The 140,531-nt window shown below is 51.0% G+C and overlaps 10 protein-coding genes across 10 annotated transcripts; 5 read left to right on the forward strand and 5 right to left on the reverse strand.

Moving 5' to 3' along the window:
• Positions 1 to 2,759: 2,759 nt before the first annotated feature.
• On the reverse strand, positions 2,760 to 3,719 carry LOC139999922 (olfactory receptor 14C36-like). The gene has a single exon (XM_072029573.1). It carries the CDS (start codon positions 3,717 to 3,719, stop codon positions 2,760 to 2,762), a length of 960 nt encoding a protein of 319 aa, XP_071885674.1.
• A 6,652-nt stretch (positions 3,720 to 10,371) lies between these two features.
• On the reverse strand, positions 10,372 to 11,331 carry LOC139999808 (olfactory receptor 14A16-like). Its single transcript, XM_072029434.1, has one exon. The coding sequence runs from the start codon at positions 11,329 to 11,331 to the stop codon at positions 10,372 to 10,374; it is 960 nt and encodes a 319-aa protein (XP_071885535.1).
• A 10,103-nt stretch (positions 11,332 to 21,434) lies between these two features.
• LOC139999943 (olfactory receptor 14A16-like) lies at positions 21,435 to 22,577 on the forward strand. The gene has a single exon (XM_072029615.1). The coding sequence runs from the start codon at positions 21,435 to 21,437 to the stop codon at positions 22,392 to 22,394; it is 960 nt and encodes a 319-aa protein (XP_071885716.1). The 3' UTR covers positions 22,395 to 22,577.
• Positions 22,578 to 32,368: 9,791 nt separating this feature from the next.
• LOC139999809 (olfactory receptor 14A16-like) lies at positions 32,369 to 33,328 on the forward strand. The gene has a single exon (XM_072029435.1). It carries the CDS (start codon positions 32,369 to 32,371, stop codon positions 33,326 to 33,328), a length of 960 nt encoding a protein of 319 aa, XP_071885536.1.
• A 4,737-nt stretch (positions 33,329 to 38,065) lies between these two features.
• LOC139999810 (olfactory receptor 14C36-like) lies at positions 38,066 to 39,025 on the reverse strand. Its single transcript, XM_072029436.1, has one exon. The coding sequence runs from the start codon at positions 39,023 to 39,025 to the stop codon at positions 38,066 to 38,068; it is 960 nt and encodes a 319-aa protein (XP_071885537.1).
• Positions 39,026 to 69,214: 30,189 nt separating this feature from the next.
• Positions 69,215 to 70,185, forward strand: LOC139999811 (olfactory receptor 14C36-like). Its single transcript, XM_072029437.1, has one exon. The coding sequence runs from the start codon at positions 69,226 to 69,228 to the stop codon at positions 70,183 to 70,185; it is 960 nt and encodes a 319-aa protein (XP_071885538.1). The 5' UTR covers positions 69,215 to 69,225.
• A 19,593-nt stretch (positions 70,186 to 89,778) lies between these two features.
• LOC139999910 (olfactory receptor 14A16-like) lies at positions 89,779 to 90,738 on the forward strand. The gene has a single exon (XM_072029557.1). The coding sequence runs from the start codon at positions 89,779 to 89,781 to the stop codon at positions 90,736 to 90,738; it is 960 nt and encodes a 319-aa protein (XP_071885658.1).
• A 7,586-nt stretch (positions 90,739 to 98,324) lies between these two features.
• Positions 98,325 to 99,239, reverse strand: LOC119714675 (olfactory receptor 14J1-like). The gene has a single exon (XM_038171653.2). The coding sequence runs from the start codon at positions 99,237 to 99,239 to the stop codon at positions 98,325 to 98,327; it is 915 nt and encodes a 304-aa protein (XP_038027581.2).
• A 10,778-nt stretch (positions 99,240 to 110,017) lies between these two features.
• Positions 110,018 to 110,977, forward strand: LOC139999812 (olfactory receptor 14C36-like). The gene has a single exon (XM_072029438.1). It carries the CDS (start codon positions 110,018 to 110,020, stop codon positions 110,975 to 110,977), a length of 960 nt encoding a protein of 319 aa, XP_071885539.1.
• A 4,798-nt stretch (positions 110,978 to 115,775) lies between these two features.
• Positions 115,776 to 116,735, reverse strand: LOC113840793 (olfactory receptor 14C36-like). The gene has a single exon (XM_038171648.2). The coding sequence runs from the start codon at positions 116,733 to 116,735 to the stop codon at positions 115,776 to 115,778; it is 960 nt and encodes a 319-aa protein (XP_038027576.1).
• Between the last annotated feature and the right edge of the window lie 23,796 nt (positions 116,736 to 140,531).

A 140,531-nucleotide genomic window follows, 5' to 3' on the forward strand; every position in this document is an offset into this window, starting at 1 on the left:
GAAGCAGTCACCTCATAGGCCCTTTCCCCAGCCCTGTTACTGCTGCTGGCCTGTCAGCTCCAGAGATTGACCTGACCAGAGGCTTCCTACTCGTTGTTAAGTTCCTGAGGCACCAGAAACCTCAACTTATTCACCCGGCACCGTCATTGTGTGCCAGGACCTGGAGAGATAAAAAAAAAAAAGTAAATTATCAAGTAAATTTTCTACCCTTAGTTTATAAAGTAAATTTTCTACTACTGCTTCAAATATGGGATCATTCTTTGCAGGATCTACTGTGGTCATAGGAATGCAAGATGTATCTCTGCCTCTACCTCTCTCTCTTTTCCTCTTCCTCTGCCTGCTATGTCTTCAGAGAGCTCTCTGAAAGACAGGTCATTCACAGAATCACAGAATCACAGAACTATAGGGGCTGGAAGGGACCTCAAGAGATCATCGTGTTCAACCCCCCTGACAAAGCAGGTTCCCCAGAGCAGGTTGCCCAGGTAGGTGTCCAGACAGGCCTTGAGTATCTCCAGAGAAGGAGACTCCACAACCTCCCTGGGCAGCCTACTCCAGCACCACAGATATCTACCAATCCCCACCAGAAACAAGTGGTGACACAGTGTCGTATCTGTCACAATAAACAAATAAATGTTCCAAGAGACCTCTGATTTTTATCTTCTTCAACTCTTCTGATCAAGGTAGACTAAATAGATAAGATTGATCAAGGGCTCCTCTGAGCTTGACACCATCCAGAAAAGATATGAAAGTGTGCTCCATCCGGTAATTCAGAGAGTCAATAATGACATTCAGCAGTGCTGCCCCAAGTGCTGATTGCTGAGGGATGATGCTAAGAACTGGCTGACAGCACTATGTGTCATGGATGATATCTAGGCCTGATTGTCCAGCAAACAGGCACACCCACGGCCTCACCAATTTGTTAAATACACATAGCACCATTCTGGCTATAAGAATTCTTTGAGACAAAGCCAAAGGCCTTGCTAAAGACAGGTAGGCACCTTCTCTTCCCATTGCTTCCCTTTCCTTCCCCTCCCCTATAGGTTCAGCAATCCTATTTTTTTTCCTTCAAGTGCCTGGAGGTGGCTGTGGAAAAGCTTGCCCCATCACCTTCACAGGGACTGAGATGAGGCTCACCAGCCTTCATTCTCCCAACCCTCCACAGCATGAGGAATGGACACTGGCTGAGGGCATTTGTGCAGCCTCAGGTTCGCCTCAGCACGTGTACACAATGTGCATGCTGAAGCCTCAACTGTACCAGGCACATCTGGACTTCTGACTGAGACATTCTGTGTCCCACTGCAGAGGAACAAACCACCTCTCTGAGCTGGGCTGAGAGCCCTGGTCCTGGAGCTCCTCAGGCAGCTCCTGCTGTCCCCAAGCCCTGGCAGCCTGCCCCAAGCTGCAGAAGTACCCAGGGGTTTCTCTTTCCGTGTGCACACACACGGGGCCCCACTCTCCTCCGAGGACTTCCCACCTCAACAGAGAGCCTTTCCCAGGAAGGAGCACGCCTGTGCTGGCCTGGCCAGCGATTCCTGCACCCTCTCCCCATGCTCCCTACCGCCCCAGCTGTGGTACTGCTTTGCAGAGCAAGGGGGCTGTGGTGTCTGGAACACAGGGGCACTCTGCAGGGCTGTGCTGGGCAGGCTGAGAGGCAGAGACAGCTCATGAGGCTCTTCCACTGACTGCTTCCCACACCAGCTCTTCTGTGGCTGTCGAGGGTGCTCAGAGGTAGCCTGCCTTCTTTCCAGTGCCACAAGAAGTGTTTGGGTGCTGCACCCTGTGGCATTCCACTATTCACATTCCGCATTCGCTCACCAGACTTCTTTCCCCATTCCTGCTATGTCCCCTGGGTCACGGGGCTCTTCTTTTCCTGCTCACATCCAGATTTAACACTTTATCACAGGGGGACTCCACCTGGAAGAGGCTCATGCTCTGTGGGCTCCATTCACTGCTGACCCCCTGGGACACACTGTCCCTGCAGCTTCCCTGGGCTCTCCTGATTCCTTCCAAAAACTGCTCACGTGCCACCAGCCCCAGCACATGTTGTAGTGCCACAGGCAGGTTAATTGGAGACTCCTAACAATCTGCCTGAGTGCTGGACACCAACAAGCCAGCTCCTCCTGACCAGCCTCCATACCCTCAAACACCCAGCTGGAGCTCTGATCACTTCACCCTGAGCCCATGGAGAAGCAGGCAAAGCCAGGTCCCCCTTTAGAATCCATTTCTGGACTGCAATGTTCTTGACAGCAACTGTGAAGGAAGACCTGAGCCCCCAGGCACTACCCTGAGCTGAATCACTTTATGGGATGGAAATGCTGTTCTGGAGGCCAGCTGTGTCACAGAAATGCCCGTTGCCTGTCCATAGGATTGGTCACAGGATTGCCACACAGCAGTACTGTGACCAAGCTGCAGGAACAATCAGGCTTATGCCAACAGAAAAGACTCAGAAGGAGAGTGTAGAAATGGGATGAAAGTAGCTTTGGACAGACCAAACCCTTCTGCTTCTTGGCAGTGCTGCTATGGTGGGTCTCTATATTCCTCTTCATTTCCACCCATGGGCATTACCGTGGAACCCCCAGCAAAATTCTCAGAAAAAGCATCTCAGACACACTCTTCAGTGCAGGTTCCTTTATTTTGTTTAAATATATGAGTAGGATCAATAATGACAATTTATATGGAAAACATTGTTGCCCTCATTAATAACAAAAAAAAAAAAACACCAAAGAACAAAAGACAAGCTTGGCATATCATGAGTTTTATTATGAGTGCTTTGCAGAAGACAGGCAGTGCATTACTTCTGATGTACACCCACTCATGACTTTGCGCAGTGCATCCTTGAGCTCCTGGTTTCTCATGCTGTAGATGAGGGGGTTCACTGCTGGAGGAACCACTGAGTATAGAACTGCCACCATCAGGTCCAGGGATGGCGAGGAGAGCAAGGGGGGCTTCAGGTAGGCAAAAAAGGCAGTGCTGAGAAAGAGGGAGACCACAGCCAGGTGAGGGAGGCACGTGGAAAAGGCTTTGTGCTGCCCCTGCTTAGAGGGCATCCTCAGCACAGCCCTGAAGATCTGCACATAGGACAGTACGATGAATACAAAACACCCCCAAAACACAAAAACACTAAATGTGAGAAGCCCAATTTCCCTTAGGTAGGAGTCAGAGCAAGAGAGCTTGAGGATCTGGGGGATTTCACAGAACTGGTCCAGGGTATTTCCTCCACAGAGGGGCAGGGAAAATGTATTGGCAGTGTGCAGCAGAGCATAAAGAACCCCACTGCCCCAGGCAGCTGCTGCCATCTGGGCACAAGCTCTGCTGCCCAGGAGGCTCCCGTAGTGAAGGGGCTTGCAGATGGCAACGTAGCGGTCATAGGCCATGATGGTGAGAAAATAATACTCTGCTGACATCAGAAAGAAGAAGAAAAACACCTGGGAAGCACATCCTGCATAGGAGATGGTCCTGGCATCCCAGAGGGAATTGGCCATGGCTTTTGGCAGAGTGGTGGAGATGCAGCCCAGGTCAAGGAGGGCAAGGTTGAGGAGGAAGAAGTACATGGGGGTGTGGAGGTGGTGGTCACAGGCTACGGCAGTGAGGATGAGGCCGTTGCCCAGGAGGGCAGCCAGGTAGATGCCCAGGAAGAGCGCGAAGTGCAGGAGCTGCAGCTCCCGTGTGTCTGCAAATGGCAGGAGGAGGAACTCATTGATGGAGCTGCTGTTGGACATGTGCTGCCTGTGGACATGGGGTTCTGTCCAAGGAAGGAAAAACATGTGAAAAGTCAAACATCTACAAAATCTATTGCATAGGTCGTTTAAGCTACTTCTCTCTCACCAACACACAACAGACTTTCACTGCCTTACTCCTTTCTGGAAGGCCTCAGTGCAACTCCCTGGCCAGAGTTCTGGCTGGGTTCTGTTGGTGATGTTCCTTCTGTGAGCAGGAGAAACTGCCATTTGGTACGGGGAGAGTCGGTTCTGATCTGCAGCCAAAGGCATAGGAACTGGGTGCAACCTCAGATGCCTGCTGGCGAGGGGCATCTCCCTCTTTGCAGATCCTGAGCAGCAGGTCAGATAATCCCTCAAGAAACAATAACATTGATGGTGGCACTGGCTGTAGGCTGAGGGCTATGAAAGAACTTGTTGAGGTTCTTTAAAGACATGCAGACCTTTTCCAGAGCAATGCTCTAGGAGCCTCAATCTGTAATAAAAACACTATTCCTCCATTACCAACAGCCTGGCTTGCCTTTTAAGCAACAAATAGAGGATTGAGTGCCTCTTCCCTGGAGGTAGACCATACCTGAACTTTCACTTGAGAAACCTATTTCAGGTTTGAATTTGTGTGAATTCTCACACCACCATCCCAGCAAATCCAAAGGAAACTCATGACCAAGTTCCCAAAACATTATGTCTGAAGTACTATACTGGATGAGAAGGGGGTTGCTCCAGGGAAGGTGGCTGCAGTGCACAGATATCAGAGAGATGTCCAAATCTCCCCTGCCATGGTGTTTCTAGGAGCAGCTCCCTCTCACTCCCACAGATAGCTTCTGTGCTGCCTGCAGCTGTCCCTGCCTGCAGCTTGTTCCCTGTCCCCACACCTGCCTGCAGCTCACAGCCCCCATTCCACCCACTGGGTGCTCAGCTCTGCCCTGCAAACACCTCCTGGCAGCAGGGCTCTGCCCAGGGTCAGCTCGCTGGGGGCACGTCCTAGAGCCCCGTTTACTCAGACCCTGCTGCCCCTGCACATGTGGTGTTGGAGCTTTCTATGGGTTGAGGGGCAAGAAAGGGACTTGATGGGGATCCTTGTAAGCTCCTTGTGATGGCGTAGAAATGATAGCCTTTTCTAAGAAGTAACAGTGTCTAATTCTATTCCCACTCATCCAAAGAACAAAAGACTGAAAGAAAAGGCACAGGAAAGCAGAGATCCAAGGAGCTAACTCCTGCCTTCTCTCCTCTCTTGCAAGGCGGATTGAATACACCCTGTTTGTGCTATGGAACTGTGAGCAGGCTGCCCCAGGCAGCAGCCTCCCACCAGCAGCAGGACCCTGCCCTGCCGGGGGGGCTCCTTCCACCCGCAGCTTCTCCCCGCAGCGCCCTGGGCAGCTCCCCGGGCAGGTTGAGTGCTGAGCCTGGCAGGCGGCAGAGGCCCTGCCCCGGCACACAGCCCCTAGGGCACAGCAGGGACCCTGCTCTGCACCACAGCCCTGCCCACTCCTGCCTGCACCCTGGCTTCACAGCCTGCAGCCAGCCCACAACAAGGAAGCCCTTGGGGCCTGGCCTCTCTGCATTTTCCTTCTGCTAGAAACTTACCATATTATGTGCTTTAGTCATTAAATCTCCAATGATCTCTTTCTATACGCTCAGTCCACTCAGCCCATAACCTCTCTCTCCCTTCTCTCCTCTCCCAGTGCCACCTGCGGTCAGAGCCCCCAGCCCTGCTCCGCTGTGCATGGGATCTGCTCCTGGGCAGAGCTGTCTCTTTGCCACACTGCCTGCTTGCCAGGAGCTCCCCTTGGGCCCAGGAGCCTGGCCCAGCTCAGCTGCACAGCATCTGACCATGGCATCACTTGCTCTGTGCCCTTGCGCTCCCTCCAGGTGTCCCCAAGGCCTCAGTGCTGACAGCTCCTGAAAGCAGCAGGGTTTCTGCTGGGGGGTGGTGTTTGAAGCAGACTGAAGTCATCACTGACTGCTCCTCTCTGAACACAGGAGAGATGCATTTTAGAAGTGAGATTAGTGCTATTAAAGTGTGTTTGTCAAACACGAGCACAAATGATTTCCTCATTTAACCCCTGTTGTGTTCTCACCGTGTAGCAGGTCACCTCAGGCATGACAGCCAGGGATCATGTCACCCTTCTGAACACCCTTTACCACGTCTTTGAGAAACTGAGAAAGAAACATCTTGCTCATTGGTGTCCTAACAAGATAGGGGGGACCAGAATGCTCTAAAATGTTTTCTATGAATGGAATGGGACACAAAGACATCACTGCTTGAGTTTCCCCTGCGGTCCATATGGAAGGACCTCTACTCATAGACAAGCCTCTTCTTCCTCTCACTTGCATGACCAGCACAGTGACTGGGATGTGGAACACCCTCATCATTGTGCTGGTGCCTACAAGCAAACACCTGCAGATGCCTTTGGCTTTCTTCCTGGGGAAGATTTGTCCTCCTTGCAGACCTTGTACAGCTCCACCACCCTGTGCCAGATGCTGGCCAGCTTCCTGGCTGGAGACTGCACCTCTTTTGATCACAGAGGTGGTAGCGCTATCAGCTGCACCTTCTGCATGAAGTGAGTGCTTCCTGCTGGGGGCCATGTCCTATGGTCAGTCCTGGGCTGTATGCCATCTCTGTTCCCTGAAGAGTTGTGAAGTAGAAGGTCTGACTCCAGAAGGCAGCTGTTAGTAAATCAGGGGAATTTCTCTCATGTACAGGAATCATTTCTCCTCTTCCCAGCTACAGTTCTGTGGCCCCACTGTGGTGGACCCCTTCTATGATTTTGCCCCATTGCTGGAGCTCTCCTGCAGTGACATGGTGATACTCATGGTCTTTGCTTTCAGAATCTCTATTTTGGATTGAGTCTTCCTCTTCCCTCTCATGTAGTGTTCATGTGTGTTCATCCTGTGTCGGCAAGCCCAAGGCCTTATCCACGTGCTCTTCTGTCCTCAGGAGTGTCACTGTTTTCTATGACACTATCATCACTGTCCATGTGAAGTGCAGAACAGCCCTCCTCACAGATCTCAATCAAGCCCTTTCCCAAGCCCTCATCATCCGCCTGGTCAGCCCTCAGGTTGCTTAGAAGAAGCATGGGAATGGTGAAAGGGGTGTTGGTGAAGCTGCAGATATCATCATAAGATTTATCTCAAAGACCTTGGAAAGGGCATTTTGATCAGAGACGTTCCTTGGGACTTGGAAAAAGCAGACACCAAACCCATCTTCTACTAGAAGGGCAAGCAGAAAGATGATTAAGCCTAACCAAGGAGTGAAATGCCAGCCTTAGCCCTCAACACAGACCTAAACTAAAAGCATCAGATCTTACCCTTATCCCAGACCTTGAACAGACACCTTGAGCAGAACATCAGTCCCTCCCTTGCTGCCCTTGTTGTTCTCTTAACCCTGGAATGTGATCTGTTATTCCTAAATATTAACCTGAACACCTAACTCCCAAAGCCTTCCAGCATGCACACAGTACATCTCAGCTTTAACCCCACTCCTATCCCTAACTTAAGCCATTTGTCCCCTTGGGGCAGGGCAGGGAGTGTGAGGTCCTGGAGCAGTGCATGGCATTGGAAGAGGCATGGGTGACAAGTATCTGATCAGATCGAAGGCCACAAGGAGTATGTGGCTTGGGATGCTCTGATGGGATCAGGTGTGCCTCAGGATCTGCTGGGCCTGCAGGAGGCACATGGCTATGAAGGAGGCTGGGAGGTCACTTCTGTCTCTGGAGCTGACTGACCAGCAGGAGGAACATGGCACAGATAGGGACTGCAAAGGCCAGAAGCATGCACATGGCATTGAAGAGGATGGCAAGGCAACTTCTGTTCTGCTCAGGTGACAGACCACCAGAAGGCTGATGGGATGGGAGTTGCGCTTGAGGTATAGTTTGTGAGACCATAGAATCACAGAATGGTTCATGTTGAAAGGGATCTTAAAGATCATCTAGTTCCAACCCACTGGCCATAAGCAGGGATGCCACCTGTGAGATCAGGTTGCCCAGGGCCTTGTTCAACCTGCTTTTGAACATCTCCAGGAATGGGGCATCTATAAGGTCTCTTGGCAACTTGTTCCAGTGCCTCACCTGCCTCTGAGTGAAGAATTCCCTCCTAACCTCTACTCTAACAGAAGAGTAGAATTTCTTACAGAATTCTAAGTAGATTGTGGGGCCGTGTCAAAGGTCTTACAGGATTCCAAGTAGATGACATCAGTCTGTCTTCCCTGGTCATCTGATGTGGTCACTCCATTGTAGAAAGCCACCATATTCATCAGGCATGATCTACCCTTTGGTGAAGCCATGCTGGCTGTCTTCGATCACCTCTTTGTCTTGCATATGCTTTGACATGGATTCCAGGATGATCTTTTCCATGATCTTGCCAGGCACAGAGGTGGGGCTCACCATTCTGTAGTTCCCTGGGTCCTCCTTTCTACCCTTTTTAAAAATGGGAGTGATGTTTTACTTTTTCCAGTCACTAGGGACTTCACCCAACTGCCAGGACTTTCCAAAGATGATGGAGAGAGGCTTGGCAACTATGTCAGCCAGTTCCCTCTGGACTCTGGGATGCAAGTCATCAGGCCCCATAGACTTGTACATGTTTAGTGCTGCAGGGGATGCATGGAGCACTGGTGACCTTCACAGCAGAGCAGTCTCAGGTGCGGAACGGGATGGGGTCAGGTGTGTTGCTCATGGCTGTGTGTGTGCTGGTGGTGGTGTGGTGGCTGTGAAGGTGCTGTTCCTTGTTGGAGTTGGTCTGTGTCTGGTTGGTTGTGTCCATGCCTTTTGTGCATATGTGTGTGTGTGGATGAGATTGTGGGTTTGTATGTTTGAGCATGCATATTTGTGTGTATTTGCCTGTTTACACCAGAGTGTTGAGACTTCTAGGGCAATTCTCCAGGTTCCTGATGTAAGAAGATGCTAGGCTGTATCTTAAGACTGAGGGACATTTTTGAGGGCCCCAAGGACATGGAGATGGTGAACAGGGCATCAGGATCTCTTCTATTATCTCCCAGATCATGTGGAACATGCAGAGGCTTCCACCCATGCAGCAGTCCAAAGAGAGGGCTCATCCTTCCCACGGTTATGGCTTCACTCCAGTCCTCCAGGTGGACACAAGCTAAGGACTTGCTGAGGAGTTTTGGCCTCAGGTTCAGCACACAGTTTGGGGGAGACTGTCTCACAAACATGTGCTGGACATGGATTCAGGAACATTAGCAATCTGACATGGGTCAAGCATTCATTACTGTGTACTGGACTTACACGGCAAGGGTTTAGTAGCAGGGGGACAACATGCTCTGTGAGAAGAGTCAGGAAGCTGCCCCATGTCAGATCAGAGCCAGTTCCAGATGGCTCCAAAGGGGACCTGCCGCTGACCAGAGCCAAGCCAATGAGTGATGTTGTTTCTGCCTCTGTGAGAGCAGATTTAAGGTGAAAAAAATCTTTCCCTTTCTTTCCCCATCAGCAGCTGGGAGAGAGGGGGGAGAGCCAGAGCAGGGGCAAAGAGTGCCCATGAAGGAGCAGTGAAGATGAAGCGTTATGGACTGACCGCAGCCCACATTCCCCATTCCCCTGCACCACTTGGGGAGGAGGAGGTAAAAGAGGGTGGATGGGGGAAGGCAGTTTTATTTTGCTTTTAGTTTCTCACTGTTCTACTCTACTGGTGATAGGCAATAAATTCTATTGGTCTCCCTATGCTGGGTCTGTTTTGCCTGTGACAGTAACTGGTGGGTGATCTCCATGTTCTTGTCTCAACCTTGAGCCTTTTTCATCATATTTTCTCCTCCTTTTCCTTTCAGGAGGGGGAGTGAGAGGGGTGGTGGTAGAGTTCAACTGTGTAGCAGGTGAGAACCACCACAATGTTATCCTGACACAGGGTCACAGCCTTGCTTTTCATGCCAGGCTTCAGGAACAACAGGGGGCACTTTACTTTCTTCAGCCACTGCCCAGGCCAGGTGATGCACCAGGAAACCATGGATATATGGCTCTGCATGAGGAGTACAAGTTAGGGTACCCACAGTCTGACCTTGTCTTGGATTAGGTGAGCACCAGTATTTGAGGCACCTTCCAGCCAAGCTCAGCTCCTGTCTGATCTCTCCCCATCCCTCCTCTCAACTCTCCAGCTCTTCCTGGCCACCTCCTCATGTTCCCCACAGGGCCCTGAGCTGCTGGTGCCATGAGCAGACCAAGCAGGCTGTGGTGCCCAAGAGGTGACTGCACACTGGCTGTGCTGCACAGGCAGGGAAGCAGACCCAGCTGGGTTGGGATCCCTGCTGCTGATGCCCCTCAATGGGGTCAGCACCTGTGGCACATACCTGGAATGCCTAGGGAACATTCAGCCCAGAAAGCCAACTGTATCCTGGGCTGCAGGAAGTGTGCCTAGCAGGGCAAGGGAGGTGACTCTCTTCCTCCACTCTGCTTTTTTGAGACCCCACCTGGGGTACTGCACTCAGCTCCAGGCCCCAAAACACAAAAAGGGCATGGACATATTAGAAGGAGTCCAGAGGAGGGCAACAAAGACGAACAAAGGTCTGGAGGAACTTTACTATAAGGAAAGCGTGAATGGAGAGCAGCAATGAGTATAAGCCGTATTTTTAATAACATGATATATGCAATTGATATTGAAAATGAACACAACAGTACGGAAAATGAACCACAGAGCAGGTCTGCAATGGAAGTCATTTGTGGAAAACAAAGGGAAATTTATCACTATTCAGAAATATCCTTGAAATCACTTTCCTAAGAGTATCCTTGAGCTCCTGGTTCCTCATGCTGTAGATAAGGGGGTTCACTGCTGGGGGCACCACTGAATACAGAACTGCCACCAGCAGATCCAGGGATGGGAAGGTGGTGGAGGGGGGCTTCAGGTAGGCAAACATGCCAGTGCTAATAACCAGAGAGACCACAGCCAGGTGAGGGAGGCACGTGGAAAAGGCTTTGTGCTGCCCCTGCTTAGAGGGCATCCTCTGCACGGCCCTGAAGATCTGTACATAGGACAACATGATGAATACAAAACACACAAAAAAAACAAAAACGCTAAACATGAGGAGCCCGATTTCCCTTAGGTAGGACTCGGAGCAACAGATCTTCAGGATCTGGGGAATTTCACAGAAGAACTGGTCCAGAGTATTTCCTCTGCAGAGGGGCAGTGAAAATGTACTGGCAGTGTGTAGCAGAGCATTGAGAACCCCACTGCCCCAGGCAGCTGCTGCCATCTGGGCACAAGCTCTGCTGCCCAGGAGGCTTCCGTAGTGCAAGGGCTTGCAGATGGCAACGTAGCGGTCATAGGACATGATGGTGAGAAGAGAATACTCTGCTGAAAAGAAAAAGAAGAAGAAAAAGACCTGTGCAGCACATCCTGCGTGGGAGATGGCCCTACTGTCCCAGAAGGAATTGGCCATGGCTTTGGGCAGAGTGGTGGAGATGCAGCCCAGGTCGAGGAGGGCGAGGTTGAGGAGGAAGAAGTACATGGGGGTGTGAAGACGGTGGTCGCAGGCTACAGCGGTGAGGATGAGGGCGTTGCCTAGGAGGGCAGCCAGGTAGATGCCCAGGAAGAGCGTGAAGTGCAGGAGCTGCAGCTCCCGCGTGTCTCCGAATGGCAGGAGGAGGAACTCGGTGATGGAGCTGCTGTTGGACATCTGATCCTCCTGAATAAACGGGATCACCCAAGGAAGAAAAGACAAGGAGATATTAAGACAGACTTTAGAAGACACATTCCTGCTCACACTGGACTTATGGAGCTTTCTAATAATCCCCTCTATGTGAAAGGAGATATTTTCAGTGGTTGGGTCCCTGCATTGCATGAGTGGCATTTGGTCCAGTGAGGGTTTTCCCTATTTACCACCATGAGAGATGATGGCATATTGGCCATCAGCCTGTGTAAGGGAAGAAAGATAGATTCATCGCATCCTCTTTACCCTTCTTCACAGGTGATATCAGAATCAGAAACAAACTCACGAAGGCACAACTGGCCCACTCATCTGCATACCTCTTTGTTTTGATAAGGTAGACTCTGTCTTCAAATCAGTTTCTCTTTATTACACCCTTTATCCAAGTACTGTATGGGTAATGGAATTTTAAATACTTGGAAGTACCCTTTCTGCCTTAGATAAAAGTAAATCTTCACACTCTGCTTTCCAGAAGACAAGGTGCGACAGAAGTGTCTTCTTCTGTACCTTTTTAGGATTTAGATTCCCCTTTAGCTTCTAGGAAATGGTAAAAATCTTTTTCCGTTGTTCTCAGTGTCAACACAAGCCAGTGCTTGGAGGCAAAATGCTCAGCTGGAGGGTGACTGCCCCCACAGGTTGCTCTGAAAAAGAGCCTGGACTGTGCTGAGTGTGAATGCACAACTCCTCTCTTTCCCTGCCCAGCTATGGGGAGAAGGTGGAGAGGGACAGGACAGGGTTCTTGATTCATGTGGCTGAAATAAGAGCTCTGAGAAATGCAAAAGGGCACAAAGAAGCAGTGACCTTTTTGGGGCCTGTTGTAGCTTTCCAAGGGATAACCTCAAGCTGACATCTGCTCAGGAGAATGACCTCATTGCCCAAACTGAAAGGATTGCATTGCACGGAACTTGAAAATTTCAAAGGGGACTTGGGCACCTGTGTCCAAGGAAAACACTTCCAGGGCAGGGGCAGTGCCAGAACAGGAGCTTAACATCCCCCATCAGCACTGTTATTGCCAGAAAGTGCCACAACGAGAACAGGAGCAGTGCACACAAATGGAGAAAGCTGGGGGGAGAGGAGAATGAGGGGGCTTACTCAGAGGACAGCATCCACATGGGAGGGACAGACAGGGAGCAGCCACAGCCCACCCACCGAAGCATTTCTGTCGCAAGATCCCTCACCTTCTCTGCCAGTGTCTCTGCTGCCCGCAGCTGTCCCTTCCAGTAGCTGCTTCCCACGTCTCCTTCTTGTCATCACTCACAGACCCCAGTCCATCCCCTGTTCACACAGCTTTGCCCTGCATACACCCCTTGGCAGCAAGGCAGTGAACAAAAGCATCTTCCTGCTTGCAGGTGCACAAGAGCAGCTCAGACAAACCCAGATGTGTCCAGCAAAGGTGATGCTGGTGTGGTCTTTAGGCAGCACAGTGCATAGTAGACCATTATGAGGTACCTGGCAGATGTACTGATTTCTCCTCATGAGGATCTTAGTGCTGTATTAACACCTGACAGAGCCATTTCATTTTGCCTTCGGAATCAACAAAAACCACTGACTTTAGAGGGTCCTCATCTGAAAGCTGTCATCACCTGTGCAGTGTCAAGAGTTGGACTTGATGATCCTTAAGGGTCCCTTCCAACTCAGGATATTCTATGATCCCTTGCCTGTATTCTTAGTAACACCCTCTTGGAAGTCTCCTTGGTGTGCTGTGGATCTGTAAGCAGCATGCCGAAGGGAGCAGCCTTCCACCAGCAGCAGGACCCTGCCCTGCCAGGGGGAGCTTCTTCCACCCACAGCTTCTCCCCGCAGTGCCCTGGGCAGCTCCCCGGGCAGGATGAGTGCTGAGCCTGGCAGGCGGCAGAGGCCCTGCCCCGGCACACAGCCCCTGGGGCACAGCAGGGACCCTGCTCTGCACCACAGCCCTGGACACCCCTGCCTACACCCCCGGCTTCTCCTGCCTCCACGAACTGCGGCTGCATTGCCCTCCAGCCACAGACTTACCGGGTGCAGGGCTGGGAAGTCTTCTCCTGCAGGGAGCTCTGGGCATGCTGCCACTTCTGCCTGCCTTTAAGCACTGTGTCTCTGCAGGCAGTGCTCCCAGCCCTGCTGTGCTGTGCAGAGGAGCTGCTCCTGGGCAGAGCTGTCTCTCTGCAGCGCTGCCCGCTTGCCAGGAGCTCCCCTTGGGCCCAGGAGCCCGGCCCAGCTCAGCAGCAGAGGCCCAGCCCAAGGCCTCCCTTGCTCTGCCCCCCACCAGGCTCCCTGCACATGGCCCTGGGGCTGCAGGGGAACCTGCTGGGAAACAGCCTGAAGGGATCCCTGGGCTTCCCTCCCTCCCCTTGGCAGACACACTTCTTGACAGCAGAATCACCTCCCCTAAAATAAAAATAAAGTTAATAAAATCTGTATAAGATTCACCTTCCTTTGTCCTGTCCACGGAATTGGCAGCAGGCTGTGGAAGCCCTTTTGGGTGAAGGTCAGAGGAGAGACAGTCAGGGTGAAAGTGTGGTCGTGCTGAATGGGTGCAGATTCTTCAGAAGAGACAAGCGAGGATGATCAACAAGAGGTAGCTCCACGTGAAGAATCTGTCTGGATGCATGGATCTCTTCTATGGACTGGGCAATAAACTGGGGGAGCCCTTATGGTTTAGGGACAAAAGCCAGTCAGGGTGACAACATGGCAGGAGGTAAATGTCTGCAGCCAGGATGAAGAAGTGGGCAAAGTCTTGTGGAAGCCATTGGAGTAAGTTGAGTTCAATGACTCCATGTCACTGTGAGGGACTTTATTCACTGACAACCACAGGAAAGGGACACTGCAGGGTTCAAACATTCCCCATGATTTCTATGGGTTCTTGGAGAGAGCTTCTGTGCACAGCTGCCAGATGGGCCAACATAGGTGATGTTCACCAGGATCTTGCACTTGCAAGCAGGAAAACCTGTGTCTTGACACTCCTCTTGCACAAGGCATGATGTAGTCCAGCTGCTTTTCATCACATGGAAAGAGATGAGCTTTCATGGCCAGACCTATACCCAGCGCTGCACAGGCTCAGACTTCTGTTTCCCTGCAGCCCACTTGACATGGTCCAGCTGACACGGGACCAGGTACATCTGTGTGCAGTACGGTCAGGGGCTGTAGTCCTGCCTTCAGCGTGCCACAGGTCTCCTGAAATGAGAGAGTTTAGATCCTAAATCAGGATGGCTTCCTCCTCCATTGTGGACACAGAGACACAAGTGGTCTCCTGCAGGCAGATCTGGCAGCCCAGCTGCAAGGGGCAGGCTGCCCCCCCACCTCAGCCTCTTCTGTGGTCTCCACCTCCTCTCAAGGCCCAAAGCTGTGCACCGTGGGGAGGCTGTGGCAGCCTACAGGAGAGCCTGGCATCCATCCTAGACCATTCTCCCCACTCCCCTTTTTGTCTGCCCTACTCCTCTCTCTCATCATGACATGTTGAGGGTACATCTGCCCCTCACTCATGTATCACCTCTGCCTCCTGCATGGCAGACTGGGGGATGGTGCTGAGGCCCTGGCATGTACTCCAATTCACTCTGTAAAACCCATCCTTCTTTCAGAAGTGAGTTCTATGCAGTGAAGAGTTCAGGCACACCAAGGGGCTGTTCCATCCCAGGTGCCTTTGCTCCCATCTTTTGAAAAATCCAAGCCCCAGGACAAGCTTCAAACCCAACCAGTGTGGGAGGGCTCCCAACAGCAGAAGCATGTTGGTAAAAGGGGGCAGTAGTGGTATCTCCAGGGCTCCACTTCCTTTATTCCATGGCCTTTGTCACCATTTGGAGATGCCCCTGATCCGTTCCTGATCCTGAAAAGTACTGGGTAGAAGGGAGGTGACTGTTTCTCAGGACAAGAAGGGAAATCTCTCATGTCTGTCCTGAGCTGTGCCATCTCCATGCTGCTGACCTCACAGGACTTCAAATGTCACAGGCTGATGTCACAGGGGGATGCCCCGCATCACCAGGATATCGTCACTGGAGCAGCGGCAGTGCCGACACTTCCCTGCAAGGCCTGGTCCCTGCTGGCCACTGCTTGGGTGCTCCCCACCTCTGTCCTTCTGCGGCCAGGAGTGGGGTCAGCAGGCAGCAAGCTTTGACTGGGCGACCCTCGCTGACGGGTGGAGGAGCAGGGGCACCTTGCAGAGGAGCTGTGGTTGAGGAGCCAGGGCGGGCATCCCTTGTCCTGAGCTGAGGGCCAGCAGTAAGTGAGACGGAGGGCTGCTGGTGGGTGACCATCACCTCTGTCCTGACTTCCCTGTTCCCAGTGCTCCTGCAGCTCTCCCCCAAAGGCAAGGGTGTCAGGAGCCCCTTTCCAAGATGTGTCAAAGGGGCTGTCAGCTGTCCAAAGCTGCAATTTCTGGGCGTTGGGGGGAGGCTGGAAAAGGCCGTTGGCTGCTGTGAAAGCCCTGCATGAATGTTCTTCTGAGCTCAGGAGACAATATGGTGGCAAGGACTCCTGGGTCCTGATGGTAGGGATGCCCTTATCCCTAGGCCTTCTCTAGGCATGCCTTCTTGCTATGGGGGACAATCCAGGGCCAGCTGCCCCTGGAAGCTGACGCCTCTCTGGGATGTGACTCTGGGAGGAAAAACATTATAGAATCACAGAATGGCCTGGGTTGAAAAGGACCTTAAAGATCATCTAGTTTCAACCCCCCTGCTCTGAGCAGGGTTGCCAACCACTAGAGCAGGATGCCCAGAGCTGCATCCAGGTGGCCTTGAATGCCTCCAGGGATGGGGCATCCACAACCTCTCTGGGCAACATGTTCCAGTGCCTCACCACCCTCTGAGGGAAAAAAGCTCTCCTAATTTCTAGTCTAAACCTCCCCTGTCTTACTTTAAAACCATTCCTCCTTGTTCAATCACTACCAACACATATGAACAGGCCTTTCCCCCTCCTGTTTAAACACTCCCTTCAAGTACTGGAAGGCTGCAATGAGGTCTTAGCAGAGCCTTCTCTTCTCCAAGCTAAACAAGCCCAGGTCCCTCAACCTTTCTGCAGAGGAGAGGTGCTCCAGCCCTCTGATTATCTGAGTGGCCCTCCTCTGGATCCCTTCCAAGAGCTCCACATCCTCCTTGTGCTGGGGGCCTATGGCTTGTATGCAGTATTCCAGGTGAGGTCTCACAAGAACAGAGTAGAGAGGTACAGTCACCTCCCTCTCCCTCCTGGCCACTCCTTTTTAAAGCAGCTCAGGACACAGTTGGCCTCCCAGGCAACAAGCCCACACTGCTGGCTCATGTGCAGCTTCTCGTCCAGCAGGACCCACAAGTCATTCTCAAGTTCTTCTTTGCCCAGTCTATATAAAGACCTGGGATTGCCCAAGTCCAAATGCAACACCTTGCACTTGGCCTTGTTGAACCTCATTGGGTTCTCATGGTGCTCAGTACTCCAGTCTGTCCAGGTCCCTCTGGATGGCATCCCTTCCCTCTATTGTATCGAATGCACCGCTCAGCTTGGTGACATCTGTAAACTTGCTGAGGATTCACTCGATTTCATCACCTATGTCATTGATAAAGATGTTGAAGAGCACCAGCTCCAAGACCGACCAATGAGGGACACCACTTGTGACCAGCCTCCACCCAGACATAGAACTATTGACCACAACACTTTGGCTGCGACCAGCCAACCAATTCTTGATCCACCTAACAGTCCATCCTTCAAATCCATTCCTCTCCAATTTAGAGAGACGAATGTGGTGAGGGACCATATCAAAAGCTTTGCTCAAGTCCAGGTAGATGATATTCGTAGCCCTTCCTTTGTCCACTGATGCCATCGCTACATCATAGAAGGCCACCAGATTGGTTAGGCAAGATCTGCCTTTGGTGAAGCCATACTGGCTGTCTCGAATCACCTCTTTATCTCATGCATGCCTTCAGATGTGTTCCAGGAGGGACTGCTCCGTGATCATCTCAGGCACAGAGGTGAGGATCACCAGCCTGTAGTTCCCCAGCTCTTCTGTTTTCCCTTTCTTAAAAATGGGAGTCATGTTTCCCTTTTTCCAGTCACTGGGGGCTTCACCCGACAGCATCATTTTTCGAATACGATGGAGAGCGGCTCAGCAAGCATATCAGCCATCTCTCTCAGCACCCTGGGATGTATACCCTCTGGCCCCATGGACCTGTACGCATCCAGTTTCATTAGGCAGTCCCGGACTTGTTCCATTGTCACAGTGGGACAGAATCCGCTCCTCTCACCCTCTCCTCGAGTTTCAGGGTCCTGACAGACACAGGAAACTTGACCACAAGTGAAGACTGAGGCAAAGCACTTATTGAGTACCTCAGCTTTTTCCATGTCTGAGGAAGCCAGTTCTCCCACCTTGTTTATCAGAGGGGGAACACTCTCCTTGGGCTGTCTCCTCCTGCCTATGTATCCGTAGAACCCCTTCTTGTTCTTCTTCACATCCCTTGCCAAGTTCAGCTCCGTCTGTGGCTTGGCTTTCCTGGTCCCGTCTCTACACATCTAGTTGACACCCCGTATTCCTCCCAAGCAATACAACCCTCCTTCCACTTCTTGTACATTTTCCTATTTTTCCCTCAGTTTAAGCAGCAGGTCCTTGCTCAGCCATGCCAGTTGCCCATCTCCTCTGCTCGAAGTGTCCTTCACTCTGCTCACAGTGTTTGTCTTAGCTCATGGATGAACTGCATTAGATGTCCTTGAGTCTTCTGAGGCTCAATCCAAGGCTTATTGCCTTCTGCACCTACAGCACAATAACTATTACTTCCCCTTACTATGCTGACTGTCCTGATGGGTCTGTTCATATTAATGCCTTATAATTTCCATAGTTGGACAGGGGCATATTCCCAGACTGGGGCAAGCTTCTGGGCTGTGCCACAGCCATTCAGAGTTACCTGTTCTTGAGTCTTTCCATCTGAGTTTATCACACGTGGCCCAACACAAGTTTTCGGGTGTTGTCTGTGTTGTCTTTCCTCCAGACATTTGGGAAGTTGAAGTCCCCCACCAGAGTATTTTCCATAACCAACACACTATAGGCCAGTGTGTGATTGGCTCTAAGATATTCCAGGCTTTGATTCAATAACCTGCAATGTTCTAGGACCAAAGTCATTGAGCACAAGCTAAAATATCAAAGCTCTTTTGTATTTGTATAGAGAATTCCCATACTCCAAAGTCACCTCTAGAAGAGTCCGTAATAATGTAGGCAATCACGATTGACATAAGCAAAGACAGAATTACTGAAGCCAGTTGCAAGGAGTCCCAGAGGTGCCTTTCCATGATGACCAGCTGTGGTGAAGACCTTGGGTTGCTTTGCGTTGACTGAATGCCAGAGGATGTTGGAAAGCAAGAGAACCAAGACTTTGCACATCTCTGGGCCCCAATGGCAGATGCCACTCACAGAAGGAGTCCAGGCAACAGCGATATGCTTTGCTGAGAGGCAAAACCCCTCTCACAACAGAAGGGTCAGGGAACAAATCCTTCATCCCATTTGGCTGATCTCACAGGAATACCCAGACACAAGGCTGCCAGGCTGTCACCATGACTGTGGCAGTGTGCTGCTCTGTCAAGCACCAAGTTGCATTTCTGGAGAATCCATCCCTATTGCTTCTTCTGCAACTAAATGGCCACTTTTCTGACCCTGTCAGGCTTCTCATGCATTTGACATCACAAAGAAAAGGTGGTGTCTCCTTCCTAGGGAGGAATAACTCCGAGCACCAATACAGGCTGAGGAGAGGGGGAGGATCACCTCTCTTCAGCCTGCTGGCAACACTTTTCCAAATGCAGTCCAGGATCCCATTGGCCTTCTTGGCCACAAGGGCACATTGCTGGCTCATGCTCAGCGTACTGTCCCCCAGGACTCCCAGGTCTCTCTCTGCAGAGTTGCTCTCCTGCTGGTTAGTCCCCAGCCTCAACTTCAAAAATTGTGCCAGGGCAGTTTTTGGTTGGATGTTAGGAAGAACTTCTTTACCAAAAGGGTTGTTAGGCATTGGAATGGGCTGCCCAGGGAAGTGGTTGAGTCACCATCCCTCGAGGTCTTTAAAAGACGTCTAGATGTAGAGCTTAGTGATATGGTTTAGTGGAGGACTTGTTAGTGTTAGGTCAGAGGTTGGACTCGATGATCTTGACGTCTCTTCCAACCTAGAAATTCTGTGATTCTGTGATCTCTCCACCCTGCCAAGGTCCCTCTGAATGGCAGCACAGTCCTCTGGGGTATCAGCCACTCCTCCCAGCTTTGTGTCATCAGCAAAGTTTGTGAGGGTGCATATCATCCACTTCATTGATGAATAATTTGAACAAGAAAGAGGAAATTTGGCACATCCTGTAGATCTGCACACCGAAGTAGGGCAATTGCTGCCTAAGGAATCAGTCAATACAGTGTTCAGAGAGGGCCAATTAGATTTTGTGTGATCTGCATCCAAGTGTGTTCCCCAGGAGAGATCCTACTGCCTTCCAGGAGTTGTGAGCCCTGCCTGCAGAGACACAGTGCTTAAAGGCAGGCAGAAGTGGCAGCATGCCCAGAGCTTGCTGGGGGAGAAGACTTCCCAGCCCTGCACCCAGTAAGTCTCTGGCTGGAGGGCAATGCAGCCGCAGTTCCTGGAGGCAGGAGAAGCCGGGGGTGCAGGCAGGGGTGTCCAGGGCTGTGGTGCAGAGCAGGGTCCCTGCTGTGCCCCAGGGGCTGTGTGCCGGGGCAGGGCCTCTGCCGCCTGCCAGGCTCAGCACTCAGCCTGCCCAGGGAGCTGCCCAGGGCGCTGCAGGGAGAAGCTGCGGGTGGAAGGAGCCCCCCCGGCAGGGCAGGGTCCTGCTGCTGGCGGGAGGCTGCTGCCTGGGGCAGCCTGCTCACAGCTCCACAGCACAACCAGCGTGTATCTAAAGGGTCTTTGCAAGAGCCGGGATAAAGTAGGGGATTTTCTGAGCTTCAGTCACAGCTTTTCTGAGCCTCCTGAACTTCCAATCTTCTCTACTTGCCTCAGTTGTAATAGAAATATTTGCTGTTAATTCCAGGAAGTGCCTGAGACTCCGTGATGGCTGAGAGGTTACAAGGATCTTTTCCTGCCCCTCAGCCCATAGAAAGCTCCACCACCACATGTGCAGTGTCAGCAGGGTCTGTGTGCCCTGGGCTCTAGGACATGTCCCCAGCAAGCTGCCCCTGGGCAGAGCCCTGCTGCCAGGAGGTGTCTGCAGGGCACAGCTGAGCACCCAGCAGGTGGGATGGGGGCTGTGAGCTGCAGGCAGGAGGCGTGGGGACAGAGACCCAGCTGCAGGCAGGGACAGCTGCAGGCAGCAGAGCCATGGGCAGGGAATGACAGGGAGCTGTTCCCAGAAACTACATGGCAGAAGGGAATTTGGCCACATCCGTTCCATCCCAGTACTGCTGATGCTTTCCATTGCCTTGACTGCCATCCAGCAAAGCCTCTGCCCCCACAGCTATGGGATCTCATGCTTTGTTGTCCCCGTGGCAGCAGGACCCTCAGAACAAAGAACACCCTCCCAAGTACCGATGTCTCACTCCATTTCCTGCCTCCCTCACTAGGAACCCTGGGCCATTTTTCTGTTTCCCCTCCCATCCATCCTGCCCTTGCTGTTCCCCTCAGATTCCCTGGGGAGTGGGTTTAAAGATAGAGCTCAAACACCAGAATACTGAGTCGTGCTCTGGATGTGCATCCCTGGGAGCAGAGTGCCCAAGCTATTCTAGCCAAAATGGCTCTGGTCCCAGCCTAGTGCTGGGAAATAATCTGTCTCTGTTCAGGTCACTGTGGTTTATGAACGTCCAGCAGAGGTTTTCCTGGAGTTATCCTGCTGTAGGATGTTGAACAGCCCCTCTGAATTATAGGTACACTGCATCTGAATGAAACTATGAATTTAAGAATGGGTCACCACCTTTCCCAGCAGTGCTGAATCCGATGGAGCTCACGTGCAGAGGTCGTGGCTCCAAACAGTGTTCAGCCAGCACAAACCGGAGCTTCATCCAGAAAGGAGAATGAAGATGCTGTTGAGAAAGCGCATATTTGCGGAGGTGGGTGAGAAGGGAAGGGTGTTGCTGAAAGGACAGAGATTTGCTCAAAGAAGTCTGCCCAAAGTTTTCCATGTGCTTTTCTCTTTGGACAGGCCCCAAGGCCAAGAGGCATCAGATGTCCAACAGCAGCTCCATCACCAAGTTCCTTCTCCTGCCATTTGCAGACACGAGGGAGCTGCAGCTCCTGCACTTCGCGCTCTTCCTGGGCATCTACCTGGCTGCCCTCCTCGGTAACGGCCTCATCCTCACTGCCGTAGCCTGCGACCACCGCCTCCACACCCCCATGTACTTCTTCCTCCTCAACCTCGCCCTCCTCGACCTGGGCTGCATCTCCACCACTGTCCCCAAAGCCATGGCCAATTCCCTCTGGGACTCCAGGGCCATCTCCTATGCAGGATGTGTTATACAGGTCTTTCTCATTGTCGTCTTGTTTTCAACAGAGCTTTCTGTTCTCACCATCATGTCCTATGACCGCTACGTTGCCATCTGCAAGCCCCTGCACTATGGGACCCTCCTGGGCAGCAGCGCTTGTGCCCAGATGGCAGCAGCTGCCTGGGGCAGTGGGGTTCTTTATGCTCTGCTGTACACGGCCAATACATTTTCCCTGCCCCTCTGCCAAGGCAATGCCTTGGACCAATTCTTCTGTGAAATCCCCCAGATCCTCAAACTCTCCTGCTCACACTCCTACCTCAGGGAAATTTGGGTACTTATGGTTGCTATCTGTTTAGCATTTGGCTGTTTTGTTTTCATTCTTTTTTCCTATGTGCAGATCTTCAGGGCTGTGCTGAGGATGCCCTCTAGGCAGGGTCAGCTCAAAGCCTTCTCCACGTGCCTCCCTCACCTGTTTGTGGTCTCCCTCTTTGTCATCTCTGGCTTTTTTGCCTATCTGAAGCCCCCTTCTATCTCCTCCCCAACCCTGGATCTTTTGGTGGCAGTTCTGTACTCGGTGGTGCCCCCAACATTCAATCCCCTCATTTACAGCATGAGAAACAAGGAGCTCAAGGGTGCTATTAGGAAAGGAATATCATGGATATTTCTGAATGGTGATAAACTTCCCCTCTTTCTCCACAAATGACTTCCTGGATATAATTTGAATGCCTGGTACTTGTTTCATTAAGAATATTGGTATTTTTATCTTTATCCTTAGTTTCATTTCCATTTATTACTTAGAAAAAAAAGGCTTATTATTCATCCAGCATCTCCTGAAGTATTAAACTGCGCTGTTTACTCTGCACAGTTTTTCCCTCCCTGCATGTCAGCATCAACTCTTCTTTAGCATCTGCTTAATAAAACAGCATCTCTCCAATGCACTGCCTGAAATCCTGCCTCTTCTTTCAAAGCTGGTGTCAGCAATAGGTCTGAGCATTGTGGTGGTTTCACACTGATGGTCAGCTGAACTCCACCACACCACTCTATCACCCCTGCTCCTGAAAGGTACAGATGAAGAAAATAGAGTTGGAAAGGGCTGCAGGGTTTATACAAGGTATGGGGAGATGACTCATCAATTGCAGTCATGGAAGCAGACCCTATAAGGAGATTAAGATAATATATTTACTAACAGACTGGAGCAATGAGAAAAAAAAAAAAAAGTGAACTAAAAAGATATCCACCCTTCTCTCTCCTCCTCTACCTGCTTTCAGCTGTCAAAACCTGCAAGTCCTGGGCTTAGGGAGGGAGGAAGTGGGGGGCTGGAGAGGGCTGGTGGCTGCTGTGAGAGCCCTTCCTGAGGGTCCCACTTTGCTAAGGGACAATGGGGCGGCCAGGACTCTTGGGTCCTGATGCTAGGGCTGCTCTGAGCCCAAAGGCTGCTTTAATCACTGCTCTGCATATCCTCATAAAGATGGAAAATCCAGGGCCAGATTTCCCTGCGAGATATCAGATCATGTCCTGGGTGCTGAGATGCCATCCTTGGATGGCCACAGCTCTGGTGCTGAACCCCTTCCATTTGCCTTCTATTGTGGTTTTACTCTGCTAAGCAGCTCAACTCCACCATAACCTCTCTCTAACTCCTTCTTCTCAAAGGAAAAGGGGGAGAAAATATGATGAAAGGTGCTCAGGGTTTGTTCTCCTAGTAAGATCAGATCAGCCACCAAGTTTCATGAAATCATAGAGTCATAGAAGGTTGGAAAAGACCTCCAAGATCATTTGGTCCAACTGCAACCCCCTGTGTTGTCACAGTCACCAGTTATTGTCATGGGCAAAAATGAATGAGCGTAGGGAAATTAATATAATTTGTTGCCTATCACCAGCAAACTAGACTAGTGAGGAGCTACAAGCAAACTAAAACCCACCTTGCCCTCCATACATCCTCTTCTCCTTACACCCCCAAATAGCTCAGGGGAATAGGGAATGGGGGCTGCGGTCAGTCCATGATGCTTCATCTCCACCGCTTCTTCAGGGTCACTATCTGCCCCTGCTCCAGCATGGGATCCCTCCCATGGGATGCCGTCCCATCCAAACTGATCCTGTGTGTGCTTCCCACAGGCAGCAGCTCTTCAATAATTGCTCTTACATGGGTCCGAACCGTGGGGTCCATCTGTCAGGAGCAAACTGCTGTCCCACAGGCAGCAGCTCCCCCCAGATCCCCAGATCCCCTGCTCCTGTAGGGGCTCTCCATGGGCCGCAGCCTCCTCCAGGCCACATCCACCTGCTCCACTGGGGGCTCCTCCACGGGCTGTGGTGTGGAGATCTACTCTGCCATGGTACCCATGGGCTGCAAGTGTTGTCCGTATGTTCATGCCCCGTGTGCCCCACCAATATGCACGTAGAGTCAGAATGCACACAAAGGTCTTTTAATTAAATAAGCAATTATAGAACTCTGCAGAGTCAGGTTTCTTGGTGAACTTTTGTAAAGCAAGCATACATCTAGTTTGAATCACCATTTTTTACACACAGCAAACTTGAGAAACTCTCTCTCTGGCTACTTTTAATTGGCTGTTTCGGCTTTCCTAACTTTCCTCTACTGAGTTTGTGCATTACAGAGGACCAGGCGCAGGGGGAGGAGGGGTATTGGGAGGCAGGTGGGGAAAACACCATATTCCACATTAGCATACATTACCATTTTTACTGGTGTGATTTTTAATATGTTAGTGACCCTTAATGAGCAAAAGGTCAGTCTGGAATCTTCCTGCAGTTGTTTTTTTCCTTTTTGTTTTTTATCTTCCATCCCTTATCTCCTTTGCTTCTGATATCTCAAGGCTACCTGTCTCCCTGTTTTCTTTAGGTTTCACAGAATCTTGGAATGGCCAAGGTTAGAAGGGACCTCTGAAGATCATCTAGTCCAACCCCCCTGCCAAACAGGATCACCGAGAACGCATTGCACAGGATGGCATCCAGGTGAGTTTTGAATATCTCCAGAGAGGAAGACTCCACCACCTCTCTGTGAAAGTGTCACTCTCACAGTAAAGAAGTGCTCCCTCATATACAGTTGGAACCTCCTGTGCTTCAGTTTGTGCCTGTTGCCTCTTGTCCTGTCACTGAGTACAACTGAGAAGAGTCTGGTTCCATCCTCCTGACACCCTCCCCTCAGATATTTATACACATGGATGAGGTCTCCCCTCAGTCTTCTCCTCTCCTATACAGGCCCATTAATCTAATGCTCCAGTCCTCTAATCAGCTTAGTAGCCCTCCTCTGGACTCTCTCCAGTAGTTCCATGTCCCTCTTGTCCTGGGGAGCCCAGACCTGGACACAGGACTGCAGGTGTGGCCTCACCGCGACTGAGTAGAGGGGGAGGATCACCTCCCTTGGCCTGCTGGCAACACTCTTCCGAATGCACCCCAGGATCCTGTTGGCCTTCTTGGCCACAAGGGCACACTGCTGACTCGTGCTCAGCCTGCCGTCCCCCAGGACTCTCAGGTGCCTCTCTGCAGAGCTGCTCTCCAGCAGGTCACCCCCCCAGCCTGTTCTGCTACTTGGGGTTATTCCTCCCCAGGAACTTTCCATATGGAGTTTGCTTGTTCATTTGTTTGATTTTCCTTTCTGGCTTTGTGATAATGTTGCCTACACAGAAATGCCCTTCTCCATTCCCTTGTATCTAAGTATTCCCATCTGTGTGATCCATGGTTTCTCTAAACAATGAAACAGGCTCTCTGTGTATTTAAACCAAACAAATCTTGGTCTGAGACCCATTCTCATCAGATCAGGAGTGAATGGAAACTGGGGCTGTGGTGGCAATGCCCAAAGCCCTGCAGCAGCCTGCAGTGAGCACTGCCGTGGGGCCAGGCCAGCCTGGGAGGTGGACAGAGGACAGGGAGCTGGGAGAGCTGGGGGCCAGCTGGGCCAGGCTGGAAGCTGCCCAGCAGAGAGAAACATCTGTGTTGAGCTGGGATGTGCAGCCATTCAAGGGGAGGACACGCACTGCTAGCTTTGGGTTGTGTGGCAGGGATGGTAGACAGGCTGGTGCAGGAGGGAGGAGGCCGGGCTGTGCCCATCAGGCACAGACAGAGCAGGGAGGTGGCCCAGGGCTTTCGTCACCTGCAGCCTCTCTTGTCATCCATGTCCAGCACTGGCCGCTCCCCCCAGGTTTAGGGGTGCATTTGGCTGCCAGGCCATCTCCATCCTTGTGCCAGGCTCAGGGCCTGTGTCAGGGGAACAGCCAGCCCTGCTGGCCTCTGTCCTGGCCCAGAGCCCTGAAGACTTGGAGCAGGGCTGTCTGCAGAGGCTCCCGTGGGATGTGGATGGGTCAGGGCAGGGGCCGGGTGTGGCATAATGACCACACGGACACCAGGGTTCTTTTAGGATCTGTAACTGCTACATCTTTATTGATGACATAACTTCATTATCCCTTATCGAGGACAGGCTCCCTTCTTATACCATTCGCCCCCCAGCAGTACTTTTCCACTAACTATTCATTGGTCAACAACTTTGCCCTGCAACAGAAAACACCCAGCAACTTCCATGCCTTAACGGCTGGAGAACAAGCAACCCCAGACAACAAGGGGTCTCCTGAATCACCCTTCTTTGTTCCCTCTAAACTCTTTACATTCCTGATGGACTCATCATTAAGAGTCCAATGTTATCACCAACCATGGGGCTTGTCGACCCCCATGGCCACACTCCCACAGCTGGGGGCTGGAGGGGGATGCAAACGCAGGAGGGCCATGGCAGGAGGGGACCCCAAGTGTGCCATTGGGATTGTAATAGCAGGACTTGACCCAACCCTGAATGTGCACTGCCATGTGTGTTGTCTTGGCAGCACGGCTGTGGGACCATTTGTGGGGCAGTGGGGCTGGGCCGTTGCAGGGATAGGGCACTGAGAGGGGCCATGAAGGATCTGCCAGGGGGTGACAGCAAGGACAGGCTCCAAAAAAGAAACTTACTTATCTTACCTTTGTGGTGGACATATGCTTTTAGGAAAGGCAAAGCTCACCTAGAGTTGGTGTCTGCAGGAATATCCAGCCATGTGTACACAAAGACACATTCTTTTAAACACACATGGATGTGCACACGCAGGCGGGTATGGCTGAGCACTCCCAGACCAACTGCAACTAGAAGAAAGCAGGACAGAGAGATGCGATCAGGTACAGGGTATCTGGAGTCTCTAGAGCAAGGACCAGACCTCTGGTCCCCATTACTCCCCTCCATCTCTCTGTGCCATTTGCCCATCGCTCAAATCTCTGCCCACCAAGGGCATGTGAGATACTGCTGTCCCTCACAGCACTGCCTGTACTCTGCTCCTTTCTCCCGCTGTGCTTTGTCACACCCAACACTTCCTTGTGCCTTTTCCCACAGGCTCCCACCCCATGTCCAGCTGGCATCACTGCAGGGCAGCCCTCCCCAGGGCACAGGCATCTGCCTGCAGCTTCCACAGCTGCTGCTCTTGATGGCCTCCTGAGGCCTGCCTGCTCCTGGCCCATCACAGTGTTGTGAGGAGGTGACCTCAGCAGCAGCAGCCCAGCCATGGTGGACAGAGCTGTCCCCTGTCAGAGCTGCCCCCTGTGTCCCATGGGGTTTGTGATGCACTCGATGACATCGCCGTGTCTGCCTGCCTGCCACCCGGCAGTCAGGTCACTGCAGTAGGAATGGCATCACAACCCACCTCCCAGCCGTGTCACTGGGACTTTCCTCCACGTGTCCCCTTTCCCCAGCTCCCAGCACTTCTGGGTTGGTTTCCTGATAGTTTGGGCGATATAAAATCCTAGAATCCCAGCCACTTGCCTGTGAGTCTCCCAGTTATCTATATGTATGCAGTAACTGTGTATATACTTTTCCATTTACTTGCACATATATCTGTAGTTACAGATGGAGCTATACAAATATATATTTCTATGCACACAGAAAGATGTGAATATTCCCACCAAGAAAGGCAAATAATACAGTTATGATTGGAACAACTTTAGCCATCTGAAGCATTTCATGAAACATTTTCACTCTGGTTTCCTCTAACATGCAGGAGAGAGTGACATGCCATGGAAAAGATCCTCCTTGAAGCAATGTCAAGGTACATGCAAGACAAAGAGGTGATCCGAGAGAGCCAGCACGTTTTCATCAAGGGTAAATCGTGCCTGACCAATCTGGTGGCTTTCTACTATGGAGTGATTGCATCAGTTGAAAAAGGAAGATCGATCGATGTCATCTTCCTGGACTTCTGCAAGGCCTTTGACATGATCGCACATGACATCCTGCTCTCCAAATCGGAGAGGTATGGATTTGATGGGTGCACCGTTCAGTGGATAAGGAATTGGCTTAAACTCGCACCCAGAGAGTGGTGGTCAATGGCTCTGGTCAATAGGCCATGACTGTAAGAACAGAATATTCAGCTGCTATAAAGAAGAGAAAGAAAAAGACCTGTGCAGCACATCCTGCATAAGAGATGGCCCTGGTGTCCCAGAGGGCATTGGCCGTAGCTTTGGGCACAGTGGTGGAAATGGATCCCAGGTTGAGGAGGGCAAGGTTGAGGAGGAAAAAGTACATGGGGGTGTGGAGGCGGTGGTCACAGGCTACGGTGGTGAGGATGAGGCCGTTGCCCAGGAGGGCAGCCAGGGAGATGCCCAGGAAGAGCGCGAAGTGCAGGAGCTGCAGCTCCCTTGTGTCTGCGAATGGCAGGAGGAGGAACTCGGTGATGGAGCTGCTGTTGGACATTTAATTCCTGTGGGCCTGAGGACCTGGCTCTGAGGACCTGGATGAGGAAAGTACAGCAAAATGTTAGGCTAGACACTGTGAGCAAAATGTACTCTAGTCTTGTTAAACCTCAAAGCTGTTGTTGCCCTTTCAGGAAAACCTCCGCTGCAGTTGCCTTGGTCGAGCTCTGGTGGATGCTATGAGAGGGTGCCACTGGGAGCAGGGGACTCTGGAAGTCCTTGGCATTACTGCTGCACTCCAAGTGCAATCTTGTGGGTGCTGAGAGGCAAAGGCTCTGTCCCTTAGAGCCGAGTGAGGGCAGCCATCCTGTCCCTCAGTCCTGTTCACAGGTGCCCTGCGCTGGCACCACTTTGAGCTGGAAGATACCAGACTCAGGTGTTCCCCTGAGAAGGGTCTAAACACTGCTGAGAGCAAAGGAATCCAGATACAGGGATAACAGGGCCGGTAGCCTGGACTTAGAGGGCAGGGAAGCCAAGCAGCTGGGATCCCTCTCCAGGGAAGGGGGCATTGACAAAGCAATTGCAAAGGGGGCACAAGTCCTCCCTCTCTTGAGGTAACTCCTGTCAGGTGTAAAGGAAAGGTATCCCTTCAAGGAAGATGTTGTATGTCACCCAGGCAAATGGACAACTAGGGAGAGAGGCAGCCCATATCTGATGGAATTGGCCATGCTGGAGGTGATTTATGGTGATTTATGCACATTCAACAGTTTTCTACCTTGCCCAGTCACTCACAGGATCCTTCAGCTGTGGGGTTGCTGAGGGTCAACGTGCCAGTAGCTACCCAAATGGTGCACCAGTGGCAATATGGCACCACCCAAGATTCCCTGATTCCCATATATATGCTGATTCATCAACTGGAGAGCCAAGGACTGATCAGCAAAATTTGTTCACCTTTAATAATCCCATAGGGTCAGTGCAAACATGTGATGGAGATCTGAGACTAACGGTGGAGTATTGTGTCTAGAATAAAGTCACACCAAATTCAATAGATCATCTATAGTCTTCTCTCCTTATAGTCTTAGCTCTAAGAGCATTTAAATGATCTCTTACAGCACCTGAATGCTGCTGTCTGATCCCTTCCTGGGATCATAAGGAGCCAGTACCTCCAGGCCAGAACACTCTCCCTGTACCCTTGGATGCAGGCCCCTAGGTCCCATGGACTGTTAAGGGTATAGTTTGCAAAGTAACCATGGATTTTATCCTCACTGATGACCTGTTGTGCTCCTGCAAAGTCCTTCCTCAAGGAACAAAGGGCAGGGAGACCTGGCTGGTGAGAGCTGAGGCCCTGTGGAGATGTCCGAGACACAACAGCCATTACAGCCAAGGGCCGTGTAGAACAGAAAGGAAAAAAGAGAACATTTAAAAGAGAACAGAATAGGTTTAGCTCTGCCTGTGACACATGACTCCTTTTGCTCTGCTGACAGCCTCTGCAGGCTGCCCTGCACATAAGGAGTAGGGACAGGTTCAGTTGTCCTACATGTGGCATCTGCTGGCATTTCAGTTGGCCTGAGGAATGCCCCATCAGACGAAAGGATAAACCTCAAATTTCAGCAGGTATTTCCATCCGAACAGCTCCTGCCTGTCCTCCATCTCCACTAAGGAGCTACTGTGGCTCAGTAATTCGCATTAAGGTGCCTATGCTGTGGACACCTGAACTGAGGCCTGAGGAATCCCAGCTCCTATGGGAGGGAGCTGAGATCCTTTTCCAGCCCCAGAAATAACAACCAGCATGAGATGCCTTGACTGACTCTGCTGAATTAATTCCTTAACTGGGGATGAAAGAGATCAGTCCCTGACCATGATTTCATGTAAAAAATGAAACTGGGACAAGAAGATGTGATTGTTACACTTAATTGGTGTTCTGTAAGGAGAAATGACACTGGTGTGAAGAAGTGTGTGTGCCCAGGTGAGGGAGGGAGCCCCAGGGATCCCTTCAGGCTGTTTGCCAGCAGGTTCCCCTGCAGCCCCAGGGCCATGTGCAGGGAGCCTGGTGGGGGGCAGAGCAAGGGAGGCCTTGGGCTGGGCCTCTGCTGCTGGGCTGGGCCTCTGCTGCTGAGCTGGGCTGGGCTCCTGGGCCCAAGGGGAGCTCCTGGCAAGCGGACAGCGCTGCAGAGAGACAGCTCTGCCCAGGAGCAGCTCCTCTGCACAGCACAGCAGGCCTGGGGGCACTGCCTGCAGAGACACAGTGCTTAAAGGCAGGCAGAAGTGGCAGCATGCCCAGAGCTCACCGGGGGAGAAGACTTCGCAGCCCTGCACCCGGTAAGTCTCTGGCTGGAGGGCAATGCAGCCGCAGTTCGTGGAGGCAGGAGAAGCCGGGGGTGCAGGCAGGGGTGTCCAGGGCTGTGGTGCCCAGAGCAGGGTCCCTGCTGTGCCCCAGGGGCTGTGTGGCGGGGCAGGGCCTCTGCCACCTGCCAGGCTCAGCACTCAGCCTGCCCGGGGAGCTGTCCAGGGCGCTGCGGGGAGAAGCTGCTGGTGGAAGGAGCCCCCCTGGCAGGGCAGGGTCCTGCTGCTGGCGGGAGGCTGCTGCCTGGGGCAGCCTGCTCACAGCTCCACAGCACACCAAGGGAATTTCAAAGGGAACTTCACTCTCACCTTCCCTTAGCCTCTCCTTTCAGTTTCTCTTTTTGGTTCAGTGGAAATAGAAAGATATGATGCTATCCTATAAAAGCCTGAGAGTCCTAAGGCATCCTAAGGAGGTTACAATGACCCCCAGTAAGTCCCTTCCTGCCCTTCAACCCCTAGAAACCTCCACCACTCCTTGCACAGTGTCAGCAGGGTTGGAGTGACCTGGTCTCTAGGACGTGTCCCCAGCGAGCTGCCCCTGGGCAGAGCCCTGCTGCCAGGAGGTGTCTGCAGGGCAGAGCTGAGCACCCAGAGGATGGGATGGGGGCTGTGAGCTGCAGGCAGGAGGTGTGGGGACAGAGACCCAGCTGCAGGCAGGGACAGCCGCAGGCTTCACAACCATGGGCAGGGAGTGAGAGATAGCTGCTCCCAGAAACATAGAAGGGGGACTTTTGAAATTTCTCTGCCACCCCTGCACAGTTGCTGTCTTCCACAATACAGCCTGTGGTCTCTTCCGCTCCTCCAGCATGGACCGCCAGAAATATTGGCATGGGAACTTATTCATGATCCTCCTTTGGAGTCAGTGATGTAGAGAATAAGTCAGGTGCAGCTCAGAATGATTCACATTCTTGTCATTCAGATACATAAATTGAGGAAAAGCCTCCATGTCCTGTCATGACATATAGGGTTGTGGAAATGCTGTGTGTGGGGCTGAGAATGAGCTCACTCTGTCTTCAGGTCATCTTGTTTTTAGTGCATTCAAAACTTTTCCTGCAAGAGTTCTGCTGGGCTGCAGGCTGCCCCCCTCCAGGGCACAGCTCTGCCATAGCAGCTCTGTGCTTTCCATGGAGAAGACACCTGACGGCTAAGGGCATGGAAATGCTGCTGGAAATCTCTATGTGTTAGCTGCAGTGATCCCTCTGTATCCCTTGCTACACGTGGAGAACTGAGACCACACTCAAGGCCACAGGAGATTGGAGATTTGCACTTGGAAACTGGATTCCTTTGCTCTGCGCAGTGTGCAGGCTCTTCTCTAAGGGAACACCTGGATATGATGGTATCTTTGAGTTCAAAGCGGTGCCAGTCCAGGGCAGCTGTGACCAGGACTTTGGGACAGGATAGCTGCCCTTACTCTGCTCTAAGGGACAGAGCCCTTGCCTCTCAGGCAAGATTTCACTTGAGTACAGCAGTAATGCCAAGGACTTCCAGAGTCCCTTGCTCCCAGTGGCACCCTCTGGTAGCATAAACCAGAGCTCTACCAAGGAATGTGCAGCAGAGGTTTTCCTAAAAGGGAAGCAGCAGTTCTGAGGTTTAACAAGAAACAGAGTAGGTTTTGCTCACAGGGCTGAGCCTAACATTTTGCTGTATTTCCCTCCTCAGACAGGTCCTCATGCCCAGAGGAATCAAATGTCCAACAGCAGCTCCATAACTGAATTCCTCCTCCTGCCATTCGCAGACACAAGGGAGCTGCAGCTCCTGCACTTCGCGCTCTTCCTGGGCATCTACCTGGCTGCCCTCCTGGGCAATGGCCTCATCCTCACTGCCGTAGCCTGCGACCACCGCCTCCACACCCCCATGTACTTCTTCCTCCTCAACCTCGCCCTCCTCGACCTCGGATCTGTCTCCACCACTGTCCCCAAAGCCATGGCCAATTCCCTCTGGGACACCAGGGCCATTTCCTATGCAGGATGTGTTGCACAGGTCTTTCTGTTTGTCTTTTTGATGTCAGCAGAGTATTCTCTTCTCACCATCATGGCCTACGACCGCTACGTTGCCATCTGCAAGCCCCTGCACTACGGGACCCTCCTGGGCAGTAGAGCTTGTGCCCAGATGGCAGCAGCTGCCTGGGGTTCTGCTTTTCTCAATGCTGTCCTGCACACTGCCAGTACATTTTCCCTGCCTCTCTGCCAAGGCAATGCTGTCAACCAGTTCTTCTGTGAAATCCCACAAATCCTCAAGCTCTCCTGTTCACAGTCCTTCCTCAGTGAAGTTTGGGTTCTTGTAGGTAATGTTTTCATCGACTTTGGGTGTTTTGTATTCATTGTGCTCTCCTATGTTCAGATCATCAGGGCCGTGCTGAGGATGCCCTCTGAGCAGGGGCAGCACAAAGCCTTTTCAACATGCCTACCTCACCTGGCAGTGGTCTCCCTGTTTCTCAGTACTGGCTTTTTCAGCTGCCTAAAGCCCCCCTCCCTGTCCTTCTCATCCCTGGACCTGGTGGTGGCAGTTCTGTACTCAGTGGTGCCCCCAGCAGTGAACCCCTTCATCTACAGCATGAGAAACCAGGAGCTGAAAGTTGCACTGAACAAAGTGATTTCATTGACATTTTTCACAGCTGGTAAACTTTTCATCTGTCTCCACAACTGACTCACAGTATATTCATTGTATATTCAGTACATTCCTATGCATTGTATTATTATTATTATTGTTACTATATTATATTATATATTATATTATTTTATGTTTATGTTGACATTGATTTTGATGTTGCTGTTGTTAAGTACCATTGCGATGTTCCGACACACATTTGGCTTTGTCTCATTTCATCTGAAACATCAACCTGCTCTCTTTCTCTGTTGCCCCGATAAAATATGTGTGCCACTGGGACTGAGCTGACTCTCTCATAGCGTCTTTTTGGTATCTCGGCTTCTACAGGTAAATGAGACGTCTGCGGTCTCCATGGAGGAAATGTGGACCCAGCAGGCACAGGGAAGGTGGGTCTGGAAAAGGATTCAAGTCATCCTCAGGCACAAAGGAATGGCACAAAGCTGTACCGGGGCGGTTCAATCTGGACACTAGGAAAAATTTCTTTAACGTGAGGGTGGTCAGACAATAAAGACTATCTCTACACCCACAGTGTCTTCGAGCAGAGTGTCCCAGGGCACAGATTCAGCCCAGCTTGTAGCATGAACAAAAAGGAGAAACTGCCCCAGAAAGCTACCACCAGCCCCAGCCCCCCACGGTTCCCAGGAACAGCCTCCCACCATGGTTTGGGGAGGGCCAATCACTGAAACGTGAGCACCTCCATCCTCCTGCTGGGCTCAGGGCCTGTACCGGGGGAACGGCAGCCCAGCCTGGTCCCTCTCCAGGCCCAGAGCCCAGCCAGCCCCAGGGCAGGGCTGTCTGTGAACCCCTGTGAGGGACATGATGGGGCTGGGGCAAGGCTGGGTGAAGGCGGGCGGCTGTTAAAGCAGGAGAGCAGTGAGGGCCAGGGCAGTGAGGGCTGGCAGGGGGCTGTGCTGGGGGAACATTTCCTTATGGACAGGGTGAGAGAATACAATTAAACATCTCATGGCTTGAGGTAAGGGGCAGGAAATCATTCACAATTACTGTCACAGCAAGACAGACTTGGCTTGGGGAGAATTAATGTCATTTAATGTGAATTAATAAGAATCTAGAGCACTAACAAAAGCCAACAAAAACCATCCTCCACCCCACTTCCTCAAACTCCTCCCCACCAAGCAATGCGTGGGGCTGGGCAATGAGTGTTGTCGTCTGTCCATAACACTTCATCTCCATCCTCACCCTCTTCTGCTGCTCCAGGGTGGGGTCCCTCCCTCCCATGGGATGCATGAATTCTCTTCCCAAAATAATCCAACATGAGTTTTCCACAGACTGCAGTTCTTAAGATGTTATCCAACATGGATCTGTACAGAGCTGGGGAAAGGCCTTTGGAAGTGGTCTGCTCCAGTGTCAGCTCCTCCCTATGGGCTGCAGCTCCTACCAGAAAACTTGGTCCCATGTGGGCTCCTCTCCAATGGCTGCAGCCTCCTTCAGGTCACATCCACCTGCTTCACATGGGCTCCTCCACAGGCTTCAGGGGAACTTCTGCTCTGGCACCTGGGGCACCTTCTGCCCTACTTCTGCACTGACCTTAGTGTCTACAGGGCTGCTTCTCTCACATTTGCTCACTCCTCTGCCAGCTGCTGCTGCACAGAGCATTTTTACCCTTTCAAAAAATTATGACAAAGAGGCACAACCAGCATTGCTCATTGGCTCAGCTGTTGGCCAGCAGCTGGCAGGTTCCTTTTCCAGCTGGAGGAACTGGCTCTGATCTGAACTGGGGCAGCTCATCCTTAAATACAGGAAATGCCCTTGCAGGATAGGCTGCTTTGAAGTAGCAGGTCTACCATTGCAGCCTGGGAATGGTACGTTGCTTGCTATAATTAGAAAAGAGAAAAGGCAGTAAGAAGGAAGCTTGTGCCATTTGAACCATGTGGTCTGCCTGATGTGATTCACAGGATCACCTAGAGAAACAGATGAGAAGGTAAAGAATGCACAGAAGTGTGTGCCTTGTGCGCACATCTGTGTGTGTGTGAGATTGTGTGTTTGTGTGCTTGTGCATACACTTGTGTGTATTTGCCTGAGTCCACAAGAGGGCTGAGACTTCTGGGGCAATTTCTCCAGGCTCCTGATGCTTGCAGGAGCTGGGCTGGACCTTAGGACTGAGGCACATTCTTTGAGGACCCCACAGACATGGGGAAAGTGAAAGGGGCGTTAGCATGTCATCAATATGCTCCCTTTTCCAGTGCAGCATGCAGAGGCATCTAGTCATGGACAAGATCAAGGGGAGGACTTGTCCTTCCTGCAGTCACAGCTGCACTCCCAGAGTCCACAAAAACATTACCCACAAGCACCCACCTATGGGAGCTCAGTTTGGAAGCCTGTGGTACCTTCTAGTCACAAAAATAAAGTAGCTAATAGAAAAATGCAAAATAAGGTACAAGATAATGCAAGATAAGGCACAAGGTCGAAGAAGAAGTAACAATTGAGGAGTTGAGAAAACAACCAGCACAAGAGGTCCACGTGACAACAAATCAATGAGCGGAATAAGAGCGTGATAGTTGTGTGAACACTAGTATAGCCACCAATGAGCGAGCTTGCCTGGTAGCATAACTGGCATGTGCAGTGATGCTAAGGGTATAAATGCAAGAATGTATACTCAATCAATGCTTCAGTTGCACACCAGCCTGGAGTCGTGTGATAAATTCCCTTCACCCACCAAGGAAGGACTGTGAGCAGGAGAGTTTAAGGATTGTTCTGGCTTCAGCTAGGATGGAGTTAGTTTTCCTCCTTGTAGCTGGTATGGTGCTGTGTTTTGTATTTAGGATGAGAATAATGTTTTAATTGTTGCAGGGCACTGCTTACACCAGGCCAAGGACTTTTCAGCTTCTTGCTCTGTCCTGCCAACGGGCAAGCTGGGGGTGCAGCAGGAGCTGGGAGGGGACAGAACCAGGACAGCTGACCCAAAGTGGCCACAGGGGTATTCCATTCCATATGATGTCATTTTCAACAATTATACCGGGGGGGGGGGGAATGGCCAGGGGAGGGGGCGGGCTGCTCAGGGATAGGTTTAGCATTGGCCAGCAGGTGGTGAGCAATTGTATTGTGCATCACTTTGTTTGTACATATCAAGCAGGTGGTGAGCAATTGTATTGTGCATCACTTTGTTTGTACATATCAGTATTTTCCTTTATTTTCTGTCCTAATAAACTGTCTTTATCTCAACCCATAGGCTTCATTTTTTTTTTTTCTGATTCTCTCCCCCATCTCAGAAAGGGAGGGTGGAAGGTGAGTGAATTGCTGTGTGGTGCTTAGCTGCTGGCTGGGTTAAACCACAACAAGGATCTGTGGGATTTCACAGAAAAACTGGTTCACAGCATTGCCTTGGGGTGGACCCAAGCTGAGGGCTTGCTGATGACTTCTGGGCTATGGTTCAGCACATAGGCTGGGGGAGACTCTCACATGGACATGTGATGGACTTAGACTGAGGAACAGAAGCAAACTGATATGGCTGCTGTGTCATGCTTCCATCAGTGTAAGTCCTGGCACAGGCACCAGACTTGGCTTTCGATGCCACCCTTCAGGAAAGATTATGGAGTTATGAAATGAAGAATAGAGGGCACCAGTCCTTCTTCAGCCACTTCCCAACCTAGTGCAGCACCAGGAAACTGCGGACTTCTGGTTCATCTTCTACTCTAACTCATGAGCACTCATTAGGGTACTCACAGTCCAGACCTAGTCTTGGGATTAGGTTAACAGTAACTTCCAGCCAAGGCCAACTCCCATTTGATCTCTCCCCATGTGTCCTCTGATCCGTCCAGCTCTTCCTGGCCACCTCCCATGCTCGCCACATGTCCCTGGGCTGGTGGCACTATTAGCAGACCAAGCAGGCTGTGGTGCCCCAGAGGTGACTGCACATGGGCTGAGCTGCACAGCGTGGGAAGTAAATCCAGCTGGGTTGGGATCAGTGCTGCTAATCCCACTTACTATGGTCTGTCGTTCTGGCAGGTGCTCAGAAAGAGCAGGGAACATTGCCAAGGACACTAGGGGTTTCCCGGTGTCTTTCTAGATCCAGCTGGTGATAACTTTGTAAGGGTGACATTAATCTCTCTGCAACCTCCCTTCCCTGTGTATGCTGGTACTCCACAGAATCCCACAGGAATTATGACATTCTTCTTTGGTGACAAGATCTTGGGCATTTTCTCTCTTTTTTGGCCTCCAGTCACTGCCTGCCCTGGGCACATGCTGCCCATGGAGAACACCTGGGCTCTCCACACAGCTCAACGTTCGTGTCCTGGAGGCTGTCCTCTGCCCTGCCACATTTGGGACGGTCATGGCTCTGTATCTCAGTGACCTTTCACCATCTCCACTGTCATCAGACACCAGCAGGCTGCTCCTAAATCCTACCTGTGGTCTCTCACAGCTCACACAATGACCTATTTCTCTCCCAGATCCATGCAGCAACAGGCCTTCCAGGGAGCAGCTACACAGCCCTGATCTTGGCACCAGCTTTGAAAGACTAGCCAAATCTTCAGGCAGTGCACTGGGGACACCCCATTTTATTACACAGATGAGTCAGTGATGATGTGCTCTTAGACAGACTTTTACAGAACCTCAACAGTAAACAGAGCAGTGTTTACTGTACATCCTCAGTAAAAGGATGTACAAAAAGGAAGTACCTCCTCAGTAAAAGGATGATGAATAAATGACTTCTTTTTTTTTTTTTTTTTAGAACATTATAAATGCAAGTGGCACTGAAGATAACAATAGCTATAATGATAACAATACAAGGATCAAGACTGCAAGAGGATATGCAGAAAGTCATTTCTGGAGAAAGAAGGGAAAATAATCATTCTTAGGAAACATCTGTGAAATTGCTCTCCTAACAGCAACCTTGAGCTCCTGGTTCCTCATGCTGTAGATTAGAGGGTTCACTGCTGGAGGAATCACTGAGTACAGAACTGCCACCAACACATTCAAGGATGGGGAGGAGATGGAGGGAGGCTTCAGGTAGGCAAACATGGCAGTACTGAGAAAAAGGGAGACCACAAACAGGTGGGGGAGGCACATGGAAAAGGCTTTGTGCCGGCTATGCTCAGAAGGCATCCTCAGCACGGCCCTTAAGATCTGCACATATGACAGTATGATAAAAACAAAACAGCCAAATGCTAAACAGACACCAGCCAGAAGAATCCAAACTTCCCTGAGGTAGGAGTGTGAGCAAGAGATTTTGAGGATCTGGGGGATTTCACAGAAGAACTGGTCCACAGCATTTCCTCCACAGAGGGGCAGGGAAAATGTACTGGCCGTGTGCAGGACAGCACTGAGAACCCCGCTGCCCCAGGCAGCTGCTGCCATCTGGGCACAAGCTCTGCTGCTCAGGAGGGTCCCGTAGTGCAGGGGCTTGCAGATGGCAATGTAGCGGTCATAGGCCATGATGGTGAGAATTGAAAACTCTGCTGATATCAGGAAGGGATAAAGAAAGACCTGTGCAGCACATCCTGCATAGGAAATGGTCCTGGTGTCCCAGAGGGAATTGGCCATGGCTTTGGGGACAGTGGTGGAGATGCAGCCCATGTCGAGGAGGGCGAGGTTGAGGAGGAAGAAGTACATGGGGGTGTGGAGGCGGTGGTCACAGGCTACAGCGGTGAGGATGAGGCCGTTGCCCAGGAGGGCAGCCAGGTAGATGCCCAGGAAGAGCGCGAAGTGCAGGAGCTGCAGCTCCCTCGTGTCTGCAAATGCCAGGAGGAGGAACTCGGTGATGGAGCTGCTGTTGGACATTTGATGCCTCTGGGTATAGAGGGCAGTCTGAAGAGAGAAAATCAGGACAACATTAGGACAGAACTCTGTGATCAAACCTACTCAATTTCTTATACAATCCTCCCTCCTGCCTCTCCCTTTTCAGGAAGATCTTTGCAGGTCCATTTCACAAGAGCTTGTTTGTTCTAGTTGATGCTGATTCCAGTGCCACTGGGATAAGTAGGGCGCTGGAGGAGGCAGTCCTGACCCACGCAGTTATGTAAATGAGGACATGGGCTGTTGTTGTATTAAATACAGATGAGGTATCAAACTAATTTCAGAATGCTTGCTGAAAATTCAAAAAAACTCAACATTTTTGTGAAAACCCATTGTCCAGGCTTTGGGGGTATTTTCTAGTTTCTCCACCTCATCTGAGGGGTGCATTTATGCATACAACCTTGGTGTTTGTACTCCCCAATAAGGTAGTTTTGGGGGTCCTGCGAGGCAAAGGGACTGTTCCTCAGGACAGAGTGAGGACAGCTGTTTTATCAGCCAGTCCTGGTCTCAGCTGCCCTTTGCAGGCATTTCTGGAGGATGGTTGCACTTAGGTGATCCCCTAAAAAGAACCGTAATGCTGCTGGGAAGAGATGAAGACAGATTCAAAGGGCAGATCTCCAAACCCCTCACCCATCTCACCAAACCTGAGGAGGATCTCAGCTCTCTGCTTTTCACCGTGGACACAGAGGGATCGTAGCAGCTGCCCACATGCAGCCAACCAGCAGCATTTGTGTGGCCTATGTACTGAAGGGAGAGTCAGCTCCTTCCCCATATAGCATTTCTCTGAGACCCAACACTTAAGAGAAAATATGGATGATTTTTATTTATGGACAGAACTAACACTTAGGAACATCATCATCAGATTTTGAGCTCCAGATGAATTTTCATCTCCCAAAATCTAGGGATTCCAAAGAAACTCGTGTTAAAATTTCCATGACATGGTTGGATGAGAAAAGTAGCCAAGAAGTTTATGAGAAGGCGTTGGCACTTCAGGGATGGGAGGGAAGTACACAAATCCCCCCTGCCATAAATTTTCTTGGAGCATCTCACTCTCACTCCCTGACCAGGGCTCTGCTGCCTGCCGCTGTCCCTGCCTGCAGCTGGGTCTCTGTCCCCACGCCTCCTGCCTGCAGCTCACAGCCCCCATCCCACCTGCTGGGTGCTCAGCTCTGCCCTGCAGAAACCTCCTGGCAGCAGGGCTCTGCCCAGGGGCAGCTCACTGGGGGCACATCCTCGGGACCCTGCTGACACTGCCCATGTGGTGGTGGAGCGTTCTACGGGCTGAGGGGCAGGAAGGGGACTTGATGGGGGTCTTTATATGCCTCAGTGGTATGGCTTAGGAGTGTCAGCCTCATCTTGGGAATAATGCTATCTCTTTTTATTCCCACCAAGCCAAAGAGGACAAAACTGAAAGCTCAGGAGGCTCAGAAAAGCTGAGACTGAAGCTGAAATCCCTTGCCTTGACCCAGATCTTGCAAAGTCCCTTGGATACACCCTAGCTGTGCTGTAGAACTGTGAGCAGGCTGCCCCAGGCAGCAGCCTCCCACCAGCAGCAGGACCCTGCCCTGCCAGGGGGGGCTCCTTCCACCAGCAGCTTCTCCCTGCAGCGCCCTGGGCAGCTCCCCGGGCAGGCTGAGTGCTGAGCCTGGCAGGCGGCAGAGGCCCTGCCCCGGCACACAGCCCCTGGGCCACAGCAGGGACCCTGCTCTGCACCACAGCCCTGGACACCCCTGCCTGCACCCCCGGCTTCTCCTGCCTCCAGGAACTCCGGCTGCATTGCCCTCCAGCCAGACACTTACCGGGTACAGGGCTGGGAAGTCTTCTCCCCCGGTGAGCTCTGGGCATGCTGCCACTTCTGCCTGCCTTTAAGCACTGTGTCTCTGCAGGCAGTGCCCCCAGGCCTGCTGCGCTGTGCAGAGGAGCTGCTCCTGGGCAGAGCTGTCTCTGTGCAGCGCTGCCCGCTTGCCAGGAGCTCCCCTTGGGCCCAGGAGCCCATCCCAGCTCAGCAGCAGAGGCCCAGCCCAAGGCCTCCCTTGCTCTGCCCCCCACCAGGCTCCCTGCACATGGCCCTGGGGCAGCAGGGGAACCTGCTGGCAAACAGCCTGAAGAAATCCCTGGGCTTCCCTCCCTCGCATGGGAACACACTCTTCTTGACAGTGGTGTTCTGGAGTAGTCTTGGAGTAGTTGGGTACTCATATTCCCCTGGCATTCCTCATACCCACAGGGGCTGGATTCCTCTGGCCTCCGTTGAGGTGTCCTTAGCATAGGCACGTGAATGTGAGATATCTCACTAATGCTGATAACTAAGCCACTGCAGGTAATTAGTGGAAATAGAGGTTAGGAATGAGCTGCTCAGATCTTCCTGTGCCCACCTGCCATCCACAGCAGCATATCTGCTGTGATGGAAAGTGTGTGCATGCCCAGGCTCTTGGCACAAGGTCTGGGACAAGTCTGAGTTTGGCCCTTGTGCCACAGCTGAGCTGCTGCAGCCCAGATGTGCCCCAATGCCCTCAGCCTGGGGCACAGGCAGGAGGAGCTGGATCCCCGCCTGCTGTCACAGGGCTGGGACATTGATGGAAGAGCTGCTGAGGTGTGGGGGGACAGGTCCCTCAGCTTGGGGTGCTGTGCTGGATGGGGGCAGATTCTTCAGAAGAGACAAGCAGGGATGATAAACAGTGAATACGTTTGCCATTCCGTCGTGTACCACCTCTGCCTCCTGCATGGCAGACCGGGGGATAGTGCTGAGGCCTTCTGAAATCTCAGAGCCCTGTGTCATATCTGGAAGGAAGGCCCTGGCATGCACTGGAATTCCCTCCATATAACGCATCCTACTTCTCCAAGTGAGCGACATGCAATGAAGAAGAATTCAGGCACACTGAGGGGCCGCTACATCCCAGGTGCCTTCGCTCCACTTTCTATATTCCATGGCCTTTGTCACCATTTGGACATGTTCCTGGTGGATTTGTCAGGATCCTGTGGAAAAGAACTGGGTAGAAGTAAGGTGAGAATTTCTCAGGACAAGAAGGGAAATCTCTCGTCTCTCTCCTGAGCTGTGCCATGGCCTTGCTGCTGACCTCACAGGCCTTCTAATGACACGGGCTGATGTCACAGGGGGTGCACTGCATCACCAGGATATCGTCACTGGAGCAGCGGCAGTGCCGGCACTTCCCTGCAAGGCCTGGTCCCTGCTGGGCACTGCTTGGGAGCTCCCCAGCGCTGTCCTTGTGTGGCCAGGAGTGGGGTCAGCAGGCAGCAAGCTTGCACTGGGCGACCCTCGCTGACGGGCGGAGGAGCAGGGGCACCTTGCAGAGGAGCTGTGGTTGAGGAGCCAGGGTGGGCATCCTTTGTCCTGAGCTGAGGGCCAGCAGCAAGTGAGATGGAGGGCTGCTGGAGGGTGACCATCGCCTCTGTCCTGACTTCCCTGTTCCCAGTGCTCCTGAATCTCTCCCCCAAAGGTAAGGGTGTCAGGAGCCCCTTCGCAAGGGGTGGCCCAGGGGCTGTCAGCTATCCAAAGCTGCAAGTCCTGGGCTTTGGGGGGAGGCTGGACAAGGCTGTTGGCTGCTCTGAGAGCCCTGCCTGAGTGTCCCTCTGAGCTCAGGGGACAATGTGGCAGCCAGGACTCCTGGGTCCAGATGGTAGGGATGCCCTTATCCCTAGGGCATCTCTAGGCATGCCTCCTTGCTATGGGGGACAATGCAGGGCCAAGTGTCCCTGGGAGCTGCTGCCTCTTTGGGATCTTGCTCTGGGAAGAAAGACGGCCAGTGTCCCAGGGCCTGGTGTGGCCTGCAGCTCCCACAGGCATCTCAGGAGTGCACCAGAAATGCCTGTGTTGGAAATCAAGCCTTCCTCTGCTATTGCTCTCATTCAGGGGAATCTCTCTTCATTCCCATTTGTGTGGCCAAGTTGGCAGAGCATATCCTGGGTGCTGAGATGCCATCTATTTAATGTCACAGCCCTAGTTCTGAACGTTTCCCATACCCCTACTGTGGTGGATTTACCATGCTACGCAGGTGACCTCCTCCACCCTACTCCATCATAACCCCTCCCCAGAGGAAAAGAGGAAGTAAATATTTTTTTTGTGTGGTTGTTTGGGGTCCCAGGATTTGGAGTTTTCTTCAGCAGTAGCTCTCCATGGGCCGCAGCTTCCTCCAGGCCAAATCTACCTGCTCCACCGGGGACTCCTCCATGGGCTGCAGTGTGGAGATCTGCTCCACCGTGGGACCCATGGGCTGCAGGGGAACTTCTGGTGTCTGGAGCACCTCCTGACCTTGGTGTCTGCAGGACTGGTTCTCACTCCTCTCTCTCCCAGCTGCTGTTTCCCAGCAGGTTTTTCCCTATTTAAATCTGCTCTCACAGAGGCACAACCAGCATCGCCCATTGGCTCGGCTCTGACCAGCAGCTGCCGTGGCCTGGAGTGGGCTGGACATTGGTCAGCAGGTGGTGAGCAATTACACTGTGCATCACATGTTTTGTGCATTCTATTATCATCATCATCAACAACAACAACATCTTTATTATTATTATTTCCCTTTATTTGCTCTCCTATTAAACAGTCTTTATCTCAACCCATGAGATGTTATCTTTTTTTTCCCTTCAATTCTCTCCCCCATCCCACTGGTAGGGTGTGGAGCAAATGGCTATGCAGTGCTGAGCTGCCTGCCAGGTTAAACCACAACACTCCCTTTGGCACATAAGGTAGGGCCCAAAGGGTAGAGATAATGACAGATGTGCCCAGAGCATGTTAAAATTAAACTGTTATAAGCTTATTATTTGCTGAAAACAATGTTGGTTTTTTGTGGATCTCGAGGTTGTAGTTGTGTTTGGTCTCTGAATTATGTTCTATAGCACATTAACAACTGTGTGTTCCTTGCAGTGTTGTATATCACTTTTGGGGGCTGGTTTAAGGTTATTATTTTGCTGTAATGTGTAACACTGGCTTATGGTATGATAAAATTATTGGATGTGAGACTGATCTGGTAGTTGTACTCAGCATTGCTGTCACCACCATGCTACAGGAACCATCTATGAGAAACTATTCTGCTCTTGTGAGGCCCCATTTAGAGTACTGCATCCACGTCTGGGGTACCCAGTACAAGAAGAATATTGATCTGTTAGAATGGGTCCAGAGGAGAGCCACAAAGTTGGTCAAAAGGCTGGAAAACTTCTCCTATGAAGTAATGCTGAGAGAGCTGGGAAAGCTGAGCATGAAGAAGGGAAGGCTCAGGGGTGACCTCATTGCAGCTTTTCAAATTCTAAATGGGGCTTACAAAAAAGATGGAGAGTGACCTTCTCCTCATGCAGCCAATGAGAGGACAAAGGGGGATGATATTAGACTAAAAGTGGGAGATTTAAAGTAGAGATTAGGAGGAAATTCTTCATGGCGAGGCACTGGAACAGGTTGCCCAGAGAAGTTGTGGATGCCCCATCCCTGGAGGTGTTCATGACCAGCTTGCATGAGGCCCTGAGCAACCTGTTCTAGTGGATGGCATCCCTGCCCATGGCAGGAGGGTTGGAACTAGGTGTTCTTTAAAGTCCCTTCCAACCCAAGCCATTCTATGATTCTGTGATTCTCTTCTGGGACTTCCTGTGGTTGCAGCTTCCCTTCAGTCTTCCAGGTGGACCTGAGCTGAAGAACCTTGTCTGGGGGTGATCTCTAGGGTAAGGGCCAGCACATGGGTTGGGAGAGACTGTCTGATTGTCTCAAGGACATGTGCTGCATACAAGTAGAGCAGGAGAGCAGGAAGCTCACATGGCTGCTGGCTCATGCTTCCATCAATGTAAACCCTGGCACGGGATCCCAGCCTTGCTTTCCAAGACTCTCTTCACACAGGGCAAGGGCATTAAGAGATTGTCAGGTTAGGGCACCAGTCCTTCTTCAGTCACTGCTCAGGCCGGGTGGTACACCAGGAAGCCATGGACATGTGGTTCTGCATGAGGAGTACAAGTTAGGGTACCCACAGTCCAGTTCTTGTCTTAGATGAGATGAACACCAGTATTTAAGGCAACTTCTAGATAAGGTCAGCTTCCATCTGAACTCTCCTCATCCCTCCTCTCGCCTCTCCAGCTCTTCCTGGCTGTCTCCCCATGCTGCCTATGTGGCCCTGAGCTGGTGGTGTCATGAGCAGACCAAGCAGGCTGTGGTGCCCAAGAGGTGACTGCACACTGGCTGTGCTGCACACGGTGGGAAGTAGACCCAGCTGGATTGGGATCACAGCTGCTAAGCTCTCACTCTGGGTTCAACATCTGTGTCTGATGCTCAGAAAGACTAGGGAACCTTTCCAAGGACTCTAGAGGTTTCCAGGTATCTTTACAAATCCAGGCAGTTGTATTTCCTCGCGGATGAGAGGAACCCCTCTAATGGGTTTATGTGGCAAGGTTTTGGTAGCAGGGAGCCATAGGGGTTGCTTCTGTGAGAAGACTCTAGAAGCTGCCCCATGTTAGGTTAGGGCCGTGCTGCTGACCAGAGCCAAGCCAATAAGTAATGTTTGTGTCTCTGTGAGAGCATATTTAAGAAAGGGAAAACAAACAATAAAAACAAACAACAGGAACAAAACCATGCTGCCACACAGCAGCTGGCAGAGAGAGAGGAGCGAGAAATAGCCTTGCAGGCGCCAAGGTCAGTGAAGAAGGAGGGGGAGAGGTGCTCCAGGCGCTGGACCAAAAGTCCTCTGCGGCTTGTGGTGAGGACCATGGTGAAGCAGGCTGTCCCCCTGCAGCCCATGGAGGACCATGGGGGAGCAGGGTTCCACACTGCAGCCCGTGGAGGAGACCACGGTGGAGCAGGTGATGGAGGCTGTGGCATGTGGAGGACCCCTGCTGGAGCAGATTCCGGGCCGGACCTGTAGCCCGTGGAGAGGAGCCCATGCAGGAGCAGGTGACCTGGCTGGAGCTGCTGCTCGTGGGGGACCCAGGTTGGAGCAGTGTGCTGAGGGATGGACCCTGTGGTACGGACCCGTATCTCAAGCAGTTCTGGAAGATCTGCTGCCTGTGGGAAGCCCACGCCAGATCACTTCACCAACGACTGCATCCCATGGGAGGGACCCCACAACACAGGGGACGGGAGTGATCAAGAAGGAGCGGCACAGACAAAGTGCTATAGACTGACTACAACCCCCATTCCCTCATTCCCCTGCACCACACGGGGAGGAGGTGGAAGAGGGTGGATGGTGGGGAGGCATTTTTGGTTTCTTTCCTGTGTTTCTCACTTCTCTAGCTTGTTAGTAATAGGCAATAAAACTTACTATCTCCCTACTCTGAGTCTGTTTTGCCCATTATAATAATTGTTTAGTGATCTCCCTGTCTTTATCTCAACCCTTGAGCCCTTTTCATCATATTTTCTCCCCCTTTCCTCTTGAGGAGCAGGAATGGGAGAGTGGCTATGGTGGAGCTTGGCTGCCCACCCGAGTAAAACCATCATGTCTGACACTTTCATGGTGAGGAAATGTTTCCTAATGTCCAGTCTGAACCGCCTCTGGTGCAGCTTTGTGCCAATCACTTGGGCCTGAGGATGACTTGAATCCTTTTCCAGACCCACCTTCCCTGTGCCTGCTGGATCCACATTACCTCCATGGAGACTGCAGACATCTCATTTGCCTGTAGAAGTCAATATACGAAAAAGACACTATGAGAGAGTCAGCTCAGACCCAGTGGCACACATATTTTATCAAGGCTACAGAGAAGGAGAGCAGGTTGATGTTTCAGATGAAATGAGACAAAACCAAATGTGTGTCAGAACATCACAATGGTACTTAACAACAACAACAACAATATAATAATAATAATAATAATAATAATAATAATAATAATAATAAATAAAAAAATGAACAGGACTCTCATGCATATACTGTGAGTCATTTGTGGAGAGAGATGAGAAGTTTACCAGCAGTGAAAACTCTCAATGAAATCAGTTTGTTCAGTGCAACTTTCAGCTCCTGGTTTCTCATGCTGTAGATGAAGGGGTTCACTGCTGGGGGCACCACTGAGTACAGAACTGCCACCACCAGGTCATTGGATGGGGATGAGATAGAGAAGGGCTTCATGTCAGGTAAACGTGACAGTGCTAATAAAGAGGGAGACAACAGCCAGGTGAGGGAGGCAAGTGGAAAAGGCTTTGTGCCGTCCCTGCTCAGAGGGCATCCTCAGCACAGCCCTGATAATCTGAACATAGGAGAGCACAATGAATACAAAACACCCAAAGTCAACAAAAATATTACCCACAAGAGCCCAAACTTCCCTTAGGTAGGAGTCTGTACAGGAGAGTTTGAGGATGGAGGGGATTTCACAAAAGAACTGGTCCACCACATTTCCTTGGCAGAGGGGCAGGGAAAATGTATTGGCAGTGTGCAGCAGAGCAGTGAGAATCCCACTGCCCCAGGCAGCTGCTGCCATCTGGGCACAAGCTTTGCAGCCCAGGAGGATCTCGTAGTGCAGGGGCTTGCAGATGGCAATGTAGAGGTCATAGGCCATGATGGTGAGAAGAGAATACTCTGCTGAAAACAAGAAGACAATGAGAAAGACCTGGGCAGCACATCCTGCATAGGAGATGGCCCTGGTGTCCCAGAGGGAATTGGCCATGGCTTTGGGGATAGTGGTGGAGATGGCTCCTAGGTCAAGGAGGGCGAGGTTGAAGAGGAAGAAGTACATGGGGGTGTGGAGGCGGTGGTCACAGGCTATGGCGGTGAGGATGAGGCCATTGCACAGGAGGGCAGCCAGGTAGATGCCCAGGAAGAGCGCGAAGTGCAGGAGCTGCAGCTCGCGCGTGTCTGCGAATGCCAGCAGGAGGAACTCAGTGATGGAGCTGCTGTTGGGCATTTGCTAGTTCTAGGCATGGGGTCCTGGCCACAGAGGTAAAAGGCAGTAAGGAAGTACAACAGAATTATCTGGTAAGAACTAATTCAATTTCAGAGTATTAATCATATATTTTGCAGGTCCCTTTCTTGAGTTGTGACTGATGCTGCCTGAGGATGTCGCTGGGAGTAGGACATTCTACTGTGGGCAGTGTTGTAGTCAGTCCGCACCTATAATAATAAGGAAAGGGGAATGTGGTAATCACAAATAAAATTCACTCCTCATATCAGGTTATTATCCATGTTGCCTTTCCGAATTCACCCAACTGCAGAGCAGGGCTCTCCGGATTTAATTTCTGTATACGGTCATTCCTGCTCCACTCCAAGTGAAACCTTGTGGCTCCACAGAGACAAATGGACTGTCCCTTTAGTGCAGAGTGTTCCTTCAGAGGGGACAGCCAGTCTGTCCATAAAGGCTGCTCTCTTCTGCTGGCATTTCTATGAGCTGTGGGATAATTACACTCACATGTTCATCTGAAAAGGAGCAGGGCACTGCTGAATCCATGCACAAAATGAACATCTCCAGACCCCTCAGCCTGTCCCCATACTCCCCTTCCCCCAAGCACACTGAGAGCTCATTCCATGTGCATGTGAAACCCTCATCCCCAACCAGCCTGGAAACAAGAACAGCAGAAGCACGGCCACGTGGAGAAGCCAGGAGGAATGGCACCATGGTGCTGTCAGAGGAGGCAAGGCTAGGGAGGGACAGGCATTAACATGACATTACCTGACAACCCATTACCATGAAGCCTGCCTGCCTTCCACTGCAAGAATCTGCAAGCACAGACTACAGAAAAATTCTTACCCTTTGGGTAGCCCCTGCTTTGGTCTTCACCTTGAAAAATCCAATCATCAATGCCCTTCTCTACAGCATCTTCTACTCTGTGCTGGAGAAACAGAAAGAGCCATCCTGAGAGAAGCTATCAGCCATCAGATGTGGCAGCTGTAGAAGACCCATCTGGAAACCCCATCTGCATTACCCTGCTGCCAGAGACTCATGGTGTCAAGAGTCTGCAGATCTGTCCTGCCACACGCTGCCCTCTGTTGTTGCACTCCTCGCTGCCTCCAATCACTCTCTCCTTCTCTCCCTGTGCCACCTGTGGTCAGAGCCTGCGCTGTGCAGAGGAGCTGCTCCTGGGCAGAGCTGTCCCTTTGCCACACTGCCCGCTTGCCAGGAGCTCCCCTTGGGCCCAGGAGCCAGGCCCAGCTCAGCAGCACAGCACCCGACCATGGCATCACTTGCTCTGTGCCATTGGGCTCCCTCGAGGTGTCCTCAAGGCCTCAGGGCTGACAGCTCCTGAAGTCATCGGGGTCTCTCCTGGGGTGTGGTGTTTGAAGCAGACTGAAGTCATCAGCGACTGTTCCTTGCTCAACATGGGAGAGACTGATGTTAGAAGTGTAATTTGTTCTATTGACGTACAGTTGTCAATACGTAGTGGTTTAAGCCAGCCGGCAGCTCAGCACCACACAGCTGTTAGCTCACTGCCCCTGCAGCTCCACAACTGTAAAGCTCATGGGTTGAGATGAGGAAGGTTTAAAAGGACAGAAAAGGAAGAGATTAATAATAATAATATCAGCAACAATAACAACAATAATAATTGTGTACAAAGCAAGTGATGCACAATACAATTGCTCATCACCCAATGACCGATGCCCAGCCTGTCCTCGATCAGTGGTCCCCCCAGCCCTGGCCAGCCTGCATGGGAATCAAGTGTTGCGGTCCCTTGACATTTGTTTTAGGGTAAAACCAGCTTTCAGAAGGATTTGGATTATTTCTTTCCCTTTCTCAAATATTTCTCCTGCTCTGTTGCCCCACATGATGATGTTACCAAGGTATTGCAGGTGTTCAGGAGCTTCCCCCATTGCAGGGCAGTCTGGGTCAGTCCATGGTAAAAGATAGGGCCAATTGCTTTGTCCATCACCCCTTCCCTAGAGGGGGATCCCAGCTGCTTGGCTTCTCTGCCCTCTAATTCCAGGCTATTGGCCCTGTTCTCCCAGCACTGGAGAAGCCAAGTGACAATGTGCTCATCTAGATGATGACTGACATTTTTTCACAAATCTGGGATAGGGGTCTTGTGGTTACTGATGCTGCTCTGATCTCTTCCTCTTTGCCTTCCTTCTTCTTTGATGGCCCAACTTTGTTGAAGCATTCCTTGTCTTCTTCCTCCTTTCTTGTCTGCATAGGAGTTTCTTTCCTTTCTAAGGAAAAAAAAATAATGATTTTTTTCATCCATACTTTTCTCTTGCATAAAGGTGTAACCAATAGTTACACAGGTTGGTTCTCTGGCCCAGCCATGGGGCCCATCAGAGGGGTTGAAGTGCCTTCAGGGCCCATTGCAGGAGTTGTGGTGTCTGCAGGGCCTGTCACAGGGGTTGGAGTGGCTGCAGGAACCGTCACACAGGGTGGAGTTGCAGGAGTGCCTGTCACTGGACTTGGAGTAGCATTGACTGTGTCTTCTATACATAGGAAAAGCCCCAGCTCTTTGCAGCGATTTGTGTCTTTTCACAACCCTTTTTCATGCATTTCACCATTTTTTTTAGGATTCTGCACTTGCTCAGGGGTGAAGTTCCAAAGCATTGGATGTGCCCACTGCTCTAGGTGCCTGATAGTATCCTCCCATACTCCTAGCCTCTACTAAATCTCCTGCCTTGGGGCAGACTTCTGGGTGGCACTCTCAAGTACTTGTTTAGCCTTAAACAAAAGCTGAAACACATTCAGTAGACATCTCAATAGGAACAGGCTGGTTTGACCATCCCAAGGATATTGAAAGCTTTGAAGCTATTGTAACTAGCCTGGAAGAGAAAGGGGAGGAGAAGGAGAAAGGGAGAGTGAAGAAGTTGTGAAAAGTGTCACCCCTTTGTCAGCTCCCTGTCCCTATCTACCAGCTCAGGGGCTGAGTACCAGGGCAACAACTGGTCTTGCTGCTAAAGACTGAGGCAAAGAAGGCATTAAATACCTCAGTCTTTTTCTCATCTATTGTCAAAATGTTTCCCTCCACATCCAATAAAGTACGAAGATTCTCCTTAATCTTCCCCTTCTCATGTATTTATAAAAACATTTTTATTGTCTTTAATGGTAACAGCCAGACTGATCTCCAGTTAGGCTTTGGTGCTTCTGTTTTTGTCCCTGCAAAACCTTGCAACATTTAGGACAAAGCTCCAAACAAAATGACAGAAGGCATGAGAAGGAAGCACAGAAAAGGTGGACTCTGGCAGCCTCCCATGCTCGAGCCTTCTGCGAGTCTGTGCTGCAACTCCGTTCAATTAGTTACTCCTGTGTTGTCCAAACTCTCCTGCAACTGCCAATGCTGCTGTCTTGTGAGAGACAGCACAATCAGGGTGAGCCATTGTCGTGGCAGCTAAACACCACACAGCCATTCGCTCACCCTCCCCCCTCCCTCTCTGGGATGGGGGAGAGAAACAGAAAGTGAAGCCCGTGAGTTGAGATAAAGACAGTTTAATAAGACAGGAAAACAATAATAATAATAACAATAACAATAATAACAATAATTATGATAATAGCACTACTAATAATAATGTGTACAAACAAGTGATGCACAATGCAATTGCTCACCACCCACTGACCGATGCCCAGCCTAACCCCGAGCAGTCCGGCCCCCTCCCCCAGCTAGCCACCCCTATATATTGTTTAGCATGACGTCAGATGGTATGGAATACCCCTTTGGCTAGTTTGGGTCACCTGTCCTGGGTCTGTCCCCTCCCAGCTCTTGCTGCACCCCCAGCCTGCCCGTTGGCAGGACAGAGCAAGAAGCTGAGATGTCCTTGGCTTGGTATAAGCACTGCTCTGCAACAATTAAAACATCGGGGTGTTATCAGCACTCTTCTCATCCTAAGCCAAAACATAGCATTCTACCAGCTACTAGGAAAAAAATTAACTCTGTTCTAACTGAAACCAGGACAGTAGTGGTCAACAAGATGAACAGGTGCCAGCCATGTGAAATTACATCAAAGAAGGCCACCAGCACAAAGGTCATTAAGGGACTGGAGAGTCTTCAGATGAGGAGAAGCTGTGAGAGCTGGAGTGTTCAACCTGGAGAAGAGAAGGCAAGGGGGAGATTTTTACCAAAGAATCACAGAACAACCGAGGTTGGAAGGGACCACTGAAGATCGTTTAGACTAATCTGCCTGCAAGCAGGATCACCTAGAGCACATTGTGCAGGATGGCATCCAGGCAGTTTTGAATATCTCAAGCGAAGGAGACTCCACAACCTCTCTGGGCAACCTGTTCCAGTGCTTTGTCACCCTCTCAGTAAAGAAATGTTGTCTTATATTCAGACCGAACTTCCTGTGCTCCAGTTAGTGCCCCACTGTCTAAAGTCCTGTAGCTGGGCACAACTGAAAAAATCTGGTTCCATCCTCTCGACACCCTTCCCTCAGATATTTATACCCATTGATGAGGTCTCCCCTCAGTCTTCTCTTTTCCAGGCCAAACAGGCCCCGCTCTCTCAGCCTGTCTTTGTATGACAGGTGCTCCTCATCCTTTTTGTAGACCTCCTCTGGACGAGCTCCAGCAGTTCCATGTCCCTCTTGTACTGGGGAGCCCAGAATTGCACACAATACTCCAGGTGTGTCCACATTTGGTGAAGTCATGATGGCTGGAATTAAGACAAAGCAGCCTGACTCTTTTCTGAAGTGCCCATTGACAGGACAAGAGGTAATGGGCACCAAAGGAAACATTGGTAAAACCTCCTGGAAACAGGAAAGCTCTTCTGTACTGTGAAGTGGGTTGATGAGTGGCACAGGTTCCTCAGAGAAGTTGTGGAGCCAACATACCTGGAGATATTCAGAACGTGTCTGGACATGGACATGAGCATGGACAACCTGCTCAAGCTGGCCCTGCTTGAGCAATGGGGTTGGCCTAGGCAATCTCCAGAGCTCCCTTCCAACCTCAAACATTCTGTAGTTCTGTGATAACTGGCAGTGTTTCTGAAAACTTTTCTGTGCTACCTCAAACCAGTCTGAGTCCTGGTGCCCATAGAACAGAGCTTGTTTTTAGGATGACTTAACTCACTAGGTAACCCTGAGGAACAGAGATTACAAAAGCACACACTGTCTCAGCCCACAGCAGTGTTCCCAGGTCCTGACTCCACTGAACAGTTCCTTCTTCCTTGAGGATTATGAGCTGGAAGGAACCTGTGGAGGTCTGTACCTTGGCCTGGCCTCAGCTGGGATAACTTGAGAGTTCGATCACATTGGTCAGTTCTTGGTTCACTGTAGTGGGTTTACATGGTAAGGTTTTGGTAACAGGGGCCATAGGGGTGGTTTCTGTGAGAAAGATCTAGAAGCTGCCCCGTGTTTGGGAAGAGCCCCATTGTTTCCCAGAGCTGAGCCAATAAACGATGTTGTTTTGCGCCTCTGTGAGAGCATATTTAAGACAGGGAAAAAAACACTGTGCCACATAGCAGCTGGGAGAGTGAGAAACGGCCTTGCAGACACCAAGGTCAGTGTAGAAGGAGGGGGAGAGGTGCTCCATGCGCCGGAGCAGAAGTCCCCTGCGGCCTGTGGTGAGGACCATGGTGAAGCAGGATGTCCCCCTGCAGCCCATGGAGTACCACGGTGGAGCAGGGTTCCATGCTGCAGCCTGTGGAGGAGACCACGGTGGAGCAGGTGGCCCTGCACCGATGGAGGCTGCCGCCTGTGGAAGACCCCTGCCGGAGCAGATTCCAGGCTGGACCTGTAGCCCGTGGAGAGGAGACCACGCAGGAGCAGGTGACCTGGCAGGAGCTGCTGCCCATAGGGGAACCAGGTTGGAGCAGTTTTCTCCTGAGGGATGGACCCCGTGGTACGGACCCATATCTGGAGCAGTTCTGGAAGAGCTGCTGCCTGTGGGAAGCCCACGCCGGATCAGTTCATCAAGGACTGCATCCTGTGGGTGGGACCCCACAGCACAGGGGACGAGAGTGACCAAGTAGGAGTGGCAGAGAAGAAGTGCTGTAGACTGATCATAACCCCCATTCCCCCGTTCCCCTGCACCGCTTGGGGGGGAGGAGGTGGAAAAGGGTGGATGGGGGGGGAGGTGCTTTTGGTTTCTTTCCTTCTCTAGCTTGTTAGAAATGAGCAATAAATCTTACTATCTTCTTATGCTGAGTCTGTTTTGCCCGTTACAATAATTACTGCATGATTTTCTCGTCCTTATCTCAGCCCTTGAGCCGTTTTCACATATTTTCTCCCAATTCCTCTTTGAGGAGGGGGAGTGAGAGAGCGGCTGTGGTGGAGCTCAGCTTCCCACTCGAGCGGAACCACGACATTCACCTCTCATGTTCAGATGTGATTTTTTTTTTCCTTAACCTCTTTTGAAATTTCTTTTTCTACCTTTCCTCCTCATTGTCTTTTGTCCTTTTTGCCCCTCCTTGTGCCCCATCCAGACCACTGTATGTACTGAGACCAAGGGTAATCACAGACTGATCTCGAAGCTCTGCCTCACCAGGATTCTCTGGGACTGTGCAGGCAGGCTGTGACGGCCTGCTCCAAAAGAAGACACATTGATTGAGGTCAGGGGAGATCACAGGGAAAAACCCAACACCTAGTGCAGAGGGACAGTGGCAGTAATTGTAGGCTGATATGGGGCCGGGGCCTGAACCAGGGCATGGGTGACAGGGCTGGTCATTTCCCAGTGCAGACACAGATCCCAGCAGGAGGAAGGACCCAGACATTTCCAAGACCAGCTCCCTCCTGGGCAGTGCTGAATAGTGGTGCTGCTCTGCAGAGCAAGTGGGCTGTGGTTTATCTCTGGACCAGATGGTGGTACTTCACTAAGGATGACATTGGTCATTGCCAGCTCCCCCTCCCTGTGCCTGCTGGGTTCCACTCTCTCCTCTGGGGCTGCACAGTCCTTGCTTACCTGGAAATAATTCAGTTTAGAATTCAGTTTAAACATATGGATGCATTGATTTATTGTTTCTGTCTTTAGGGAACCCCACCTTGTGTGATCTGTCACTTTGTGGGGCCTGCTGGGTATGTGCATGCTGGGTATGTTATGCAGTAACCATTCACCATCTCCACTGTGTCCTAATTTAGGTTAGGATAGAGTTAATTTTTCTCCTAGTAGCTGGTAAGGTGCTGTGTTTGGGATTTAGGATGAGAACAATGTTGATAACACACCGATGTTTTAACTGTTGCAGAACACTGCTTACACTAAGCCAAGGACTTTTCAGCTTCTCGCTCTGTCCTGGGAGGGGACAGAACCAGGCTGACCCAAACTGGCCAAAGGGGTATTCCATACCACCTGATGTTATGCTGAGCAATTAATATGGGAGGGGCTGGCCGGGGTGGAGGGACCGGCTGCTCAGGGATAGGCTGGGCATCACTCTGCAGGTGGTGAGCAATTGCATTGTGTATCACTTGTTTTGAAGACGTCATTATTAGTAGTACTAGTATCATTATTATTATGTTTCTTTCTTTTCGGTCCTAATAACATGTCTTTTTCTCAACCCACAGGCTTTATTATTTTTTGCAATTCTCTCTCCCATCCCAGAGAGGGAGTGGGGAGGGCGAGCGAATGGCTGTGTGGTGCTTAGCTGACAGCCTGGTTAAACCATAACAGTCCTTTGTCACAGTCCACTGTCACTAGACACAATCATGAGCTATTTGGTCTTGCACCCAGGGAGAAACAACAAGTATTATTCCTGGCACCATCTTCACAGGAAGAGCCTAGCCTTCAGGCAGGACTCTGGGGAGCTTGCATTTTGTTATAGAGATGCTATGGGGGAGTCCACACAGAGAAAGGCTTTAAGAAAACCTTTTATATAGCCTTCAGGTGAGACAATGCAAAGTCATTCCTCACTAGCAGTGGGAGGAATCCAAGTATTTTTCTAGGAACAGCAGAAGCCCAAGCATCAATAAATAATAATAAATACATATATAATTATAATGAAAAAATAACACAACGCAAACCTGGAAGATGATATATTGTGGGTCATTTCAGAAGAGAGAATGAAACCCTATGAATACTGAAAAACAATCAATAAACACTTTTCAAATGATATCCTTGAGCTCCTGCTTCCTCATGCTGTAGATGAAGGGGTTCAATGCTGGAGACACCACCGAGTGCAGAACTGCCACCACCAGATCCAGAGATGGGTAGGAGATGGAAGGGACTTCAGGTAGGCAAACATGGCCATGCTGAGAAACTGGAAGACCATGGCAAGGTGAGGGAGGTACGTGGAGAAGGCTTTGTGCTGTCCCTGCTCAGAGGGCATCCTCAGCACAGCTTTGAAGATCTGCACAGAGGACAGCACAATAAAGCAGTCACAAACCCACAAACACAAATCCACTGAATGAGGATCACTGCCCACTCTGGGTACAGTCTGCTCATGGAGAACACCTGGGCCCTTCAACCAACTCCACATTCCTCTCCTGGAAGATGTCCTCTGCCCTGCCCCGTGTGGGACAGCCGTGAGTAGGCATCTCAGTAAACATTTGCCATCTCCACGGTCATCAGACACCAACAGGTTACTCCTAATTCCTACCCATGGTCTCTCACTGCTCACAGCATGGCAATAAGTTTCTTCTCTCCCAAATCCATGCAGCAATAGGCCTTTCAGGGTACAGCTGCACAGCCCCGAACTTGCCACCAACTTTGAAGGAAAAGACAAGTCTTCAGGCAGTGCACTGGGGAGACCCCATTTTATTACGAAGGTGCTAAGAGAGTCAGTGCTGACAAATCATTAGACGTGTATTTACAGAGCCTCAAGACTACAGAGCACTGTCATTACTCAATAAAAGGATGATGAAGAAAATACTTTATCTTTTTTTTAGAAAATTATAAATGCAAGTGACACTGAGGATAGCAATAACTAAAACGGTAAGGACACAAGGACCAAGCCTGCAAGAAGATACTCAGAGAGTCATTTGCGGAGAAAGAAGGGAAAATAAGCACCCTTAAGAAACATCCCTGAAAACACTTTCCTAATAGCACCCTTCAGCGCCTGGTTCCTCATGCTGTAGATGAGGGGGTTCAAAGTTGGAGGCACCACTGAGTACAGAACTGCTACCACGAGGTCGAGGGCTGTGTAGGAGAAGGTGGTGGGCTTCAGGTAGGCAAACATGGCTGTACTGAGAAATAGGGAGACCACAGCCAGGTGAGGGAGGCATGTGGAAAAGGCTTTGTGCTGTCCCTGCTCAGAGGGCATCCTCAGCACAGCCCTGAAGATCTGCACATAGGACACCACAATGAAAACAAAACAGCCAAATGCTAAACTGAAACCAACCAGAAGAAGCCAAAATTTCCTGAGGTAGGAGTGTGAGCAGGAGAGCTTGAGGATCCGGGGAATTTCACAGAAGAATTGGTCCAGGGTATTTCCTCCACACAGTGGCAATGAAAATGTATTGGCAGTGTGCAGCACAGCATAGAGAAAAGTAATGCCGCAAGCAGCTGCTGCCATCTGGGCACAAGCTCTGCTGCCCAGGAGGCTCCCGTAGTGCAGGGGCTTGCAGATGGCAACGTAGCGATCATAGGCCATGACGGTGAGAAGAGAATGCTCTGCTGAAAATAAGAAGACAATCAGAAAGACCTGTGCAGCACATCCTGCATAGGAAATGGCCCTGGTGTCCCAGAGTGAATTGGCCATGGCTTTAGGGACAGTGGTGGAGATGCAGCCCAGGTCAAGGAGGGCGAGGTTGAGGAGGAAGAAGTACATGGGAGTGTGGAGGTGGTGGTCGCAGGCTACGGCGGTGAGGATGAGGCCGTTGCCCAGGAGGGCAGCCAGGTAAATGCCCAGGAAGAGCGCGAAGTGCAGGAGCTGCAGCTCCCGTGTGTCTGCAAATGGCAGGAGGAGGAACTCAGTGATGGAGCTGCTGTTGGGCATTTGATGCATCTTGGCCTCAGCTCCTATCCAAAGAGAAAGGGACATGCACTGGGTACCTATGAAAGGAGGTGACAGATTATGAAACCCATAGTTTAGTTCAGATTCAGAGCACCTGTATTACAGAGGGGCTGTTTATCATCCTCCAGCAGAAGGGGCAATTGTCCAGGGCCAATGCTGGATGTCCTTAAACCAGAGTGACTTGAACAGAGCCAGCTCATTTCCGAGCCTTACGCACCACAGTGCCCAGAGCCATATTGACTAGAACTGCATGGGCACTTTGCTCCCAGGATGCACCACCAGAGCAGGACTCAGTATTCTGGTGTCTGAGATCTGGCTTTAATCCCACTGCCAGAGAGTCTGAGCGAAATACTAAGGGCAGGAAGGTTGGAAGGAGAAACACAGAGAAATGCCCCAGTGTTCCTGCTGAGGGAGGAAGGAAATGGAGTAAGAGATGGGCAGCTGGGGGGTTCTCTTCTGAGGGTCCTCCTGCCAAGGGGAAAATGCAGCCTGAGATCCCATGGATGTGGGGGCAGAGGCTTTGCTGAATGGGAGAAGACACCAAGTGGTTGGTCAGGGCTAAGGACCTGCAGTACAGGGATGGGAGAGAGGTGCTCAAATTCCCCCTGCCAATGAGTTCCTGGGAGCCGCTCTCTCTCACTTCATGCCCATGGCTGTGCTGCCTGCAGCTGTCCCTGCCTGCAGCTGGGTCTCTGTCCCCACGCCTCCTGCCTGCAGCTCACATCCCCCATCCCACCCCATCAGAGCTGGGTGCTCAGCTCTGCCCTGCAGACACCTCCTGGCAGCAGGGCTGTGCCCATGGGCAGGTCGCTGGGGGCACGTCCTAGAGCCCAGCTCACACAGACCCTGCTAACAGTGCATGTGTGGTGCTGCAGCTTTCTAGGGGCTGAGGGGCAGGAAAGGGTCCTTTTATCCCTCCTTATGATGGCATCTCAGCTCATCATGGAGTCTCAGGCACTTCTTGGATTAACTGTTTCTGTTTCTATTTCCACCAAGCCAAAGAAGAGAAGATTGGAAGTTCAGAAGGCTCAGTAGAGCTGAGACTGAAGTCTAAATCCCCTACCATATCCCAGCTCTTGAAAAGTCCCCTTGGATACACCCTGGTTGTGCTGTGGATCTGAGAGCAGGCTGCTCCAGGCAGCAGCCTCCCACCAGCAGCAGGACCCTGCCCTGCTGGGGGGGCTCCTTCCACGCGCAGCTTCTCCCTGCAGCGCCCTGGGCAGCTCCCCGGGCAGGCTGAGTGTTGAGCCTGGCAGGCGGCAGAGGCCCTGCCCCGGCACACAGCCCCTGGGCCACAGCAGGGACCCTGCTCTGCACCACAGCCCTGGACACCCCTGCCTGCACCCCCAGCTTCTCCTGCCTCCATGAACTGCGGCTGCATTGCCCTCCAGCCAGACACTTACCGGCTGCAGGGCTGGGAAGTCTTCTCCCGCAGTGAGCTCTGGGCATGCTGCCACTTCTGCCTGCCTTTAAGCACTGTGTCTCTGCAGGCATTGCCCCCAGGCCTGCTGCGCTGTGCAGAGGAGCTGCTCCTGGGCAGAGCTGTCTCTCTGCAGCGCTGCCCGCTTGCCAGGAGCTCCCCTTGGGCCCAGGAGCCCGGCCCAGCTCAGCAGCAGAGGCCCAGCCCAAGGCCTCCCTTGCTCTGCCCCCCACCAGGCTCCCTGCACATGGCCCTGGGGCTCCAGGGCTCACGGCTCCCGGATGGCAGCAGGGTCTCTCCTGGGGAAAACACTTGGAAGCAGACAAAGCAAACACTGACTGGCCCTCTCTAAACACTGTGCTGACTGATTCCTGTAGCAGGCATTGCCCTATGGGTGTACAGGGCTACAGGACATGCCAAAGTTCCTCTCTGTTGTTCAACTTATTCATCAGTGAGGTGGATGATGTAACAGAATGCACCCTCAGTTACTTTGCTGATGACACAAAGCTGGGAGGAGTGGCTGATACCCAAAGGGCTGTGCTGGCATTCAGAGGGACCCTGACAGGCTGGAGAGAGAAGCTGAGAGAAACCCCATGAAGTTGAACAAGGGCAAGTGCAGGGTCCTGTCTCCTTCCTAGGGAGGAAAACTCCCAGCACCAGTACAGGCTGGGAATGACCTGCTGGAGAGCAGTTTTGCACAGAAGGACCTGAGATTCCTGGGAGACAGCAGGCTGCACACGAGTCAACAGTGTGCCCTTGTGGCCAAGAAGGCCAATGGGATCCTGGGTGCATTCGGATGGGTGTTGCCAACAGGCCAAGGGAGCTGATCCTTCCTGCCATAGTCAATGTGACAACCTGGCAGCCTTGTGCCTTGGTATTACTGTGAGATCAGCCAAATGGGATGAAGGCTTTGCACCTCGTCCCTTCCATTGAGAGAGGGGTTTTGCCTCTCGGCAGAAGCTGTCGCGGCTGCATGTCACCTGGGCAGCCTCTGTGAGTGCAAAGACTTGTGCAAAGACTTGATTCTCTTGCTTTCCAATATCCACTGGCATCAAGTCCAAGCCAACCAACCCAAGACCTTCACCAGAGCTGGTCATCAGGGAAAAGCACTTCCAGGACTCCTTGCAAAAGGCTGCAATAATTCTACTATAGCTTTTGTCAATCCTGAGTGCCTGGAGTGTTTTGGACTCTTCTAGAGGTCAATTTGGAGTATGGGAATGCTCTATACAAACACAAAAGTGCTTTGATATTTTAGCTTGTGCTCAGTGACTTCTGTCCTAGAGCATGGCAGGTTATTGAATGAAAGCCTGGAATATCTGGAGTGCATCCTTGTCCTAGAGCCACTCACACACTGGCTGACGCTGACTGGGTTACTGAAAATACAGTCTGGTGGGGGACTTCAACTTCCCAGATGTCTGCTGGAAAGACAACACAGCAGAGGAAACAGTCTAGGAGGTCTCTGGAGTGGGTGGAAGATAACTTCCTGACACAGCTGATTAGTGAGGCAACCAGGGAAGGTGCCCTGCTGGACTTTCTGCTTGTGAACAGAGAAGGACTTGGGAGGGATGTGAAGGTTGGAAGGCAAATCTTGGGCATAGCAATCACAAATTAACAGAGTTTTTGAGTCATGGAGAGGTAAGGAGCAGGGTTAGCAGTATTGCCTCCCTGTATTTCTGGAGGGTTGAATTTGGCTTGTTAAGGAGACTGATTGGCAGAGACCCTTGGGAGGCAGTCCAGAAGGGTAAAGGAGTCCAGTAAGGCTGGACACACTTCAAGAACGAAATTGTAAAGGCACAGGAAAAGGTCATCCCCATGTGCTGAAAGATGAGTCAGCAGAGAAAATCAGTGTGGCTGAACAGAGCTTTGGCTAGAGCTGAGGAAGAAAAAGCGTTTATGACCTTTGGAAGAAGGAGCAGGACACTCAGGAGGATTAACTACAAAGATGTTGTGAGGTTGTGCAGGGAGAAAATTAGAAGGGTTAAAGACCAACTGGAACTCAGTCTGGCTACTGCCATAAAGGAGAAATAAAAAGGTTTTTTAAATGCCTTAGCAACAAAAGGAGGACTAAGGTAAATCTCCATCCTTAATTGTATGTGGGGGGAAACACCGTTGAGAAGAGATGAGGAAAAGGCAGAGGTGCTTAATGCTGCCTTTGCCTCAGTCTTTAGTAGGAAGTCCAGTTGTTCTCAGGGTACCCAGCCCCCTGAGCTGGTAGATAGGGGTGAGGAGCAGAATGAAGCCCTCCTAAACCAAGAGGAACTGTTTAGTGACCTGCTACTCCATTTTGACATACACAATGGGGCCAGATGGGATCCACCCAAGGGTATTGAAGGAGCTAGCAGAAGTACCAAGCCACTTTCCAACATTTATCAGCAGGTCTGGCTAGCAGGGGAGGTCCCAGTCAACTCTCCCCTAGCAAATGTGATGCCCATCTACAGCAAAGGCCAGAAGGAGGACCCAGGGAACTACAGGCCTGTCAGTCTCACTTTGGTGCCGGGGAAGGATATGGTGCAGATTATCTTGAGTGCCATCATGCAGTTAATGGACTTGATGATTTGAGAGGTCTTTTCCAATCTACATGGCTCTATGCTTCTATGCTTCTATGAGTCTAACGTAAGTCACAATCATTGGAAGGCAGCCACTGTATTCTTGGAAATCGAGAGTGTGGCCTGGACAAGACCATAGGTTATCAAGAGACTCCTGTGGGCTGGCACCACGCATCCTGGAAGACGTGGCAGTGAATTGCTGGAGTTCACTGCATTTGAAATGGCCATTGAAACCTGAAGATACTCGTGTTGGGTCACGTGTGATAAACTCAGGTGGAAAGACTCAAGAGCAGGTGACTTTGAGTGGCTGTTGCAGAGCTCAGCAGCTTGCCCCAGTCTGGGAATATGTCCCCTTCTACCTAGGGGAATTAAAAAGGATTAATATGACCAGACTCATCAGGTCAATCTGCACAGTAAGGGAAAGTAATAGTTACTGTGCTGTAGCTGCAGCAGGCAATAGGCCTTGGACTGAGCCTCAGAAGACTCAAGCAAATCTAATGCAGTTCATCCATGAGCTAAGACAAACACTGTGGTCAGAGTGAAGGACACTTCAAGTATAGGAGGTGGGCAACTGGCATGGCTGAGCAAGAACCTGCTGCTTAAACTGAGGGAAAAGAGGGAAATGTACAGAAGCAGAAGCAGGGTTGTATAGCCTAGGAGGAATACAGGGGTGTCATCCGGAGGTGTGGAGATGGGATCAGGAAAGCCAAGGTAGAGATGGAGCTGAACTTGGCAAGGGACATGAAGAATAACAAGGGGTTCTACAGATACATAGGCAGAAGGAGACGGGCCGAGGAGAGTGTTCCCCCTCTGATAAACGAGATGGGAGAACTGGCTTCCTCAGACATGGAAAAAGCTGAGGTACTCAGTAAGTGCTTTGCCTCAGTCTTCACTTGTGGTCAAGTTTCCTGTGTCTCTCAGGACCCTGAACCTCGAGGAGAGGGTGAGAGGAGCGGATTCTGTCCCACTGTGACAATGGAACAAGTCCGGGACTGCCTAATGAAACTGGATGCGTACAGGTCCATGGGGCCAGAGGGTATACATCCCAGGGTGCTGAGAGAGATGGCTGATATGCTTGCTGAGCCGCTCTCCATCGTATTCGAAAAATGATGCTGTCGGGTGAAGCCCCCAGTGACTGGAAAAAGGGAAACATGACTCCCATTTTTAAGAAAGGGAAAACAGAAGAGCTGGGGAACTACAGGCTGGTGATCCTCACCTCTGTGCCTGAGATGATCACAGAGCAGTCCCTCCTGGAACACATCTGAAGGCATGCATGAGATAAAGAGGTGATTCGAGACAGCCAGTATGGCTTCACCAAAGGCAGATCTTGCCTAACCAATCTGGTGGCCTTCTATGATGTAGCGATGGCATCAGTGGACAAAGGAAGGGCTACGAATATCATCTACCTGGACTTGAGCAAAGCTTTTGATATGGTCCCTCACCACATTCGTCTCTCTAAATTGGAGAGGAATGGATTTGAAGGATGGACTGTTAGGTGGATCAAGAATTGGTTGGCTGGTCGCAGCCAAAGTGTTGTGGTCAATAGTTCTATGTCTGGGTGGAGGCTGGTCACAAGTGGTGTCCCTCATTGGTCGGTCTTGGAGCTGGTGCTCTTCAACATCTTTATCAATGACATAGGTGATGAAATCGAGTGAATCCTCAGCAAGTTTACAGATGTCACCAAGCTGAGCGGTGCATTCGATACAATAGAGGGAAGGGATGCCATCCAGAGGGACCTGGACAGACTGGAGTACTGAGCACCATGAGAACCCAATGAGGTTCAACAAGGCCAAGTGCAAGGTGTTGCATTTGGACTTGGGCAATCCCAGGTCTTTATATAGACTGGGCAAAGAAGAACTTGAGAATGACTTGTGGGTCCTGCTGGACGAGAAGCTGCACATGAGCCAGCAGTGTGGGCTTGTTGCCTGGGAGGCCAACTGTGTCCTGAGCTGCTTTAAAAAGGAGTGGCCAGGAGGGAGAGGGAGGTGACTGTACCTCTCTACTCTGTTCTTGTGAGACCTCACCTGGAATACTGCATACAAGCCATAGGCCCCCAGCACAAGGAGGATGTGGAGCTCTTGGAAGGGATCCAGAGGAGGGCCACTCAGATAATCAGAGGGCTGGAGCACCTCTCCTCTGCAGAAAGGTTGAGGGACCTGGGCTTGTTTAGCTTGGAGAAGAGAAGGCTCTGCTAAGACCTCATTGCAGCCTTCCAGTACTTGAAGGGAGTGTTTAAACAGGAGGGGGAAAGGCCTGTTCATATGTGTTGGTAGTGATTGAACAAGGAGGAATGGTTTTAAAGTAAGACAGGGGAGGTTTAGACTAGAAATTAGGAGAGCTTTTTTCCCTCAGAGGGTGGTGAGGCACTGGAACATGTTGCCCAGAGAGGTTGTGGATGCCCCATCCCTGGAGGCATTCAAGGCCACCTGGATGCAGCTCTGGGCATCCTGCTCTAGTGGTTGGCAACCCTGCTCAGAGCAGGGGGGTTGAAACTAGATGATCTTTAAGGTCCTTTTCAACCCAGGCCATTCTGTGATTCTATAATGTTTTTCCTCCCAGAGTCACATCCCAGAGAGGCGTCAGCTTCCAGGGGCAGCTGGCCCTGGATTGTCCCCCATAGCAAGAAGGCATGCCTAGAGAAGGCCTAGGGATAAGGGCATCCCTACCATCAGGACCCAGGAGTCCTTGCCACCATATTGTCTCCTGAGCTCAGAAGAACATTCATGCAGGGCTTTCACAGCAGCCAACGGCCTTTTCCAGCCTCCCCCCAACGCCCAGAAATTGCAGCTTTGGACAGCTGACAGCCCCTTTGACACATCTTGGAAAGGGGCTCCTGACACCCTTGCCTTTGGGGGAGAGCTGCAGGAGCACTGGGAACAGGGAAGTCAGGACAGAGGTGATGGTCACCCACCAGCAGCCCTCCGTCTCACTTACTGCTGGCCCTCAGCTCAGGACAAGGGATGCCCGCCCTGGCTCCTCAACCACAGCTCCTCTGCAAGGTGCCCCTGCTCCTCCACCCGTCAGCGAGGGTCGCCCAGTCAAAGCTTGCTGCCTGCTGACCCCACTCCTGGCCGCAGAAGGACAGAGGTGGGGAGCACCCAAGCAGTGGCCAGCAGGGACCAGGCCTTGCAGGGAAGTGTCGGCACTGCCGCTGCTCCAGTGACGATATCCTGGTGATGCGGGGCATCCCCCTGTGACATCAGCCTGTGACATTTGAAGTCCTGTGAGGTCAGCAGCATGGAGATGGCACAGCTCAGGACAGACATGAGAGATTTCCCTTCTTGTCCTGAGAAACAGTCACCTCCCTTCTACCCAGTACTTTTCAGGATCAGGAACGGATCAGGGGCATCTCCAAATGGTGACAAAGGCCATGGAATAAAGGAAGTGGAGCCCTGGAGATACCACTACTGCCCCCTTTTACCAACATGCTTCTGCTGTTGGGAGCCCTCCCACACTGGTTGGGTTTGAAGCTTGTCCTGGGGCTTGGATTTTTCAAAAGATGGGAGCAAAGGCACCTGGGATGGAACAGCCCCTTGGTGTGCCTGAACTCTTCACTGCATAGAACTCACTTCTGAAAGAAGGATGGGTTTTACAGAGTGAATTGGAGTACATGCCAGGGCCTCAGCACCATCCCCCAGTCTGCCATGCAGGAGGCAGAGGTGATACATGAGTGAGGGGCAGATGTACCCTCAACATGTCATGATGAGAGAGAGGAGTAGGGCAGACAAAAAGGGGAGTGGGGAGAATGGTCTAGGATGGATGCCAGGCTCTCCTGTAGGCTGCCACAGCCTCCCCACGGTGCACAGCTTTGGGCCTTGAGAGGAGGTGGAGACCACAGAAGAGGCTGAGGTGGGGGGGCAGCCTGCCCCTTGCAGCTGGGCTGCCAGATCTGCCTGCAGGAGACCACTTGTGTCTCTGTGTCCACAATGGAGGAGGAAGCCATCCTGATTTAGGATCTAAACTCTCTCATTTCAGGAGACCTGTGGCACGCTGAAGGCAGGACTACAGCCCCTGACCGTACTGCACACAGATGTACCTGGTCCCGTGTCAGCTGGACCATGTCAAGTGGGCTGCAGGGAAACATAAGGCTGAGCCTGTGCAATGCTGGGTATAGGTCTGTCTGTGTCCTGGTTTCAGTTAGAACAGAATTAATTTTCTTCCTAGTAGCTGGTGGAATGCTGTGTTTTGGCTTAGGATGAGAAGAGTGCTGATAACACCCCGATGCTTTAGTTGTTGCAGAGCAGTGCTTATACTAAGCCAAGGACATCTCAGCCTTTTGCTCTGTCCTGCCAATGGGCAGGCTGGGGGTGCAGTAAGAGCTGGGAGGGGACAGACCCGGGACAGGTGACCCAAACTAGCCAAAGGAGTATTCCATACCATCTGACGTCATGCTAAACAATATATAGGGGTGGCTAGCCGGGGGGAGGGGGCCGGACTGCTCGGGGTTAGGCTGGGCATCGGTCAGTGAGTGGTGAGCAATTGCATTGTGCATCACTTGTTTGTACATATTATTATTATTTCCCTAACATCACCATTGTATTATTATTGTTATTAATGTTATTATTATTTTGTTATTATTATTTTCCTGTCTTATTAAACTGTCTTTATCTCAACTCACGGGCTTCACTTTCCATTTCTCTCCCCCGTCCCAGAGAGGGAGGGGGGAGGGTGAGCGAACGGCTGCGTGGTGTTTAGCTGCCGGCCGGGTTAAACCATGACAGTCTGTGAAAGCTCATCTCTTTCCATGTGCTGAAAAGCAGCTGGACTACAACATGCCTTGTGCAAGAGGAGTGTCAAGACACAGGTTTCCCTGCTTGCAAGTGCCAGATCCTGGTGAACATCACCTAGGGTGGCCCATCTGGCAGCCGTGCACAGAAGCTCTCTGCAAGAACCCACAGAAACCATGGGGAATGTTTGAACCCAGCAGTGTCCCTTTCCTGTGGTTGGCAGAGTGATTAAAGTCCCCCACAGTGACATGGAGTCATTGAACTCAACTTACTCCAGTGGCTTCCACAAGACTTTAACCACTTCTTCAGCCTGGCTGCAGACATTTACCTCCTGACCCTGACTGGCTTTTGTCCCTAAACCATAAGGGCTCCCCCAGTCTGCTGCCCAGTCCATAGAAGAGATCCATGCATCCAGACAAATTCTTCATGTGGAGCAACCTCTCGATGATCATTCCCAATTGTCTCTTCCGAAGAATCTGCACCAATTCAGCACGATCACGCTGTGCCCCTGACTGGCTCTCCTGTGACCTTCATCCACAAGGGCTCCCCCAGCGTACTGCCAATTCCATGGACAGGACAAAGGAAGGTGAATCTTATACAGATTTTATTAACTTTATTTTTATTTTAGGAGAGGTGATTCTGCTGTGAAGAATTGTGTGTGCCCAGGGGAGGGAGGGAAGCCCAGGGATCCCTTCAGGCTGTTTCTCAGCAGCTTCCCCTGCAGCCCCAGGGCCATGTGCAGGGAGCCTGGTGGGGGGCAGAGCAAGGGAGGCCTTGGGCTGGGCCTCTGCTGCTGAGCTGGGCCGGGCTCCTGGGTCCAAGGGGAGCTCCTGGCAAGTGGGCAGCGCTGCAGAGAGACAGCTCTGCCCAGGAGCAGCTCATCTGCATTGCGCAGCAGGGCTGGGAGCTCTGACTGCAGGTGGAAGTGGGAGAGGAGAGAAAGGAGAAAGAAGTTATGGGCTGAGTGGAATATGTGTATGCTGAGAGCTCAGAGGAGGAAAAATCTTCTTAGTACATAACACGGTAAGTCTCTTTCTATAGTGCAATTCACAGGTGTATCATGGAGGGTTTTCCCATAGCCAGAATTTACCACAGATCAGGCCGGATACACTTGTTTTTCCTTTAGTGTGGAGAAACACAATCACCAGAGGATGGGTTCCCTGCAGGGTCAATGTCCAAGTCCCAACGGCTCCCTGTTTGCAGGCCATCTGCAGGCTGTGAAGGCGGGGGTGCAGGCAGGGGTGTCCAGGGCTGTGGTGCAGAGCAGGGTCCCTGCTGTGGCCCAGGGGCTGTGTGGCGGGGCAGGGCCTCTGCCGCCTGCCAGGCTCAGCACTCAGCCTGCCCGGGGAGCTGCCCAGGGCGCTGCGGGGAGAAGCTGCGGGTGGAAGGAGCCCCCCAGGCAGGGCAGGGTCCTGCTGCTGGCGGGAGGCTGCTCCCTTCAGCAGCCTGCTCACAGCTCCACAGAATACCAAGAGAATTTCACTCTCATCTTTCTTTAGCCTCTCCTTTCAGTTTCTGTTTTAGGTTCAGTAGAAACAGAAATATATGATGTTATTTTCTAGAAAAGCCTGACAGTCCTAAGGAGGTTACAAGGACCCCCAGTAAATCCCTATCCAGAAATCTCCACCACCCCTTGCACAGTGTCAGCAGGGTCTGTGTGACCTGGTCTCTAGGACGTGCTCCCAGCGAGCTGTCCCTGGGCAGAGCCCTGCTGCCAGGTGTCTGCAGGGCAGAGCTGAGCACCCAGCAGGTGGGATGGGGGCTGTGAGCTGCAGGCAGGAGGCGTGGGGACAGAGACCCCGCTGCAGGCAGGGACAGCTGCAGGCAGCACAGCCATAGGCAGGGAATGGCTAACAGAGCAGTCTGGCACCTCTCTGTCTGCCCTCTAGCCCACAGGATTCAGGACGTGACTCATAACCTCTGTAGCAGGACCTCCCTCACAGCGGGCCCTTCTGAGTTCCTGTTGCTCCCTGGCCTTGCCTCCCCTGGCAGAAGCCCTGTGCTCTTCCTCTCTCTTCTTGGAGCTGCAGCTGCTGTTCTTGCTTTATGGCTCCCTGCAGATGGGGAGATGGGGCTTTCAGCTGCAGCTCATGCACTGACCCTCTGGGTCCCACCACACAGATGTGTCCGTAGGAGGAAGATACCCAGAGTTCACCTTCTAACCTGTGGGAATCTCGGCATTGCAGTCTGTGGGGCAGGGACAAAGCTGTATCTCCTTCCAGGGACTTTCTGAGGCCACAATCATTGAGCAGTTTGATGTGAGTAACGTGACTGAGCCCTAGAGGAGTCTGGCTGAGACCAGGGTAGATGGACAGACTGGCTATCCTCACTGCACTAAGGACAGTCACTTTGCCTTCCGGGACTCACAAGAGCTCACCTGGTATTTCTTACAACTGCCAGGGTTTTCTACCCTCTAAAAATGCTCCTGAGTGTGATGCAGATAGAACAAAGTAAATCACAAGTACATCAGTAAAGAGTGTTGAGAGTGGTAACACTGTGAAGTCCAATACATCAGAGAGAGATTTAATCAGAGATCACTCCGGTTTCTTTTTGTGTAAAGCTGTAGGACAGATCTGAATCCTCCAGCACACACAGCAGAGACCGCTGCTCCCAGGGCCACATTCCTCCAGCACCAACCAGACCTCAAGCAAGGGAGCAAAAGAAACGCCTCAGAAAGGGGAAAGTCACTGTAGGGGTGTTTGGATGGGAAGATAAATAGGTTTTATCTCCTAATGATCACTGTCTTTTCTTCCTTGGGTATTCCCCTTTTTCCAGGAGACCCTGAGTCCAAGAGGCATCAGATGTCCAACAGCAGCTCCATCACTGAGTTCCTCCTCCCGGCATTCGCAGACACGTGGGAGCTGCAGCTCCTGCACTTCGCACTCTTCCTGGGCATCTACCTGGCTGCCCTCCTGGGCAACGGCCTCATCCTCAGCGCCATAGCCTGCGACCACCACCTCCACACCCCCATGTACTTCTTCCTCCTCAACCTCGCCCTCCTCGACCTGGGCTGCATCTCCACCACTGTCCCCAAAGCCATGGCCAATTCCCTCTGGGACACCAGGGCCATTTCCTACTCGGCATGTGTTTCACAGGTCTTTCTTTTTTCCTTTCTGATATCAGCAGAGTATTTTATTCTCACCGTCATGTCCTATGACCGCTATGTTGCCATCTGCAAGCCCCTGCACTATGGGAGCCTCCTGGGCAGCAGAGCTTGTGCCCAGATGGCAGCAGCTGCCTGGGGCAGTGGGGTTCTCTATGCTCTGCTGCACACTGCCAATACATTTTCCCTGCCCCTCTGCAGAGGAAATACCCTGGACCAGTTCTTCTGTGAGATCCCCCAGATCCTGAAGATCTCCTGCTCATGCTCCTACCTGAGGAGTTTTTGGGTGCTTGTGATTGGTGTCTGGTTAACGTCCGTGTGCTTTGTTTTCATTCTTTTTTCTTATGTGCAGATCTTCAGGGCTGTGCTGCGGATGCCCTCAGAGCAGGGGCGACACAAAGCCTTTTCCACATGCCTCCCTCACCTGTTTGTGGTCTCCCTGTTTATCAGCACCTGCTTCTTTGCCTACCTGAAGCCCCCCTCCATCTCCTCTCCATCCCTAAACCTGGTGATGGCAGTTCTGTACTCAGTGATGCCTCCAACATTGAATCCCCTCATCTACAGCATGAGAAACAGGGAGCTCAAGTGGGCTATTAGGAAAGTGACTTCATGGATGTTTCTGAATAGTGTCAAATTTCCCCTCTTTTTCCAGAAATGACTTAACTTGGTACCTCCCCTCAGGCCTGGTCCATCTTTCATTGTCAATATTGTTATTATTCTCTTTGGTATCATTTGATTTATTGCGCTCTTAGAGTAATATCTCTTTTTCACCCTACTCCTGCTGGGGATTGACACTTCTCTGTTTGCTCTTGAGGCTCTACAGATATGAGTCCAACAGAAGGTCAGAACTGACTCTTACATAGGATCTGCAAAATCAAATGGGATCTCCACAATGCACTTTCTGAAGGCTTGGCTGTTTCTTCAAGGTTTTTGCCAAGCTTTCCAGAAGCTTGTGTCACTTTCCATCACCTATCAGACACTTTCCATCATCTGTCAGTGATCATGGTCCTGCAAAGAGGTCGTGGTTGAGTAGTGACTTGCCCATCTTTAAGAAGGGTCATAAGGAGGACCCAGGGAACTACAGGCCTGTCAGCCTGACCTCGATGCCAGGAAAGGTGATGGGACAGGTCATCTTGAATGCAATCATGCAGCATATGTGAGACCACCGGGGGATCAGACCCAGGCAGTATGGGTTCAAGAAAGGCAAGTCCTGCCTGACCAACCTCATCTCCTATGACCAGTGACGTGCCTGGGGGATGAGGGAAAGCCTGTTGACATAGTCTACCTAGACTTCAGCAAGGCCTTTGCCATGGTCTCCCACAGTATTCTCCTGGAGAAGCTGGCAGCCCATGGCTTGGACAGGTACACGCTTTGCTGGGTTAAAAACTGGCTGGGTGGCCGGGCCCAGAGAATAGTGGTGAACAAAGTGAAATCCAGCTGGCGAGCAGTCACCAGTGGTGTTCCCCAAGGGATGCTGTTGGGACCCATCTTCTTTAATATCTTTATGGATGATTTGGATGTGGGAATTGAGTGCAGCCTCAGTAAGTTTGCAGGTGACACCAAGGTGGAGGGAAGTGTCGATCTGCTGGAGTATAGGAAGGCCCAGTAGAGGGACCTGGACAGGCTGGATTGATGGGCAGAGGTAAGTGGGATGAGGTTCACCATGGCTAAGTGCTGTGTCCTGCCCTTTGCTCACAACAACTCCATGCAATGCTACAGGCTTGGGGCAGACTGGCCTGAAAGCTGTGCAGAGGAAAAGGTTGGATGTAGTACTTAGGGACATGGCTTAGTGGGTGATATTGGTGGTAGGGGGATGGTTGGACCAGAAGATCTTGGAGGTCTTTTGCAACCTTAATAATTCTAAGATTCTGTGCTTCTTATTATGCAGAAGTCCATGGTTTCCTGGTGCTTTGCCAAGCCTAGGAAGTGTCTGAGGAAGAACTGGTTGGTGCCCTATATTCTCCAGCCCTTAATGCAACCATCTTTCCAGTTGGGTGGCATCAAAAGCAATGCCTGTGCCCTGTGTCAGGGCTACGACTGATGGAAACATGGCCCAGCAGCTGCAACAGATTGCTGCTGTTCCTCTGGCTGTGTCCAGCACATGTCCATCAGACAGTCTTCTCCAATCTGTGTGTTGAACCTCAGCCCAAGAGTCATCAGCAAGTCCTCATCTTGGGTCCATCCCAAGGACTGAAATGCAGTTGTGACCAGAGGAAGGATGAGCCCTCTCCTTGGGCCTGTCCATGGCTGGATGCCTTTGTATGCTCCACAGGAAAAGGGAGCATATTGATAACATGCTAACACTCCTTTCACCACCTCTGTATCTGTGGGAGCTGCAAAAAATGTCTCTCAGTCCTAAGATCCAGCAAAGCCCAGCTTCTTCTTTCATCAGGAAGCTGGAGAAATTCTCTCAGAATTTCCAATACTCTCATTTACACAGGCAACTACACACAAGTGCATGCACAAACACACACTCTCATAAATACACAGATGTGCACACAGGGCATGGACACAGCCGACCACACTTAGACCAACTCCAACAGGGAACAGCACCTTCACAGCCACCACACCACCAGCAGGACACACACAGCCATGAGCAACACACCTGGCCTCATCCCCTTCCACACCTCAGCCTGCTCTGCTCTGAAGGTCACCAGTGCTCCACACATCCCCAGCAGCAATTACCCATGGGTGCAGACGCACACAGGGCTATGTGGTTCCATGATTGTATGATTCACCCCCAACACACCCAGGAGTGAGCACACACACAGCAAATAGCCAGCAACAGAGTTGAATGAGAGAGTAGGACAGTGATCAGACGCAGGGCCTGACATGACCAGCCCTGACCAGCTCCATATCCACACGCAGCTGGCCCCTTGCATCCCTCTCCCCTCCTCTTCCACAGGATCCTCCTCAAAACACGTTAATCCCTTCCTTTCTTACATGATTCCCCTGCTCATTTATCAGTTCTCACCAATCACATCTTCCTCCATTGATGCCTAGTTTGCAATATCTGTACCCGCATTTGGTATATCAGATACCATTGCCTACATCATCTGGGCCTCTAACAGGCAGGAGAGGTCAACATGTCACAGATTTGCTCTGTGCCAGGAGTGAGGGGTGGAATGAAAACTCCAAGGCAGGGAGGGTTTTATGGTAACTGGGCTCCATGCAGGACAGAAAATCATCATTTTAAGGCTGTAGTTGGGCTGAAGACCTGAGCTGGGCTGTAGGCCCACTGCCTCCAATTTTTTTAAGCATTTCAAAGATTTCACTTCAATCAGCACACTTCAATCAGCTGAAATGACTGAACACTTCTAATACAATGTTTGTGTTGTCCCATAACATTTTTTTTCCCTTGGATGTTTATTACAGCAAGAGAAAAAATACCAGTCTTCCCCTGTACTTGCATTGCCAGAACTCTGTCTCTTATGCTCTGCACTTCATCTCCTTAGTCTTTCTGGTATTTTCGCCTGGCTTTATGAAACAGACCATGTTGGAAGTCACTTTTCCAGCAGACTGTCTGGACATGTGGAGTTCCCATTCTTCTCCAGATTCCCCTCCCCTCACTCTTTGATCATTCAGATACCTCTCACCTGCATAGTTGGTTCTCAGAACTTGGGGGATCTTGAACCTTGCCCATATTTCACTTTTCTATCTCATCATCCCAATACCCATTTCCTACCCATGTCAAACATTTCTTGTATAGTCATCCCTTGTGGAAGGTGCACCTCATCGGAGGCAACTTGGAGTTGGCTCACAGTTGGGGACTGTGGGTTTTTCTTGTTTGTTGCTAAATGTTAATAACAACAACATCAAAAACTGTGCCTGTGTGGAGCCAGTTGTCTGAGGAAAGGAGGTGGGTCTTGGTGAAAAGATGCTGTAACACCCTTCTGTGGACGTCAGTGGAGAAGTCTCGTGTAAGGAAAAATGATGCAAGTCCCAGGTGGCTAAAGAGAGAAGTGGTGGGGTTGGAGAGCTGAGCAGCAAGGTTGTCCATACAGTCTAGGACTTCAAGGGATTGCTTTTCCACCCATACAGACCTCCTTAGGAGGCACATGGAATCCATGACAACTAGAGAATGATGCTAGCAGTTCTTCTGAAAACTCTAAACTAATGGAAAATAATCTTAAATAAGGAAAATGCTCTTAGAAATCTGGTCATTGAAAACTTTCTCTTTAAACTGCATTCTTGAAACCTCACTAATTAACTGTACAAGTCTGGAAGACTGGATGAAAATGGCTGAATTGTAATGAGCCCCATGGTGCATTTGGTGCTGAGTCCATAAACCTCAGGTAGTGAGAAAAGAATGATGTAACTGCAGAAGAAGTTTAAGTCAGAAGGAGATTTTGAAGTGTCTGAGAGTATTAATGGGCCCCAGTGAGGGTCATTACTGGCAAGGCCTCCCCATGGACTTGTTAGAACAGACAATTGGGAGCCATGAGTGCAGGTAGACAAAGGCACTGGGCAGGAGACTCTGATGCCGAGTAAAGGCCTTGGTTTGTTTGGTGAAACAGAAAGGCCCCAGCCCCTGGGCAGGAAGGTCCTGTCCCACACCCATGGCTCAAGGCTCTTCCTGGGGCAGTGGGATGTGGGGTGTGTGATGCTGTGTGAAGGAAAATGCTTTGACACCTGCTGGCCTCCCCACTGGGTTGCAAGGAGGCAACAAGGCCCCAGTGTCATGAGCACAGCATTTGTCCTCGTGATCCTCAGTAGCAGAGACAACTGCCATAGCCAAGGGGACAAAGACCATGGTGCTGCTGGGGCCTTCCAGCCTTGCCAGTGCTCTTGGTCTTCTCCACCACAGTCTGTCCTGCACTGTCCTACCCCTGCCCCCTTTTCCCTGCAAACTGTAGGCACCCACCTTGCTTCTCCACCTATCTCTCACATAATTTCCTTACTTTCACGGATGTCTGCCCACCCTCCCTGGCAGTTCCTTTGAAACACGATGGCATGGGCTGACGACAGACTCCATAGGGGTTACCTCTGGCACCACAGCAATACCCTGTCATGTCCTTCTCCTCATGCCCACTCTTCACCTTCCAAGCAGCACCTTGTGGCATTTTTGATACTCTTCTGTTGTATCGCAGCCAGATGGGAATCTGGAGAAAAATGGAGACCGCACATGTCCAGACAGCCTGCCAGAAAGGTGACTTCCAGTATGTACTGCTTAAAGACTGGGGAGATGAGTGCAGTGCATAAGAGACAGAGTTCTGGCAATGCAGGTACAGGGGAAGATGAGTACTTTTTCTCCTCCTGTAATACACACGCTATAAAAAAATAATATTCTGATCTTATGGGAAAACAGAAACATTATATCAGAAATGTTCCATCATTTCAGCTGATAGAAGTGTGCTGATGAAGAAAAGACAGAGTCTATAGCTGCTGAAAGGTCCATCAATTTCTTCAGCACATCCTGGAAAACATTCATGTTTGTGTCTAGCCAAGAAGCTGCAAGGCCAGCATCAGGCACATGGCTTGGATGATGCTGGTGAGGTGACCCTGTCTGGTGTCCTACAATGACCATAGATCCTGAAAATTTACATTTCTCCATGATAGAATCTATACTGTGTGACATTTTACTGGGGGATTGAGTCATCTAAGATGATGAGTACTTGCTTTCTTCGTTAAGTAATGTGGAAATTACTGGGTAATCAGGCAGAGCTTTGCTGTCAGACCATACACAACCAGTGCCACCTCCAGTGGCCCCAGTGCATCTAAAGTAATTCCCTGGACTGGCAGCTGTCTCAAATGACCTACAGGAGACTAGAGCCCTTTGGGGGATTCAGGTGTAGACAAATGGAGTTCCCAGGGCACATCCACTGCCAGCATTGGTCTTTGTCCATGTAACTTCAGCCCAGCCCAGCACACTGAAACCCATTCAAAGACAAACCCCTTCTTCAGTGGCTTTTTGGGATTGACCTAAAGTTGAAAAGGCCACTTGGAACCCAAGATACTCTCCCTTATTCCTAGTAGACTCCTGAAAATCCATAAAACTGCTTGAGTCATCTGTGGCAAATTATAGATGAAAAACTTAAGAACAGGACATTTCAAATGGCTGAGACAGAACCCATCAGCTTGCCCTACTTTGGGAAATCATCTCCTTCCAACTAGGGGTATGAAAGTTAAAAATGTGAAATGACCCATCAGGTCAATGCACAGAGTAATGGAAAGTCATAGGTACTGTGCTGCAGTGGCAGAAGGCAAAAAGCACTGCCTCAGACTGATCAAGGAGACCTAATTTAGTTCATCTGTGAGATAAAACAAGCACTCTAAGCTAACTGAAGGATGTTGAGTTATGGCCTAAAATGAAGAAGGATGTTGATCACTGGTGAAGTAATTCTCTTTTTATGGCATCACAAAGGTGCTTTACACAAGCACCATAACACCTAAACATAATGTCCCACCCTGGCTCTCTCATCCTGTGGGGCAGGGGAGAGGGAGCCGACAGCCAAGCATTTGGATGGGGAAGGTGGGGCACGGCCCAGCAGAGACAAGGATTCAAGGAAGTGCAGTGGTGTGGTGGTTTTACTTGGATGGGCAGCCAAGTTCCACCACGGCCGCTCTCTCACTCCCCCTTCTCGAAGGGGGAGAAAATATGACACAAAGGGCTCAAGGGTTGAGGTGAGGACAGGGAGATCACTCAGAAATTATCATAACGGGCAAAACAGACTCAGTGTAGGGAGATAGTAAGTTTTATTGCCTGTTACTAACAAGCTAGAGAAGTGAGAAACAAAGGAAAGAAACCAAAAACACCTTACCCCCATCCACAATTCTTCCCCTTTGAGTGGAGCAGGGGAACAGGGGAATGGGGGCTGTGGTCAGTCTCTGCTGCTCCTTCCTAATCACTCTCTTCCCCTGCTCCATGTGAGGTCCCTCCCACGGGATGCTGTCCTTCCTGAACTGATCCTGCGTGGGCTTCCCACAGGCAGCAGCTCTTCAAGAACTGTTCCAGGTATGGGTCTATATCCCTCAGGAACAAACTGCTCCAGCCTGGGTCCCCCATGGGCAGCAGCTCCTGCCAGGTCACCTGCTCCTGCATGGGCTCCTCTCCACGGGCTAGAGCTCTGGCCTGGAATCTGCTCCGATGGGAGTCCTCCACAGGCCGCAGCCTCTGTCAGTACAGATTCACCTGCTCCACCATGGTCTTCTCCATGGGCTGCAGTGTAGAACCCTGCTCATGGTCCTCCATGGGCTGCAGGGGGACAGCCTGCTTCACCATGGTCCTCACCACAGGCTGCAGAGGACTTCTCCAGCGTCTGGAGCACCTCTCTCCCTCCTTCTTCACTGAGCTTGGTGTCTGCAAGACTGTTTCTCACTCCTCTCTCTCTCCCAGCTGCTGTTCCCCAGCAGTTTTTGTATGTTTGTTTGTTTGTTTCTTTGTTTGTTTTTCCCTGTCTTAAACATGCAAACAATAGCGCTTATTGGCACAGCCCTGTTCAGTGACGGAGTCCTTATCTAACATGCAGCAGCTTCTGGATTCTTCTCACAGAAGCCACCCCTATGGCCCCTCTGCTACCAAAACCTTGCCACGTAAACCCACTACACCAGGTTCACTCATCACTTCCTTGTGGCCTACAAGATGACCAGATACGTGTCACCTCACATTCATCTTTCAATGGTGTATGACTGCTCAGCAATACCACAAGATCTGCTGAGTTGGCACACAGCTTAAGTTAGCGTTAGGAGAAGAACTGAAGGGGAGGGTGTTGGATCACAGGAGCCAGGATGTTGGGAGTTAGATGTTCAGGTTAGGCATTGTGGTGTAAATGCCTGAAGTAACTAGGAAAATAAAGCTAACATTCAGACTTTTAAGGAAAAGGTACAGCATTGAAGAGGCTTTCAGGGTAGGGCATAACTGCATTACCTGGGCGTTCCCTAGGCTCCCAACCTTAGATGCTATCGCGCTGGGGAAACTTGGTGTGCTAGCTCTAAGGAACACCACGGAGCGTGGAGTGGAGTGGAGACACCACGGCTAGGCTCTGTAATCGGGTGGGGCCTTGATTGTTCTTGTGCACAAAGCTGCACTTTTTGCCACCCTAAGCCAAGGACCTGTCATGTTTTGACAAATGTTGTACCCTAGTGTACTTTTTGCTCATTATAATATCATTATAATACCAAAACACACCTCCATCCCAAAAGCTACCCGCCTCCAAGTTGCGACCACCCCTCACTGAGCATGCGCTCTGAATTTCTCGGAGCCTATTACTTTAAACGGAGACGGGAAAACTTTACACCAATCATAACTAAGATATGCTTGACTAGAGCCACTCAAGCTCCACCTAAAAGATAGAAAATAATATAAATTGGCCCATGATAGAGGGGATGGCAGGGAAGATACCATCGTCAGGGGAGATACCATCCCGAGGACATACAACATCCTTAGGACCTCCTGACTCCTGGGATCAGTCGACGGGCTGAGCCTCTCTTCCCCCCCATTGGGACGCCTTTGGGTGAGATCTGAATATTTGCTTATAAATCTCTATAGAGTCTTTGATCCTTTCAACGCGTTTATTTCTAGGCTGTGCACCTGTAACACCTGTAACACCTGTAACATCTATAACACCTATAACACCTGTATAACATCTGTAACACCTGTAACACCTGTGTATTTCATGCATACTAGCTTGCTTTTGCAGATAGTCACTATCACCGGCAATCCAAAAGAACCTGATTATCTGTTGCTGTAATAAACCATACTTGATTGCATTGTGATAGCTCTCATTAATGCAACTAGGGTGAGGGTGGTTATCCGTGATAGTTCAGTGTTCTGAATCTAACCAGACCCCCGGACGGTTAATGCATTGTTGGTGAATGTCTGAACGGACCCCCAGGTGGTTAATACGTTTTTGGTGAATGTCTGAGCGGACCCCCAGGCGGTTATTACATTTTTGGTGAATGTCCGAACGGACCCCCAGTTTTGGTGAATGTCCGACTGGTTCAGTACTCTGAATCCAACCGGGCCCGTAACGGTTAATCAGCTACACCCCTTTAACGCGACAGGCATTATGGATTAGAGCTCGCCTTTGAGGGTTAGGCCTTAGGCACAGGCTTAGCGAGAGGATTTGGTGATCTGCTTAGGGTGTCAGATCAGTGTTCAGGTTATTGGCAAGCTTTGTGGGCTAAGATTTTGTTCAGGCCTAGAGTGAAGTTTAGAGTTAAATAGAGCATTTTTATGCTAGTGATAAGGGCATGAATTAGGGTGAGTAAAAGTGTGAGGGTAAGGGAAAGGGCATATGCATTTGAGATTTCTCTTAAAGGGATTGTTTGCGGTTTCAGCATTTGAGTACTGTATTATAGTCAGGGTGGAGAGTAGCATGTAGGTTTTAGAAACGGTAAAAGCAGACTGTGAATGTTTACATGGTCAGTGACACAGCAGAATCAACATTACCCGAACCCTCAAACCCTCCTACCTCTTCAATTTTTTTAGTTTCTGCTGATCAAACCCCTCCTACATCCCCCAAATCTGCCACCTCTTGTCCAGCCTTTTCCTGACCTCCCCATATCTGTCATCATCTTAGAAGCAGCTTTCTGATGACTTTCATCATCTCAGAGTACGTCTCACCTCTGTTGCTTTGAACCACCCCTGCACCACTGTCAACATCATTTTCTCAAGACAGGATCCTATACATCCTGGATCACACCTCCCAGTACCTCATGCAGACTTCAGCTCCCCTAGGGCATTTTGAAGGCAGGCCACCTATGTGGGGAAAACAGGAAGCCCATTTTTTAGGAAAAAAATTGAACTCTGATATAACAGTCCCTATCCAAGACCTCTTCCTGTATGAGGCCCATCAGATACTTAGGAAGAGGGGATTGCACAACCTACATGCGAACCAGGTGCCTTCTGCTGACCTATCAGGATCAGTGGCAGATGTCTGCTGAAAGGCACAGATCCCAGCCAGGGCTCAGGGGATGACCTGCGAGCTATTTCAGAAAGAAGTCACCTTACAGGCCTCTTAATGGCCATTTGCTTCCCTCTGGATTATGGGTTTCTGAGGCACAACAGGCCTCATAAGAACATACTCAATACTCTCTTCTTCACCCAGTATCCCACCAGGTGGAAGTAAGCTGGTTGTGATGCTTCAAGCTCCAGGGACTGATGCTGAACTCCCTGTCCATTAGATCATTCACCAACTGCATGGCCACTGGCCACCCACAGGGAACCTCAGAACCAGCCCCAGATCCCTAAAGTCCATGGTGGGATTCTGCTCTCACCACACCAAGTCCATGTGGAAAGAAGCAAAGCACGGAGCCTCTTTGGAGCCTCTTCCTTGGGCTTGTTCTTGACAGCAGCTTTGCAGGAAGGCCTCAGCCTTCAGGCAGTGCCCAGAGGAGATCCCCTCTTAGGAGGGAAGTGCTGCAGTGGAGTCCAGCTGTGCCACCGCCATTCCCACTGCCTGTCCCTGCCTGCAGTCCCAGCACAGCCCCACAGCAGCACTGGCACCAAGCTACCGGGATTTACCCCACCAGCAGGGTTCAGCAGGAGAGGGTGGCAGTGGCAAGAGAGCAGCTCTGCATACACCAAGCACTGGTGCTCCCTGGCTGTGCTGCTGGGATGGGACTCTTATTCTCTGCACTCGTGCACACGGGCACTGTCCCTGCAGAGCCAGACCAGGTCTCAGAGGAAGGACGTCAGACTAAGAAAGCAGTGCAGGTTCCTTCCTTAAGTTTAAATTCACAGAGAGACAGGATCCTTCTGTACAGTCTCTGAGATAGACTCGAAGTTTGCATACTGAAGTGGAGTTGGGATGAATAATATCATTTTCATGTTCAACATTAAACAAAGTAAAACTAAAGAAAACCTGTAAAAAATGAACACAAATGCACACATACACAAACAAAAAATATAATATAGGCTGTTTCTTTAATAATTGACATCATCAGTAATCTGCAGAAGCAAACTGGTAACTTCTTAGTCTCAAACACATCCAGTCACCAGTTTCCACAGGGCAATCTTGAGGTCTTTGTTCCTCATGCTGTAGATGAGGGGGTTCACTGCTGGAGGCACCACTGAGTACAGAAATGACACCACAAGGGAAAGGGGTGGGGAGGAGATGGAGGTGGGCTTCAGGTAGACAAACATGGCAGTGCTGACAGATAGGAAGACCACGGCCAGGTGGGGAAGGCACATGGAAAAGGCTTTGTGCCATCCCTGCTCAGAGGGCATCCTCAACACGGCCCTGAAGATCTGCACATATGAAAACACAATGAAAACAAAACAACCAGAGGCTAAACAAACACTAAACAGAAGTGCCCAGACTTCCCTGAGGTAGGCATCAGAGCAAGTGAGCTTGAGGACCTGGGGGATTTCACAGAAGAACTGGTCCATGGCATTGCCATGGCAGAGGGGCAGGGAAAATGTATTGGCTGTGTGCAGGACAGCATTGAGAAAGCCACTGCCCCAGGCAGCTGCTGCCATCTGGGCACAAGCTCTGCTGCCCAGGAGGCTCCCATAGTGCAGGGGCTTGCAGATGGCAACGTAGCGATCGTAGGACATGATGGTGAGAAGGGAATATTCTGCTCCAACAAAGAAGACTAAAATGAGGACTTGGGCAGCACATGCTTCATAGGCGATGGCTCTGGTGTCCCAGAGGGAATTGGCCATTGCTTTGGGTACAGTGGTGGAGATGCAGCCCAGGTCGAGGAGGGCGAGGTTGAGGAGGAAGAAGTACATGGGGGTGTGGAGGCAGTGGTCGCAGGCTACGGCAGTGAGGATGAGGCTGTTGCCCAGGAGGGCAGCCAGGTAGATGCCCAGGAAGAGTGCGAAGTGCACGAGCTGCAGCTCCCTTGTGTCTGCGAATGGCAGGAGGAGGAACTCGGTAATGGAGCTGCTGTTGGGCATTTTATGACGTTGGACACAGTTGTCTGTTGAAGAGGAGAAGGCAGAACAAATTTAGAACAAACGTCTATGAGGAAAACCTACTGCACACCTTAAAGCACCACTCTGCCTAAGCCACTCTCTTTGCAGGAGAACCTTTCTGCAGCTCTCTTGCTCGAGCTGTATCTGCAGTTGGCTGAGAGTGGCTCTGGGAGCTGGGTGTGCTGTGCACTCCAGAGGAGTACTTCCTGCTGTTCAGCAGGAGGGAAAAAGTAACATGGGGGAAATTCAAATTCAGTCCAACTTTCAGATCATTGAGCTTTGCATTGTTTTTGTAAACAACTCATCCAACGACAGTTTAGAGCATGGTAGGATTATCTTTGCTATATTTTCTAGCATTTAACCCAGTAATGTTTAGGATGACCACCATGCTCGCGTGTTTCACTGAGATGTAACTGAAGACAGCTGAGAGCACAGAAGCCCCAGTCCAAGTACAGCTGGACAGAGTCCTCCCCTTGTCTCTGGGTGCTGGATCAGGTTCTCAGTTCTTCCCTCCCAACCAGGGGTGCAGAGCGCTCACTCCAGCTGCCCTCAGACAGCTATCCAGCAGCAAGGACATGGCCTTAGTGTGAAAGTGTCTTCTCCTTGGGACACCTGGATAACACAAGGATTGACAAGACAGCTGCATCCTGCTGGAGAGCAGCCTGCAGCCCAAGAGTGTATGCCCCACGGCCAGAGCTGGATATACGCAAGCTGGGGTGTCCCACTATTCCAGCTGCACCGCTGCCTTTAGGAGCCTTGGCCACTCTGCTCTTGGCTGACCAGAGGCAGTTAGGTTAGAGCACTCCAAGGGGCTTTTGCCACTCTTCCTCACTTCGCAGTGCAATCCAGCAGGACTCTCAAAGCCTACTGCATTGCCCACTGCCCTCCCAGAAACAAGACCCAGGAGGAGACTCTTACAGGACGTTCAGCTGCGTGGCCCTGCAGCCAGAGACTTACCTTGTCAAGGGCTGTGCAGATTTCTCCTCCGGTCAGCTCTCAGCATCCTCCTTCTCCCAGCTGCCTTCAATCCATCTCTTCTCTCCTCTCAGTGTTTGCTGTGGTCAGAGCCCCCAGCCCTGCTGCACTGTGCAGAGGTGCTGTTCTTGGGTAGAGCTGTCTCTCTGCACCAGGGCTCTCTTGCCAGGAGCTCTCTCTGTCCCAGGAGCCCGGCCCAGCTCAGCAGCAGAGGCCCAGCCCAAGCACTGTAATCACCCCTCTGGTGGCTTTGGTGATGAGCCCTCAAAATGCAGGCACTGAGAGCAAACTGAAGAAATCTCTCAAGAAGTCCAAATCAGATGCAAGTTTCCTGCAGTGCCCCCCTGAGGGCCAGGGCTGACACAGCCTCCCTTGGAGCTCGTTAGAACACAGCATTGGAGGCAGTTAGGACAAATAGAGAAAGACAATGTCAAGGCACACTGATGTGTAGAAAGGCTGGATGTGTTTCACCAAGGACAAGGGCCAAGCCTTTGACCCCTGGTCCCTGGGAAGAGAGATTCTTTCTCTTCACACATTGCTCAGGGCTCTTCCTGGGGCAGTAGGAGATGGGATGTGCATGGCCAAGTGCAGGAGAATGGTATGACCCCTGCCTGCTTCATGGGTGGGGGCAAGGAGGCATTGAGGCCCTTGTGCATCAACTGTACACTGTCTCCTCATAGACCTCAGTGGCAGAGACAACAGCCATAGCCATGGGCAAAGACCTCAGTCCTGTTGGGACTCTCAGTCTTGCCACAGCCCTTACTCCTCTGCACACCAGACTGTCCAAGGGACTCCCAGACCTGCACATCTTTCCCTGCTGGTTGTAGATACTTCTTGTAATGTCACACCGGATCTGAGCTGAGTATAAATTAGATTTTCTTGGTGGCCACGCTCCTTGTAAAGCAGCTCTGTAGGAAGTTGGTCTGGTTCCTGGTGAGCAGGCACCACTGCTCATATGGCATCCCTCGTGGGGGATGTTCACAAGAGCTAGATGGGATCCACCTGAGGCTACTGAGGGAGCTGGCAGAAGTGCTCGTCATGCCGCTTTCCATCATTTATCAGCAGTCCTGGCTATCAGGGGAGTTCACAGTCAACTGGTGACTAGCAGATGTGATGCCCACCTACAAAATGGCCAGAAGGAGGATCTCTGAGCTACGAGACTGTCAGTCTGACCTCAGTGCTGGGGAAGCTCATGGAGCAGATTATTTTGAATACCATCACACAATGCTTCCAGGACAACCAAGCGATCAGGCCCAGTCAGCATGGGTTTATCAAAGTCAGGTCCCGCATGGCAAAAAAAAAAATGAGGGTAGGAAGGCCCTGCAGGAGGATCTGGATAGGCTGCACCAATGGGCTGAGGTCAACTGCATGAAGTTGAACAAGGCCAAGTGCCGGGTCCTGCACCTGGGGCGCAATAACCCCAAGCAGAGCTACAGTCTGGGTGAGGAATGGTTGGAAAGCTGCCTGGCGGAGAAGGACCTGGGAGTATTGGTTGATAGTCGGCTGAATATGAGCCAGCAGTGTGCTCAGGTGGCCAAGAAGGCCAACGGCATCCTGGCTTATATAAGAAGCAGTGTGGCCAGCAGGGCTAAGGAAGTGATCGTCCCCCTGTACCCGGCTCTGGTGAGGCCGCACCTCGAGTACTGTGTTCAGTTTTGGGCCCCTCGCTACAAGAAGGACATCGAGGTGCTTGAGCGAGTCCAGAGAAGGGTGACAAAGCTGGTGAGGGGTCTGGAGAACAAGTCCTATGAGGAGCAGCTGAGGGAGTTGGGTTTGTTCAGCCTGGAGAAAAGGAGGCTCAGGGGTGACCTTATTGCTCTCTATAGGTCCCTTAAAGGAGGCTGTAGCGAGGTGGGGGTTGGCCTGTTCTCCCACGTGCCTGGTGACAGGACGAGGGGGAATGGGCTAAAGTTGCACCAGGGGAGTTTTAGGTTAGATGTTAGGAAGAACTTCTTTACTGAAAGGGTTATTAGGCATTGGAATAGGCTGCCCAGGGAGGTGGTGGAGTCACCATCCCTGGAGGTCTTTAAAAGACGTTTAGATGTAGAACTTAGTGATATGCTTTAGTGGAGGACTTGTTAGTGTTAGGTCAGAGGTTGGACTTGATGGTTTTGAGGTCTCTTCCAACCTAGAAATTCTGTGATTCTGTGATTCTGTGAAATCAAATCTCAGTCATAACAAGGTGATGCTCTCAGTGGATGAGGGAAAGGCTCTGGATGTGGTCTACCTAGGCCACAGTAAGGCCTTTGAGATCTTTTTCCACAGCATTCTGCAGAGAAACTGGCTGTTCAGTGTTTGGACAGGTGTATGCTTAGTTTGGTTAAAAACTGGCCCAAAGGGTCCTGGTAAATGCAGATAAATGCAGTTGGAGGCCAGTCACTACTGGTGTCCCCCAGGGCCCAGTACTGGGGCCAGTTCTCTTCAATATCTTCATCAATGATGTGGATGAGGGGATTGAGTGATGTGGATGATGATGTGGATGAGGAGATTGATTCTAGTCCTACAACCAAATCGTTTCTAAAAATATTGAAGAGGACTGGCCCTAAAATGGAGCCTTGGAAGACCCCACTAGTGACCTTCTGCCAGTCTGACGTGGCCCCATTTACCACAACCCTTTGAGCTTTGTCTTGGGAAGTTGACCCCAATATGCACTGCTGAGCACAGTGTTATATACCATGGAATGTACATGTGGTAAGGCTGGGTTGGCTGTCATGGCAGGTTCCCCTCCCAGCCTCTTGCCCACCCACAGCCCACTCGATGGTGGGACAGAGTGAGAAGCAGAGAAGGCCTTGATGCTGTGCAAACACTTCTCAGAAACAGTGACTACAGCCATTGGTGACCAACACTGCTCTGCTCATATATCAAAAGCACAGCACCACAGGGGCTGCTCTGCAGAGAGTAACTCCGTCCCAGCCAGAGCCAGTGCAGGGCCACATGCTGGACAAAAAGGCTCCCTCGGAGCTCAGGAAGGAGCCAGGAAGGTGCTAATAAGCAGCAGGACAACTGAGGAAGCCCAAAGCCCCTACTGAAGGGTCACTGAGTGCCACCTGAGAGGAGGGCCAGGAAAATGACTTGCGTGAAGGCTGCGAGAAACAAGGAAATCCAGGAATTTAGCAGATCCTTAAAGTCCTGCCTGAGACCCCAAATGGAAACCTATGTATGTCTGTGGATGGAGGAGGAGGGGGCAAGTCCTGGGACTGGGCAATGCTGAAGAGCCCTGCGTGAAGCTGAGTTGATGGAGAAGTGTCCATCTTCTATGCTCTGCAGTCCCAGGACACAGAGCAGTCCCAGCAAAGGAGTCTGGTGAGTGATTCGTTGCCGTCCTGGGGCAATGGTAGTGACCCCATGAGCTGGGTCTGCCTCCCAGCCTGCCCAGCACGGACCTGCAGAGTGCCCCCATGCCCCAGGCACCACAGTCCCCTCACTCTTCAGCGCAACATCTCTGGTTGTCCTGTCAGAGATTTCATCTTTTTTTCCTAAAATGCCCCTTCAGGGCAGCTTTCAGTTTTCTCTACAGTGGTGGCAACTGCAAGGTCTCTCCTGCCCTAGCACCTCCCAGGACTGGCATGGAACTGGCTCCTGTGTGTTAGAGCAGCTGGGAATCCAGCAGCAGGGTTATGGGCTGGAAGGATCACAACCACATTACTTCTACCTGGGCAGGTCCTGGGCCAAAAGGGTTTTTTTCTGTAGGTATGGTATTAATAGGTAAGTGGTGCCTCAGAAATTCCTAATCCAGTTCTAAGTCAGTGTCTATAAAGCACATTGTGAGTTGACTTCTTCCTGAAGTAGCCAACTGGACATCCCTTGACTCCTGGCTGGGATCTGTGCCTTTAGGCTCACATCTGCCAGTGTCCATAATAGGCCTGCAGAAGGCACCTGCTTTGCACATAGTTTGTGAGATCCAGTTTTCCTAATTACCAGGTAGGCCCCGTAGGGGAAGAGGTCTTTGATACGAGTTTTCATGTCCAAGGTTTCAGCTTTTGCCTAAAGTCATCTTTCAGGACTACTTTCTGTTTTCTACACAGAGGGGGCCGCTGCCTCCAAGATGCAAGGGGGAAACTGAAGCATACATAATGGCCTGGGAGAAGTTACCCTGCATCTATAGGAGCCATTCTGGAACTGAAATTGTAGGCGGTACACACACATTTGTGGTGGTGCAGAGCTGCTTGGCACATTGTGGAGGGTGCTCCATGTTGGCTTAGGACCTGCTTCTTTCTCATGAACAGATTAGCCAACAGAAGTGAGACAGATACTCCTCAGAGTATCTTGAATGTCATGAGAAGCCTGCTCCCAAAAAGATGACCGATATGGGGAGGTCAGGAGAAGGCTGCACAGGAGAGATGTGAGATTTATGGGAGGGAAGAGGAGCTTGGCCAGCAGAACTTAACGATTTTGAAAAGGTAAGAGGGTTCAGGTAATGTAGATCCTACCATAAAACAGTCATGTGAAGCCCTTACCCTATTTTAACCTGTAATCTTTATCCCTAAACATAAACGCCACTCCACACAGGAATCCACTACTCCTATGCCTGACCCCAAAGCATCCCTTGAAGCCAAAACTCAGCCCATAGCCCCTTATCCTTACTGTCTTGCTCCCGCTGATCCCTGCCCTTAACACTAGCATTAAAATGCTCTACTTAACCCTAGAGTTCTTGGAAGAAATACCCTAAACAAAACCCTAAAGCAAAGAGCTTTATAACATAATATAACCACAGAACTGACACCCCAAGCAGAACACCAAACCCTCCCACTAAACCTTTGCTTAATCTTTAACCCAGAAAGGTAAACCCTATTCCCATACATGAATAACTAACATCCTAGGCCCCTCTTTCTGTGTATTTACCTCCTCACCTTCAACCTCTCTCCCAACCCTTAGCTTTAGGTGCCTTGCTCCTTGTGACAGGACATGAGCCGTGATGTTGCTGTGCAGTCACATGGCATTCAAAGATGAATGCGAGGGGCCATGGATCTGATCAGCTCACAAGGAGGAGATGGGTGGGAATGCTCTGATCAGCTCAGCTCTGCCTCGGGATCTCCTGCCCCAGCAGGAGAAATGTGACTGTGGCAGTGACTGTGAGGTCACTTCTGTCCCTGCAGTTGATAGGGCAGCAGCAGGAACATGTCACAGAAAGGGACTGTGAGGTCACTTCTGCCTGAAGTAGCTGACAGGTCACCCTTGACTTCTCCCTGGGATCTGTACTGTTCATCTGACATCTGGCAGTGGCCCTTCTAGGCCAGCAGAAGGCACCTGGTTGGCATGCTGACTGTGGGATCCCCTCTGCCTACATACCCAGGAGGACCCAGACAGAAAGAAGGCCCGATATGTGTTCTCTTGTCCCTTCTGGCGCATCCAGGAAGGTTGGAAGTGGCCACAAGGAGGAAGAAATGTCCCCCACCATGACTTCGTGTCCAAACTGATACTGGGGCATAAAGAAGTTATTGTTACAGCTAATTCATCCTCTGCTAGGAGAAACAACACTGCTGGTGAGAAATGTGTGTGCCCAGGGGAAGGAGGGAAGCCCAGGGATCCCTTCAGGCTGTTTCCCAGCAGGTTCCCCTGCAGCCCCAGGGCCATGTGCAGGGAGCCTGGTGGGGGGCAGAGCAAGGGAGGCCTTGGGCTGGGCCTCTGCTGCTGAGCTGGGCCGGGCTCCTGGGCCCAAGGGGAGCTCCTGGCAAGCGGGCAGCGCTGCACAGAGACAGCTCTGCCCAGGAGCAGCTCCTCTGCACAGCGCAGCAGGGCTGGGGGCACTGATTGCAGAGACACAGTGCTTAAAGGCAGGCAGAAGTGGCAGCATGCCCAGAGCTCCCTGCAGGAGAAGACTTCCCAGCCCTGCACCCGGTAAGTGTCTGGCTGGAGGGCAATGCAGCCGCAGTTCGTGGAGGCAGGAGAAGCCGGGGGTGCAGGCAGGGGTGTCCAGGGCTGTGGTGCAGAGCAGGGTCCCTGCTGTGGCCCAGGGGCTGTGTGCCGGGGCAGGGCCTCTGCCGCCTGCCAGGCTCAGCACTCAGCCTGCCCGGGGAGCTGCCCAGGGCGCTGCGGGGAGAAGCTGCTGCGGGTGGAAGGAGCCCCCCCCTGGCAGGGCAGTGTCCTGCTGCTGGTGGGAGGCTGCTGCCTGCAGCAGCCTGCTCTCAGCTCCACAGCACAACCAGGGTGTATCCAAGGGGACTTTGCAAGAACACAGAGAAAGTGGGGAATTCCTGCTTCAGGCTTAGGTTTCCAGACTCTCTGCTTTCAATTTTCTCTTCGTTGGCTCACTGGGAATAGAAATAAATGTTATTATTTCAGAGTAGAGGTTGTGACACCTAAGCCTTCACAAGAGGCTTAAAAGGACCATAACCAGTCCCTTTCCTGCCCCTTAGCCCATAGAAAGCTCCACCACCACATGTGCAGTGTCAGCAGTGTCTGTGTGACCTGGTCGCTAGGATGTCACCCCAGCAAGCTGCCCCTGGGCAGAGCCCTGCTGCCAGGAGGTGTCTGCAGGGCAGAGCTGAGCACCCAGCAGTTGGGATGGGGGCTGTGAGCTGCAGGCAGGAGGTGTGGGGACAGAGACCCAGCTGCAGGCAGGGACAGCTGCAGGCAGCAGAGCCATTGGCAGGGAGAAGGAAACCCAAGAAGCTCTAAGAAACTCTATGGCAGGGGGGATTTGTGTACTTCCCTCCCATCCCTGCACTTTAGACGCCTTCTCCGCAGTAACCCCTTACTCTCTTTTCCCCCTACTGAATTCATCTCCATCCATAATTTCAGGGGAACTTGGTCATGAGCTCTGGATTCCCTTGTGCTGAGGGAAAATTCAGATATCTTTGTACTAGATTTGTCAAGGCAACGTTCAAGGTAGGGGCTACTTCCAGGATAAGAGCTGTCCTGAGTATCAGTTAACGTTTTCATGCCCTGCTGGGGAGCCATGGGGTTAGTAATGAAATTATAGTGTTTGTGTCAGAGACTGAGGCTCCAGGAACATTCCTCTGTAAAAGATGTACAGCTCAGTGACGCACTTTACAAAGACCTTTTAGATACCTCAGCCTACAGCCAGCAACAACATCAATTTTGTTGTTTCTTGAGGGATTATTTGACCTACTCCTCCAGATCTGCCATGAGAAGGATGTCCCTGGACAGTGGGCATCTGAGGTTGCACCCAGTTCATTTATGCCTTCTGGAAGCAGAGCAGGACTGATTCCCCCAGTGCCCAAGGGCTCTGCTCACAGACTCCTGCTGACAGACCGAGCCTTAGCCAACAGAGCTCAGTCAGAGTTCTGGCCAAGGAGCACTACAAATTTCTTCCAGAATCGAGCAGGAGGTAGTATGTCTTTGATGTGGTGTGGAGGGCACTTCCTACAAGATATGCAATAGGTGTTGTACATGTTTGACTTTTCACTTGTAATTCCTTCCATGAACAGGACCCATGTCCAGAGGCATCAGATGTCCAACAGCAGCTCCATCACCGAGTTCCTCCTCCTGCCATTTGCAGACACACGGGAGCTGCAGCTCCTGCACTTCACGCTCTTCCTGGGCATCTACCTGGCTGCCCTCCTGGGCAACGGCCTCATCCTCACCACCATAGCCTGCAACCACAACCTCCACACCCCCATGTACTTCTTCCTCCTCAACCTCGCCCTCCTCGACCTGGGCTGCATCTCCACCACTGTCCCCAAAGCCATGGCCAATTCCCTCTGGGATACCAGGGCCATTTCCTACTCAGGATGTGCTGCACAGGTCTTTCTGTTTCTTTTCTTGATATCAGCAGAGTTTTTTCTTCTCACTGTCATGGCCTATGACCGCTACGTTGCCATCTGCAAGCTCCTGCACTACGGGACCCTCCTGGGGAGCAGAGCTTGTGCCCAGATGGCAGCAGCTGCCTGGGGCAGTGGGGTTCTCTGTGCTCTGCTGCACACTGCCAATACATTTTCCCTGCCCCTCTGTGGAGGAAATGCTGTGGACCAGTTCTTCTGTGAAGTCCCCCAGATCCTCAAGCTCTCCTGCTCACACTCCTACCTCAGGAATGCTTGGGTACTTATGATTGGTGCCTGTTTAGCGTCCATGTGTTTTGTTTTCATTATTTTTTCTTATGTGCAGATCTTCAGGGCCGTGCTGAGGATGCCTTCTGAGCAGGGCCAGCACAAAGCCTTTTCCACGTGCCTCCCTCACCTGTTTGTGGTCTCCCTGTTTGTCATCACTGGACTTTTTGCCTACATGAAGCCCTCCTCAATCTCCTTCCCAGCCCAGGACCTGATGGTGTCATTTCTGTACTCAGTGATGCCTCCAGCAGTGAACCCCCTCATCTACAACATGAGGAACCAGGAGCTCAAGGGTGCCATTAGGAAAATGATTTCAGGGATGTTTCTGAAAAGTGATAAATTACCACTTTTTCTCCACAAATGACTTCCTGGGTATTTGTTTCATGATCACTATTGTTACATTTATCTTTGTTGTCATTCCCGTTCATTAGTTTATTAGATTTATTTATTTTTAATATGTATATCTACTGTACATTGAGGAATGAAACTGCTTTTTCAGTACTCTCTCTTAACATCTGCTTAATAAAACAGGATCTCCCCAGCGGACTGCCTGAAATCCTACTTCTTCTTTCAAAGCTGATGCCAGATGCCAGTAACACGGCTGAGCAGTGTGGTGGTTTCACACCAATTGGCAGCTGAACTCCAGCACATCACACTCATCACACTTTCACCCCCTCCTCAAAGGAGCAGCCAGAGAAAACAGAGTGGAAAGGGCTCCTTTTATTTTATTTTTTATTTTTTTTTTTTTTTTGAAGATACAGGTAGAAGGCTTACCATTTGCAGTCTTGGGCAAAACAGATTCAGTGTAGGGAGATTAAGATCACTTACTGAGATTTAACTAACTGACTGGAGCAGTGAGGAACTAAAAACCAAAAGTTTCTCACTCTTATCTCTCCCAGCTGCTGTTGTGTAGCAGCTTATTTTTTACCCTTTCTTAAATATGTTTTCACAGAAATGCAAACACCATTGCTTATTGGCTTGAATCTGGCTTGCGGCGGGCCCCTAGTCTAACATGGGGCTGCTTCTGGGTTCTTCTCACAGAAGCCACCCCTATGGCACCCTGCTACCAAAACCTTGCCAAGTTAACTCACTACAGGAGGGATAAAAATTTAATCAGAAGGTTGGAGCACCTCTTGTATGAAGAGAGTTTGAGAGAGGTGGGGATGTTCAGCCTGGAGAAGAGAAGTCTCTGGGGTGACCTCATTGCAGCTTTTCTTTTTTTTTTTCCTTTTTTTTTTTTTTCCTTTTTTTTTTATAAAAAAAAAAGACCCTTAAAGGGACCTTAAAGAGGTCTTTTTAAAAGTACTTTTTTAAAAATACTTTTCAGTACTTAAAAGGGTGAAGAGGGACTCCTTATTTGGCTATATGATGATAGGAAAAGGGGGAATAGTCTTAAAATAAAAGAATATAGATTGTTATTATACTTTGTAGGAAATTAACCTGGCTGCCCTCCTGGGCAACGGCCTCATCCTCACAGCTGTAGCCTGCAACCACCGCCTCCACACCCCCATGATACCAGGGCCATTTCCTATGCAGGATGTGCTGCACAGGTCTTTTTCTTTTTCTTTTTAATGTCAGCAGAGTTTTTTCTTCTCACTGTCATGTCCTATGACCGCTACGTTGCCACCTGCAAGCCCCTGCACTACGGGAGCCTCCCGGGGAGCAGAGCTTGTGCCCAGATGGCAGCAGCTGCCTGGGGCAGTGGGGTTCTCTGTGCTCTGCTGCACACTGCAAATACATTTTCCCTGCCCCTCTGTGGAGGAAATGCTGTGGACCAGTTCTTCTGTGAAGTCCCGCAGATCCTCAAGCTCTCTTGCTCTGACTCCTACCTCAGGGAAATGGGGCTTCTCACATTTAGTGTTTTTGTTTTGTTTGGGGGGTGTTTTGCATTCATTTTGTTGCCCTATGTGCAAATCCTCAGGATCTGTTGCTCATATTCCTACCTCAGGAATGTTTGGGTACTTATGATTGGTTTCTCTTTAGCATCCACATGTTTTATTTTCATTCTTTTCTCTTATGTGCATGGACAGCAGAAAGCCTTTTCCACGTGCCTCCCTCACCTGTTCGAGTTCTCCCTGTTTTTCAGCACTGCCATTTTTACCTACCTGAAGCCCCCCTACATCTCCTCCCCATCCCTGGATCTGGTGGTGACAGTTTTGTACTCGGTGGTTCCTCCAGCCATAAACCCCCTCATCTACAGCATGAGGAACAAGGAGCTCAAGGATGCACTGCAGAAACTCATGAGTGGGTGTACATCAGAAGTAATGTCCTGCCTGTCTTCTCCTGAATAGCACTGGTAATATAACTCATGCCATGCCAAACTTGTCTTTTGTTCCTGAGTGGGTTTTTTTGTTCGTTATTGGGGAGAGGGCCATCAACGTAATCCATATAAATTGTCATTGTTTATCCCACTCCTGTGTTTAAACAAAATAAAGGAACCTGCACTGAAGAGTGTGTCTGAGATGCTTTTTCTGAGAATTTTGCTGGGGGTTCCATGGTAATGCCCATGGGTAGAAGTGGAAAGCCATAGAGTCTCATCAGAACAGCACTGCCAGGAAGCACCGGTGTTTGGTCTGTCTGGGGCAGCTCTTGCTCCATCTCCACACTCTCCTTCTGAGCCTTTTCTGTTGGCATAAGCCTGATTGTTCCTGCAGCTTGGTCACAGTACTGCTGTGTGGCAATCCTGTGACCAATCCCACGGACAGGCAACGGGCATTTTTGTGATACAGATGGCCTCCAGAACAGCATTTCCATCCCATAATGTGATTCAGCTCAGGGTAGCGCCTAAGGTTCAAGTCTTCCTTCACAGTTTCTGTGAAGAACATTGTAGTCCAGAAATGGATTCTAAAGGGGGACCTGGCTTTGCCTGTTTCTCCATGGGCTCAGGGTGAAGTGATCAGAGCCCCAGCTGGGTGTTTGAGGGCATGGGGACTCACTCAGGTGTTGCTTGTTGGTGTCCAGCACTCAGGCAGATGGTGAGGAGTCTCCAATTAACCTGCCTGGGGCACTACAACATGTGCTGGGGCTGGTGGCAGGTGAGCAGTTTTTGGAAGGAATCAGGAGAGCCCAGGGGAGCTGCGGGGACAGTGTGTCCCAGGGGGTTAGCAGTGAATGGAGCCCACAGAGCATGAGCCTCTTCCAGGTGGAGTCCCCCTGCAATGAAGTGTTAAATCTGGATGTGAGCAGGAAAAGAAGAGCCCCGTGACCCAGGGGACATAGCAGGAATGGGGAAAGAAGTCTGGTGAGCGAATGCGGTATGTGAATAGTGGAATGCCATAGGGTGCAGCACCCAAACACTTCTTGTGGCACTGGAAAGAAGGCAGGCTACCTCTGAGCACCCTCGACAGCCACAGAAGAGCTGGTGTGGGAGGCAGTCAGTGGAAGAGCCCTATGAGCTGTCTCTGCCTCTCAGCCTGCCCAGCACAGCCCTGCAGAGTGCCCCTGTGTCCTGGACACCACAGCCCCCTTGCTCTGCAGAGCAGTACCACCAGCTGGGGCGGGAGGGAGCAGGGGGAGAAGGTGCAGGAATGGTTGGCCAGGCCAGCACAGGCGTGCTCCTTCCTGGGAAAGGCTCTCTGTTGATGTGGAAAGTCCTGGGAGGAGAGTGGAGCCCCGTGTGTGTGCAGGGGATCCCTGGAAAGAGAAACCCCTGGGTACTTCTGCAGCTTGGAGCAGGCTGCCAGGGCTCAGCAGCAGCAGGAGCTGCCTGAGGAGCTCCAGGACCAGGGCTCTCAGCCCAGCTCAGAGAGGTGGTTTGTTCCTCCGCAGTGGGACACAGAACGGCTCAGTCAGAAGTCCAGATGTGCCTGGTACAGTTGAGGCTTCAGCATGCACATAGTGTACATGTGCTGAGGTGAACCTGAGAGAGCACAAATGCCCTCAGCCAGTGTCCATTCCTCATGCTGTGGAGGGTTGGGAGAATGAAGTCTGGTCAGCCTCACTTCAGTCCCTGGGAAGGTGATGGGGCAAGCTTTTCCACAGCCACCTCCAGGCACTTGAAGGAAAAAAAATAGGATTTCTGAACCTATAGGGGAGGGGAAGGGAAGGGAAGCAAAGGCAAGAGAAGGTGCCTACCTGTCTTTAGCAAGGCCTTTGGCTTTGTCTCAAAGAATTCTTATAGCCAGAATGGTGCTATGTGTATTTAACAAATTGCTGAGGCTGTGGGTGTGCCTGTTTGCTGGACAATCAGGCCCAGATATCATCCATGACACATAGCGCTGTCAGCCAGTTCTTAGCATCATCCCTCAGCGATCAGCACTTGGAGCAGCACTGCTGAATGTCATTATTGACTCTCTGAATTACCGGATGGAGCACACTTTCATATCTTTTCTGGATGGTGTCAAGCTCAGAGGAGCCCTTGATCAATCTTATCTATTTAGTCTACCTTGATCAGAAGAGTTGAAGAAGATAAAAATCAGAGGTCTCTTGGAACATTTATTTGTTTATTGTGACAGATACGACACTGTGTCACCACTTGTTTCTGGTGGGGATTGGTAGATATCTGTGGTGCTGGAGTAGGCTGCCCAGGGAGGTTGTGGAGTCTCCTTCTCTGGAGATACTCAAGGCCTGTCTGGACACCTACCTGGGCAACCTGCTCTGGGGAACCTGCTTTGTCAGGGGGGTTGAACACGATGATCTCTTGAGGTCCCTTCCAGCCCCTATAGTTCTGTGATTCTGTGAATGACCTGTCTTTCAGAGAGCTCTCTGAAGACATAGCAGGCAGAGGAAGAGGAAAAGAGAGAGAGGTAGAGGCAGAGATACATCTTGCATTCCTATGACCACAGTAGATCCTGCAAAGAATGATCCCATATTTGAAGCAGTAGTAGAAAATTTACTTTATAAACTAAGGGTAGAAAATTTACTTGATAATTTACTTTTTTTTTTTTATCTCTCCAGGTCCTGGCACACAATGACGGTGCCGGGTGAATAAGTTGAGGTTTCTGGTGCCTCAGAAACTTAACAACGAGTAGGAAGCCTCTGGTCAGGTCAATCTCTGGAGCTGACAGGCCAGCAGCAGTAACAGGGCTGGGGAAAGGGCCTATGAGGTGACTGCTTCCTGAAGCAGCTGCTGTGTCAGCCCTTGCCTCCTGGCTAACATCTCAGCTCACACCCGCCAGCATTCTTGATAAGGCAGCAGAAGGTACCTGCTTGGCAGACTGATTGTGAGATGCCCTCTGTCTGAGAGCCTGACAGGCCCCATGCAGGAAGAGGCCTTGGGTGTGGGTTTTCAAGTCCCTTCTGCCTGAGCACATGGTGGGACAGCAATGGGCACACAACTTGGTTATGTCTACCTGAGAAACTGGAAGGCCAGCAGGAGGCATGTGGTGTCAAAGATCCTGGTGCGGATTCTCTGGTGGTGGGAAATAGCAGGAGAGAGTCAGAAGTGGGATAAAGTGCTGCTTGGAAGGTGAAGAGTGGGAATGAGGATGAGGAAATGTCACTGAAAGGGTAGTGCTGTGGGACCTGAATTCACGCAGAAGGAGTCTATGGTCAGCCCATGCCATTTTGTTTCAAAGGACAGCCAGGGAGGGTGGGGAGACCTCAGTGAAAGTAAGGAAATGCCAGGGTGAGAGCAAAGTGGAAAAGTGAAGTGCATGCCTGTAGCCTGCAGGGAGAAAAGGGCAAGAATTGGACAGTACAGGACAGCCTGTGGTGATGAAGACCGAGTGCACTGACAAGGCTGCAAGGCCCCAACAGCACCAAGGTCTTTGTCCCCCTGGCTATGGCAGTTGTCTCTGCTACTGAGGCTCACGAGGACACATGCTGTGCTCATGACAATGGGGCCTTGTTGCCTCCTTGCAACCCAGTGGAGAGTCCAGCAGGTGTCATAGCGTTGTCCTTCACACAGCATCACACACCCCACATCCCACTGCCCCAGGAAGAGCCCTGAGCCATAGGTGAGGAACAGGACCTCCCTGCCCAGGGGCTGGGGCCAGGACTTGGCCTTTCTGCTTCACCAAACAGACCAAGGCCTTTACTCAGCAGCAGAGTCTCCTGCCCAGTGCCTTTGCCTACCTGCAATCATGGCCTCCAATTGTCTGTTCTAACAAGTCCATAGGGAGGCTTTGTCAGTAATGACCCTCACTGGGGCCCATTAATGCTCCTAGACACTTCAAAGTCTCCTGACTTTAACTTCTCCTGCAGTTACATCATTCTCTTCTCACTACCTGAAGTTTATGGACTCAGCACCAAATGCACCATGGGGCTCATTACCATTCATCCATTTTCATCCAGTCTTCCAGACTTGTACAGTTAATTAGTGAGGTTTCAAGAATGCAGTTTGAAGAGAAAGTATTCAATGACCAGATTTCTAAGAGCATTTTCCTTAGTTGAGATTATTTTCCATTAGTTTAGAGTTTTCAGAAGAACTGATAGCATCATTCTCTAGTTGTCATAGATCCAAAGTGTCTCCTAAGGAGGTCTGTATGGGTGGAAAAGCAGTCCCTTGCAGTCCTAGACTGTATGGACAACCTTGCTGCTCAGCTCTCCATCCCCACCACTTCTCTCATCAGCCACCTGGGACTTGCATCACTTTTCCTCACACCAGACTTCTCCACTGAAGTCCACAGCAGGGTATTACAGCATCTTTTCACCAAGTCCCACCTCCTTTCCTCAGACAACTGACTGCACACAGGCAGTTTTGGATGTTGTTATTAACATTTAACCACAAACAAGCAAACTCCAATGTCCTGAACAGTGAGCCAAATCCAAGTTGCCTCCAATGAGGTGCACCTTCCACAAGGGATGACTATACAAGAAATGTTTGACATAGATAGGAAATGATGAGTAGAAATGCAATTGCAGAGTTGGTTGTAGGGTTGATGAGATAGGAAAGTGAAATATGGGCAATCTTGAAGATTCCTCAAGTTCTGAGAACCAACAGTGCAGGTGAGAGGTATCTGAATGATCAAAGAGTGAGGGGAGGGGAATCTGGAGAAGAATGGAGAGTGCACATGTCCAGACAGTCTGATGGAAAAGTGACTTCCAACATGGTCTGTTTCATAAAGCCAGGCGAAAATACCAGAAAGACTGGGGAGATGAAGTGCAGAGCATAAGAGACAGAGTCATGCAAGTACAGGGGAAGATTGGTATTTTTTCTCTTGCTGTAATAAACATCCAAGGGAAAAAAATGTCATGGGACAGCTCAAACATTGTATTAGAAGTGTTTGATCATTTCAGCTGATTGAAGTGTGCTGATTGAAGTGAAATGATTGAAATTGTTAAAAAAATTGGCCCATCTCAGGTCTTCAGCCCAACTCAGACCTAAAGCCTTAAAATGACGATTTTCTGTCTTGCATGGAGCCCAGTTACCATAAAACCCTCCCTGCCCAGGACTGTTCATGCCACTCCTCAGTCTGGCACAGAGCAAATCTGTGACATGTCAAGCTCTCTTTCCTGTTAGAGGCCCAGATGATGTAGGCAATGGTATCTGAATTACCAAATGTGGGTACGGGTATAGCAAACTACGGATCAATGGGGGACAATGTGATTGGTGAGAACTGATAATTGAGCAGGGGACTGTATGTAAGAAAGGAAGGGATTACAGTGTCTTGAGGAGGAAGAATCCTGTGGAAGAGGAGGGGAGAGGGATGCAAGGGGCCAGCTGCATGTGGATATGGGGCTGGTCAGGGCTGGTCATGTCAGGCCCTGTGCCTGATCACTGTCCTGGCCTCTCATTCAACTCTGTTGCTGGCTATTTGCTGTGTGTGTGCTCACTCCTGGGTGTGTTGGGGGTGAATCATACAATCATGGAACCACATAGCCCTGTGTGCATCTGCACCCATGGGTAATTGCTCTATACATGTATTACTCTAAGAGCACAATAAATCAAATGATACCAAAGAGAATAATAACAATATTGACAATGAAAGAAGGACCAGGCCTGAGGGGAGGTACCAAGTTAATTCATTTCTGGAAAAAGAGGGGAAATTTGTCACTATTCAGAAGCATTCATGAAATCATTTTCCTAATAGCCCACTTGAGCTCTTTGTTCCTCATGCTGTAGATGAGGGGGTTCAATGTTGGAGGCATCACAGAGTACAGAACTGCCATCACCAGGTTTAGGGATGGAGAGGAGATGGAGGGGAGCTTCAGATAAGCAAAAAATGCAGTGCTGATAAACAGGGAGACCACAAACAGGTGAGGGAGGCATGTGGAAAAGGCTTTGTGTCGCCCCTGTTCTGAGGGCATCCTCAGCACAGCCCTGAAGATCTGCACATAAGAAAAAAGAATGAAAACAAAACACATGGACGCTAAACAGGCACCAATCACAAGCACCCAAAAACTCCTCAGGTAGGAGCGTGAGCAGGAGATCTTCAGGATCTGGGGGATCTCACAGAAGAACTGGTCCACAGCATTGCCTTGGCAGAGAGGCAGGGAAAATGTATTGGGAGTGTGCAGCACAGCATAAAGAATCCCACTGCCCCAGGCAGCTGCTGCCATCTGGGCACAAGCTCTGCTGCCCAGGAGGCTCCCATAGTGCAGGGGCTTGCAGATGGCAGCATAGCGGTCGTAGGACATGATGGTGAGAATAAAATACTCTGCTGACATCAGAAAGGAAAAAAGAAAGACCTGTGCAGCACATCCTGCATAGGAGATGGCCCTAGTATCATGAAGGGAATTGGCCATGGCTTTGGGGACAGTGGTGGAGATGCAGCCCAGGTCGAGGAAGGCAAGGTTGAGGAGGAAGAAGTACATGGGGGTGTGGAGGTGGGGATTGCAGGCTACGGCGGTGAGGATGAGGCCGTTGCCCAGGAGGGCAGCCAGGTAGATGCCCAGGAAGAGCGTGAAGTGCAGGAGCTGCAGCTCCCGTGTGTCTGCGAATGGCAGGAGGAGGAACTCGGTGATGGAGCTGCTGTTGGACATCTGATCCTCCTGGACAAAGGGGACTACCTAAGGAAGAAAAGACAGTGATCATTAGGAGAGAAAGCCTATTTATCTTCCCGTCCAAATACCCCTACGGTGACTTTCCCCTTTCTGAGGCATTTCTGTTGCTCCCTTGCTTGATGTCTGGTTGGTGCTGGAGGAATGTGGCCCTGGGAGCAGCGGTCTCTGCTGTGTGTGCTGGAGGATTCAGATCTGTCCTACAGCTCTACATGAAAAGAAACCAGGAGTGATCTCTGATTAAGTCTCTCTCTGATATATGTGGACTTCACAGCATTACCACTGTCAACACTCTTTACTGATGAACAGTACTTGTGATTTACTTTGGTCCAGTTGTGTCTCCCTCAGAAGCATTTTTAGAGGGTAGAAAACACTGGCATTTGTAAGGTATTCCAGGTGAGCTCTTGACAGGCAAAGTGACTGTCCTTAGTGCAGTGAGGATAGCCAGTCTGCCATCTACCCTGGTCTCAGCCAGACTCCTCTAGGGCTCAGCCAAGTTTCCGACACTGAGCTGCTCAATGATTGTGAAATTGGAAAAAAACTCCCTGGAAGGAGATGCAGCTCTCTCCCTGCCTCATTGCCCAGAGCCCCACAGGTTAGAAGGGGAACTCTGGGCACCTTCCTCCTACAGACACATCTGCGTGGTGGGACCCAAAGGGTCAGTTCTTGAGCTGCAACTGAAAGCCCCATCTCCTCATCTGCAGGGAGCCATAAAGCAAGAACAGCAGCTGCAGGTCTAAGAAGAGAGAGGAATAGCACAGGGCTTCTGCCAGGGGAGGCAAGGCGAGGGACCAACATGAACTCAGAAGGGTCTGCCGTGAGTGAGGTTCTGCTACTGAGGTTATGAGTCACGTCCTGAATCCTGTGGGCTAGAGGGCAGACAGAGAGGTGCCAGACTATTCTGTTAGCACTGTCCTGCCATTCCCTGCCCATGGCTGTAAAGCCTGCAGATGTCCTTGCCTGCAGCTGGGTCTCTGTCCCCACGCCTCCTGCCTGCAGCTCACAGCCTCCATCCCACCCGCTGGGTGCTCAGCTCTGCCCTGCAGACACCTCCTGGCAGCAGGGCTCTGCCCAGGGCCAGCTCACTGGTGGCATATCCCAGGTCACACAGACCCTGCTGACACTGAATGTGAGGTGGTGGAGCTTTCTATAGTTTCAGGGACAGGAAAGGTCCTGACTTGCTGGGATTTCTTCTAATCCTCCTTGTGAAGGCTTAGTACTCTCAGACTCTTCTTGAGTATAAATAGCATCTAATTCCCTTCCACTGACTGAGAGAAAAGAAAAAAACAAACAAACAAACAAACAAAAAGAAAAAGAAAAAAGAAAAAAGAAAGTAAACTCAGGACTGCTGATCGTGAAGTACCTAACACTTGCCTTAACTCTCGTCTTCAAAAGTCCCTTTGGAAATATCCTTGGTGTGCTGTGGATCTGTGAGCAGCCTGCTGAAGGGAGCAGACTCCCGCCAGCAGCAGGACCCTGCCCTGCCAGGGGGGCTCCTTCCACCCGCAGCCTCTCCCCGCAGCGCCCTGGGCAGCTCCCCGGGCAGGCTGAGTGCTGAGTCTGGCAGGCGGCAGAGGCCCTGCCCCGCCACACAGCCCCTAGGGCACAGCAGGGACCCTGCTCTGCACTGATATAGTATAAACTCACTTTAGGATAGAATAAAACTTGTGGTTAAAAGTTAGCAAGGACAAAGTAAACGACATCTTGTTATCTGTAGACCTTCTGTTATGTTTAAGCATCTTGTTATTTGAAAACATCCCAGTATCTGTTAACCGTTAGACAGGCTGAGACTTGAGATAACTTGAGTCAATTGTCTTGTCCTGTTAACTGAGACTTCCTGTTATCTGCCGACCCTCAGTTAAACTGAAAGCCAACTCAGCATTTTTTTACAGCTTGGAAAACAACTGATTAAGCAAAGGTGAAAAGTGCATTACGAGGAAGACCTACAGCCTTCTTCCCAAAGACCACTGCCCACATCCTGGAGACCCCGGCCCACAATTCTTGGAAGACTTTTGCGCAAGCGTGAGGACTGACAAGCTAATTAGCGTACGAAGAGAGGGTAGGTGGGGTTAGGTAATGACTATGTATGGATGCTAATTGAATATTCATTGTTTCACTGTATAAATATGAGATATTTTGTCACTTCGAACATGCACGATAGGCGGAAGGATCCCCCGTGCATCCAGCGCTGCAATAAAGAATATACCACTTAAAGAAATTTTGGCTTTGATCTTTAAATCAGCACCACAGCCCTGGGCACCCCTGCCTGCACCCCCGGCTTCACAGCCTGCCTCCAGGAACTGCGGCTGCATTGCCCTCCAGCCAGACACTTACCGGGTGCAGGGCTGGGAAGTCTTCTCCCGCAGGGAGCTCTGGGCATGCTGCCACTTCTGCCTGCCTTTAAGCACTGTGTCTCTGCAGGCAGTGCCCCCAGGCCTGCTGCGCTGTGCAGAGGAGCTGCTCCTGGGCAGAGCTGTCTCTCTGCAGCGCTGCCCGCTTGCCAGGAGCTCCCCTTGGGCCCAGGAGCCCGGCCCAGCTCAGCAGCAGAGGCCCAGCCCAAGGCCTCCCTTGCTCTGCCCCCCACCAGGCTCCCTGCACATGGCCCTGGGGCTGCAGGGGAACCTGCTGGGAAACAGCCTGAAGGACTCCCTGGGGCTCCAGCCCTCGCCTGGCACACACACTTCTTCACACCAGTGTCATTTCTCCTTACAGAACACCAATTAAGTGTAACAATCACATCTTCTTGTCCCAGTTTCATTTTTTACATGAAATCAGGATCAGGGACTGATCTCCTTCATCCCCACTTAAGGAATTAATTCAGCAGAGTCAGTCAAGGCATCTCATGCTGGTTGTTATTCCTGGGGATGGAAAGGGATCTCAGCTCCCTCCCATGCCTGCCACAGACCCACAGGAGCTGGGATTCCTCAGGCCTCAGTTCAGGTGTCCACAACATAGGCACCTTAATGCGAATTACTGAGCCACAATAGTTCCTCAGTGGAGATGGAGGACAGGCAGGAGCTGTTCAGATGGAAATACCTGCTGAAATTTGAGGTTGAACCTCTGGTCTGATGGGGCATTCCTCAGGCCAACTGAAATGGCAGCAGATGCCACATGTAGGACAACTGAACCTGTCCCTACTCCTTACGTGTAGGTCAGCCTGCAGAGGCTGTCAGCAGAGCAAAAGGAGTCATGGGTCACAGGGAGAGCTAAACCTATTCTGTTCTCTTTTAAATGTTCTTTTTTTTCCTTTCTCTTCTATGTCCCCCTTGGCTGTAATGGCTGTTGTGTCTCGGACATCTCCACAGGGCCTCAGCTCTCACCAGCCAGGTCTCCCTGCCCTTTGTGCCTTGAGGCAGGACTCTGCAGGGCTACAACAGGTGGTGGGTGGGGATAAAATCCGTGGTTACTTTGCAAACTACACCCTTAACAGTCCATGGGACCTAGGGGCCTGCATCCAAGCGTACAGGGAGAGTGTTCTGGCCTGGAGGTACTGGCTCCTTATGATGCCAGGAAGGGATCAGACAGCAGCATCCAGGTGCTGTAAGAGATCATTTAAATGCTCTTAGAGCTAGGACTATAAGGAGAGAAGACTATAGATGATCTATTAATTTGGTGTGACTTCATTCTAGACACAATACTCTACCGTTAGCCTCAGATCTCCATCACATGTTTGCACTGACGCTATGGGATTATTAAAGGTGAACAAATTTTACTGATCAGTCCTTGGCTCTGCAGTTGATGAATCTGCATATATATGGGAATCAGGGAATCTTGGGTGGTGCCATAATGCCACTGGTGCATCATTTGGGTAGCTACTGGCACTTTGACCCTCAGCAACCCCACAACTGAAGGATCCTGTGAGGCACGGGGCAAGGTAGAAAACTGTTGAATGTGCATAAATCACCATAAATCACCTCCAGCATGGCCAATTGCATCAGATATGGGCTGCCTCTCTCCCTGGTGGTCCATTTGCCTGGGTGACATACAACATCTTCCTTGAAGGGATACCTTTCCTTTACACCTGACAGGAGTTACCTCAAGAGAGGGAGGATTTGTGCCCCCTTTCCAATTGCTTTGTCAATGCCCCCTTCCCTGGGGAGGGACCCCAGCTGCTTGGCTTCCCTGCCCTCTAAGTCCAGGCTACCGGCCCTGTTATCCCAGTATCGGAGCAGCCAGGTAACAATGTGCTGGCCTAGATGATGGCTGAAATCTAATCACACATCTCACAGCTCCCCAAGGAATAGTGCTCAGGAGCTTACTGCTCCTTTTATGTTATCTCTGTCTTCATCAACACATTTCTCTGATGGCTTTACTTGGGAGGAGCCTGCCTCATCTTCTTCTTCCTCCTTCCCTCTAGGAGTAGGAGCTTCTTTCCTGATTTGATTTTATTCACATGTATATATTTGACTGATACAGGCACAGGTTGGTTCTCTAGCCCACTCACAGGGATTGGAGTTGTGTAGATTGCAACTCAGCAATCTAAGCACCAGCATATCGCAGTGATTTCTGTCACTCTGGAATTGTCAGGATTCTATTTTTATTTTATTTTATTTTTATTTTTTTATGATTTTGCACTTCTTCAGGGGTGAAGTTAGGAAGCATTGGAGGTGCCCACAGTTCTAGGTGCCTGCCCATATCCTCCCACACACCCTGCCCCTCATAATTATCCTGCCTCAGGGCAGATCATTGTGTGGCATTCTGAAATAGTTTACTCTAACCTTAAACAAAACCTGAAACACATTCAGGACACAAAACAATATGTACAGGCTGGTTTGAACATCCCATGGATTCAAAGTTTTGAAGAGCTATTGTAACTAGATGTGGGAAGAAGTGTTCCCCCTCATCCCTTCCATAGATTGGCTCCCTGAGGAGAAACGTAAAGACTGTTAATTATAAATATCTTCTGAGAGAAAGTTCCTCGAGCATGGAGGTGACAGTAATGCTGAGTACAACTACCAGATTTGTCTCATGACCAGTAATTTTATCAAAACATAAGGCAGTGTTAGGCAGTAAACTAATAACCATAAACGAGCCCCCACAAAGGATAAACAGCACAACAGGGAATACACACAATATGTAATGTGCTACCCAACACAGTTCTGAGACCAAACACAACTACTACACCAACAAAAAATGAACATTGTGGTCAGCAACTATGAAGCTGATATATTGCTTCTAACAACTTTATTTTATCATGATCCAGTCATATCTGTCATTATCTGAACTGTTTATGGCTCCACGCAGGATGCATTTGTGAAAGAGGACATCCCACAGGAGGGACCCAGAGAGGGCAGAGATTGACCATCAAGGAGCAGTGGAAACAATGTCATAACTGACTGCAATTCCCAATTCTCCTGTTCCACACAGGAGAAGGAGTTACAGGAGGCTGGATGGGGGGAATGGTGTTTTTAGTTTGCTTGTATTTCCTCAAGGTTGTAGTCCGCCACGGGTAAGCAATAGAATATATCAATTTGCCTATGCTAAGTCTGTCTTGCCTGTGATGATAATTGGTACCCATGAGGATATTTGGTGGGTGACCTCCTGTTCTACCTCAAGCCTTGAGCTCTTTTCATCATATTTTTCCCCCCTTTTCCTTGTAGGTGGGGAAGCAAAGGAGCGGTGGCCATGGAGTTCACCTGTGTACCTGTGTAAACCCACCACAGTAGGGAGATTGGAAGGGTCCAGCACCAGGGCTGTGGCCATCCAGGGATGGCATCTCAGCACCCAGAACACACTCTGCCAGCCTGGTGGCACAGGAGGGGCTGGTTCCCCTGAAGGAGATCAGTACAAGGGGAAGGCTTGATTTCCAACACAGGCATTTGTGGCACATTCCTGAGAGGCCTGTGGAGCTGCAGGACACACCAGTCTCTGGGACACCGGACGTCCTTCCTCCCAGAGCCAGATCCTGAAGAGGCACCAGCTCCCAGGGAAACCTGGCCCTGGACTGTCCCCATCACAAGTAGGCTGAGCCATGCCCAGAGGAGCCCTGGGGCTTAGGGCACCCCTAGCATCAGGACCCAGGAATCCTGGCTACCACATACTCCCCTGAGCCCAGAGGGACACTCAGGCAAGGCTCTTGCAGCAGCCACCAGCCATTTCCAGCCCCTTGCAAAACTTTGGACAGCTGAGAGCCCTCGTGACACAACTTGGAAAGGGGTTCCTGACACCCTTACCTTTGAGGGAGAGCTGCAGGAACACTGGGAACAGGGAAGTCAGGTCAGAGGCGATGGTCACGCTCCAGCAGCCCTCCATTTCGCTTGCTGCTGGCCCTCAGCTCAGGACAAGGGATGCCCGCCCTGGCTCCTCAACCACAGCTCCTCTGCAAGGTGCCCCTGCTCCTCCGCCCGTCAGCGAGGGTCGCCCAGTGCAAGCTTGCTGCCTGCTGACCCCACTCCTGGCCACAGAAGGACAGCGCTGGGGAGCACCCAAGCAGTGCCCAGCAGGGACCAGGCCTTGCAGGGAAGTGCTGGCACTGCCGCTGCTCCAGTGATGATATCCCAGTGATGCAGGGCTTCCCCCTGTGACATCAGACCGTGTCATTTGAAGACCTGTGTGGTCAGTAGCAAGGAGACATATTTTGCGGCATTTCTTGACAAATCCACCAGGAACATCTCCAAATGGTGGCAAAGCCCACGGAATAAAGGACGTGGAGCACTGGAGTAGTCCCTGCTGTGTTCTTGTACTAAGATACCTCTGCTTTTGGGAGCTCTCCCAGGAAGGTAGGGTTTGAGTCTTTTCCTGGGGCTGGGCTTTTTTCAAACGATGGGAGCGAAGGCGCCTGGGATGCATTATATGTGTTAGGATGCATTAGGATGTGTTATATGGAGGGAATTGCAGCACATTCCCGAGCCTTCCTCCCCTCATGTCCCACAAGGCTCTGTGCTCAGAGAAGGCCTCAGCACCCTTGCCCAGGACACCCCCCTGCCATGCCACAGGCAGAGGTGGCACACGAGGGAATGGCAAACTTACCTTCAGCACCTCATGGTAAGGGAGAGGGGTAGTGCAGCACTGCAGATGAAGGGTAGAGTAGGGAGAACAGCTTGGGACAGATGCAGTGCACTCCTTAATGCTGACACAGCTTCCTTTCGGTGGGGATCCAGCTCCTCCCGTCTGTGCCCCAGGCTGAGGGCATTGGGGCACATCTGGACTGCAGCACCTCAGCTGTGGCACAAGGGCCAAACTCAGACTTGTCCCAGATCTTTTGCTCAAGAGCCTGGGCATGCAAAGGCTTTCCATCACAGCAGATATGCTGCCGTGGATGGCAGATGGGCACAAAAGGATGAATTCAGGGGTCCCAAGGAGGGCAAGCCCTGGTGTTCCTGAGGCCAGAAGGAATCAGGCCTGGGCTGTGCTGCCCTGACAGCAGAGGGCATTTGTGGTGTTGGTGCAGTCCTGAGGGCCAGTGCTGGAGCTGAGGCTGATCTCCAGGCACGAGAATGGGCTGCTGACAATGTCTTTGGCAATGGGCATCCTGTGATCCAGGGACACAGAAAAAATCACTGTGTCTGGATAGTACCATCAGAGTGATTAACGGGTGGGGATGAGAAGCAGCAGCAGTGTTTGCAAGCTGAATGACATAAATGGAAACTCTGGTGTGAAGTGCCTCATATCTGTGCACTGCCTACCTCTACCCGATAGAAGTGGGACAGACCTTGGCTCTCTGGGAAGCAGTCACTTGCTCATAAACACCAGGTCTACCAGAGATGCCCTCAGGGGTGCCCTCTAAGTACCAGCTGTGAATGGCCAGAGCTGTCCTGTGGGTCCTGTGCTGCCCATGCCGGCTGCATGCTCCAGTGGTGCTGGGCAGCGTTGGCATCTCAGGTAGCACTGCAGGACTGCAATTGGCTTTAAATGGAGCGGCTGCCCCGAATTTCATTAGGCAATGTAGGGATGTCCATGAGACAAGTGCCGTTACAGTCCCTGGAGATGGAGGGAAAACCAGATGGAGAAGAGGGAGAGAGAGACTCAGCTCTCCCTGTGGCACAGTTCTCCATTGGGTCAGGTGGATGCCTCTACAGGCTGCCCTGAGCCTACTGAGGAGGGACAGGTTTAGTTGTCCTAAATGGGTGCATTTGCTGTCATTTCAGCTGGCCAAAGGCATTCCCCCCAGCCTCCACGGTGATGCCCCCAGGTGCTGCCCTGTCCCTCATGATACCTCCATGAGAGCTTGCAGATGCCTGCACGTACCTCTGCCCCCTGACATGTCACCAGGCATTTGCAACCCACAGATTTCCTCCATCTCCATTAATAATCCTGGAGATGAGACAAGGAGCTAACCTGCAGGTGCCCATGTGGTGCACACCTGAAGTGAGGGCAGGCGAATCCCAGTTCCTGAGTGCCTTGGGCAGGCATGGGTGTGAGCTGAGTGCCCTCCTAGCAACAGGATTAAAATCCAGCATGAGATGTCTTAACGGACTCTGCTGCCTGACTTTTTGGAGAAATGTACTTGTTGTCAAGAAGTGTGTGTGCCCAGCTGAGGGAGAGAGCCCCAGGGATTCCTTCAGGCTGTTTGCCAGCAGGTTCCCCTGTAGCCCTATGTGCAGGGAGCCTGGTGGGGGGCAGAGCAAGGGAGGCCTTGGGCTGGGCCTCTGCTGCTGAGCTGGGCCGGGCTCCTGGGCCCAAGGGGAACTCCTGGCAAGCGGGCAGCGCTGCAGAGAGACAGCTCTGCCCAGGAGCAGCTCCTCTGCACAGCGCAGCAGGGCTGGCGGCACTGCCTGCAGCTGGCACTGGGAGGGGAGAGAAGGGAAAGAGAGGTTATGGGCTGCATGGAATATGAGAGAACTAAGAGCTCAGAGGAGGAGAAATCTTGCTAGCACATAACACGGTAAGTCTCTTTATGCAGTGCATTGCACATGAGTATCAGGGAAGATTTCCAGACTGAGAACTTCCCATAGAAGATAAGGTCAGATGCACTTGGTATTTCTTTAGTGTGGAAAAGCACAAGCTCCAGCGCAGGGGTTCCCTGCCATAGGGTCATTGTCCAGTCCCAAGGGCTCCCTTGTCGCAGGCTGGCTGCAGGCTGTGAAGCCGGGGGTGCAGACAGGGGTGTCCAGGGCTGTGGTGCAGAGCAGGGTCCCTGCTGTGGCCCAGGGGCTGTGTGGCGGGGCAGGGCCTCTGCCGCCTGCCAGGCTCAGCACTCAGCCTGCCCGGGGAGCTGCCCAGGGCGCTGCGGGGAGAAGCTGCGGGTGGAAGGAGCCCCCCTGGCAGGGCAGGGTCCTGCTGCTGATGGGAGGCTGCTGCCTGGGGTAGCCTGCTCACAGCTGCACAACAAACCAAGGCAATTTCAAAGGGAACTACACTCTCATCTTTCCTTAGCCTCTGCTTTCAGTTTTCTCTTCTTTTGGCTCACTAGGAATAGAAATAGAAGCTGTTATTTCCTGGAAGAGCCTAAGACTCATACACCACCAGAAGGAGGTTTAGAAGAATCTCCAGAAACTCTTTCCTGCCTCTCAGCCCATAGAAAGCTCCACCACCACTCGTGCAGTGTCAGCAGGGTCTGTGTGACCTGGGCTCTTGGACCTGCCCCCACCGAGCTGCCCCTGGGCAGAGCCCTGCTGCCAGGAGGTGTCTGCAGGGCAGAGCTGAGCACCCAGCGGGTGGGATGGGGGCTGTGAGCTGCAGGCAGGAGGCGTGGGGACAGAGCCCCAGCTGCAGGCAGGGACAGCTGCAGGCAGCAGAGCCCTGGTCAGGGAGTGAGAGGGAGCTGCTCCAAGAAAATTTATGGCAGGGGGGATTTGTGTACTTCCCTCCCATCCCTGAAGCGCCAACGCCTTCTCACAAACTTCTTGGCTACTTTTCTCATCCAGCCATGTCATGGAAATTTTAACACGAGTTTCTTTGGAATCCCTAGATTTTGGGGGTGAAAATTCATCTGGAGCTCAAAATCTGATGATGATGTTCCTAAGTGTTAGTTCTGTCCATAAATAAAAATCATCCATATTTTCTCCGAAGTGTTGGGTCTCAGAGAAATGCTATGTGGGGAAGGAGCTGACTCTCCCTTCAGTACATAGGCCATACAAATGCTGCTGGTTGGCTGCATGTGGGCAGCTGCTACGATCCCTCTGTGTCCACGGTGAAAAGCAGAGAGCTGAGATCCTCCTCAGGTTTGGTGAGATGGGTGAGGGGTTTGGAGATCTGCCCTTTGAATCTGTCTTCATCTCTTCCCAGCAGCATTACGGTTCTTTTTAGGGGATCACCTAAGTGCAACCATCCTCCAGAAATGCCTGCAAAGGGCAGCTGAGACCAGGACTGGCTGATAAAACAGCTGTCCTCACTCTGTCCTGAGGAACAGTCCCTTTGCCTCGCAGGACCCCCAAAACTACCTTATTGGGGAGTACAAACACCAAGGTTGTATGCATAAATGCACCCCTCAGATGAGGTGGAGAAACTAGAAAATACCCCCAAAGCCTGGACAATGGGTTTTCACAAAAATGTTGAGTTTTTTTGAATTTTCAGCAAGCATTCTGAAATTAGTTTGATACCTCATCTGTATTTAATACAACAACAGCCCATGTCCTCATTTACATAACTGCGTGGGTCAGGACTGCCTCCTCCAGCGCCCTACTTATCCCAGTGGCACTGGAATCAGCATCAACTAGAACAAACAAGCTCTTGTGAAATGGAACTGCAAAGATCTTCCTGAAAAGTGAGAGGCAGGAGGGAGGATTGTATAAGAAATTGAGTAGGTTTGATCAGAGTTCTGTCCTAATGTTGTCCTGATTTTCTCTCTTCAGACTGCCCTCTATACCCAGAGGCATCAAATGTCCAACAGCAGCTCCATCACCAAGTTCCTCCTCCTGCCATTTGCAGACACACGCGAGCTGCAGCTCCTGCACTTCGTGCTCTTCCTGGGCATCTACCTGGCTGCCCTCCTGGGCAACGGCCTCATCCTCACCGCTGTAGCCTGTGACCACCGCCTCCACACCCCCATGTACTTCTTCCTCCTCAACCTCGCCCTCCTCGACGTGGGCTGCATCTCCACCACTGTCCCCAAAGCCATGGCCAATTCCCTCTGGGACACCAGGACCATTTCCTATGCAGGATGTGCTGCACAGGTCTTTCTTTATCCCTTCCTGATATCAGCAGAGTTTTCAATTCTCACCATCATGGCCTATGACTGCTACATTGCCATCTGCAAGCCCCTGCACTATGGGAGCCTCCTGGGCAGCAGAGCTTGTGCCCAGATGGCAGCAGCTGCCTGGGGCAGTGGGGTTCTCTATGCTCTGCTGCACACTGCCAATACATTTTCCCTGCCCCTCTGCCAAGGCAATGCTGTGGACCAGTTCTTCTGTGAAGTCCCCCAGATCCTCAAGCTCTCTTGCTCACACTCCTACTTCAGGAAAGTTTGGGTTCTTCTGGCTGGTGTCTGTTTAGCATTTGGCTGTTTTGTTTTTATCATACTGTCATATGTGCAGATCTTCAGGGCCGTGCTGAGGATGCCTTCTGAGCATAGCCGGCACAAAGCCTTTTCCATGTGCCTCCCCCACCTGTTTGTGGTCTCCCTTTTTCTCAATACTGCCATGTTTGCCTACCTGAAGCCTCCCTCCATCTCCTCCCCATCCTTGAATGTGTTGGTGGCAGTTCTGTACTCAGTGATTCCTCCAGCAGTGAACCCTCTAATCTACAGCATGAGGAACCAGGAGCTCAAGGTTGCTGTTAGGAGAGCAATTTCACAGATGTTTCTTAAGAATGATTATTTTCCCTTCTTTCTCCAGAAATGACTTTCTGCATATCCTCTTGCAGTCTTGATCCTTGTATTGTTATCATTATAGCTATTGTTATCTTCAGTGCCACTTGCATTTATAATGTTCTAAAAAAAAAAAAAAAAAGAAGTCATTTATTCATCATCCTTTTACTGAGGAGGTACTTCCTTTTTGTACATCCTTTTACTGAGGATGTACAGTAAACACTGCTCTGTTTACTGTTGAGGTTCTGTAAAAGTCTGTCTAAGAGCACATCATCACTGACTCATCTGTGTAATAAAATGGGGTGTCCCCAGTGCACTGCCTGCAGATTTGGCTAGTCATTCAAAGCTGGTGCCAAGATCAGGGCTGTGTAGCTGCTCCCTGGAAGGCCTGTTGCTGCATGGATCTGGGAGAGAAATAGGTCATTGTGTGAGCTGTGAGAGACCACAGGTAGGATTTAGGAGCAGCCTGCTGGTGTCTGATGACAGTGGAGATGGTGAAAGGTCACTGAGATACAGAGCCATGACCGTCCCAAATGTGGCAGGGCAGAGGACAGCCTCCAGGACACGAACGTTGAGCTGTGTGGAGAGCCCAGGTGTTCTCCATGGGCAGCATGTGCCCAGGGCAGGCAGTGACTGGAGGCCAAAAAAGAGAGAAAATGCCCAAGATCTTGTCACCAAAGAAGAATGTCATAATTCCTGTGGGATTCTGTGGAGTACCAGCATGCACAGGGAAGGGAGGTTGCAGAGAGATTAATGTCACCCTTACAAAGTTATCACCAGCTGGATCTAGAAAGACACCGGGAAACCCCTAGTGTCCTTGGCAATGTTCCCTGCTCTTTCTGAGCACCTGCCAGAACGACAGACCATAGTAAGTGGGATTAGCAGCACTGATCCCAACCCAGCTGGATTTACTTCCCACGCTGTGCAGCTCAGCCCATGTGCAGTCACCTCTGGGGCACCACAGCCTGCTTGGTCTGCTAATAGTGCCACCAGCCCAGGGACATGTGGCGAGCATGGGAGGTGGCCAGGAAGAGCTGGACGGATCAGAGGACACATGGGGAGAGATCAAATGGGAGTTGGCCTTGGCTGGAAGTTACTGTTAACCTAATCCCAAGACTAGGTCTGGACTGTGAGTACCCTAATGAGTGCTCATGAGTTAGAGTAGAAGATGAGCCAGAAGTCTGCAGTTTCCTGGTGCTGCACTAGGTTGGGAAGTGGCTGAAGAAGGACTGGTGCCCTCTATTCTTCATTTCATAACTCCATAATCTTTCCTGAAGGGTGGCATCGAAAGCCAAGTCTGGTGCCTGTGCCAGGACTTACACTGATGGAAGCATGACACAGCAGCCATATCAGTTTGCTTCTGTTCCTCAGTCTAAGTCCGTCACATGTCCATGTGAGAGTCTCCCCCAGCCTACGTGCTGAACAATAGCCCAGAAGTCATCAGCAAGCCCTCAGCTTGGGTCCACCCCAAGGCAATGCTGTGAACCAGTTTTTCTGTGAAATCCCACAGATCCTTGTTGTGGTTTAACCCAGCCAGCAGCTAAGCACCACACAGCAATTCACTCACCTTCCACCCTCCCTTTATGAGATGGGGGAGAGAATCAGAAAAAAAAAAAATGAAGCCTATGGGTTGAGATAAAGACAGTTTATTAGGGCAGAAAATAAAGGAAAATACTGATATGTACAAACAAAGTGATGCACAATACAATTGCTCACCACCTGCTGGCCAATGCTAAACCTATCCCTGAGCAGCCCGCCCCCTCCCCTGGCCATTCCCCCCCCCCCCCCCCCCCCCGGTATAATTGTTGAAAATGACATCACATGGAATGGAATACCCCTGTGGCCACTTTGGGTCAGCTGTCCTGGTTCTGTCCCCTCCCAGCTCCTGCTGCACCCCCAGCTTGCCCGCTGGCAGGACAGAGCAAGAAGCTGAAAAGTCCTTGGCCTGGTGTAAGCAGTGCCCTGCAACAATTAAAACATTATTCTCATCCTAAATACAAAACACAGCACCATACCAGCTACAAGGAGGAAAACTAACTCCATCCTAGCTGAAACCAGGACAATCCTTAAACTCTCCTGCTCACAGTCCTTCCTTGGTGGGTGAAGGGAATTTATCACACGGCTCCAGGCTGGTGTGCAACTGAAGCATTGATTGAGTATACATTCTTGCATTTATACCCTTAGCATCTCTGCACGTGCCAGTTATGCTACCAGGCAAGCTCGCTCATTGGTGGCTATACTAGTGTTCACACAACTATCACGCTCTTATTCCGCTCGTTGATTTGTTGTCACGTGGACCTCTTGTGCTGGTTGTTTTCTCAACTCCTCAATTGTTACTTCTTCTTCGACCTTGTGCCTTATCTTGCATTATCTTGTACCTTAGCTTGCATTTTTCTATTAGCTACTTTATTTTTGTGACTAGAAGGTACCACAGGCTTCCAAACTGAGCTCCCATAGGTGGGTGCTTGTGGGTAATGTTTTTGTGGACTCTGGGAGTGCAGCTGTGACTGCAGGAAGGATAAGTCCTCCCCTTGATCTTGTCCATGACTAGATGCCTCTGCATGCTGCACTGGAAAAGGGAGCATATTGATGACATGCTAACGCCCCTTTCACTTTCCCCATGTCTGTGGGGTCCTCAAAGAATGTGCCTCAGTCCTAAGGTCCAGCCCAGCTCCTGCAAGCATCAGGAGCCTGGAGAAATTGCCCCGGAAGTCTCAGCCCTCTTGTGGACTCAGGCAAATACACACAAGTGTATGCACAAGCACACAAACACACAATCTCACACACACAGAGATGTGTGCACAAGGCACACACTTCTGTGCATTCTTTACCTTCTCATCTGTTTCTCTAGGTGATCCTGTGAATCACATCAGGCAGACCACGTGGTTCAAATGGCACAAGCTTCCATCTTACTGCCTTTTCTCTTTTCTAATTATAACTAGCAATGTACTGTTCCCAGGCTGCAATGGTAGACCTGCTACTTCAAAGCAGCCTATCCTGCAAGGGCATTTCCCGTATTTAAGGATGAGCTGCCCCATTTCAGATCAGAGCCAGTTCCTCCTGCTGGAAAAGGAACCTGTCGGCTGCTGGCCAAACCTGAGCCAATGAGCAATGCTGGTTGTGTCTCTTTGTCATAATTTCCTGGCAGAGGAGTGAGAAAATGTGAGAGAAGCAGCCCTGTAGACACCAAGTTCAGTGCAGAAGGAGGGCAGGATGTGCTCCAGGTGCCAGAGCAGAAGTTCCCCTGAAGCCTGTGGAGGAGCCCATGTGGAGCAGGTGGATGTGGCCTGAAGTAGGCTGCAGCCACTGGAGAGGAGCTCACACGGGACCAAGTTTTCTAGTGGGATCTGCAGCCCATAGGGAGGAGTTGACACTGGAGCAGACCACTTCCGAAGGCCTTTCCCCAGCTCTGTACAGATCCATGTTGGATAACATCTTAAGAACTGCAGTCTGTGGAAAACTCATGGTGGATCATTTTGGGAAGAGAATTCATGCATCCCATGGGAGGGAGGGTGCAGGAGGGTGAACATGGAGATGAAGTGTTATGGATGGAAAACACCCCTCATTGCCCAGCCCCACACATCGCTCGGTGGGGAGGAGGTTGAGGAAGTGGGGTGGAGGATGGTTTTTGTTGGCTTTTGTTAACGCTCTAGATTCTTATTAATTCGCATTAAATGACATTAATTCTCCCCAAGCTAAGTCTGTCTTGCTGTGACAGTAATTGTGAATGATTTCCTGCCCCTTACCTCAAGCCATGAGATGTTTAATTGTATTCTCTCACCCTGTCCATAAGGAAATGTTCCCCCAGCACAGCCCCCTGCCAGCCCTCACAGCCCTGGCCCTCACTGCCCTCCTGCTTTAACAGCCTCCCCCCTTCACCCAGCCTTGCCTCAGCCCCATCATGTCCCTCACAGGGGTTCACAGACAGCCCTGCCCTGGGGCTGGCTGGGCCCTGGGCCTGGAGAGGGACCAGGCTGGGCTGGCCGTTCCGCTGGTACAGGCCCTGAGCCCAGCAGGAGGATGGGAGTGCTCACATTTCAGTGATTGGCCCTCCCCAGACTGAGGTGGAAGGCTGGTGCTGGGAACCATGAGGGATGGGGGCTGGTGGTAGCTTTCTCGGGCAGTTTCTCCTTTTTGTTCGTGCTACAAGCTGGGCTGAATCTGTGCCCTGGGACACCCTGCTCAAGACACTGTGGGTGTAGAGATAGTCTTTATTGTCTGACCACCCTCATGTTAAAGAAATTTTTCCTAATGTCCAGATTGAACCACCCCTGGTGCAGCTTTGTGCCACTCCTTTGTGCCTGAGGATGACTTGAATCCTTTTCCAGACCCACCTTCCCTGTGCCTGCTGGGTCCGCATTACCTCCATGGAGACCGCAGACATCTCATTTGCCTGTAGAAGCCAACATACCAAAAAGACACTATGAGAGAGTCAGCACAGTTTCAGTGGCATACATATTTTATCGGGGCGACAGAGAAAGAGAGCAGGTTGATGTTTCAGATGAAATGAGACAAAGCCAAACGTCTGTAGGAACATTACAATGGTACTTAAAAAAAAAAAAAAAAACAACAACAATATAATGATAAAAAAATAAAAGAAGAAGAAGGAGAAGGAGAAGGAGAAGGAGAAGGAGAAGGAGAAGGAGAAGGAGAAGGAGAAGGAGAAGGAGAAGGAGAAGGAGAAGGAGAAGGAGAAGGAGAAGGAGAAGGAGAAGGAGAAGGAGAAGGAGAAGGAGAAGGAGGAGAAGAAGAAGAAGAAGAAGAAGAAGAAGAAGAAGAAGAAGAAGAAGAAGAAGAAGAAATGCACAGGAGTGTCATGAGTATACTGTCAGTCAGTTGTGGAGACAGATGAGAAGTTTACCATCAGTGAAAAATGTCAATGAAATCACTTTGTTCAGTGCAACTTTCAGCTCCTGGTTTCTCATGCTGTAGATGAAGGGGTTGACTGTTGAGGGCACCACTGAGTACAGAACTGCCACAACCAGGTCCAGAGATGGGGAAGAGATGGAAAAAGGCTTCAGGTAGGCAAACATGGAAGTGCTGAGAAACAGGGAGACCACGGCCAGGTGAGGTAGGCATGTGGAAAAGGCTTTGTGCCGTCCCTGCTCAGAGGGCATCCTCAGCACGACCTTGATGATCTGAACATAGGAGAGCACAATGAATACAAAACATCCAAAGTCGACGAAAACATTACCCACAAGAACCCAAACTTCACTGAGGAAGGACTGTGAACAGGAAAGCTTGAGAATCTGTGGGATTTCACAGAAGAACTGGTTCACAGCATTGCCTTGGCAGAGGGGCAGGGAAAATGTATTGGCAGTGTGCAGGATAGTATAGAGAACCCCACTGCCCCAGGCAGCTGCTGCCATCTGGGCACAAGCTCTACTGCCCAGGAGGGTCCCGTAGTGCAGGGGCTTGCAGATGGCAATGTAGCGGTCATAGGCCATGATGGTGAGAAGAGAATACTCTGCTGAAAACAAAAACACAATGAAAAAGACCTGTGCAACACACCCCGAGTAGGAAATGGCCCTGGTGTCCCAGAGGGAATTGGCCATGGCTTTGGGGACAGTGGTGGAGATGCAGCCCAGGTCAAGGAGGGCGAGGTTGAGGAGGAAGAAGTACATGGGGGTGTGGAGGCGGTGGTCGCAGGCTACAGTGGTGACGATGAGGCCGTTGCCCAGGAGGGCAGCCAGGTAGATGCCCAGGAAGAATGCGAAGTGCAGGAGCTGCAGCTCCCGTGTGTCTGCGAATGCCAGGAGGAGGAACTCGGTGATGGAGCTGCTGTTGGACATTTGAGTCCTTTGTGCATGGGGACCTGTCTGGGGAGGAAAATATAGCAAAATATTATGCCAGATTTTTTGAGGAAAACTCGATTTCTTGTACAAACCTTGGAAGAATGTGCTGAGGTCAAAATAATCCAATTTCAATGTGCATATCTCCAAACTCCTCAGATATTGGGGGTTGTCTCAGTTCTCCCTATGTATCAACAGACAGACAGATCATTGCAGCTGACCTAGTTGAGATGTCCAATAGCATTTCCATGCCCTTATCTCTCACATGTCTTCTCCATGGATAGCACAGAGCTGCTATGGCAGAGCTGTGCCCTAGTGGAGGACAGCCTGCAGCCCAGCAGAACCCTTGCAGGAAAAGAGTGGAATGCCCTAAACATGGCGTGACCTGAACACAGAGACAGCTCATTCACAGCCCCACACACAGCATTTCCACAACCCTAAACATCAGGAGGGGACATGGATCCTTTCCCTCCCTTAACATATCTGCATGGCAGAACGTGCAGGCTCCGTGTCTGAGCTGCACCTGAATTACATCACTGACTCCAAAGGCGACTCATGAACAAGTTCCCATGCAATTATGTCTAGACCTCTATACCTGGGGAGGGGAAGAGTCCAGGGGGCTATATTATGAAGGCATCAGCAGTGCAGGCATGGCAGGGAGGTGCCCAAATCGCTTCTGCCATGGAGATACTGGGAGCAGCTCCCTCCCACCCCCTGCCCATGGATCTGCTGCCTGCAGCTGTCCCTGCCTGCAGCTGGGTCTCTGTCTCCACACCTCTTGCCTGCAGCTCACAGCCCCCATCCCACCCGCTGGGTGCTCAGCTGTGCCCTGCAGACACCTCCTGGCAGCAGGGCTCTGCCCAGGGGCAGCTCGCTGGGGGCAGGTCCTAGAGACAAGGTCACAACGACCCTGCTGACACTATGCAAGGGGTGGTGGTGGAGCTTTCTAGGGGCTGAAGGGCAGGAAAGGGACTTACTGAGGGTCCTTGTAATGTTCTCAGGATGCCTTAGGAATGTTAGGCTTTCTAGAAAATAACATCATATATATCTATTTCCACTGAGCCTAAAAGAGAAATTGAAAAGAGAAGCTAAGGAAAGATGAGAGTGAAATTATCTTGGTGTTCTGTGGATCTGTGAGCAGGCTGCCCCAGGCAGCAGCCTCCCACCAGCAGCAGGACCCTGCCCTGCCGGGGGGGCTCCTTCCACCCACAGCTTCTCCCCGCAGGGCCCTGGGCAGCTCCCCGGGCAGGCTGAGTGCTGAGCCTGGCAGGCGGCAGAGGCCCTGCCCCGGCACACAGCCCCTGGGCCACAGCAGGGACCCTGCTCTGCACCACAGCCCTGGACACCCCTGCCTGCACCCCCGGCTTCTCCTGCCTCCACGAACTGCGGCTGCATTGCCCTCCAGCCAGAGACTTACCGGGTGCAGGGCTGGGAAGTCTTCTCCCGCAGGGAGCTCTGGGCATGCTGCCACTTCTGCCTGCCTTTAAGCACTGTGTCTCTGCAGGCAGTGCCCCCAGCCCTGCTGCGCTGTGCAGAGGAGCTGCTCCTGGGCAGAGCTGTCTCTCTGCAGCGCTGCCCGCTTGCCAGGAGCTCCCCTTGGGCCCAGGAGCCCGGCCCAGCTCAGCAGCAGAGGCCCAGCCCAAGGCCTCCCTTGCTCTGCCCCCCACCAGGCTCCCTGCACATGGCCCTGGGGCTGCAGGGGAACCTGCTGGGAAACAGCCTGAAGGGATCCCTGGGCTTCCCTCCCTCACCTGGCACACACATTTCTCACCAGCAGTGTTGTTTCTCCTAGCAGAGGATGAATTAGCTGTAACAATAACTTCTTTATGCCCCAGTATCAGTTTGGACATGAAGTCATGGTGGGGGACATTTCTTCCTCCTTGTGGCCACTTCCAACCTTCCTGGATGCGCCAGAAGGGACAAGAGAACACATATCGGGCCTTCTTTCTGTCTGGGTCCTCCTGGGTATGTAGGCAGAGGGGATCCCACAGTCAGCATGCCCACCAGGTGCCTTCTGCTGGCCTAGCAGGGCCACTGGCAGATGTCAGCCCAAAGGCACAGATCCCAGGGAAAAGTCAAGGGTGACCTGTCAGCTACTTCAGGCAGAAGTGACCTCACAGTCCCTTTCTGTGACATGTTCCTACTGCTGCCCTATCATCTGCAGGGACAGAAGTGACCTCACAGTCACTGCCACAGTCACATTTCTCCTGCTGGGGCAGGAGATCCTGAGGCAGAGCTGAGCTGATCAGAGCATTCCCACCCGTCTCCTCCTTGTGGCCCACAAGCTGATCAGATCCATGGCCCCACGCATTCATCTTTGAATGCCATGTGACTGCACAGCAACCTCACGGTTCCTGCCCTGACCCAAGGGGCCAGGCATCTCAAGTTAAGGGTTGGGAGAGGGGTTGAAGGAATGGAGAGGGGCACAGGAATAGGGGCTTTGGGTGTTAGGTGTTCGTGTATGGGATTAGGGACTAGAGCTCACCTTTCTGGGTTAAAGATTAAGCAAAGGTTTAGTGGGAGGGTTTGGTCTTTTGCTTGTGGTGGCAGGTCTGTGTTTTTTTAGGTATGGGCAAGTATTTTGGTTTAGGGTTTTGTTTAAGGCTGTCAGGAAGTTGTGTAGAGATAAGCAGAGCATTTTACTGCTAATATTAAGGGCAGGGATCAGGGTTATCAAGAGAGTAAAGGTAAGGACAAGGGTCTATTGGCCGAGCTTGGGCTTCAGGGGATACTTTGAGGTCAGGCATTAGAGCAGTGGATTCCTGTCATGGTGTGGAGTAGCATTTAGGTTTAGGGAGTAATGTCACTGCTAGAAATAGGGAAAGGGTTTATGTGACTGTTTTTAGTTAGTGTTACAGCAGAAACACTACCTGAACCTTCTAACATCTCTGAAACCATTTCTTTTTCCTGGCCAAGCTCCTCTTCCCTCTCCCATATCTCACATCTCTCCTGGCCAGGCTTGCCCTGGTTTCCCCATATCAGTCATCTTCTTAGGGGAAGTTTTCTGATGGCTTTCATGATCTCAGAGTCTCAGTCTCACCTCTGTTGGCTACTCCATTCCTGAGACAGACACGGCACCTAAGCCAGGATGGAAAAGGACACAAAGGTCTGTAGGAGCACCCTGCACAATGTGACCAGCGTCTCTGCACCACACTGAAATGGTGCTTCCTGCCTACAACTTTTGGATCTAGAATGGCTGCTATGGATCCAGGGTAACTTTTCCCAGGCCCTCATACATGTTTCGGTTTGTTACGGGCGTCTTGGAGGCAGCGGCAGTTTCTTTATAGAAAACTGAAAACAACCCTGAAGGATGACTTTAGGTAAAAGCTGAAACCTCGGACGTGAACACCCCTATTCGAGACCTCTTCCTCTATGGGGTTTACCAGGCCCTTGGGAAGATAGGCTCTCACAAACTACGTGCAAAGCAGGTGCCTTCTGCTTGCCTTTCAGGTGCATTCGCAGATGTGAGCCTAAAGGCACAGATCCCAGCCAGGAGTCAAGGGATGACCCGTTGGCTACTTCAGAAAGTAGTTAGCTCACAGCAGTTTAACAGCCATTCACTTCCTGCTGGACTTAGAGTTTCCGAGGCACCACTGACCTCATAATACCACACCTACATAACACCTTCTTTTTGTCCCAGGACCTGTCCAGGTAGAAGTGAGCTGGTTGTGATCCTTCCAGTCCATGGTACTGCTGCTGGACTCCCAGCCTCTCTGACGCACAGGAGCCAGTTCCATGCCAGTCCTGGGAGGTGCCAGGGCAGGAGGGACCTTGCAGGCAGTGTCCAAGCCCTGTGCCTGTTGGTGGTCTCTCAACTCCTTGCACAAAGTGAAGATCACACTGGCGTCCAGAAGCCATGTGCCTGCAGCTGGCCTAGAAGACACTCAGGGGAAGTGCCCTCCCAGCCCCATCTCGTGCCCATCCCCACCCCCAGCCCCAGCCCCAGATCCATCCCCAGCTGACGATGTTGCTTTTCAGCAACATCGATGTTGCGAGGGGGTTGTGGTGCCTGGGGAACAGGGGCATTCTGCAGGACCAAGCTGGGCAGGCTGGGAGGCAGACCCAGCTCATTGGGTCTCTGCCATTGCCCCAAGGCTGCAAGAAATTACTCGCCAGACTCATTTGCCGGGCTGCTGTATGCCCTGGAGCTGCAGAGCTGTCCTCTGCCAGCTCACACCAGATTAACCACTTGAGCTCTGGTCAGTCCACCTGGAACAGGCTCACACTCTGTGATTGTCTCCCAGGCTCATATTGCCCCTGCAGATCACCTGGGCTCTCCTGGAAGCTCCTGGTTCCCTCCAGGTTAAATAAATAAATAAATAAAATCTCATCTGCCATCAGCCCCATCATGTTCTGTGGAGCCCGAGTGCCTAGGAATTGGAAATACTCATCAGTTGCCTGGCTACTAGCAACTAATAGGGAACTTGTGAACCAGCCCCAGATCCCTAAAAGTCCATTCTGGGACTCCGCTTTCACTACACCAAGCCCATGTGGAAAGCATTAAAGCATGGAGCCTCTTTGGAGTTTCTTCCTTGGACTTGTTCTTGACAGCAGCTTTGCAAGAAGGCCTCAGCCTTCAGGCAGTGCCCCGAGGAGATCCCCTCTTAGGCAGGAAGTGCTGCAGTGGAGGCCAGCTCTGCCACTGCTGTGCCCACCGCCTGTCCCTACCTGCAGTCCCAGCTCAGCCCCACAGCAGCACTGGCACCAAGCTACAGGAGCAGCCACGCCTGACCCCCCAGGCAGTGCCCAGCAGGAGAGGGTGGAAGTGGCAAGAGAGCAGATCTGCATGCACCAAGCACTGGTGCTCCCTGGTCGTGCTGCTGGGATGGGACTCTTTTCCTCTGCACACAGGCACTGTCCCTGCAGAGCCAGACCAGGTCTCAGAGGAAGGATGCCAGACAAAGAAGGCAGTGCAGGCTCCTTTATTTTGTTTCAATTCACAGAGAGCCCGGCTCCTCATGTATAGAGTCTTTGAGCTACACTTGACAAGTAGACACTGAAATGGAAATGTCATGAACTATATTATTTTAATGGGCAAAATAAGCCAAATTAAAACTATGAAAAACCTCTAATAAAAATGCGTCCAAGCACACAAACAAACAAAAGGATATTGCCTACAGGAGTAGTAATTCACATCATGAGTCAGATGCAGAAGCAGATTGGAAATATACCATGTCTTAAACATATCCAGTCAGCAATTTCCACAGGGCAGTCTCGAGGTCCTTGTTCCTCATGCTGTAGATGAGGGGGTTCAGTGCTGGAGGCACCACCGAGTACAGAACTGTTACCACCAGGTCCAGGGATGGGGAGGAGATAGAGGGGTGCTTTAAGTAGGCAAATAAGGCAGTGCTGATAGACAGAGAGACCACGGTCAGGTGAGGGAGGCACGTGGAAAAAAGGCTTTGTGCCATCCCTGCTCAGAGTGCATCCTCAGTACAGCCCTGAAGATCTGCACATAGGAAATAACAATGAAAACAAAACAACCAAAGGCTAAACAGACACTAAAAACAAGTGCCCCAACTTCCCTGAGGTAGTCATCTGAGCAGGAGAGCTTGAGGATCTGGGGGATTTCACAGAAGAACTGGTCCAAAGCATTGTCATGACAGAGGGGCAGGGAAAATGTATTGGCAGTGTGCAGGACAGCATTGAGAATGCCACTACCCCAGGCAGCTGCTGCCATCTGGGCACAAGCTCTGCTGCCCAGGAGGGTCCCATAGTACAGGAGCTTGCCACAGCCCTTGCTCCTCTCCACACCTGGCTGTCCTAAGGACTCCCAGACCTGCACCTCTTTCCCTGCTGGCTGCAGACCCGTGTGCATGTGGTGCCACTCCGCATCTGAGCTGAGTGTGATAACTCAGACCACCCAGCCAGGATGATGACACCAATGAATTATTCTTTGAAGAGCTAAGAAATACCTCAAGATCAATTGCCCTTGTCCTGATGGGGAATTCAACTTGCCAGCCATCAACTGTGATTACCACATGGCCAACACAAGCAGGTCCAGGAGGTTCCTAAAGCACCTTGAAGATAACTTTTTGGTTCAGGTGCTAAGGGAGCCAACTAGGAAAGGTGCCCTCCTAGATCTGTTGCTGGAGAACAGAGAGGGTCTTGTAGGGGACGTGGCAATTGGTGGCCATCTTGGTCATAATGACCATGAAGTTGTTGAATTTGAAATTTTTGGTGACAGGAGGAAAACTGCCACCAAAACTTCAGTCTTGAATATGGGGAGAGCAGACTTCAGGCTGCCTGGGGAACTAGTTAGCAAGGTCCCCTGGGAAACTGCTTTTGAATGCGTTGGCCTCCATCAGTGCTGGTCAGTCTTCAAGCACTGCTTCCTAAAAGCACAGGATCAGGCAATTCCAAAATATCAGCAATGAGACCGTGGTGCTCTAGTGATGAGCTGTCTCCTCATAGGCCTCAGTGGCAGAGACAACAGCCATAGCCATAGGTAGAAATATCTTGGTCTTGTTGGGACTTTCAGCCTTGCAAAGTCCTTGTTCCTCTCCAGACCAGGATACCCTAGGGACTCCCAGACGTACACCTCTTTCCCTGCTGGCTGTAGAACCTTGTCCGTGTCATGTCACACCGGATCTGAGCTGAGAAAGACAACTCAGATTTTCTTGGTGGCCGTGTTCCTTGTAAGGCAGCTCTGTAGGAAGCTGGCCTGGTTCCTGGTGAGCAGACACTACTGCTCATATGGCATCCCTCATGGTGCCCAGGCCCTCTTCCTCCTAGGCACAGCTCACTCATCAGGGTCCCATTCTGCCCTGATGTGTGGGGTTCTTCTATTGCAGGACTAGGCTTTTCTCCTTCAAAATGTCAAGAGGTTTCTGTAGGCAAAATCCTGCTGTTTCTCAAGGTTCCCCTGGATAGATGTTCCACTGTGTCAGCTGTTAGTGTCTGTAGGCAGATGGCTCACCCTGACTGTGCTGTCTCTCACAAGATAGCAGCATTGGCAGTTGCAGGAGAGTTTGGACAATACAGGAGTAAGTAGTTGAATGGAGTTGCAGCACAGACTCACAGAGGGCTCGAGCATGGAAGGCTGCCAGAGTCCACCTTTTCTGTGCTTCCTTCTCATGCCTTCTGTCATTTTGTTTGGAGCTTTGTCTTAAATCTTGGAAGGCTTTGCAAGGACAAAAGTAGAAACTTCTTCACTTCTCTTTCTCCTTCTCCTCCCCTTTCTCTTCCAGGCTAGTTACAATAGCTTCAAAGCTTTCAGTATCCAGGGGATGGTCAAACTAGCCTGTTCCTATTGTGATTTCTCCTGAATGTGCTTCATCTTTTGTTTAAGGTTAAACAAGTATTTGAGAGTGCCATCCAGAAGTCTGCCCCAAGGCAGGAGATTTAGTAGAGGCTAGGTGTATGGGAAGATACTAGCAGGCACCTAGAGCAGTGGGCACATCCAATGCTTTGGAACTTCACCCCTGAGCAAGTGCAGAATCCTAAAAAAAATGGTGAAATGCATGAAAAAGGGTTGTGAAAAGACACAAATCGCTGCAAAGAGCTGGGGTTTTTCCTATGTTTAGAAGACACAGTCAATGCTACTCCAAGTCCAGTGACAGGCCCTCCCACAAGTCCAGCCTGTGTGACGGCTCCTGCTGCCACTCCAATTCCTCTGAAAGGCCCTGCAGCCACAGCAAATCCTGCGATGGGCCCTGCAGACACTCCAACCCCTGTGACAGGCCCTGCAGCCACTCCAGCCCCTCTGATCCTCTGATGGGCCCCATAGCTGGGCCAGAGAACCAACCTGTGCCACTAATGGTTACACCTATATGCAAGAGAAAAAAATGGATGAAAAAAAAAACTTTTTTTTTGTTTTTTTTTTTTTTTTTAGAAAGGAAACTCCTATGCAGACAAGAAAGGAGGAAGAAGACAAGGAATGCTTCGACAAAGTTGGGCCATCAAGGAAGAAGGAGGGCAAAGAGGAAGAGATCAGAACAGCATCAGTAACCTATCCCAGATTTGTGAAAAAATGTCAGTCATCATCTAGATGAGCACATTGTCACTTGGCTGCTCCAGTGCTGGGACAACAGGGCCAATAGCCTGGAATTAGAGGGCAGAGAAGCCAAGCAGCTGGGATCCCCCTCTAGGGAAGGGGTGATTGACAAAGCAATTGGCCCTACCATTTTCCATGGACTGACCCAGACTGCCCTGCAATGGGGGAAGCTCCTGAATACCTGTAATACCTTGGTGACATCATCATGTGGGGCAACAGAGCAGAAAAAATATTTGAGAAAGGGAAGGAAATAATCCAAATCCTTCTGAAAGCTGGTTTTACCCTAAAACAAATGTCAAGGGACCTCAACACTTGATTCCCATGCAGGCTGGCCAGGCTTGAGGGGACCACTGATCGAGGACAGGCTGGGCATCGATCATTGGGTGATGAGCAATTGTATTGTGCATCACTTGCTTTGTACACCTAATTATTATTGTTGTTATTGTTGCTGTTATTATTATTATTAATCTCTTCCTTTTCTGTCCTTTTAAACTGTCTTCATCTCAACCCATGAGCTTTACAGTTGTGGAGCTGTAGGGGCTGTGAGCTAACAGCTGTGTGGTGCTGAGCTGCCAGCTGGGTTAAACCACAACATATTGACAACTGTACATCAATAGCACAAATCACTCTTCTAACATCAGTCTCTCCCATGTTGAGCAAGGAGCAGTCGCTGATGACTTCAGTCTGCTTCAAACACCACACCCCAGGAGAGACCCCGATGACTTCAGGAGCTGTCAGCCCTGAGGCCTTGGGGACACCTCGAGGGAGCCCAATGGCACAGAGCAAGTGATGCCATGGTCGGGTGCTGTGCTGCTGAGCTGGGCTGGGCTCCTGGGCCCAAGGGGAGCTCCTGGCAAGCGGGCAGTGTGGCAAAGAGACAGCTCTGCCCAGGAGCAACTCCTCTGCACAGAGCAGGCTCTGACCACAGGTGGCACGGGGAGAGGAGAGAGTGATTGGAGGCAGCGAGGAGTGCAACAACAGAGGGCAGCGTGTGGCAAGACAGATCTGCAGGCTCTTGACACCGTGAGTCTCTGGCAGCAGGGAAATGCAGATGGGGTTTCCAGATGGGTCTTCTACAGCTGGCACATCTGATGGCTGATAGCTTCTCTCAGGATGGCTCTTTCTGTTTCTCCAGCACAGAGTAGATGTTTTAGAGAATGGCATTGATTTTTCAAGAGGAAGACCAAAGCAGGGGCTACCCGAAGGGTAAGAATTTTTCTGCAGTCTGTGCTTGCAAATTCTTGCAGTGGAAGGCAGGCAGGCTTCATGGTAATTGGTTGTTGGGATTGTAGAAGAGACTGAGTCTCCTAGAGCATTGCACTGAGAGATCAATGTGTCAACGATGAACTTCATAAAGTCCCTTTCCACACGTCAGCCCACAGATGGCACCAACACCATCTTTGTGGTCCTCTCAGGTTTTATCCTAGCTGATCTTTAGGAGCTGCAAACCCTCTGATGCCCAGTGCCCTGTCTTTGTGTCTTCATACCAGAACAGAACATACAGTATTTGCAACGAGCATGAGCAGTCTCCTCTGCAGACAGAGCTGCAGCAGAGGAGGATCTGCTGAGTGTCCATCTGTCCCGCCCTGGCCTTGCCTCCCCTGGCAGCAGCACGGTGCCATTCCTCCTGCCTTCTCCACTTGGCCGTGCTGCTGCTGTTCTTGTTTCCAGGCTGTCTGGGGATGAGGGTTTCACATGCACATGGAGTGAGCTTTCAGTGTGCATGGGGGAAGGGGTGTATGGGGACAGGGTGAGGGGACTGGAGATGTGCACTTTGAGCCTGGATTACTCTGCTCTCAGCAGTGTTCAGGTCCTTCTCATGTGAAACTCTCTCAGGTGAAAATCTGATTGCAATTGTCCTGCAGCTCAAATAAATGCCAGCACAGGGCAGCTCAGACCAGCACTGATGGACAGACTGGCTGGCCTCCCTGAAGGACACTCTGCACTAAAGGGACAGTCCCTTTGCCTCTGAGGATCTACAGGATTTCACTTGGAGTGCAGCAGAAATGTCCAGGATTTCTGGTTTAGAAAAAGACCTTAAGTGCTGGGGGTTGGGAGGGGGTTATGAAGAACAACAACAACAAAAAAATCCCCAAAGTAGTCCTGCTCGGCAATTGGTTAAACTGTGAACATCAAAGAGGTAAGGCTCTTTGATATCATCACTAAATTTTATCTGAGATTACGCCATGTTCCTTTTTACCTCTTGCTATAGGGCAGGACTGATTCCTCTGGTCTCTACAGCAGAGTCCCCTTCTCCCAGAGATACCCTCAGGCAGCGTGAATTAGAACTCCTGAAAGTAACCGGCCAAATGTCTGCCTGGAAGGGAACAAGCATATTGGGGGGTTTAAGTTGAGAAATAGAATGACTTCTTCTCACTGTCTGCAATAACTTCTCAGATGAGTGCTTTCTCTTCCTAGGGCAGGACCAAATGATCAAAACCAGCAAATGGCTAACAGCAGCTCTGTCAGTGAGTTCCTCCTGCTGGCATTCGCAGACACGCAGGAGCTGCAGCTCCTGCACTTCGTGCTCTTCCTGGGCATCTACCTGGCTGCCCTCCTGGGCAACGGCCTCATCCTCACTGCCATAGCCTGCAACCACCGTCTCCACACCCCCATGTACTTCTTCCTCCTCAACCTTGCCCTCCTCGACCTGGGCTGCATCTCCACCACTGTCCCCAAAGCCATGGCCAATTCCCTCTGGGACACCAGGGCCATCTCCTATGAAGGATGTGCTGCACAGGTCCTCTTTTTCTTATTCTTTTTTGGTGCAGAGTATTCTGTTCTCACTGTCATGTCCTATGACCGCTACGTTGCCATCTGCAAGCCCCTGCACTATGGGAGCCTCCTGGGCAGCAGAGCTTGTGCCCAGATGGCAGCAGCTGCCTGGGGCAGTGGCTTTCTCAATGCTGTCCTGCACACAGCCAGTACATTTTCCCTGCCCCTCTGCCATGGCAATGCTTTGGACCAGTTCTTCTGTGAAATCCCCCAGATCCTCAAGCTCTCCTGCTCTAGCTCCTGTCCAAGGGAATTTGTGTTTCTAGTGGTTAGTGCTTGCTTTGCATTTGGTTGTTTTGTTTTCATTGTGGTGTCCTATGTGCAGATCTTCAGGGCGGTGCTGAGGATGCCCTCTGAGCAGGGCCGGCACAAAGCCTTTTCCACGTGCCTCCCTCACCTGGCTGTGGTATCGCTGTTTATCAGCACTGTCTTATTTGCCCACTTGAAGCCCCCCTCCATCTCTTCTGTGTTGCTGGATATGGTAATGACATTTCTGTACTCAGTGGTGCCTCCGTCAGTGAATCCCCTCATCTACAGCATGAGGAACCAGGAGCTCAAAGACATAGTAAGTAATCTATTTGCATACGTACATCTTCAGCATTAGTAATGTGCTTATAATCCTAACTGGATTCATAGGTGTATTCAGGGAATGTGAGGGTGTCGTGGTTTAACCTGGCCGGCAGCCAAACACCACGCAGCCGCTCGCTCACCCTCCCCCCTCCCTCTCTGGGACGGGGGAGAGAAATGGAAAGTGAAGCCCGTGAGTTGAGATAAAGACAGTTTAATAAGACAGGAAAATAATAATAATAATAATAATAATAATAATAATCATCATCATCATCATCATCATACAATGATGACAATAGTACTACCACTAATAATATGTACAAACAAGTGATGCACAATGCAATTGCTCACCACTCACTGACCGATGTTCAGCCTAATCCTGAGCAGTCCGGCCTCCTCCCCCCGGCTATCCACCCCTATATATTGTTTAGCATGACGTCAGATGGTATGGAATACCCCTTTGGCTAGTTTGGGTCACCTGTCCCGGGTCTGTCCCCTCCCAGCTCTTACTGCACCCCCAGCCTGCCCGTTGGCAGGACAGAGCAAAAGGCTGAGATGACCTTGGCTTGGTATAAGCACTGCTCTGCAACAATTAAAGCATCAGGGTGTTATCAGCACTCTTCTCATCCTAAGCCAAAACACAGCATTCCACCAGCTACTAGGAAGAAAATTAATTCTGTTCTAACTGAAACCAGGACAGAGGGCAATCTCCAAGGACAAATTATCTATATTATTATGTCCTGAAACTTGTTATTTTGATTTGAATAAAGCTCTTCTTAGCATCCTACCTATTCATTATTTTATTTATTTTGAACCAATCCTTCAATGTACCTATAGAATTAGTCTTCCAGTTTAGATAATTACAATAAAGAAGGCATGAGAAATTCACTGGTCTCAGCTTCCATCTCTTCCCATGTTCTCTAAAGCTGGGCAAAAAGCCCCAGCAGGCAGGAGGGGCTCAGTGCCAAGAGCCCAGCTGCTACATGGAGGAGAAGCCCCAGTGGCCCTTAGGGCTAACCTTCACTGCCTGCTGGGCTCTGCTTCTCTGCTGCCTTTGGGTTGTGGCTGCTGCTTCCCTGGAGCCATGGCCGTGGCCAGCAGCAGGATGTGGCCTTTTCACTGCTACTCTCTTTTGGCTTCCACATTATTCCCTTGTGCCCTTGCATTTGTTTTAGCTCTCAGATCTGCTGTACCAAGGTGGCAGTGCTGTAGTCTCTACCATGGCATCTCTGGTGCGTCTCTGCACTCCTCTTCCAAATTTGATTTCAGGAATACTACCAAGGAGCTGCTGTCTGTACAGGTCTCTTGCTTTTCTGGGCCTCAGTATGGATCAGAGTTCCAGAGCGATCACTGAAGGACAGAAGGCTGGAGCGGGAGCTGCCTTCTTGGTTGCACATGGCCCAGCAAGCAGTTACTGGCATTTGAATTATCTGCCTGGCACTGGTGTTGGGGTTGATGGAAAACGGCATCCTGGAGAGGAACCTGGAACTGTCAGGAGATGTCAAGGGATCTTCAGGGACAATGTGCAAGTCGGAGTGGGCAATGAGTGGTTCCTCATCTAGTGAGTAACAGTCCAAGGTAGAGCATCCCAAAGGAAACGGTGAACTTGAGGAGTGCCCAGGCTATGGAGGGCTCCGCAATGCCTAGATAGTTTGTGAGAAGCCAGCAGGTAAAGGCATCCAAGAGTCAAGTGTTGTTCAGGAGAGCCTCTTTGAAACCTCACAAGCTGGATCTAGTACACTACTCCACTGCCCTTTGTGCACTTAGAAACACCCCACTGCCCTGCCAAGCACTGCCCTGTGCTGCTGAGACACCAGGGAAGATGGAAAGGGGTTCAGCAGCAGAGATCTCCATGGAGTTGGGTCTGCTGCCAACCCTGAGCAGTGTGGGCAGGGGGGAGTAACCAGGGGGTCCCAGGGCACCACGGCCCCCTGGATCTGCAGAGCAGCACCGCCAGCTTGGGGCCTTGAAGGGAGGATGGGGAAGGAAGCAACAATGGCAGGCCAGGCCATCATGGGCACACTGCCCTGGGCAAGGCTCTCTGGGAGCAGAGATGGCCCTGGAGAAGAGCAGGGCAGCATTTCTGGGCCTGCAGTGAAGTGTAAATGAGAAATAGATCTTTATGCAGGTACCTGCAGAAAGGTACCAAGGTACCTTTCAGGTGGCCAAGAAGGCCAACAGCATCCTGGCTTGTATCAGAAACACTGTGACCAGCAGGGCTAGGGAGGTGATCGTCCCCCTGTACTCAGCTCTGGTGAGGCCTCACCTCAAGTACTGTGTTCAGTTTTGGGCCCCTCGCTACAAGAAGGACATGGAGGTGCTTGAGCGGGTCCAGAGAAGGGCGACAAAGCTGGTGAGGGGCCTGGAGAACAAGTCCTACGAGGAGTGGCTGAGGGAGCTGGGCCTGTTCAGCCTGGAGAAAAAGGAGGCTCAGGGGCGACCTTATTGCTCTCTACAGATACCTTAAAGGAGGCTGTAGCGAGGGGAGTTTTAGGATGGATGTTAGGAAGAACTTCTTTACCAAAAGGGTTGTTAGACATTGGAACAGGCTGCCCAGGGAGGTGGTGGAGTCACCATCCCTGGAAGTCTTTAGAAGATATTTAGATGTAGAGCTTAGGGATATGGTTTAGTGGGGACTGTTAGCGTTAGGTCAGAGGTTGGACTCGATGATCTTGAGGTCTCTTCCAGACTAGAAAATTCTGTGATTCTGTGATACCTGTTCGGGGCAGCTTGATCTCTGGCTGAGCCAGACCTCTTGTGCTGGCTTGGGAGAGCAGAGCTGACCCTGTGGGGAAAAGGCACTCTGTGCTGGGGATCTCCCAGGCAAGAGAGCAGGGCTCCTGCAGCTTCATGGATCTCCATTTCCTGAGCCATGGCTGGCTCCAGCCCAGGGGCTGCTGGAGAGGCCCAGAGCCACCTTTGTCTCAGCAGCTGCGGTGCCTTGCGAGGAGCTGGGGATGTGGTGGCTGTGCCCAGAGCCCTGCAGCAGCCTGCGGTGGGCACTGCCCTGGGGCCAGCCCAGCCTGGGCTGCTGTGCTGAGCTGGGCTGGGGAGAGGGCAGGGAGCTGGGGAGAGGTGTGCAGGAGCTGGGCTGGGCTGGGCAGTGCCTGGCAGAGGGCAACAGCAGCATCAGGGAGCGGTGGCAGCATGCAGGGGAGGGCTCCCAGCAGGGCTTGGTGCTGCAGAGCCAGGGCTGCGGGAAGGGAGCCCAGAGCTGCAGGGGCAGGGCAGAGGAGGCCACTCTGGGCCCTTGCTGGCCTGGGCAGAGCAGGAAGGGGGCCCAGGGAATTCATCCCCTCACTGCAGCCTGCCAGGACCTGCAAGGCGGTCATGGAGTGTCCATGGGCAGACTCTGCACTGTGGTGTGCAGGGAGAGGGCAAAGCCTTCTAAGGGGAACAGAGGGCCCCGTATGTACGCTGGACCCTACCTGTAGGGAAGTCTGCTGCCTACTGGGGTCCAGGTCAGGGACATTGCCAGGAAACTTCCTGGCCTTGTCTCTGCTGGGCCCCACCTTCCACACCCAAATGCATCCCTTGGCTGGCAGCTCTGTCTCCCCTGTCCCACAGCATGACAGAGCTAGGGTGGGACGTGTTACCATTAGGTATTTTTAGTGCTAGTGTAATCCATATTGGTAATCCATATTGGCACAGAAAGACAGTTCCTTCACCAGTGATTTACATCCTTCTTCATGTTAGGACATAATGTCCTTCACTCTGCTTTTTCTTAGATGAACTGGATTAGGTCTCCAAGATTAGTTTTAGGCACAATACAATGCCTTTCGCCTTTTCCAGCATACTATGTATGACTTTCCCTTACTCTGTGCATTGACCTGACAGATCATTTCGCATTTTTCACTTTCGTATTCCCAGTTTGAAAAATAGTGGGGCAACCTGATGGGCTCATCCTCAGCCATTTGAAATGTCCTGCTCTTGAGTCTTTCAGCCTGAGTTTTCCACAGTTGACCCAGGATGGTAAATGGATGTTTAGGTGTCTACTAGGAACAAGGGAGAGTATCTTGGGATCCCAACTGGCATTTCAACTTCAGATCAACCCCAAGAACCCACCGAAGAAGGGGTTTGTCTTTCAAAGGGGTTTGATGTGCTGGGTTGCGCTGCAGTTGCAGGGTCAAAGCCCACTGCTGGCAGTGGATGTGCCCCAGGAACTCCGTCTGACTCCACCTGATCCACCAATGGGCTCTGGTCTCCTGCAGGTTCTTTCATACAGCTTCCATTCCAGGGAATTACTGTAAATGCACCAGAGCCTCTGGAGGCCTAATGATTTTCTTGAAAGCATAACCGTGAAATGCGACTTCAAGGAAATATTTCAAATGTGAATAAACTACTCTAAAGATCTTGGCACTGGTTGCTTATGGTCAGACAGCAAAGCTCTGCCTGAATACCTAGTAATTTGTTCAGTACTTAACTAAGAAAGCAACTATTTATAGGCTTAAATGATTCAACTCCTTCCCTAAAATGTCACACAGTGTAGTTTCCATCACAAAGGAATGTGAATTTTAAAGATCTGTATTTGTCACAGGAAAAGAAGAACTGATGTTCCCCTGTACTTGCATTGTCGTCGCTTTGTCTATCATGATGTGCTCCCTCATCTTCCAGGTACTTGCATCTGTCTTGATTAAACAGTCCATATTGCATGTCCCCTTTCCAGCTGCCTGTCTGGACCTATGCACTTCCCATGGTTCTCCTGCTTTGCCCTCCCCTTACTCTTTGATCATTCAGATCGCTCTCACCTGACCCAGGTGCTGCTTTGAGCTTGAGGGAATTCAAGCTTGCTCATCTATCAGCAGTCTGTCTAATCGTGTCCTTAGGAAACTCCTCATCATTTATCATCAAATTCATATGATATGGAAAAATACTTATCTTATTACTTATAATTTCCTATCTCTCAGTATAAAACACTTATTATGCAGTCATCCTTTTGGGAAGGTATACCTCAATGGAGGCATACAAGATGAGGAGCTTGCTTTGCTTTTTAGAAAATTTCAGCATGTTTTCCTGTTGTTTGTTTGGAGAAAGGAAAAACACTTCTGTGCCTGAGTGCATCCAGATCTCTAAGGAAAATGGGAGGGAGCTGGTGCAAAGGAGCAGTAACATCCAGGTGCAGACTACGATGCAGAAATCTGGAGTAAGGAAAAGTGATGCAAGCACCAGTGAAAGAAATAGCAGGGCTGGGGTGGTGAGCAATAGGGTTGTCCATTCAGTCAGACCTCTCTGCTTTTCCTCCCTATGCATGTCTCCAAAGCCATCCTGGATCAATATCAATAGGAGAATGATGCTCCAAACTGAAATGCAGCAAAATCCATTGTTTAAAATGAGAAACGATTTTTATTAGATGCTCTTTGAAATCTTCCTCCTTAACTAAACCATGAAAGCTCTCCAATTAGCTGTATAAATCTTAAAGAAAACTGTGGGAGAGATATGGCTTCCAAGGAGTTTCTGCATTTTAATGAGTTCCATGGTGTATTTTGGTGCTGAGTCTATGAAACACAGGTACTGAGAGGAGAATGATGCAATTGTTTAAAACAGTAAAGTCAGAAGGAACAGTTGAAGTGACTTGGAGCCTTAATGGGCCCCACTGAGGGCTGTTACCAACCAAGCCTCCCCAGAGACTTGTCAGGGCAGATTACTGGAAGCCATGATTATAGACAGGCAAAGGCACTGTGCTGAGAAGTCTTGGTTTGTTTTAGTGAAGCAGAATGGCCAAGGCCTGAGCCTAGCTACTGGGAGGGGAGATCCTGCACCCCCATGTTTTGCTCAGGGCTTTTCCTAGGGTCTGTGGGATGTGGTGGGCAGTGTGATGCCACAAGAAAAACAGTGGTATGACACCTCTCCACCTCTGCATAGGGTTGCAAGGAAGCAATGAGGTTCACTTGCAATGAGTATAATGTCTCCTCATAAGCTCTAGCCAAAGGGGAAAAAAATGTCAGGGCTGTTGGGGCCTTCCCTTCTAGCCAGCACCCTCTGCCTTCTCCTCTGCAGGCTTTCCTATGCTGTGTCACACTTTGCCCTATTTCCTTGAATTCTGCAGACACCCATCTCTGTTTACCACCTTGCTCTCATCCTGGCATTTCCGTGATTTCACTGATGTCTTGTCAACCCTCATCAGCTGTTCCTTGAAACACAAAGCCAGGGTCTGATCACAACACTCTTGAGATGACCTTTGGCACCACAGCACAACCCTTTGAGGGACATTTCTTCCTCCTCATGGCCAGTTCCAGCCTTCCAAGGTGCACTTTGTGGCTGTTTTTTCTCTCCTGCTCTTTCCTACTACCAAAGAAAACTCCATCAGGGTGGAAAACACTCCTGAAGTAGGCATCCCAACCCATCAACCTTTATGCAGCCTGTCAGCCAACCAGGCAGAAGTCACTTCACCAGCATCTTCCAAGCGATGGGCCTGCAGCTGGCGTTGCAGCTTCTTCTGTAGACACAACCAAGCCTCATGCCTTCTGCTGTCCAGGTCATGGACTCAAGCAGAAGGGATATGACAACCCGTATTTGGACCTTCTTTTTGTCTGGGTCCTCCTGGATATGTAGGCAGAGGGGATGCCACAGTCAGCATGCCAACCAGGTGCCTTCAGCTGGCCTAGCAGGGCCACTGCCAGATGTCAGCTCAAAAGTACAAATCCCAGATCTAAGTCAAGGGTGACCTGTCAGCTACTTCAGATAGAAGTGACCTCACAGTACGTTTCCGTGACACGTTCCTGCTGCTGCCCTATCAACTGCAGGGACAGAAGTGACCTCACAGTCACTGCCACAGTCACATTCCTCCTGCTGGAGCAGAAGATCCTGAGGCAAAGCCGAGCTGATCTGAGCATTTCCACCCATCTCCTCCTTGTATTCTATGAGCTGATCAGATCCATGGCTCTTCACATTCATCTTTGAAAGCCATGTGACTGCACAGCCTCCTCACAATGCCTGCCCTGCCCCAAAGGGCCAAGTGCCTCAAGTAAAGGTTTAGGAGAGGGGTTGAAGGTGAGGAGGTTAATTCACAGGAACAGGGACTTTGTATGTCAGGTGGTCATGCATGGGATTAGGGACGAGGGCTCACCTTGCTGGTTTAGAGATTAAGGAAATATTTATTGGGAGTGTTTGGCATTCTGCTTGTGGTGTCAGGTCTGTGGTTAGGGTATGGGCAAGTTCTGTGGTTTAGTTGGTTATTTTGTTTGTTTGTTTGTTTGTTTTTGGTTGGTTGGTTGGTTTTCTTAGGTCTGTCTGGAAGTTTTCTATGGTTAATTAGAGCATTTTAATATTAGTATTAAGGGCAAGGATTATGGTGAGCAACAGAGTAAGAAAAAGGGACTATGGGCTGACTTTTGTCTTCAATGGATGCTTTAAGGTCAGGCATTAAAGGGGTACTTTACTCAGTACTTGGCCTGATGGCCGCAGACGGGTCCCTATCTGTTAGGGGAAAAAGGATCCTGGCCCAGGAGCTGGCAGGGCTCATTGAGAGGGCTTTAAACTAGGTGAGAAGGTGGACGGGGCTGAGGCAAGGATTGTTGGGGCTGTGCCAGGGGGAACATTGGCAAGGCCGGAGGATAAGGTAATGGCCCAGCTGAAGTGCATCTACACCAATGCACGCAGCATGGGTAACAGACAGGAGCAGCTGGAATCCATCGTGCAGCAGGCAGGCTACGACTTGGTTGCCATCACGGAGACGTGGTGGGACCAGTCTCATGACTGGAGTGCTGCAATGCCTGGCTATAAGCTCTTCAGAAGGGACAGGCAGCACAGAAGGGGTGGTGGTGTGGCTCTCTATATTAGAGAGTCTTTCGATGTTGTAGAACTCGAGGCTGGGAATGACAAGGTCGAGTCCCTTTGGGTTAGGATCGGCGGGGCCAACAAGGCTAGTGTCCTGGTCGGGGTCTGCTATAGACCGCCGAACCAGGGTGAGGAGACGGATGAAGAGTTCTACAGGTAGCTGACAGAAGTTGCAAAATCTTCAGTGCTTGTACTCGTGGGGGACTTCAACTTCCCTGACATATCCTGGAAGCACAACGCAGCCCAGAGAAAGCAGTCTAGGAGGTTTCTGGAGAGCGTGGAAGATAGCTTCCTGACGCAGCTGATTAGTGAACCTACCAAGGGTGGTGCCCCGCTAGACCTTCTCTTCACAAACAGAGAAGGACTGGTGGAGGATGTGATTGTCGGGAGCTGTCTTGGGCAGAGTGACCACGAAATGGTGGAGTTCACTATTTTTGGCGAGGCCAGGAAGGGGACCAGTAAAACCGCTGTACTGGACTTTTGGAGGGCTGACTTTGGGCTACTCAGGACACTAGTTGGTGGAGTTCCTTGGGAGGCGGTTCTGAAGGGCAGAGGGGTCCAGGAAGGCTGGGCGCTCTTCAAGAGGGAAATCCTAATGGCACAGGAGCGGTCTGTCCCCATGTGCCCAAAGACGAGCCAGCGGGGAAGAAGACCAGCCTGGCTCAACAGAGAATTGTGGCTTGAGCTTAGGAGAAAAAAGAGGGTTTATAATCTTTGGAAAAGTGGGCAGGCGACTAGGCAGGACTATAAGGATGTTGCGAGGCTGTGCAGGGACAAAACTAGGAAGGCCAAAGCTCATCTGGAGCTCAATCTGGCTACTGCCGTTAAAGATAACAAAAAATGTTTTTATAAATACATCAACACAAAAAGGAGGACTAAGGAGAATCTCCATCCTTTACTGGATGCAGGGGGAAACTTAGTTACAAGAGATGAGGAAAAGGCGGAGGTGCTTTATGCCTTCTTTGCCTCAGTCTTTAGTGGCAATACTGGTTGTTCTCTGGATACCCAGTACCCTGAGCTGGTGGAAGGGGATGGGGAGCAGGATGTGGCCCTCACTATCCATGAAAAACTGGTTGGTGACCTGCTACGGCACTTGGATGTGCACAAATCGATGGGGCCGGATGGGATCCACCCAAGGGTACTGAGAGAACTGGCAGAGGAGCTGGCCAAGCCCCTGTCCATCATTTATCAGCAGTCCTGGCTATCGGGGGAGGTCCCAGCTGACTGGCGGCTAGCAAACGTGACGCCCATCTACAAGAAGGGCCAGAGGGCAGACCCGGGAAACTACAGGCCGGTCAGTTTGACCTCAGTGCCAGGGAAGCTCATGGAGCAGATCCTCTTGAGAGTCATCATGCAGCACTTGAAGGGCAAGCAGGCAATCAGGCCCAGACAGCATGGGTTTATGGAAGGCAGATCCTGATTGACAAACCTGATCTCCTTCTATGACTAAGTGACACGCTGGGTGGACGAGGGAAAGGCTGTGGATGTGGTCTACCTTGACTTCAGCAAGGCATTTGACACCGTCTCCCATAGCATTCTCCTCAAGAAACTGGCTGCTCTTGACTTGGACCGGCGCATGCTTCGTTGGGTTAGAAACTGGCTGGATAGCCGGGCCCAAAGAGTTGTGGTAAATGGAGTCAAGTCCAGTTGGTGGCCAGTCACTAGTGGCGTTCCCCAGGGCTCGGTGCTGGGGCTGGTCCTCTTTAATATCTTCATCAATGATCTGGATGAGGGCATTGAGTGCACCCTCAGTAAGTTTGCAGATGACACCAAGCTATGCGCATGTGTCGATCTGCTCGAGGGTAGGAAGGCTCTGCAGGAGGATCTGGATAGGCTACACCGATGGGCTGAGGTCAACTGTATGAAGTTCAACAAGGCCAAGTGCCGGGTCCTGCACCTGGGGCGCAATAACCCCAAGCAGAGCTACAGGCTGGGAGATGAGTGGTTGGAGAGCTGCCAGGCAGAGAAGGACCTGGGAGTGATAGTTCATAGTCGGCTGAATATGAGCCAGCAGTGTGCTCAGGTGGCCAAGAAGGCCAACAGCATCCTGGCTTGTATCAGAAACACTGTGACCAGCAGGGCTAGGGAGGTGATCGTCCCCCTGTACTCGGCTCTGGTGAGGCCGCACCTCGAGTACTGTGTTCAGTTTTGGGCCCCTCGCTACAAGAAGGACATGGAGGTGCTTGAGCGGGTCCAGAGAAGGGCAATGAAGCTGGTGAGGGGCCTGGAGAACAAGTCCTACGAGGAGCGGCTGAGGGAGCTGGGCTTGTTCAGCCTGGAGAAGAGGAGGCTCAGGGGCGACCTTATCGCTCTCTACAGATACCTTAAAGGAGGCTGTAGCGAGGTGGGGGTTGGTCTGTTCTCCCACATGCCTGGTGACAGGACGAGGGGGAATGGGCTTAAGTTGCGCCAGGGGAGTTTTAGGATGGATGTTAGGAAGAACTTCTTTACCAAAAGGGTTGTTAGACACTGGAACAGGCTGCCCAGGGAGGTGGTGGAGTCACCATCCCTGGAAGTCTTTAAAAGACGTTTAGATGTAGAGCTTAGGGATATGGTTTAGTGGGGACTGTTAGTGTTAGGTCAGAGGTTGGACTCGATGATCTTGAGGTCTCTTCCAACCTAGAAATTCTGTGATTCTGTGATTCTGTGAACTCATGGGCTATTCTCATCCAGTATTAAATCCCCTTGAGGTACACACCAGACCTCCCCATTCTTTTGCATTACCCACCAAAGGTATCCAGGCCCCTAAGCAAAAGCAATCCCACAAATGGGTTTGCCTTTCCTGAGGCAGGAGTAGCCCAGACTGTCTTACCCAGCATGTTTCTTATGTGCACTACAGGAACTTTATCCCCTTCTGCAGCACTTAACAGGTTTGACTGGGCAAGTCCAACTCTGTTGACTGATCTCCTGGTGTTGACTAACCAGGTGGCCTTTGACAAATGCATATCCCAATTTTTGAATGTCCCAGCACCCTTGCTTTCCGTGTAGTCTTTAACAGTCCATTGCATTGTTCAACTTTCCCAGAGGCCGGTACATGATAGGGGATGTGATACACCCACTCAATACCATGCTCTTTGACCCAAGTGTCAATAAGGTTTTTTCAGAAATGAGTGCCATTGTTTAACTCAATTCTTTATGGGGTGCCATGTCACCATAGAACTTGCTTTTCAAGGCCCAGGATAGTGTTCTGTGCAGTGGCATGGGGCACAGGATATGTTTCCAGCCACCTGGTGGTTGCTTCCGCCATTGTAAGTACATGGCATTTGCCGTTAAGGGTTTGAGGGGGTGTGATGTAATCAATCTGCCAGGCCTCTCCGTATTTATATTTTAGCCATTGTCCTCCATACCAAAGAGGATTCAACTGCTTGTCTTGCTTGATTGTAGCAGGTTTCACAATCATGAATAACCTGTGCAATAGTGTCCATGGTCAGGTCCACCCCTCGATCACGAGCCCATTTATACATTTCATCTCTGCCTTGATGGCCAGAGGAGTTGTATTGAGTCTGGCTGGGATAGAATTAACTTTCCCTGCAGCAGCCCATGCAGTGCTGTGCACTGCACTTGTAGCTAGAACAGCACTGGTATCACACCAGAGTTGTGTCTACTACTGAGCAGTGCTGGCACAGCATCAGGACTCTCACTATGCCTCTGAGAGTCAGCAGACTGGGGATGGTCAAAAAGTGAGAAAAGAATATCACCAGGGCAGCTGACCTAAACCAAGCAAAAGGATATTCCATACTGTATGACATCACTACTCAGCAATAAAAGGTGGAAAAATGAAGAAGATGGGAGAGGGTGGGCTCTTGTGAAAACTGTTTGTCCTCCTGAGCAACAGCTATGTGCTTTGAGGCCCAGCTTCAAGGACGAGGTCAAGCATCGCTTATTTGTGGGAAGTAGAGAGTAATTTCTTTCCTCTGCACTTCTGCACAGGCTTTGCTAGTGATTTTGGTTTTGTTTTCTTTTTTCTTTTTTCTTTTTTCCTTTTTCCTTTTTCCTTTTTTTTTTTCCTTTAGTTAAATTGTTTAATTAGTAATAATTTTCCCTTAATAGTAATAGAATACATTTTTTCCTTTGATTATTAATTATTAATTATTCTTATCTCAACTGTTACTTGTTTCTTTCCTTTTCTTCTTCCTCTCTTCTTGTGACGCGAGGAAGTGAGAGAGTGGTTGTGGTGGAGTTCAGCTGTCTAGCAAGGTAAAACCACCACAGGTGTCATCGGCCTATTGAGCTATACATAATTCACCCTTACGTTGTGTACTGGGTCTGGCTGGGATGTTAACTTTCCCTGCAGCAGCCCATACAGTGCTGTGCTCTGCACTTGTAGCTAGAACAGCAGTGGTATCACAGCAGTGTTGTGTCTACTGCTGAGCAATGCTGGCACAGTATAAGGATTCACTCTAACCCCTTCCCAAGAGCCATCAGGCTGGGGGTAGGCAAGAGGTGAGGAGGGGACATCACCAGGGCAGTTGAGCTAGACCAGCCAAAGGGATATTCCATACCATATAATGTCACACAGCAATAAAATGTGGGAAAGGGCTCTTGTTATGAAAACAGCACTAATAGGAGGGAAAAGACTCTCATTATAAAAACGTTCATCCTTTCAAACAACTGCTATGTGTATTGAAGTCCTGCCTCCTGGGAGGTGTCCTAACATCATTCATTGATGGGAATTAGAGAAT

The sequence above is a fragment of the Anas platyrhynchos genome, chromosome 30, assembly GCF_047663525.1.
Source record: "Anas platyrhynchos isolate ZD024472 breed Pekin duck chromosome 30, IASCAAS_PekinDuck_T2T, whole genome shotgun sequence".
Lineage (NCBI taxonomy): Eukaryota > Metazoa > Chordata > Aves > Anseriformes > Anatidae > Anas > Anas platyrhynchos.

Coding starts and splice junctions, on each gene's coding strand:
- LOC139999910 (XM_072029557.1), top strand. CDS start 89,779: ATGTCCAACAGCAGCTCCATCACCGAGTTCCTCCTCCTGCCATTTGCA.
- LOC139999943 (XM_072029615.1), top strand. CDS start 21,435: ATGTCCAACAGCAGCTCCATCACCAAGTTCCTTCTCCTGCCATTTGCA.
- LOC139999811 (XM_072029437.1), top strand. CDS start 69,226: ATGTCCAACAGCAGCTCCATCACTGAGTTCCTCCTCCCGGCATTCGCA.
- LOC139999812 (XM_072029438.1), top strand. CDS start 110,018: ATGTCCAACAGCAGCTCCATCACCAAGTTCCTCCTCCTGCCATTTGCA.
- LOC139999810 (XM_072029436.1), bottom strand. CDS start 39,025: ATGTCCAACAGCAGCTCCATCACCGAGTTCCTCCTCCTGGCATTTGCA.
- LOC139999922 (XM_072029573.1), bottom strand. CDS start 3,719: ATGTCCAACAGCAGCTCCATCAATGAGTTCCTCCTCCTGCCATTTGCA.
- LOC113840793 (XM_038171648.2), bottom strand. CDS start 116,735: ATGTCCAACAGCAGCTCCATCACCGAGTTCCTCCTCCTGGCATTCGCA.
- LOC139999809 (XM_072029435.1), top strand. CDS start 32,369: ATGTCCAACAGCAGCTCCATAACTGAATTCCTCCTCCTGCCATTCGCA.
- LOC119714675 (XM_038171653.2), bottom strand. CDS start 99,239: ATGTCCAACAGCAGCTCCATCACCGAGTTCCTCCTCCTGCCATTCGCA.
- LOC139999808 (XM_072029434.1), bottom strand. CDS start 11,331: ATGTCCAACAGCAGCTCCATCACCGAGTTCCTCCTCCTGCCATTCGGA.